The sequence below is a fragment of the Periplaneta americana genome, chromosome 15 (genome assembly GCF_040183065.1).
Source record: "Periplaneta americana isolate PAMFEO1 chromosome 15, P.americana_PAMFEO1_priV1, whole genome shotgun sequence".
In the NCBI taxonomy this organism is placed as follows: Eukaryota; Metazoa; Arthropoda; class Insecta; order Blattodea; family Blattidae; genus Periplaneta; species Periplaneta americana.
The window spans coordinates 30447535-30564362 of NC_091131.1; the positions used below are offsets into that span (position 1 = coordinate 30447535).

Below are 116828 nucleotides of genomic sequence, written 5' to 3' on the forward strand. Positions count from 1 at the left end.
CACTAGATAAGAATAATATCGCACGTGAAAAGTAGGACTAGTATATATTTCAAAATTATAGAATACAAATATAATATAGGTTGATTAATTCATACACATAGGCTATAAATTTATTTAATCAAATTGAAGATATTAACACGTTTCTAATTTTCTTGTTATATGTTAGTGGGTTACATGTTAGAAGTTCTGGGTGTAATTTAGTTAAAGCATTGTACAACCGAGGGCCAAAATTAATGCTATGCTTTAGACCAGCAGATGTGAGACATTTAGGTTCTACTAATGTTGAATTAATATTTCGTCTTGTGTCATAATTGTGTGTCTGTAATACAAACTTATTACGATTTTTATGATAAAATTTTAACAGCGTGTATTTATAAATTTGTTCAATATTAAATACATTAAATTGAGAATAAATTAATTTAGTCTATAAATTAAATATAAATAATAAATTCCATAGTTCCCTGCCTCACATTCCTAGAAAGACGTAATTATACATCAAAATTACATCAGACCTATTTCTTTAATTTTTTCATCAATTCAAATATTAACATGGCGAAGGCCATCGCAAATCCAATGAGTAAGAAGAAAAACGAGCCTTGCAAATGGTTCATAGTAAGAGGCTCATACTCGTCGCTGAGGTCCTCCAGAGCGAGAACTCCAGCTTCGATCCCTCTCTGGTCCAATATGCTTTTCAAAAATTGATTTGGCAGACCAGCCTCAACTATGTGGGTCATGACTTCATTGACACGGTCGAGAAGATGGCTGCCCTTCGGCAAGAGCATCACAGAGTTGAGCTGGAAGGAATCTTCGCGGAAGGGATAGATCTCGTGCTTGCCCTCCTGTTTCACCAATTCGTCGATGATGTATGCAAGCAGGGCTCTGCCACAGAACGTAGCGTAGTTGTCCTTGGTGGCCACGTAGTCCAGACAAGTGAAGGGCTCACACTGGAGTCTGGGCTTCAGCTTCTGTAAGAAATCCGCGGTGAAGAACTTGTCCAAGACGTAGTAGAAAGCGAACACTAGGTCGGAGCTCACCAGTTCTTCCACATTTCCGATCTGATGCAGGAGTCCTGGGTTTACAACGTAGCTGGTGAAGAAGGCCTGGAATACATTGTTGACAGCCAGAGAATACATGATCATGGACAAGAAGAAGAGGCGGAGAGGAAGGCTACGCGGCATGGTGGGCACGCCTTCGCCTAGGAAGGAGGCCCACACGCTGGACAGACAGATGGAGTAGCGCCAGTAGATGCGGGACACCTCGTGAGTCTTTATGATCTCCAGGCAGAACAGCAGACGCATGAAGAGCGCGGCGGACAGCAGCACCAGAAGACCGACGAGCCACGTCAGAGGAGAGAACACCCTGGCCATGCTGAGCCAGCGCGGGTATGGCTTGGCGCGCGCCACGAACCAGGTGAACCTATCAGAACAGAGGCGTCATTTCAGTTTTAGCTTTTTAGGGAACTTCTTGTAGGGCAGTGATTCTCAACCGGGGGGCCGCGGCCCTTCTGGGATCCTTGGCGAACAAAAGAACAGTAATAATAATAATAATAATAATAATAATAATAATAATAATAATAATAATAATAATAATAAATTTTAAAAACTGTTCTATGAAAATATAAACATACGATTATTTTGCGTCCACACCTATGGAGTAACGGTTAGCGCGTCTGGCAGCGAAACCAGGTGGCCCGGGTTCGATTCCCGGTCGGGGCAAGTTACCTGGTTGAGGTCTTTTCCGGGGTTTTCCCTCAACCCAATATGAGCAAATGCTCGGTAACTTTCGGTGCTGGACTCCGGACTCATTTCACTGGCATTATCAACAGTAGTCTCACTAGACGTTTTGATTTATCTAGATAAAATCAAAACTCGAGTGGGATTTAATTGATTATTACACGATTAGAAGAAAGTATATAAAGATTTGAGGTAACGAAGTACTCCAATACAATAAAATATTAATTGACTTACGAAAATACAACTGTCTTCAAATGAATTATTGTACCATCTCAATATTACAAATATTACGCTAGATGCATGCTAGATGGCAGTAGTGTCTTTATACAGACACTGTAATGATTACTATTCAATAAATCTTAATATTAAACAATCTTTGATACGCGACTATCCATAATATCATATAGCAGAAGTTCTTTTTATCCTCTCAGAGCAGAAGCTATAACATAACCTAACTAATATACACAAGAGTTAGAAAAGTTTTAATTAACGACGATGACATAAAAAATAAACATGAATAATTTTAAAAGGAATAATTATTGAATGTACAATTTTCAAATTTGAATGTGGTTGATGGTTCAATTGATGTTATATTGGACGTGTGCGTAATAGAAGTGGAACTCGTTGATTTAGGCCTACATGGTGTATTCAACTTATTCAGAATTTCCGAATGAATAATTTTAAAAGGAATAATTATTGAATGTACAATTTTCAAATTTGAATGTGGTTGGTGGTTCAATTGATGTTATATTGGACGTGTGCATAATAGAAGTGGAACTCGTTGATTTAGGCCTACATGGTGTATTCAACTTATTCAGGATTTCCGAATGGTGCTCTTCATTTATTTGTAAATCGGATTTCAGAAGATGCATAGGTATGATCAGTGATTTTTATTAATTCTTGTTCTTGAATGCCAATGCGAGTCATATTTGAAACTGCTGTGCATCGACTGGAGTGGTTTGTAATTTTATATATATTTTTGACGTCCAGACCAGCGCAGTTTCAAATGTTGGCAAACAAAGAAACAAATGCTAGGGACGCGATAAAATTAAACAAATGCTAGGGACGCGATAAAATTAAACAAATGCTAGGGACGCGATAAAATTGTGCGATAAGCAGCCATGATTAGTTTAAATACGTCCTTTCGTACAGTTTTATTGGTCAAAAGTAGTATGACGTAGTAAGAGTGTAATATTCACCTTAATCTCATTCAGATGCTGCATAACCTAAGATGTTGATAAAGCGTCGTAAAATAAACTAAAAAACGACTATTCTGCATTATATAAAGATATAATTTAATGCTTTCTTTTTAAATTTATGCATAATTTCATATTACTTTGTTCTACATTCTGCTCCAGTGAGTCTGGATTATGAGGCCCCCTTTTCCTCACATTATTTCAGTGCGGCCCTCTGGCCTTGGGTGTAAAATGTAGGATACAGTAATGGCCTATTGTGAGCATGTGATAGTCAATTGTTAATATAGAGAAGTAATATATATATATATATATATATATATATATATATATATATATACAGGGTGGTTCACGACTAGCTAAAGGAATCAGTTCTATGAGTCATTTTGAGCATAACATGTGATGGATGAACATGGGTCCGATTATTATCATTAGTTTGAAAGTTATTAGTAAAAACCCAAACATCATACTGTAAATTACGCTTTGGAGTTGCTTGCATCGTAATACAAATATTGGAATGTTAACTAAACGAAGGGTTGCGCTGTGACGTGAAGTACGGGAGCGAAGGAGAAGATAGGTCTTGAACTGTGTTTATTTTATGATTAATACTGTATTTTGAATTAAAATCTCTGTGTATTTTAGGTGAATAATTCTTAGTTCTGCACGAAACCACTGCTACTTTCGTAGGATTCAAACAGCTGTAAACTCCTTAACGGTTAATAATCAGACTACAATAGAACCTCTATTATCCGTGGTAATGAAGGGGATGGAGTGAACGGTTAATCGAAAAAATCGGATAATCCGCACCATAAAAAGTTTTCATAAACTAAATACATAATATTTTCGTAATTTTACTCCAAGGTCTTTTCTTTTAATACGGTAGGTACAAATATTGGAATGTTAACTAAACGAAGGGTTGCGCTGTGACGTGAAGTACGGGAGCGAAGGAGAAGATAGGTCTTGAACTGTGTTTATTTTATGATTAATACTGTATTTTGAATTAAAATTTCTGTGTATTTTAGGTGAATAATTCTTAGTTCTGCACGAAACCACTGCTACTTTCGTAGGATTCAAACAGCTGTAAACTCCTTAACGGTTAATAATCAGACTACAATAGAACCTCTATTATCCGTGGTAATGAAGGGGGTGGAGTGAACGGTTAATCGAAAAAATCGGATAATCCGCACCATAAAAAGTTTTCATAAACTAAATACATAATATTTTCGTAATTTTACTCCAAGGTCTTTTCTTTTAATACGGTAGGTAGTGGATCAGAAGTTCAATAATTTAAGTCTGTTTCTTATTTACAATTCATATTTGATTTTCCGATAAGTCAGTTATTAAAACATTATTTATTGTACTTATGTCTGGTTTTCAACGACGGGTTTTTAATGGCCAAGAAAACTCCTTTTGACGACTGTCTGTGGAAAGATAGAAATAGTAGAGGTCTCATGTTATAGATTTACAAATTTTATACAGTTTATATTTTGTTTTTCATTAGCCTAAATCGCTTAAAGTTGTAATTCATAACTCGTATTGTGATGTGAGATGAACCACATTTTCTCTTTTCCCAAACCACTCAGTTACTTGCACTTTTTTCCGTAGTACAACATGTTTTCTTTTGACACTTGTAGAAGACATTTTGCCCAGAAGTTAAACAGTACGGCCACTCGAAGAGTAGGCATAATGCAAACGTCTCCAAAACCGTACTCGCGAGTAAGCCCCTGAACGGAACCGAAGCCAGTACGTAATGAGCGCGCTCCGCCTCACCCATCTCCACCTGTACTGTACTCAATGTTTATGCGCAAACGAAGAACAGTGGCGGACTGCCATTATCATTGTGTTGGTCGGAGTGTTCCACCGTTTCACAATGTCTTCTAATCATAGACGTAGTACATTCAAGGATGAAAGGGAAGAGAAATATTTTTGCGTTTGTGGGAAGAATGTGAAATGCTTAATTTGTTCGAAAATTCTTAAGGGTGTGTTAAAATTCAACATGCAACGACAATACTCGACTCTTCACAAAGAATATCATACAATTACAGGCAGGTTGGACATGTGAAAAGAATTTATTTTGGGGCTATCTGTATGACTGTTGGTTATACATAATAATCAGTATATTATAATACGTTTGCACTCAGTTCCGCATGGCAAACATATAGTTTTTTGTTTAATTTTACGTGAAATGCTTAGGCCTACAAATATTTTGATAAATATAAAACAAGAAAATACAAACACAAATCACACAAGTGTTCTCAGTCTTAAACAAAAAAAGCTTCTTGCTAGCTATGTTCTAGCTTGGAATATTGGAAAATCAATTAAGTTCTTTATAGAAGTATCATTTGTAAAATCGTGCATACAGGATATTACTAAAATACTGTGTCCAGAACAAAGTCAAAGTTTAAGAAAATTAAATTGTTTCCAATTACAGTTCAGAGAAGGAATTTCAAGGTTGTAAATGTAATTGAATCTGAAGTCGAAACCACAATTAACCAGTTTGTAGCTTACTCACTTGCATTGGACGAAAACACAGATAGAAATGACGAAGCTCACCTAGCCATTTTCATCCGAGGAGTTAATGAACATTTTACTGTGTCTGAATGTCTTCTAGATGTAATTACAAAATACAACTGGAGAAGATTTTTTCCAGGCACTGAAAGGCACCATAGAACAGAAGAGGTTGGATTTTCAATGACTTGTGTCAATAGCAGCAGAAGGGGCTCCAGCTTCATAGTATGTCATAATAATATACAAACGTATGATATTTCTTATTCTTTTAATGTTATTATTTGTACACCTAAGCACACCGTTGCCGCGATCCCCCACTGATCTCTTTCATCTGTTGAGGTACGAGTCTCTTCCCCTTCTCTAGCCTTACAGCACACTGTGTTCGGCGGGCAGCATCCAGAGCACGAATGAGGATACGGTTTTTTTTGGAGACCTCTGTCATAATGCGTAAGGGTAAAGGTTTATAAAAAACACTCTGTAGAAAAAATTCGTTCTAATGTAATGCACAGTACTTCATATTTTTTTTCTGCGAGCGAGAAAGACAGTCGGATAATCCACCAATCGGTTAATAGGGTGACGGCTAATCGGGGCTTTACTGTATGTCCATGTGACATTTTATGCTCAAAATGCTTATCCCTTAGTTGTGAATAAACCTGTGTAGATAAAGCTTACCTGTCTGTGAAGTAATTGACAGTGTCGTCAAAAATGAGATGATCTTCGAGCTTGCTCAGCAGACTAGCAAATGTGATGTCAGCCAGGCCGTACACGATGTCAGCGCGAAGCCCTGTCCACGTGCCGTTAGGCAGCTGGATGCCCCCACGGTCGTCTCCAGGAGGAATTCGCAGCACGAGATTCATGTTCATACCCCGAGCAATACAGTACATCAACCTGATCTCCAGGCCATCCACGATGGACGTATTCGTCGGGACACCCAATTTCGGATCACAAATTATAAAAGGATGGAACTCAAACGTAGAAGCCCTAATAGGACATCCCTCCATGTCATCCGGTACCTTATCCGGGTACAGAAACGAATCTCGAAGAAATCCGCCATCTGCCCACACGTCCAGCAGAACTGCGTCCAGCAACTTCCCACAAGAACCAGAAGGGGCGCGGTAGGGGAACCAGGTATGTACGCCTACCTCGTCACGTGACTTCTGCAGTAGGACCACCACGTTCATTATCTGCCAGCGCCACAGAACTTCCAGGACACTCTTCGCGCCCCCTTCTACGTCTCCTAACACAATAACGACGAATTTGGCCCTTGAGTTCCATGCTGCGTAGGATTCCAACTTTCGCATCTGAACAGCCAGGCTTCGCAGCGGTTCCTCCGCGGCCACCAGCACGTAGCTGCCATGGAAGTCGTTGTTTGTAGTGTCCCAATCAGTGGGTCCACGCTTCTGCTTCTTAATCTCTCCCCCAGGGCGGGATACCACGAGCGGCCAGTATGCCATCTTGTGAACCCGATCCATGAGACGACAAGCTACAAATATAGGGTCTTCAACAGCGTCAACGGCTGTTGTCAGCACTCTTGTCGTCCCATTATATGTCTCATCGTCTGGTAAAGATATCACAACGGTTCTGCCGCGTGTGAAATATTTTTCAGCCATTGTAACAGTTGACTCCACCATTAGCTGCCCCAGAAGCACGTCGCCAGAACTTCTGTATACGCCCGCTAGGAAGATTATAATTAACAGAACCTGATAAACAGAAAAGGAAGTCAGCAAACTATATAAAGTGTTATCAAATACAATTTTCAAAATTGACAGAAAAAAAGTTATGTTAAAATATTGAATTTATGTATAGAATGAATCAGAATAACAATGTTTTTTTATTAACTCAGGGATTAAAAAACCTTTTATAACTGATATTTAACACTTGCGATGAATTTTTGTGAAGTCTCCTCACCTCCACGCTGGGGACCTCTGGGAATTTTTAAGATGAGAAAGAGTGAGTGGTGTGCGGAAAGCAACGGAAAACTACCGCATTTATCTTTCCCAAGAAAAACTGTAAACTATAGCAATGGCAAAGGAAGCTTTTAATAGAAAAAGGAGCATCTTCTGCGGATCTCTAGAAAAACAACTAAGGAAGAGACTAGTGAAGTGCTTTGTGTGGAGTGTGGCTTTAATTTTTAATTATATTTTATTTAACGACGCTCGCAACTGGCATGGTCATATCAGCATCGCTGGTGTACCAGAATTTTGTCCCAAAAGAATTCTTTTACATGCCACTAAATCTGCTGACATGAACCTGTCACATTTAAGCACACTTAAATGTCACCAACTGGGCCGGGATCTAACCCGCAACCTCGGGCATAGAAAGTCAGCACTATACCGACTGCGCCACTCAGGGCGACTGGAGTGTGGGATTGTATGGGGCAGAAACATGGACATTACAACGAAGTGAAGAGAAGCGAATAGAAGCATTTGAAATGTGGATATGGAGACGGATGGAGGGTGTGAAATGGATAGACAGAATAAGAAATGAAGCTGTGTTGAAAAGAGTACATGAAGAAAGAATGATGCTGAACCTGATCAGAAAGAGGAAAAGGAATTCGCTGCGACAATGGCTGACAAGAAACTGCCTACTGAAGGAACATAGGGAGTGCAAGGAGAAGGGAAATACAAAGAGAACAAGGGGACTACAAGGAGAACAAGGGAAAGACAAAGAGAACGAGGGGAATACAAGGGAAACATAAGAAAGCCAAAGGGAATGAAAGAATAGTGGGAACACAATGAGAAAAACGGGACCACAAGGAGAACAAGGGGAAGACAAGGAGGACAAAGGGAAGACAAGGAGAAAAGGGGGAACACAAGGAAAATAAGAGAAGTACAAGAAGAAAAAGGGAAATACGTGGAAAACCAGGAGAATAAAAAGAGTACAAGGAGTATACATGAATAAAAAGAGTAATAGACGAAGAACAATTGGAATACAAAAAGAGAAATAAAAGGAGAACAAGGAGAATGCAAGGATGAAAAGAGAAATACAAGAACAAAGGGAATACAAAGAGAACAAGGGGAAGAAAAGGAGAAAAGGGGATTGCATTTTAAGTGACAGTCAGTCCGAAGTCCATAGGCTATGTACAGTAATGAGGAAAAATAGGTCTTCGCCAAAAAGGGGAGTACAAAAAGAACAAGTCCAATATGAAGAGAGCAATGGGAATAGGAGAACACGGGAAAAGTAATAATAACGAGTGGAATGCAAGGATAACAAGGGGAGTGCAAGAAAATAAGGAGAATACAAGGATAATAAGGGGATTGCAAGAAAAACAAAGAGAACAAGAGGAATAGAAGTATAACAAGGAGGTTGCATTTTAATCGACAATCAATTCCCAAGTACCGCCCCCAGATCTAGTGAGAAGGACGTAGTTCTACATCAAAATACATATTCAAAAATAAACTAAAGTACCCGGTAGCATGTGTCATGGAGGTACGAGATTTTTTTGTCATCGTTACGTCAATGTTCTGGAGAGACAGGTAGACAGTGAAATCTGCAGGGTCAATTGCCAGAACTGTAATTTTTAAACGGACTCCTTGCCTAGTGGTAGAGTCAACACGTGGCTCCAAAACTATATAAGTATGACGAGACGCAAAAACACAAAATCTTGTATCGCCAAGTCCTAATTGTAGGTACTTTATCTTAAACAAATCTGCACTTACTTTCATCTGCCCGTTACAAAATCGAGAAACTTTCAGCATGATTTACATGTTAGTCTAATAATTGAAATATGAGCAATAACGATTTTTTTTTAATTCATGTTAAGCATCAACATTTTCTGTACACTTCTCTGTTAAGATTTTCTCTCCACTTCCTTTTCGTGTATGTTCCTAATCTTATTTCGGATAGCCCTACACACTTGGTCTCTTGTGGAATCCTTACGTTGCCATACTGAGAATATCCGCAATTATGCACTCATTGCATAACAAAAGAACACACAAGCCATAAAAAATGTATATTCATTTACAATGCAAAACAAGAACTACGATTTTCGTGGTAATCACGAGTACTATTATTAATTATAAAGATACCTTTGCTCATTCCATCAACAATTTAAAGAATATAATTTAGCTCCATGTTACAAGAATACTCATCCGAAAAAGGCAAGCAACAAGACACTAGCAACCTATTTTTTACCGTGTCTCGTTCTACTCGCTTCACATAAATAAACTGAAGAAATAAATCAAATATTTTATTAATATAAAGAGAAAAAATCACGAAAGTTATAAATGGCTTGTCAAACTTTACAATTTAACTGTCATTCTTTCCATTACGGATGTAAAGTATAAATAATTTCAGAAACGTCAGACTTAAATTGTATGCTTACTCATTTCCAACCGAACTGACATGACGTGAGTAAATAGCACTGTTAAATTAATGCATAGGCCCACGTATTTCGGAATACGTCACATGTTAACTATTACTTATATTTCAAGGACCGCGACTTTAAAGTTTTTGGTTAATTATTGAGCAAACAGACAATTCATTTCTTAAGTACTGCCACTAAATGAGGGCTTATAAAGTCCGTCTTGAAGATACTGCCACGACTAAAAAATAACGAAGATAGATCACCAACAGTTTCTCTTTGCACTGTTAAGAAACCAAGCACAGATAGATTAAAGAGAATTAATTGGCCAATACTCCAATTCGAAAACCATTTAATTTCAATACCCATTAAGTAAACAGCTAAAACCCATCTTTACTTACTCATCAGTCATTGGCTACATTAAGCATAAAGAGAAAGTACTACGCTGCAAAAATCAATTTAAAGATGATTATAGGTAATATCAGAAAAGATTTTCATTTTGGCGATAAACTGACGAGCGCTATGTGTGAGTGAATGTATCCAACAATAAGAAAATGAAAAGCTCGCGTGATATTTAATAAAAAAAATTCGCGAACAGAATAATGAATTAACTATAAATAAAGACAATAATGCATACTATTATTGAAGTATTTAATTTCTTACATCGTGCCATATTTCGAAAATTATTATTATTATTATTATTATTATTATTATTATTATTATTATTATTATTATTATATTTTTTTTTTAATTCAAAGTTAGATAGGAAAAAAAAGTTGCATTACGTCCCAGTAGTTAAGCACAAAAAAATTCAATTTTCTAAAATCTCTTTAGTCGAAGTGCAATGGCCCTGAATTTTTAGGATTTATTCCTATTTATTAAATAATTAACAGCCCTCCCACTTGACATATACTGCAACTTGTTGTCATGGCTCACTTAATACTGCTAGAATAGGGTAATTATTATTATTATTATTATTATTATTATCATCATCATTTAGTACCTAGTGATACATGTATGCAACGTGAAATTGTCAGTATTTTTATATTACAAATAGAAATCGGTTGTTGTTAAATGTAATCTTTTTCTTCACTTTGTTGCAAGCCATCATCAGTATTCTTTGAACTACTTCTCAGCTAATTCGAAAATGATCGAAATGCCGTTGTAGGTAGGCCCACTATTTCATCTAAAGAAAAGGTTTCTTAACCAATATTTTATTTACTACAATTACCTAATTTCTTGGGAAGCTTTTATCATCTAGTCTGCTCTCAAAAAAACTGAAAGTTAGAATTTATAAAAACAGTTATATATTAGCGATTGTTCTGTATGGTTGTGAAACTTGGACTCTACTTTGAGAGAGGAATGGGGGTTAAGGGTACTTACTTACTGGCTTTTAAGGAACCCGGAGGTTCATTGCCGCCCTCACATAAGCCCGCCATTGGTCCCTATCCTGAGCAAAATGAATCCATTCTCTATCATCATATCCCATTTCCCTCAAATCCATTTTAATATTATCCTCCCATCTACGTCTCGGCCTCCCTAAAGGTCTTTTTCCCTCCGGCCTCCCAACTAACACTCTATATGCATTTCTGGATTCGCCCATACGTGCTACATGCCCTGCCCATCCCAAACGTCTGGATTTAATGTTCCTAATTATGTCAGGTGAAGAATACAATGCGTGCAGTTCTGTGTTGTGTAACTTTCTCCATTCTCATGTAACTTCATCCCTCTTAGCCCCAAATATTTCCCTAAGAATCTTATTCTCAAACACCCGTAGTCTCTGTTCCTCTCTCAAAGTGAGAGTCCAAGTTTCACAACCATACAGAACAACCGGTAATATAACTGTTTTATAAATTCTAACTTTCAGATTTTTCGACAGCAGACTGGATGATAAAAGCTTCTCAACCGAATAATAACAGGCATTTCCCATATTTATTCTGTGTTTAATTTCCTCCCGAGTATCATTTATATTTGTTACTGTTGCTCCAAGATATTTGAACTTCTTCACCTCTTCAAAAGATAAATTTCTAATTTTTATATTTCCATTTCGTACAATATTCTGGTCACGAGACATAATCATAATCATAAGGTTAAGGGTGTTCGAGAATAATATACTTAGGAAAATATTTAAGGCTAAGGGGATGAAGTTACAGGAGAATGGAGAAAGTTACACAACACAGAACTGCACGCATTGTATTCTTACCCAGTATATTACAATTAGGAACATTAAATCCAGACATTTGAGATGGGCTGAGCATGGTAGCACGTATGGGTGAATCCAGAAATATATATAAAGTGTTAATTGGAAGACCTGAGGGGAAAAAGACCTTTGGGTAGGTCAAGACATAGATGGGAGGATAATATTAAAATGGATTTGAGGAAGGTGGGATATGATGCTAGAGACTGGATTAATCTTGCTCAGGATAGGAACAGATGGCGGGCTTATGTGAGAGCGGCAATGAACCTCCAGGTGTGTTACAAGTCATTTGTAAATAAGTATGCTTATTGAAAATATAATATTAATTATTAAATTACCCAAATAATTTTCGTTCTTTTTTCTTTTGCCGAAAAATTACATCTACAATAAATTCGTCTGCACTGAATTCTGATTCAAGAAAGTCTTTGTCACTTTGTCTTAAAATTTGAATTGTGATGCAGAAGATGTAAACAATCTACGAAGTTAGACGTGGTATTCTTATGCTCATTAGAGTGGTCCTTAGCTTATACATATTTAGTTCTCAAATTTCTACTTTGGTACCCCATGAATCAGCTCCAGTATACTTGAAAACTATCTATTCCAAGTCTAGTGAAGATTGATAAAAATATTAACCCGTGCTGCAAGTCACCTAAAGTGGGATTCTTTTCAGTTAAGATATTATGAAAAGTATTAAAATTACAATCTAGTTATGTATGTTGTTAATACTTCTTTCAGATACACTTCACTTCAAAAAAAACTTATCATATTAGGTACTGATTGAAAACTTTCATAAATTCTGTGTATGCCATTATATATCCCATGACAATAGATTAAGAATTGCTTAGTGTTTTAATGTCAGAAGGACAAAATTTTAGCATATATGAACGGGAGGAATAGTACATTATGCAACGAGCCTATAATGATATAATTAAGAAGCGAGTATGGATGTTTATGAAACGAGCGCAAGCGAGTTTCATAATTTTCATACGAGTTTCTTAATTACCATTATAGGCGAGTTTCATAAGACTTTTTATGCTCGACCACATTTCTAACTTGAAATTACAGTATTCAGATGTATACATTTTATTTGTATCTGACACGATCGGAAGTGACCTTGTTCTAGGTCGTGAATTGTGAGATGTGCGCAGACGCGAAAGTATTGATTTTTTCCGAGGAACAATAATGTCATTGACCTTGTGTAATCCCGTTAAACTTTGTATAACTTTGATTATTGAATTCGACATTGCAAAACGAGATGACAAATTGAATTTATTTGAATATTATTTACAATTAACGCTAATTATTATAGTAACAGAACATAACCTTCTGCGACAGTATTGGATTTCCAGCCTCCGTGACTTTTCGCTAATTCTCTTTCGATTGCATATCCGAGAATAATCGATACTTGCGGTTTTATAACGGTACAAAGCTGACTCGTTATTAGCTGAACACCTGTAAGCTGAGTTGTCATTGGCTGAAAACACCTCAACTTTAATGAGTAGGTGTACTTTAATGACATGCATTAAAGGACTGCTACCAGGTGTATAATTACTACATTTCGGCATGGTCGAGCATAAAGTTAATTATAAAACACTTGTAACAACAAATAACGCATTTTCTAATAATATACGGTACCGTACATGAATGTATTATTTTTTGGAACAATAAAATACAACTCTGTACAAGGAATTTAATTTGTAACTCGTAAACTATTATCCTTCTGGTTTTACGAAGTACATCTTCACTGACTTATATCATTTGAGCAGTAACTGCGCAAATTAAATCAGTCAATTTATGCAAGTTTTACACCTCTCTCAATACTGTCCGCGTAATTCCCGTCATTGTAGCACAGAATGAGCTAAAACATAGAGATACGTACTTCAGACTATTTCAAATCACCCTGAACAAGAAAGTATAAAATAAGACACAAAGTTCTACGCAGTCTCACCTTTGCAAGAGAGAAAGTTGGCTTCATTTCACGTGGAAAAATACAAAAACTCGGCATTCCACGAATTTCCCAGCACCGCATAAACAAACACAGGTTGTTTTCGTGTTGTCATCACTCTCCTTCCAGGGCTCTCGCCCTGCCAGCCCTCCCAGTACCTACACCTCTGACTTGTTGTTTTCTAATGCCAGGTGTTTGACAATAAAGTCATTTGATCTCTTGCACTCCAATATTTTTCAAAGATATTATCATGGTCAGCCACTGAAGCACAGATTTTGAGGTGTTCCGAATCCATTTCTTGGTTTGAGTTGCACAATGGGCAGTTAGGGGACTGATATATTCCAATTCTATGCAGGTGTTTGGCCAAACAATCATGGCCTGTTGCCAGTCTAAATGCAGCTACAGACGATTTTCGTGGTAAATCGGGAATTAACTGTGGATTATGATGCAGAGAGTTCCATTTTTTCCTTTGAGATTGTGTTATCAAATTGTTTGTTGAAGTCCAAGTATGTAGATTTAATATATATTTCCACAGAGTAATATGTAAGATTTAGTAACAGGTCTGTAAGTAGCAGTGCTGCCCTTCTTTGCTAAAGCATCCACATTCTCGTTTCCCAGGATTCCACAATGGGATGGTATCCATTGGAATAAAATTCGTTATTAAGTGATATTAATTGAGAGAGCATTTTAGTTATTTCTGCCGTTTGAGATGAAGATGTGTGTCTAGAGACTATTGATAGAATAGCTGCTTTGGAATCTGACAATATAACTGCATTCTTAAATTTATTGATGTGGCATAGAAGATTCCTGAGACTTTCACTTATTGCAATGATTTCTCCATCAAAACTTGTTGTTCCATATCCAAGAGATCTATAAAGTGAGAAGAGACAGCACGTAACACCTGCACCGGCACCTTGTTCTCTGGAGATCAAGGATCCGTCGGTGTATAAATGAAGCCAGTGACTTAAAAATTAATTCTGTGTAAATCTTCTCAAATTTCAATATTTATTATTGAATATGTAACTTCCATGATTACAATTAAAAATATACATAAAATCCAAAATAAACACAAGAATGAAATTAATTTATAAAGCAGTTGTGGCATAAGAGGCAGATAGGCCTACATGAAACACAAATAGGTACAACACAAACACTGAACATAATTTTAAAACAGCTATGTTTCACTGTTACATTAAATAATCCAAAGTGGTTCTTAATTAACCTCTTTGTCAGTAGCTTTAAGTTTACAAACTAATTATTTTGTGACCCAGCCATTGTTCTGCCAGCTGACAGCTTTTCACCATACAGGATTCGATCCCAGGAAAATCCTGAAATAACTGTAGTGGACAAAATGACTGTGCAGTAGAATTCTTCAGCACTTCGATTCATATTCTACCATTGCTGAACACTATCACAAGATCATCTCATCAGTCAGTCAACAGCTTCCCACCAAACAGGATTCGATCCTAGAAAAATCCTTAGACAATGGTGGACAAAATGGTTGTGTGGTAGATGTCTTCGAGTACTTCGATTTCCCCACCATTCTTATTCTACCATTGCTCCACTATCACAAGATTGTCTCATCGTTCATTTATAGCTTTATCAATTTTAAACGGCCTTTAAATAAAGAATATACAACAATAATTTATTTTGTGGTGCAAATCATAGATTAGAAGACATATTTGGCTAAGAAGGTAACTTCGTAACTTAAATATTCCCATATATACAATAACAACAATAAAAAATACTGACCATGTTGACAGTATTACAGCAAGGGTTTTTATTTATAATTTCCGTAGGAAATTGTAAAATCACTTGTCCTTTAACATGTGTAACATTCGTCTAACATAAAGAGTGATATCATTGAGTGCACAAAATGAAGTCACTTCGAAAATATAAAACTGTGGTTTTAATATTGTTATAACTTACTTCCAGCATTCATTCACACTCCTCGTGTTACATTTTCACTTAGTTATAAAATCTATAATTGGATCTTCAGCACCTCCAACACTGTTTCAAACAAAATCTGAAATACATTCTTTCATTCACTTATTTTATTTACACATTCAAACAATATATAATTCTCATCTCATTGTTGGTGAAATGTTAGAGCCCGTTCTTTATTTTAACAGCCAACCAAATATTCCCATCTTTATAATATCTACCATATAAACAGGGTCCAGACATAAAACATACTTTACTTTTATTTTTTATTTATATAACGTACTTTGACTTACACAGTCCCAGGATTGTGGTAGTATCTAAAATATTTCAGAACGTTCCCTAATCAAACATTCTAGAATACAGGCACATGACATTCTAGGACATTCTTGAATGTTCCACAGTCTTACAGTGTTCTAAAAGGGTATCTGTCGGATACAGGGGGGAGAGCCATTAATCCTTCTCATTGAAGGCTTTAAGGAACCAACCTGGACAAATACCCAATGTCCCATCCCTACCTTCCCGTGGTGCAGCTGTTAGTAAGCATAAGGCTGGCCGTCCACTGGAACCGAATTCGGCCGAATAACAACTCGGCCGTTTATGGTCGTACACGGCCAAATGATCCAACAACAAGAGAATGCATTGGCGTGCGTCCATTACACTCGCCCTATTCGGCCGTTTGCGGCCGAATGACGATTGGATCCAATTCAGATGGGATTTTCTGGTCTCATTCTGCCGAACAGAGCAACACGTGGTCACTGTTTCCATAAATTTCGCCATGAACGCCGAAAAATTAATTAGATCTTATATATATTTTTTTTTCATTACACAAGTGAACTAAAACTTTTAAGGCTTAACAAATTATTATTCATGTACTACTTACTTTAATATTACTGACAAACGTTTCTCAGATGGTACAACTTCTCTGAAATCTGACCATTTTGAGATTGATGGACGAATTACATTTAAAATATATTTAATGTATAAACATTCATCCGATAGTAATCGAAAAACTTAGCACTATCTTTTAGAAGTTTATTGTGTAGGTGTACATGATGAAACACCCATGGAGATAGTTACACAATGCAGAACTGCACGCTGTATTCCTTACCTGACATAATTAGGAACATTAAATCGAGACGTTTGAGATGGGCAGGGCATGTAGAACGTATGGGCGAATCCAGAAATGCATATAGAGTGTTAGTTGGGAGGCCGGAGGGAAAAAGACCTTTGGGGAGGCCGAGACGTAAATAGGAGAATAATACTAGTATTAAAGGATTTGAGGGAGATGGGATTTGATGATAGAGACTGGATTAATCTTGCACAAATTGGAATAGGGACCGATGGCGGGCTTTTGTGATAGCGACAATGAACCTGTGGGTTCCTTAAAAGCCATTTATATGTATGTATGTGTGTGTATATATATATATATATATATATATATATATATATATATATATATATACATATATATACCTACTTTTTAAGTTGGTTATTTAACGACGCTGTATCAACTACGAGGTTATTTAGCGTCGATGAGATTGGTGATAGCGAGATGATATTTGGCGAGATAAGCCGAGGATTCGCCATAGATTACCTGGCATTCAACTTACGGTTGGGGTAAACCTCGGAAAAAGCCCAAATGTAATCAGCCCAAGCGAGGATCGAACCAGCGCTCGAGCGCAACTTCAGACCAGCAGGCAAGCGCCTTAACCGACTGAGCCACACCGGTGGCTGTAAGTATGTATGCATGTAATGTATGTATGTATTAAGTATAAGCATGTATGTAATGTACAACATACAACTGGTAATTGATGGCCAAAGTGTCGGCTCCAGTGGACGATCGATCGGCTCTTCTGCCGGTTGTCCAGCATTCGGCCGTATACGGCCTAACAAATATTCGGCCATTCACGGTGCCAGTGGATGGCTAGGCTAATTTTACAAGCTGAACTAAAGGGAGGGGCTACTCATCAATTAGCACTGGTCAGCTTGATGAGTTAATGACTGAATTTGGTATAATTTTCCTCTATTCAATACCTAATTCCCTCTTTACTCTTTCCTATCCAGTCCTCTGACTGAACTCTTACTTTCTTCGACCCCGACAGCATTAGAGCATTCGAGGCCTAGGGGTTCATTTCACTTTCCTTCCTCCTCTTTCTACTTTTCTGTTCCTAGTCCTGACCTGCTATGGCACTAAAATCGTCCTCCAGTGGCTTAAGGAGGGAAAGCTGGTGATCAACAAATCTCCCAGCTAGATCCAATGGACCCGTCGACCAACAGCAGGTGTGGTCCTCCAGACATTCTGGGGGTTGTGTGTGAATGAAGTAGCCACCAAAACGTTAAAATATGGTGTTCACTTAAATCGGCTACAACTTGCTGTGCTTCAGTGGCTGACCATGATAATATCTTTGAAAAATATTGGAGTGCAAGAGGTCAAACGACTTTATTGTCAAACACCTGGCATTAGAAAACAATAAAATGACAACAGTGTTCTAGAACATTCAACAATCTTCCAGAGTTTTCCAGGCCCTTCAAGAACTTTCTATATGCATACAATATCGAAATATTTACACTTCGTCCCATAATGTTTGACAGGAGAAGTAAACATTGCTGGCAGAGGAGGAGAGATGAATAATTGAATCGATATCTGTTAAAACAATGTTAATAATGAAATTGAGACTTGTAGGAATTGTAATAAAAAAACTCTTGCTTAAAAACTCTTATTAAAGTATTTTAGTTCTCTGTAGATTCATTATGAACATGTAAGTCACTTAATTTTAACACAAAACGATAAGTTGAACAATAAATATTGCGAAATAACGACAAACTTGAACATCACAAAAACTGTGACTGACGTTTTAACAAATACCGATTCGATTGCTATTGAACCAATGGAAGAGGTTTCAGTCCATGATTATCTTGAAGTTGGACGCTGGAAAAATGCTACAGACTGCCCAACTTCAAGGCAAGCGTGGAATGAGACCTCTGCCATTGGTTGAACAGCAATTATACTTCTCCTCTGCTACCAATTTTACATCTCCTGTCAGACATTATGGAAAAAAGTATAGATAGAACCTTCGAGAATGTTACTGCACTACCATTCGCTAATCATGTCCGGAATATTCTATCTTACAGGATTATTCTATAGAATCTCAACACACTGTGCACTAGAAAATGTCACAGAATGAAGTCAGGTGTGATGCAAAAGAAACAAGAACAAAAAATACAAACATAGTGTTGCCACTTCAACTGTCAATTATTTTCTATTTCGTTTGGAAAAACAGACATTATTTTCCGTGTTATGTGTCCTGAGAGTGTTCCATTTCGTCCCTTATATATACAGGGTGTCTCAGGAGGAATATAAAATGCTTCAGAATAATGTAGTTTGGGTTAATCTACATCAGTAGTGTCAGAGTTGTAAGCTCCAAAACCAGTTGTGGAGCTAGAAAGTGGAGTCGGAGAGTGAACTTGCTAATGTCTGTGGAAGCACAGGAGCACGCAACGAGGCATAGTGGAGCGCTCCGCTCCGTTTAGGCTCTGTCTGACAACGCTGATCTACATCCATTCAACCTGATATACTTATGTCCAAGGTCTAACAGTTGGGAGAAATACTGGAACATTCTGCGGTTCCGTGTACTACACTACACGTTACTCCAGATCTTTCGCACACGGCAGCATCTGAGCTCCATAATGCATGTGCAACACACACAACTGATTACATGATCACTTGACATGTAATTCATGCATTCACATAATGATTACAAATATGTTTTTCGTTTATGGATTTTGTGAAGGCAATGCATTAGCTGCTGTTGAGGAATACAGACGACATTTTCCCAATCAAAGGGTTCAGCTAGCTGTGTGTTTTTTCGTGTTTAATGGATGTTATAAGAAAAAACTCGCAAGCTACCAAGTGTTTCCTAGAGGTCGGAAAGAGAACCAGTACTGGTATCTGATATGAATTTACAATTCATGGAATCCATAAGAAGGGCAACCTTAGTAATTTATCCTGTGTCATTATTTTGTTTTCATACTCAGACACAGAGCATACCTCCCTCCTTTGGTACCATTACTCAGCGTACAAACAAGCGGCAGCAGTGGTGGAGCAATGGCTGTCCACACCTTCCATTTTCAAAAAACAGAGATTTCTAGTGAAATGGGAGGAAGAGTTCTTCTATTGTAAAACAGATGACGAGAGTGATGCCCAATTTGTAATAAGCTGTTTAGTATATAGCTATTATGGATAACCTGAAAACTGAATTCAGTGCCAGATTCTGCGATTTCAGGGGCATGGAGAATGATCTTGCGGTATTTGTCAGCCTTTTTCTGTAGATGCAACCAGTGCAAGAATTAACTTCTGTAGATGTAACCAGTGCAAGAATTAACTTGAAATGTGAACTTATTGATCTACAAACAGACTTAGTGGTGAAAATCAACTGCAAAGATTTAGTGGGTGGGAATTTATTTGCACAATTATGTAAAGTGAAATATAAACGTCTCAGAGATTTTGTTGCCTCTCTTACAGCAATATATACTTACTTACAAATGGCTTTTAAGGAACCCGCAGGTTCACTGCAGCCCTCACATAAGCCCGCCATCGGTCCCTTCTTGTGCAAGATTAATCCACTCTCTATCATCATATCTCATCTCCCTTAAATCCATTTTAATATTATCCTCCCATCTACGTCTCGGGCTGGCCTTCTATGCCCAAGGTTGCGGGTTCGATCCCGGGCCAGGTCGATGGCATATAAGTGTGCTTAAATGCGACAGGCTCTTGTCAGTAGATTTACTGAACTCCTGCGGGACAAAATTCCAGCACATCTGGCGACGCTGATATAACCTCTGCAGTTGCGAGCGTTGTTAAATAAAACATAACATTTAACATCTACATCTCGGCCTCCCCAAAGGTCTTTCTCCCTCCGGTCTCCCAACTAACACTCTATATGCATTTCTGGATTCGCCCATACTTGCTACATGCCCTGCTCATCTCAAACATCTGGATTTAATATTCCTAATTATGTCAGGTGACGAATACAATGCACTATATAGCTCCACATATGTTTGTGAACAATTCTTTTGTAGAATGAACACTGCTAAATCAAAAGCAAGATTCTCTCTTTCAGATAATAATCTTTCGGCACAGTTGTGTATAGCTGTTACAGATATTACTCCACATTTTGAATGTATAGCCAAAGGTTCAGATCAGGACGACTAGTTTTCCTACTTCTGTTTTGTATTATTTTTGTTTGTGCAAGGGGAAATTAAAATACCAATTCAACAAACCATAGTAAACTTCTGATTGTATTTAATAAAAAACAGTTCGCTAGTGTGCAACGTTATATTGCCTATATTGATTTACTTCGAATGAATTGCATTTGTTTTTCTATGCCTTACACGTTTGCTTTAATTTTGTTCACCAGTGTAGTAGAGCTGGAAATTAACATTCTACTCCCTCAAGTGTTCACTATAATACTAACCCGTCACTGCAAACAAGAAATAGACTGGACTTCACCCCCCCCTTTCAGTTTTACAGTTAATGATCTGAATATTATCCAGATTGCATTCACTATGGATTCAGAGCAAATCGTTTTCTGCCACCCCTGGTGTAGTGAATGTAATCAGGCTCAGGCTAAACACTTTGAACACCTTCTGTAAACTGTCCGTAAGGATACTTCAAGAAAAATGGATAATTAATTTCACAATTGTAAATGTCATTAAAACATGTCTTTTCTTCCATGTCATATAGCTGCTAAATGACACGTCAGAGAACATGGGTTGTTTCACGAAATTGCGATATCTTACCTCAAAGTTTGTCATACTGTTTGACTCTCCCCACACAATACAGGTACCAGTAATAGTTACCTATACAAGTTTGTATTGTATCACAAAACTGTAGGAAAAATACTGTAAGTGATAGTAAGTTTTTTAATCATAAATAGACATGGTGGAATGCTAAAAAGTCTATTTCTGACCATATTCACCGTGAAAGTAACAAAAGTTTTTCTTATTTTTCGCAAGACATAGGTGAAGGACATCCTTCCCTTTCTTCTCAATCAGTGGTTGAATTATGATTATGATGGGAAAGAAGGTGATGGTTAACAAACTTGATCATATTTTTAACAATCCGAAATAGGCCTAGTTGAATTTCTATGTTACAGTTTACCAAGTTTGCACCTTATTTACCGTATATACTTGAATAATCCACGCATATTTTTTGCAAAAATTGGGGTGCGGGTATTATTTGCAGCAAGGTTGCTACCCTGACCTTGAAGCGATAGCGTGTGTAGCTTTAAGAAGGGTGGGATTACCAATTCATTGGATGGAACAGAAGACTATATGCTGTGACAAGATGGTGACAATGACAATTATTCTGATCTCAACAGCTCTTTTGCCAGCGACAATGAAAGTGATGATGAGTGTGGTAAGTTACTTTTTTATTAATATTTTGCTGTTCTTACTCACGCAAGACGCAAAATTAAAATTCTTTTTCTTTTATTGCAGGTGCTGGATTGTGTTGCAACATGACCAATATAATAAATACAGCAAGTAACAATATTTCTTTGTAATAAAAGTAGGGGGGAGGGCGGGGAGCACAAAAATATTTTTTTCAAGATTTCTTTCCATAAAATTAGGATGAGGATTATTGGAAGGCGGGGATCATTCAGTATGCAGTATTTTTTTCGCTGGTTATTTAATGACGCTGTATCAACTATTCGATTATTTAGTCAGTGGGATTGGAGACAGAAAAATAGTATTTTGCCGACGATTCACCATAGATTACCTGATATCATCTTACAGGTTGGGGAAAACCTCGGAAAAAACCCAGGTAGTCATCCCAAGCAGGAATCGAGCACAACTCTGGTTCGGTAGGCAAGTGCCTTAACCAACTGAGCTACGCAGGTGGCTTACCTTACTTATTACTTTGAGGAGGAGAGCAGACACTATTGATTATCGAATATTAAGTATAAAATATGCAATTTTTCTATGAACATATGAGTATCAAGGTAGGTTTGATATCAAAATACCATTTCATTGTAATTTAAAACTCAGAATTTTATGCCGATTTGTATACCACATACTCTATACAAGGGCCTCAAACAGACACAATGAGATGAGAAGAAAATCATGGCACAAAGGAGGAGAACACAAGCACTAACAAACCTAGTTCAATGTAGGGGATGTATAGTTAGTGTACTGTATACCCTTTGCAAGCTCCATTGGAAACGAGGCTTCTCCTGTATGACTCCTCATGTGTTTGGTGAGGCTATTCCTCTGTCCAAAACTCATTCTGCAGACCGTACAATGAAAAGGCTTCTCCCCCGTGTGTGAGCGCATGTGTTTCGTGAGGTCGTAACTCTGGACAAACCTCCAACCACATTCGGTACAAAGATACGGTTTTTCACCCATATGCGCCCTCATGTGATTCGTCAGCGTACTACGACGTCCAAAATTATTACCACACACAGCACAATGAAACGGTTTTTCACCTGTGTGCGACCTCATGTGTTTAGTTAACGTATCACTCCTACCAAAACTCTCACCACATATAGGACAGAGAAATGGTTTTTCACCCGTATGAGTAAACATATGTACTGTAAGTTGCCTTCTTCTTGCGAATTTCTTACCACATTCGGTGCAATCGTATGGTTTTTCACCGGAATGGGTTGTCATATGCAATACAAGTTGGTGCTTCTGTGAAAATAATTTCCCACATTCAGGACACACGATGTTTTTCTTGTACACTTTAGTTTTCGCACTTGTTGCAACCTTCACTGCATTCGTGGTTTTTTCTATCTTAACAGCATTAACAGCTGACGGCACACTGGCACAGAAGTTGGGGTTGCTGTTCTTGGACTGCACTGCTGAAGAACATTCTTGGCTTAGCTCACTCTTAACGACTATGTCCGTCTTCTTGTCATTTGTTTTGGTTACAGGGTTTAGAAAGTTCTTGGATTTAGGACTCATCTTCGTTACAGAAGGCCCGGGTTGCTCAGTTGATGTTTCTACTTTAACTTTATCACTGTTTTGTTGCACTGGTGGCCAATCTTCTTGTTCTGAAACATCATCAGCTTCTCCATGTAACCTGTTGAAAGACAAAGGACAACTATTAATATTCGAATCTGATACATTTGCACAGAAAACTTCATTGAGATTAACACGAAACTACAAACCATACATGCAACTTATTTTCATACTTAAGCATATTACTAATTATAGACATACAGTAAAACCCCTTTAAGCCGACTACTGAAATTTTTTTCATAAAAATGGTCATCTGGAAGGGTTAAAAATAAAATGCTGTACAATTAAATAAATATGACGGTCTCAAATATGTGGGCTGTGGGCCACATCAATTCAATAATAGTACATTATGCAACGAGCCTATAATGGTAGTAATTAAGATGCGAGTATGTTTGTTTATGAAACGAGCGCAAGCAAGTTTCATAATTTTCATACGAGCATCTTAATTATCATTATAGGCAAGTTTCATACGACTTTTTATGCTCGACCATATTTCTAACTTGAAATTATTCATAAGTATTAATGTTATGGTTATGTAGTGAGGAGCGGAACTGACCTAAATTGTGAGATGTGCACAGACGCGAAAGTATTGATTTTTTCCGAGGAACGAATGTCATTGACCTTGATATAATCTAGAGAATAACATGAACATTAGTCTTGATATAACCTGGAAACTGATTTAGAATTGAAAAACGAGATAACAAATTGAATTTATTTGAATATTATTTACAATTAACGCTAATTATTATAGTAACAGAACATAACTTTCTGCGACAGTATTGGATTTCCAGCCTCCATGACGTTTCGCTAATTGTCTTTAGAGTGCATATCCGAGAATAATCGATACTTGTGCTTTTATAATGGTACAATGGTGATTTCTCATTGGCTGAACAACTGAACTATAATGAATAGGTGTAATTTAATGAGGTGCATTAAAGGGCTACTACCAGGTGTTTAATTACTACATTTCGGCATGGTCGAGCATAAAAAACATTATACTGTACCCTATATAAAAATGAACAATAATATATTGTGTTTCATTAAATCCTATTAAAATACTGTAGTTAGTGTTTTTAAAGCACCTTGGGCGATTTGCTGTGTGAATAGTGAATAACTATCGGTTCTTCTTTTTCAGCACATAGATTTGCACAAAGACCGATTGTCAATCTTTGTTTAGCCATTTACTCTGAATGTTTTATTGGGAATAGCTTTGAAAAAGAGTCCTGTGTCGTCTATATTGAAAATGTCAAGATCACAATGGCCACTAGTAATCTGCGGAGCTCTTAATTTCTCTTGGCAACAGAATCTTTGTTCACTTCAGCACTTTATCTGCAAACCACCCGAAAAACAATGTAATGCACACAAAATCTGTCCAGCCATTGGTTACTGTCATTGAAATTATCGATGCCGAGAAAAGAACAAATTTCCACGCTCTTTCTTGGAGAACTAGTCAGCTTATTGGTAGCCCTTCAGCACGTGCTCGATTGAACCATTAAAAAACTACGTTATAAACATTTTGGAATGGCTGCCACTGTCTTTTCTTGATGTCTTTATTCGCATTTTCTTCCCATTCCTTTGTGTATCGATCGCGATTAGCAAGAACGGTCTGAATTGGGCTTTTGCCACAATTAAATAGACTCGCTAATTGCTGCTGGGATTTTTCTTTATCACTTTCCGTTATAACAGAAATACGTCTTATAATGAATGAACATAGTTTTCTTTCATGTGAATTCGCCATAATGACTCGAATAGCCATGAGTTACTCCTCGGGAAAAATCACAACTGAAGTGGTGTGCTGCCTTGCAGTTATGTAGGCCTAATTGTTTCTTCTGTACCAGCCTCGAATTGTTATTTTACTAACCAAAATCGTGGTCGTCGATCAGGGAAAGGGGGTGGTCGTCTGAAAGAGGGTAAAAATGCATTGGTCTTAAGGGGATATAAATATTCGTTCCTGAAAAAAAAAAAAATGGTCTTTATGAGGAGTGATTGGCTTAAAGGTGTGGTCATCTGGAGAGGTTTTACTGCACTAAAGTAATATTTACTTGGCAGTGTATCTTTTATCAGCTGTCAGATTTGAGATGCAAGAATCACAGGTCATACACAGGAATTCAGTATAAGTCGATTATACTAATTAAATGTACTAATTAATAAATATTCCTTTTTGTTAAATAAAAGATATGGGGTCACAAATTCCTTTACATCAACAGGTCTTGCGACTTCCTTGAAAACAACCATTGTAGAAAGAAAATATTTTTGTTCATATAGAACTTAAGAGGGAACTTCAAAAAGTAAGGTAACAAGAGCTCTCATGGATAAATTTTATTTCACAGGCAGATATACTGATACACAGTAATAGGGCATTTGTACGCATTACTTTTCAACATAGTCACCATGCTTGTCCAAACACTTGTTCCAACAATAGACCAAAGCATCGATGTCAGCATAAAAGAAATCTGCGCCAAGTCCCTGAAGCCACATCACGACAGCTTACTGAATGGCCATATTGGTGTTGAATCTCTTACCACTTAGGTACTTCTTCAACAGTCCGAAGAGATCGAAATCATTGGGTGCCAGGTCGGAGCTGTAGGGAGAACGGTCCAGTACCTCTCACCAAAAGTGCCATAATTCACACGACCACCTCTGTGGTTTAGGGGTCAGCATGCTGGTCTCTTACGCAGAGAGCCCAGGTTCGATTCCCGGTCAGGTTGAATTTCCTGGTTGAGGTTTTTCAGGGTTTTTTCCTCAACCCTAAGGCAAATGCAGGGAAGTTCGGGCCACAACATCCCTGAATATCACCGGCCTCGTTCATCACCGAAATCATATTCATAACAAATCAGTAATACATATTGTAACTTTATTACAAAACAAGAATGTAATTTTATTCTCACACTTTCTACAATTTAATTCTGCTCCCGTCAACAATGGGATCTGCACTCAACACAGTACTCGTTATTGCACTCCACAGACGACAATGACAATATACTTGGATTATTGAGAACAACAATGAACTGTTAATTTTAACTAATGTTAACACTATTTACAACACAGAACTGTCAGTTCTCAGTTCACAGTTTGCTTGCCTAGCTCAGTCACTCGAGTTCACAGTATCTCGAACCCCAGACCTTCAGAGACAGTCCATTGAACTTCGAACTCAGGTCCCCCAACTGCAGTCCACTGCACTCAAACTCAGGAATTCCGGCTCACACAGCTGCGGACACACTCAAGTCGAACTCCGGTCTCGAAGCTGGCTTCACTGCTATACAAGGCTGGCTTGCTGTCCAATGATTACAACAACAACTAACTGCTCAAGTTCACTCGCGTGTCGTATTTTATAACAAACCATAGTTTCTGGAGAGTATGATGCTAGAAATTTCCATGATGCCTATCCAGAGTTCTCTGGATTTCTCCCCTCAGTCACCAGCTGCTTTACTTCCTCCTCACCCTTCGTCACGTCCGCGCCTCCACCTCGCGCCCCCCTCTTACGTCTGTCCCCTCCAGACCCGAGCGGCTGCAGCCTTCTTCGTCGCGTTTTCTCGTCGCCCCGCCCTCTGCGGAACGCGTGATCGAGCCTCGACGTGGCTGTCACAATATACAGTCGCCATCTAGTTCACAACGATAGAACCAGTCTCAACAATAGTACACAGGCCTTCGGATTTCAACCAAAGATTAACTCACGACATGACCAAAGATGTAAAAGCAAGTATAAATAACAACAACAAGAAAAAAAAAAATCACACCTGTTGTTGGCTGCGTGTGGTATGGTGTTGTCGTGCAACAACATGACACCTGTTGAGAGATAAATCCAGGTTGTTGTCTGCGAATTGTCTCCCACAAACGACTCAGTGTGTGACAATAACTGGCAACATTCACTGTCGCTCAATCATAAGCACGCTATTGTGGTCCCGAAAGACTGTCGCTATAACTTTTTTCGCAAGTGGATTGCTCAGAATTTCTTGCAAGGTGGTGATGATGTGTATTTCAAAGACATGAACGCTTGCACCCAATGATTTCCATCTCTTCGAACTGTTGAAAAAGCACGTGGGTGGTAAGTGATTCAACACCAATATTGCCATTCTGCAAGCAGTCATGACATAGCATCAGGGACTTGATATAGTTTTCTTCTATGCTGGCATCGATGGCTTGGTCTACCGTTGGAACTAGTGTTTGGACAAGCATGGTGACTATGTTGAAAAGTAATGAGAACCAGTGCCCTACTACTGTATATAAGTATATCTGCCTATGAAATAAAGTTTGTCCATGAGAGCTCACGTTACCTTACTTTTTCAATCACTCACATATAAAGACTGAATGAAAATTGTCTTATTTCTCTGTCATTACATCACCAAAAGATCAAATTAAAATCAAGCTGGTTTAAGCAGGCTATATAATTTTTGTGAAAAGTATGTTGTGTGGAGTAATGTTACCAACATTACCGAAAAGGTGTTAAATGGATGAATGAAAAAGTTTCAGATAGTGCTAATCAGAAAATATAGTCTAAACGTTAAGTTTTTAAATAAAATTGTAGTTCATCATATTCTAAAACAGACATAAAAATTATAGCATGAGTTCTGAAATATTACACTTGCAGAAAATTATCTTTAAATTGAAGCACTGAGAATGAGATAGTCCTAAGCGACACTTTTAGCAAAAATATTTTGTGAGAGTTCATTTCTTATACATATGGAGAAGCTACTAGTAAAATATTACAAAATTTACTCTACAAATAACATAAGTATAGACCTACACTGAAGAAAAGGCAAATGCCGGGTAATATTTTGGCGAATCCTCGGACCTCATTTCATCTCACTACATCTCGCCAAAATGTAAAAAAAAATTGTACAACATTGTACAAATTGTAGAAAATTACTAAATTGTAAAACTATAAAAATTTGTAAAAATTGTAATTGTAATATTGTAAAATGTTGACATGTTCCACATCTTAAAGCTTCATTGCTCATGTAAGATCTATGGAATAAAATAAATGAATGAATGAATGAAATTATCATACTGGGCTCTAAACATTTAATATGCTTTTCTGTGAAAATAATTTTCTCCTTATGGCTTAGGATTACATTATTAGCAATGTTTCAATCAAAACAAAAACTGCAAAAACTAATATTGTTCCTCCAAAAGTGCTAGACTTTCCACTAGACTCTAAAACCAAAATTTTGGCACCAGTAATGTTCTGAAAGCTCTAATCTAGTAACAAAAGCAATAATTTAGGATTTTAAAATAAAAGAAAAAAAAAAGCTTTCAAATCACCAAAGGAGCTAATTTTCCATTTGTAGCGTCATTCAACTAGGCCATTCGTAAAACAGTAAAATTACTAATTGAAGGATCTTGGGATAGGAATGTTATGCCTCATTTCTTGTAACCAAGAATAATAAATGAAATATATATATATATATATTTTTTTTTTTTTGATGTACCGAAGTACATATGATATTTCCATGCAGATATTCTGCGTCATCATATGATGAAAGAGTGATGGAAGAGAAAAATTCTCTCCGGCATCGGGATTTGAACCCGGGTTTTCAGCTCTACGTGCTGATGCTTTATCCACTAAAACACGCCGGATACAATCGTCTCAGATTAAGCTCCATCTCTTGGGTTCCCTTGGGAACACAATGGCGTAAATATAAGATCAAAAAACATTGAACATATAACAGATATAAAATAATGAATAGTAAATAAGGTAACAATTATGGCAAAAAAATATCAAGTGGAGAAGAAAGAGTATGTTAATCTGAGACGATTCTAACCGGCGTCGGGGTTGTATCCGGCGTGGCTTAGTGGATAAAGCATCAGCACGTAGAGCTGAAAACCTGGGTTCAAATCCCGGCGCCGGAGAGAATTTTTCTCCATTCCATCACTCTTTCATCATATGATGACGCAGAATATCTGCATGGAAATATCATACGTACTTCGGTACATCAAAAATATATATGATATGCGTAATAAATCACTTTGTGATTTAAGACGGCGCCCATGCCGTCGGATCCCGGCCAACCAGTCACTCATCCGAGTGCACCTCAACACATGTATGGACTTCGGTCCTGCGTTCATAGACATCTATGACGTAGTGGAGAGGGCGGCCACTAGAGGGAACCCAAGAGATGGAGCTTAATCTGAGACGATTCTAACCGGCGTCGGGGTTGTATCCGGCGTGGCTTAGTAGATAAAGCATCAGCACGTAGAGCTGAAAACCCGGGTTCAAATCCCGGCGCCGGAGAGAATTTTTCTCCGTTCCATCACTCTTTCATCATAAAATGAAATATAGTATTTTGAAACAAAAAGGGTATAAAACTCCAGGTGGCACAAAGAGGTGGCTGTACAGCTTGTAAATGACAAATTGCTGCCATCTTTAAATAATAATTTAATAATAATGGCCTAACCTACAACTAATAAATCAGTATAACCAAAAAAAAAAAAAAAAAGAACTCTTTACAGATAATAAGAGTTACAATTATTCAATAACATTATTAAGTACAAAATTATAAATATTTCTGTTAAGCACGTGATAAAAAAAATGCAACACAATGGCGTAAATATAAGATCAAAAACATTGAACATATAACAGATATAAAATAATGAATAGTAAATAAGGTAACAATTATGGTAAAAAAATATCAAGTGGAGAAGAAAGAGTATGTTAAGTAAAAAGAAAATTAATTTTGAATTGAGAAACCAACAAGACGAAACAAGGATATCATTGCTTACATATTAATGTAGTTTCAGTATGAAACCACAAAGAATCTTGCACTGTTCCATTTTATATGCATCATTCATTCATGACTGTATGAAACAGCACAACAGAGAGATGAGCTAAAAAAACATAACCCAAAAAGGAAAAGAAAAAATTGAATGTCAAAATAAAAGAGATTTATGTTTTGACAGTCAAAGAAGCTGTAAAAATCTTGCTAATTCCCCCTTCTCCTAAATCAGGTAGATACTAGTACTTAATGGATCATATGAAAGGTGTTCAACAGTGTAAAGTTCTTACACTTGTCAATACAAGTATGATGTAATGACAAAGTCTATAAAGAGCACTTTGTCACATGAGATTCTGAAGATTAAAAGCACTACTAAAAATACCTATCATCTTGACTGTCTTCTATATCTGTGTCAGGCTCTTCGATTGAGACTTCTACTACTTCATCTTTCACAGTTGCAAGCTTCCAGCAGTCTTCTGTGGTATCAGTTCGGAAGACAGAATGGAGGATCTCATCTGTATTTTCCTAATCAGAATAAGAAATATTTATACTTACTGATCAGCAATTTGATATTCATAATGCTCTATTCAATAGGCTTATATACGTTCAAGAAGACAAGCTTTTAGGCGACAAGTTAATTAAATTTATGCCCATGTTCAATTACCATTATTCTGTTTTGCACTTCATGCAAGTCTCAATATAACTCGCCCATTGAATTAATAATATTATACAATACTATAATGGTAGCATACAATCATTCACAATCTATACATAATTATTTGATGTCAACATTAATCAAATTGTAGTCCAATTTAGGCTCTGTAATGAAAGTAATTTTACAAGACGAGAAAACACTTTTTGGTAGGGTGACCAACTCTTGGTCACAAAAAACAGGAGACTTCGGCAATAACAAATTTTGGAGCAATTTTTTGGAGTAGGTCTATGAAGTCAGGATTCAATGAGGGAACGGTTTATGTTTACAATATAAAACTGTCAATTTAATTATAACATTAATATGATTTAGGTTACAATATAGAGTAGTCTACAATAATATTTAAAAATATACATGTTTCTTAGTTTTAACTTATTTGTATTTGTCAACAAGATTCTGCAGAACATTTATTTTTTTGTTACTATACAAACTGAAAAAAAAAAAATTTTAATCTTTCCGCGATCGTGTTTTTGTTGTGTATTTATAGCTATTGTTGTTAGTCTTGAAAGTTAGAATTCCCACACAGTAATTTGTGGCTAGGGAAACCATTCTTCAAAACATAAAACTGTACTGAAAGAGACTCATTACAGTGCACTTCCTGCTATTTAGTTACCATTACAGTAGAATGTATTGCGAAGGCTTTGGAATAATATTGATTTAAATTTTCAATGCAAAAAATATTGTAGGTAGGCTATATTTGCAATTTTAGAAATATGATGATGCAAAAAATGTTGTACAAACACGTTTGTGAAGTGCATTAAAAAATCTCGCTTTGCTCGTTTTTCAAACTTTTGCTCGATTTTGTAAGAAGCACTTCCCAACCAAGGTTATAGGCCTACAGCAACTTCAAACCACATTACATTTAATGAACTGTTTTAAATAACCACAAGCAGGCTTTATAACACATGAATCTCTATATATCCATAATCGTGAGAAATGGGCATCTAATTTCATCTAATTGAAAATGAACCCTTCTTGAAGCAAATTAGACCTAGTGAAAATCAACATTACCAAATTCCTTGCTGCTACCTGAAGACTGTGTGTGCTCAAATACTGTCGCAATGCAGAATCGGTTGTTTCACATTGCACTTTGAATTTGTATGATGTGTTTACCAGTCGTACACATGGTTCACAGATTTGGGCTGGCAACCCATCACCAACATAAAGCTGAAAATAAACATAACCTGAAATAAGGAATCACCAAATTCTGAATACTGTGCTGTCACTATTCAGTTGAACAGTGGCCATCAAATATTACGAATGCCACGGTTAAACACATAACACTGTACCTTTATAATTGGTACAAAATTCATTATTTTATCTGGCAGTGACAAAGTTTGGCCTCGGTTGTCATTATTAAAAAGAGGGACTAATACTTCTTTCCGTGCCATACATAATCGACATATGTTGTTCATGTACACGGCCATTTTTCTAAATTACTTTTTATCATACACATAAACATTCCACCATAACCAACGAAGTATTTTATACGCAGATAACTAAACACACAACCAGAGAAACATACATTCTACGATTATCACTACACTGAAGCTACAAAAACGCCATCTTACCACGAACCACGGCCCTATTGAGTCCGTTATCAGAATTTCCGAGAAGAAAATGTGTTATCAACGTAGGAAGTTATCATGTGAATTTTATTATTTCTATTAGGCCTACTATGAGAGTATAAAGAATAGACAAATAAATAGAGCTAAAAAGTGTATTTGCTATGAGATTATGGATACAGCGTAGACAAGTAAATAGGGCGCATGGTCCTTAGCTCTATATTTCTAAAAGTTATATTTTTTAATAACCTGTCAGCAAAATTACAATTAATTCAACAATGTGAACAATAAGTCCGTAATAATGATGAAAGAATCTCAAGTGTTACAAAATTTAGCCCGGTAAAGCTAATGACCGTGTTTATTCATGTTCTTTAGCTATGGTACCTATCAACTGCATCAATTACAACAATGTCAAGGATTGACAGTTCGGCGACTATTAGAATTTATTAATTAAGTGGCTGTAATGTTAACATTTGTTATCAGTAATGAATAACACACACGAACTGTATAATTAGGTTTATATGTGCAGTTTCATAGCCCAGTTCACATTAACACTGTACAAAGAGGCTTCATATATACCTTTTCTCTTTTATATGCTCCAGATGGACCCCAACATCGGATACCCTACAATCAGTTGTACCGGTACTACCAAAATGATGGCGGCCGGGTGACGAACATAAACGTAGACTCAGAATAAATAATATTGTATCCGAATGATAAATACCGGTATCAAAAGTAAAAAAAAAGAATACAATCACGGAAAATATTTACTATACACGCTTCCGTTTTCCATCACAAAGGAAATCTTTCAAAGTTTCGTCGAAACGCCGCTCATGCGCATGCGCCAGCTGGTGACCCCAGCGAAATCGGTAACTATGTCGACACCAGTGGAGAAGGTTGCGTGCAAGTCCTGATCACATAATCATGTAGTCAGGGGTGCAAGATTTGGCTAGTAGGCCTATAGTTAAAATCTGTTAACTTAGGGCTGATCTGCATCGTTTTTAGAAAAGAATTCCTGGCTTTGCGTAAGTAGATTCGGGACGCCTTCATAATACCGCGTAAATACTTATGTCGTTATAACATTATTGAATTATTAATTTTTGGTGCAAGAAACATTTTTTATGTATTTTTAACGTACTATCAATAAAAAGATAATTAACTAAATTGTTTTTAAGTGGCACAGTCTTTGTATGCAAATACTTACGGGTATTCTGAAGTATAGCAGTAGACTCAATGATGTTACGACTACCGTATGAATATGATGGCAGAAGTGAAAAAGTTATGGAATATAAAGAAATGAATTGTTTTCTGGTGGAGGCCACCAGCACCTGCCTGCCAGTCTGAAGTTGCGTTCGGGCGCAGGTTCGATCCCTGCTTGGGCTGATTACCTGGTTTGGTTTTTCCCGAGGTTTTCCCCAACCGTAAGGCGAATCCTCGGCCTCATCTCGCTATCACCAATCTTACTGACCTAATAGTTGATACAGCGTCGTTAAATAACCAACTTAAAAAACTTTTCTGGAGGATATCATGTTGAGTTTTCCCTGGTTCTTGTTTGCTTTAAGCCCAGCAAAGGACACAATGTGTGGTTTCCCTAACCAGTTGTTGTGCTAAATCAGACACAATTCTGCTGATACTTTAGTGTCACTCTCAATAAATTGTTTGAATGTGTTGATAAATAAATATTTTTAACAATGGTTAGATAATACAATACAGCAATGCATTTTCTTTGTTGTTGTTTTCTAATGCCAGGCCTTTGACAATAAAGTTATTTGACCTCTTGCACTCCAATATTTTTCAAAGATATTATCATGGCCAGCCACTGAAGCACAGATTTTGAGGTGTTCCGAATCCATTTCTTGGTTTGAGTTGCACAATGGGCAGTTAGGGGACTGATGCATTTTCTTTGTTGAAAGGTTTTCTAGAGGCTACACAACCACTTATGTGAATAAGTGGTAAGGTGTGGGTTGCATGCCTCTTATCCAATGCTGCGCATATTAACATGCCATTTGCGCCTCTGCCTACTTTTTGGCACTTATGATTAAGAATCCTGTTCTGAAGTTGGGGCATCCATTGTTAACCTGGTATGATAGAATGACATTTGAGAATGGAAGGATGGATGAAGATGATAATAGATAGTGAAATGAGCCCAGGGTCTGGGCCAGTGTTACCCAGCATTTGTTCTTGATGGCTTGAGGGAAAACCCTGGAAAAAATCACGACCAGGTAACTTGTCCCAACCAGGATTAGATCCTGGGCCCACTAGTTCTGCAATCAGACGTTTATAAATACATAAATTTCTAGATGCAAATACTTTTAATAGTTTGGTAGAATGGACCCATTGAAATGAATTCCAATTGAACAGGAATAAAACAGTGGCATTACATTTAGAAAATGGGGTTCTTCTTCTTCTTCAGTCCCTTCTGCTGCTAAGCGTCGGGTTCGCCTCTCTCCGTCCATTTCATCCATTTTTCCCGGTCTCTACACATTCTCTTCATCTCTACCATTGTTTTTCCTTTCTGTTGGCCTATTCTTTCTATTGTATCCTCCCATTTAATCCTTGGTCTTCCTCTTCTCTTTCTTCCTTCCACCCTCATTTCCATCACCTGTTTAACCTTCCTTTCTTCTCCCATACGATATACATGCCCAAACCATTTCAATTGCCTTTCATTAATCACCTCTGTTAATGCTTTTCTCAATTTAACTTCTCTTATCCTGTCATTCCTTATCCTATCTCTTCTGGTCTTTCCTACAGTTCTTCTAAGATATTTCATTTCCACTGCTGTTAATTTACTTCGATGTTTATCTAAGAGTGGTAAGCTTTCGGTACTATATTGTATTATAGGTTTAATTATTGAATTATATATCTGTATTTTTGTCTTAGTGGTTATTTCTTTTTTCCCAACTATTGTATTATTTATTTGATAGTATGCTGATGTTGCTTTCTTTACCCTGTTCAGTACTTCTTGATCTACTCTTCCATCACTAGTTGTCGACCTGGTTGGCGAGTTGGTATAGCGCTGGCCTTCTATGCCCAAGGTTGTGGGTTCGATCCCAGGCCAAGTCGATGGCATTTAAGTGTGCTTAAATGTGACAGGCTCATGTCAATAGATTTACTGGCATGTAAAAGAACTCCTGCGGGACAAAATTCCGGCACAGCCGGCGACGCTGATATAACCTCTGCAGTTGCGAGCGTCGTTAAATATAACATTAACATTAACATCCATCACTAGTTATTATTGTTTCTAAATATTTAAAACTTTCCACTCTCTCAAGGTTTTGTCCTTCACATTTAATGTTAAATTCTGTTTCCTGTCTATCTTCCTTAGAGATCCACATTACTTTACTCTTGTTGACATTAATCCACATCCCCTTTCTCATTAACTCTTCATTCCATTCCATCAGCATGTGTTGTAGCCTTTCAGGTGTTTCTGCTATTAATGCTATATCATCCGCATAGATTAACATTTGTAAATCAGAAAATGGGGTTGCAAAAGATAATTATCTTACTGCATATAATAAGGAACTTCCAACATTAAACAAGTCCAAGTATCGGCACTTATGACGACTCTTCAAACCAATACAACTGGAACCACATTCCAGCATAGCACATGTGACACAATGACAAGAATGCCATTGAATGGTATTTAAATGGTAACTCGATATCATATCTCGGATTGCAATTTAAATTACTCCACACCCCTTTACCATTTTCTTAGAAAAAAATGTTGTTACAAACAATTCACAGAGTTTATACACCACATCCACGCAAGACTGTAGCTGTTAATTGTATATAAATTAATGATGTTATAAAATCCTAATGCACTATGTAAAACAAGGTGTCTATCTTTGGGACATAATAATAGTAATGACAACAATAACTATGTTTGTATTATAGATTTTACTATTGTTGAGTATTTGATGACAGGTATATAGTTTGTAACCATAAGTAATTTTGTTTTTATTTTTTCTTTACTATCGCAAACCAACTATATAATAGGTATTTTATTTGTAACTACGCCAATTATGTGCATTATCTCATTAATATTGCTTAAAATTATGTATAAGATCACAAATTAATGTAATAATCTTGCAATTTCTCTACACCTTCGATTATAATTTCTAATTTTATTTCATTTTGTTTTAACTGAAAGTAATTATTGCATAACGTATTTAGTATTGTTTACTGTCTCTTAATTAGTGTATTTATATTGTAACTATGATTCACACCTACTATTAATTCTTTAAAATTGTGTATTATCACTACATAATGTATTTCACATGTAACAAACTACAACCCTAATATACCAAAGGTAAAATAGGGTTTCAATATTTGGATAACAATAATAATAAATGGTAACTCGTGTCTTAGCAGACTGTTCTCGGAAACTAATTACAAGCCAAAATACGCCAATTATATCCTACACATTGCACTTGTATGATAAGAACTTTCAATAAAAGCTCTCAGAAAAAAAATTGATGTATCAAAGTAACTATCTCAAAATGGCATTATGATACAGTAGCGTGCAAATTAATCTGAACACGACATATTTTTACATTTTCTGTCATTGTTGGCCTCACAGCTGCTCATACCGCTTTAATTGACATCTGTAGTACGTGTAATTCCATTGTTGAAGGTATGTCATTATTTTTTTATAATATGTGACATTTTGCCTGTCGTTTTGTACTTATAAGCATTTCAGTTGTGTTGAAGACTTAATACTGCAATCCTGTGTACATTCTGTCGTCTTCACAAATGGATACAACTCCACGAAAACGGTCTAAAATTATAACATTAGCAGAGCATTCTTCAATGACACAGAGGCAAATTGCTGCAGAATGTCACATCAGTTTGGCTACTGTTAATTCGATCATAAAACGATACAGGGAGACTGGATCCAGAAAAAAGGAAACTGTGGCCGGAAAAGGAAGACTTCACCTGCAGATGATCGTTTAATTGTCAGGAAAAGTAAATTACTGTAAATCTTAGACTAACTGCTGTCGGCTTAACCAGCGAGTTAATGGCTACCACTGGGGCGAATATTCACGTCACAACAGTGCGGCGTAGGCTTTTGGAAGCTGGACGAAGGACTCGTAAGCCTATTAAGAAGCAACTGCTAACCCTGTTATGTGCAAAAAACGCTTAATGTGGGCAAAATTACATCAACACTGGACAGTGAATGACTGGAAGAATGTACTTTTTTCCGATGAGTCTCATTTCGAAGTCCACGGCCACCGTGTTTCTTACGTACGGAAAGGATCCGAAAAAGTAACAGCAGCTCATCTCCAACAAGCACCCAAATACCCCCCTAAAGTAATGTTTTGGGGTTGTTTTACACATGAAGGGCCTGGAGCATTAATACCTATCAAGGGAATGATGAATTCTGACAAATATATTCACTTATTGGAAACCAGAATCGTACCCCAGCTGAAAAAATCATTTCCGGATGGCAGAGGTGTGTTCCAACAAGACCTGGCACCATGCCATAAGTCTCGAAAAACTACAGAATTCTTCAACAAGAAGAATATTCAGGTACTCCCCTGGCCAGGCAACTCACCCGACATCAACCCCATTGAGAACTTGTGGTCAATTTGCAAAAGAAGAATGCAAAAAATGGATTGTTCTACAAAGGAGAAGATGATTTTTGCCCTCATTGGCATATGGTTTCGTGATGAAGAAATGAAGAATATTTGTGGGAAATTAGTGGAATCCATGCCAAATCGTCTCAGAGCTGTTATTAGGAACAAGGGAGGCCACATAGATTACTGAGGTATGTCTTAGATCCTTTTTTATCCCAATTGAGTGTTTTTGCATAAGTAATTATGTTGTTCGGATTAATTTGCACGCTACTGTACATATCATCGTGCCTAACACAGAGGAACTGCATTATGATACATGCCATCGTGCCTAACATAGAGGAACTAATGCTTTTCTTTATTCATTTTAACTGGAATATATCGCAATGTTTAATTTTCCTTTCAAATTACACAGAGTTTCATTCCTGTGTCACATGCGAGCCTTTACGAGTATCACCAGATGGCCCAGCTTTTCTGCAATTTGCAACTGTCTTTTCATTGTCTCACATGCCATAGCAATCTCAAGTAATCATTATCATTTAAGATGACAGGAGTGACAGTTCCTTGTGGAAAAACTACTGAATAATAAACTCGGTCATAGCAACACAAAGGGCATGCTAGAGGGAATTTGGTGTTCATGGTCATCCAGAGAGGAACGCAATACCAGCATTCGTACATTGTCTTATACTGCTAGCAATTGCTATGATGGTATAATATATTCAATAGCAATGTATAGAAAAGATTTTCTTCTCAAAGCCTGAATTGAAATTGACATTTTGGTATATTCCCCCTAGTATGTGTATTGTGACTTAGGAGTCGAAATAAATTATTTATAGGTAGATCTTCAGCCAAAATATGATCAATATTGCATGTAATATTGGAAATACATGCCGTATAGAGCCAGTACTTCTCTATTTCTTTCTATAAATCTATAACAAATTAGCAGTCATTTAACTGAAAGTGAATCAAGCTCAAATGAAAAAAACTTGCATGGAAGTAGATACAAATGTCAGATTTTATAAACAGAAAAGAATCCAGTCAGAATGCATAGTCTTTAAAGAGGTTTGGTATGAATCATATGTCTCAACATATAAATAGAAAGAAAAAAACAGAAACTTACCAGACTTACTTTACAATAAGTTTTACACTGGATTCTGGCTATAGTTCTGTTAAGAGAAGTAGCGATTTATCTCCTTCCACTAGGTTAACAGGTGCAGGATGCATTCTATTAAGAGCTTCTTTATTATTTCAATAACCTTGCTCCTTCTCATCACCAGAGTATTTCTTTGGTAGTGAATATTCAATGCTAGCACATAATCCCATATAAGTAAACATGGCAGTACGTTATTTCATTACAGCTTTTGGTAGCAGTTATTTGCTATTATGATTTACTTCAAATGGCTTTTAGGAAACCCAGAGGTTCACTGCAGCCCTCACATAAGCCTGCCATTGGTTCCTACCCTGAGCAAGATTAACCCAGCCCCTATCATCACCCACCTACCTCAAATCCATTTTAATATTATCCTCCCATCTACATCGAGGCCTCCCCAAACGTCTTTCGGGAAAAACGTAATACGGCGAACGCTAAGCTCTGCCCACGACCCCTTTCCACTTTTCCCCTACAAGCTCACCACACACTCTATGTGATAGGCTAGTGTTGTGTCCAATGCCCATTTCATATGGGTGGGGATAACTTCCCCTACTGGAGTTCGCCGTATTACGTTTTCGCCCATCTTTCAACTAACACTCTACATGCATTTCTGGATTCACCCATATGTGTTACATGCCCTGTCCATCTCAAGCGTCTAATATGTAGGTGAAGAATACAATGCGTGCAGTTCTGTGTTGTGTATGTTTCTCCATTCTCCAGTAACTTCATCCTTCTTAGCCCCAAATATTTTCCTAAGCATCTTATTCTCGAAGTTTTATATGATATTCTTATTGAATTTGGTATTCCCAAGAAACTAGTTCGATTAATTAAAATGTGTCTCAGTGAAACGTACAGCAGAGTCCGTATAGGTCAGTTTCTGTCAGATGCGTTTCCAATTCACTGTGGGCTAAAGCAAGGAGATGCACTATCACCTTTACTTTTTAACTTCGCTCTAGAATATGCCATTAGGAAAGTCCAGGATAACAGAGAGGGTTTGGAATTGAATGGGTTACATCAGCTTTTTGTTTATGTGGATGACGTGAATATGTTAGGAGAAAATACACAAACGATTAGGGAAAACACGGGAATTTTACTTGAAGCAAGTAGAGACAGGTTTGGAAGTAAATCCCGAAAAGACAAAGTATATGATTATGTTTCGTGACGAGAATATTGTACGAAATGGAAATATAAAAATTGGAAATTTATCTTTTAAAGAGGTGGAGAAGTTCAAATATCTTGGAGCAACAGTAACAAATATAAATGATACTCGGGAGGAAATTAAACACAGAATAAATATGGGAAATGCCTGTTATTATTCGGTTGAGAAGCTTTTATCATCCAGTCTGCTGTCAAAAAATCTGAAAGTTAGAATTTATAAAACAGTTATATTACCGGTTGTTCTTTATGGTTGTGAAACTTGGACTCTCACTTTGAGAGAGGAACATAGGTTAAGGGTGTTTGAAAATAAGGTTCTTAGGAAAATATTTGGGGCTAAGAGGGATGAAGTTACAGGAAAATGGAGAAAGTTACACAACACAGAACTGCATGCATTGTATACTTCACATGACGTAATTAGGAACATTAAATCCAGACGTTTGAGATGAGCAGGGCATGTAGCACGTATGGGCATATATAGAAATGCATATAGTGTTGGTTGGCAGGCCGGAAGGAAAAAGACCTTTGGGGAGGCCGAGACGTAGATGGGAAGATAATATTAAAATGGATTTGAGGGAGGTGGGATATGATGATAGAGACTGAATTAATCTTGCTCAGGATAGAGACCTATGGTGGGCTTATGTGAGGGCGGCAATGACCCTTCGGGTTCCTTAAAGCCAGTAAGTAAGTATCTTATTCTCGAACACCCTTAACCTCTGTTCCTATCTCAAGTTTCACAACCATACAGAACAACCGACGAAGTAATAATGGTGATGGTAATAGAGAAGAAAAGGTGGTGATCACAGTACAAGTCACAGTAGCAGGCATGGCGGTCTAGTGACTTAATGTGCTGGATTATAATCCTGTGGACCCGGGTTCAATCCCAGATGTACCCAAGTACTGGACAAGTCCATGATCCAGTTGACACAGGGATTTTCTCCGGGAGCTCCAGTTCTCATATGGCAACCCAGTAAATCTCCATCATCTCATCTCATCGTGGGTGTAGTGTAGACCAGTGCACCCTGGGTAAGGCTCTGTCAGTATATTTGTCTACACAACTGGCTTCATATGAGAGAATGATAAACAGTCGAGTATTCGCCATTAATTAAACAAAAATTACAGTAACAAAATTATGGAGATCTAAAGAGAAACAAAGCATACGTTGTTAAGAATAGGTACAGACTGAACTTTTCTCATTGCTGTAATAAAAAAGAAATTCACAGCATCTAGAAGATTCCCTCTATCTTCGTCTTCAAGTAAAAAAGGAGAGGGGAGGATTGAGAAGGGTAGGGTCATTACAAACAGCTATTCTACTTGACTGACCAATGATTGCCAGTAGAATGCAAGATATATATTGCACGTAAAAGGATTGAAGATAATAGTGTGTTTCAAGAACAGAAAATATGAAAAAGAAAGGGAGGAGGAAAATAGAACAAAATAGCTATGGAGAATGGAAAGAAGTATACTGGAAGCAGTGCATATTAACCGTGAAAAAGAGTACAGTAGTGTAAATTGGTTGGAACAAAATTATATCCATGGCCATTATGGTTAAAATAATTGATCTAATGTATGAAAGGTAAGTTTCCTTTCGAATTACAGTTGAACTTAGTTATAGGAACCATGGTTAGTGCAATACCTCGACTACAGTGACAGTCATTAAGAAGTGGATAGTAATGTCACTAGTGAACAATACCATTTTCATTTGTTGCGACAAAATCATTTTATGGGCAAAGAATTGTAATTTTAAGAAAAGAGGGTGGGGTGTAAGGCAGGCTAAACTCTTTCTTCTGTCATGCCAACAATCCTTTAAAAAACAATCAGAGGTTGTGGGCTGTACTGTAAACAAAACATTCAGTTCAGACTGTAACTTCAGACATTCGGTTTGCAAATAAATCGCTAAATGCAGAAAGTGACATGTCCACTTTTTTGCGAAAATGAGTTTTATAGTCAGTAGGTATCTTCAGGGGTAAAGCAATCGTTTTATGCTTTAAATTGAATAGTAATCTATATAGCTCTACTGATAAATTGTTTGTGTTTGTAATTTGAAGTAGTTTGCATGATATGTATTATCAATTTCTGTATATCACAACTGGTTGAATTGTTTATGCCTTAAATTTAATTAAATTGTTTTGTATTATAATATAGCTCAACTTATGAATGATCGTTTGCGTTTGTAAATTTAATAATCTGATTGGCTATGTATTGTATACTTTTAGTAGAGCCATCGATGTAGCTCAGTCGGCAGACTCGCTGGGCTGCTGATCCGGAGCTGCGTTCGGGCTTGGGTTGGATCCCCCTTTGGACTTTGGTTTCTTCGGAGGTTTTCCCCAGCCGTGGGACTGAAGCTGGATGGTCTATGGCGAGTCCTTGGCATCAACCCCTTTGATTTGATTACCCCCTTTGCTTTGATTACCTCCTTTGATTTGATTACCTGGTTGGGTTTTTCCGAGGTTTCCCCCACCGAAAAGGCAAATGCCGGGTAATATTTTGGCGAATCCTCGGACCTCATCTCATCTCACTACATCTCGCCAAAATGTAAAAAAATTGTACAAAATTGTAAAAATTGTAGAAAATTACTAAATTGTAAAACTATAAAAATTTGTAAAAATTGTAATTGTAATATTGTAAAATGTTGACCTGTTCCACATCTTAAAGCTTCATTGCTCATGTAAGATCTATGGAATAAAATAAATGAATGAATGAATGAATTACTTCTTTTGCAATTGTTGTGATACCTACAGCTACAAGAAATACCCATTTGATGTAGAAAGGGGATAGTGTCATTCCACGATTTTGCGACATTTTACATTTTTTTTTTCTCCCTATCTTTCTGCATTGGTAACATGTTTATCATTTTAACGCTAAATTATTGAAGAATGTGAATTTAACAACACTGATTTATTTAAGACTGTCATTTTCATGCTAATCGGCAATGAAACATATTAACTACGAAAGGAAGAAATAGTAACATTTTTAAAAGGAAGAAATAGTAACATTTTTACGTCATTTTATGCCATGAAAAGGAGAGCTAAACATTATACACTTATGTAATTTGAAATTTATCACATAATATGGATATCATTAAAAGCATAACACATATTTTCAACATTTATCGAGCATATAAACCCACATGATGCTTTTGAAAGTAGTGGCAATTGATGTTACACAAGTTTCCTTATAAATCCGTCGATTTAATCTCTGGCTATTGGCCTTGAAAGTTACTATTCAAAGTGTTTAAGTGTTCGAAAAATATATCAGGAAGGGCAGTCTAAGAAGCCAAAGAGAATTGTAAAATAGGTTTGCATATTCCGATTTCTTCTCTTCCAGGTACCGGTACATTAGAACTTGGGTGGTAGCTACTTGTTTTGGGTAAAATTATCGTAGTTTTGAATTTTATGGGATTTGTATTTTCCGAATAGGGTTAAGTACCAGTACTATAGTGGGCGGGGGGGAGCAAACAAATGTCTTGTCCAAAAGTGGGTCGTGCCTTCAAAAAGTTTGGGAACTACTGGTGTAAAGTATTTAAAAATTTGTTATACCTACTTCTAGGCATATGAAAAATTACAAAACACACAATACTGCAAATGTATTTCTTCTTTGAATCTTATTTATTGTATCTATTCATTTCTTTTATTTATTTATTTTTCTTTTACAGAAACTCATTTATTGCAACATCATTCTTTTAGTTTCATCAATGATGCTATAACAAAGTTCAACTGTAGAAAATAAAAAAAATTACTGTACATCTCAATTACATCTGTATTGCTACACTTTTCATCTGGCTGAACCTATTTCAATGGATATCTGAAAAATTACTTTCTACTACACTGACAAGGGATGTTCCAGGATAGAGATTCTCAATCACCAGCTGTAAATTTTATTCGCATGTATCCAAATATCTTCGTAACATTGCATAATATAACAACACAAAATACGTTTCCATCATTTCTCAGCATAGGACATAAAATAATACTGGACAGTTGCATGACGCCCTCTGTAGATTGCCTAGACAAACGTAACATATACAGGTTTCTATAGATCCAGTTATATTTTACACTCTTGGACATTCATTATGGTTTCATGGATGACATTTCTATGAGGAAGTTTTCTACAACATATTCATTATTGCTCACAATAAAGATGTAAATCAACTTAATTAAAAAAGTTAACATTTCTTACATAAAATACATGACAGTGACCACTATGATTATAATTATGTAATAAACCGTTTATTTACATTAAAAGTTTTAATAACTTATATTCTTTCCATATATATATAGCATATTTAAAAGTAAATTAATTTCTGTACTTCTTACAACAGAAATATCTACTGTTATTTCGGAGGCAAATCACAATTATTATCATTAGATTAAATACATAATTTCATCTCATGCCTCCAATTATTTCTTTCTGCTCCAGTATCACTTGTAATAGTTATATAGTCATGATTATTTGTCCACTTTGAACACTACTTTCAGTTTAGGTATTTGCTATCCACTTTCTTACTACTAAATGATCTCACATTATTCTGAAAGTCTGATGTGTCAGATGACAGCTAGTAGCTATTAGTAACAAAATAGTAACAAATCTATTGTGATCAAGTAAATACTCTGTTACTGCATACCTCCACATCCTTGAAAAACAGTATTGTCACTTTCAAATTAAAGAAAATCTATCTGTATCCACTAAAAAAAATATAATCCTATGTTTCAGTTATTTTTAATGTGCATACTCCGTTTATAATCTAAATGTAAGACAAAATTAGTTGAAAATACAGAAATAAAAACTTTTACCTCTTAAGGTGATTTTCGATTTAAAACAACCTATGAAAACATAAAACAAGACATACATTGGCAATGAAAAAGAAACAGTCTACAAAATAAAATGTGATGTAATCACTTGCTAGGTAATGTTTTTAACTTAGATAAATATTAATAAATAAATAGAAATAAGAACTAATTAGTGTATCGAGTGGATATGTATCAATGTTAAAACCTTCATAAGAAAAGGTGTAATTTCATGGTGGGCCGTTTGTAATTACGTTTATATTTTCAAGTTATTATTTTGGTAGCACTAGTAACTCAGATTATTTCATACGAGTCTTAATCAGGATGAGGGAATGGATACAAACACAAATATCCAGACAGAGAATATATATGTACACCTATTGATCTCTGGTATTCCGTATAAACAACCTCCTCATTTGAAGTGTGTGTATTATATAATTCATTTTATTAAATGCGTGGATCAGGATCTTTCCTCAACTGTGGACGAAAGGAGAAAACAGTGTTGGGCTAATCAAGTGTTGAAAGCAGTTTGCTCGGCTTAACATTAGACATATGATATTTATTAACAAATCTTTAATTCATGTTACACTAAACTTATGAGATAACAGAATATATTATATACAAAATACTGACAAAATTCTTATGCAGAAGTGATGATTAAATTCAGTTATGCATTGATAAGTAAATGTGTTTCTTTACACAATGTATGATTATTACTTATAAAGAAGACCTTTGAAAAATGTAACTTCGATGCCAAAAAAAAAAAAATAAATAAATCCCCAAACATATACACTTCATACAAATATACAATTCCATGATTTAAGTAGCTCATTACAACTTTGACACGAAAGCTGAAATGTGGCAATAATACTGACATCTGTGCTCTTGTTACGATTGTAATACTATTACCAGCCACAATATTGCTTTCAGTCTTGTTTGACTACCCAACACTGGCTGGGGAAAGGTAATTAATTACCCAAAACTCATCTTTGGTTCAACTCTCACACACATCTTCAAATACAGAAACTGTAGAGAAATTGACTTGAAATTATGTACCTTTGAACTCACCCTCGTATCTAAAACACTGCAGTGAGATAAACATCTTCCCTCGATAAATTTCGATTTTCAAAGGTACGAGGAAATTCAAGCAACTTTTACTTGTTATTATTATATACCTGTAATATACAGATTTGGTCGCACATGCTGCTGCTATCACAGTACTGCCAGCATTATGCTACTGGACGACAGACAGACGGCTGGCTTCCTATCAGTCGACCACTTGTCCCAGCATCCATATTAATCAGACATGTAAGGGTATTTCCATTCGGTGAGCGGTACAAATGTCTCCTTAATGGCCTGTGGTGAAGTCCAACGTAGGACGTAGTGTGGTCCACCAGCTTTGTCATTGGTTCCTGAAACCACATTTCAGTTTTAATACATAGTGAAACCTGTTCAAGACGGAAGTGACATGATTATATATATATTTTTTTCCATTGTGGACAGGTTTCTGTATTATTCAGGTGTTACATTAAAATGGAATGTTTTATCCTTCGTATACATCAGGGCCGGGCATGAGAGCGGCTCCATTTAGTCGGCCAGAACTGCTCTCGCTCCGCAAGGCACTTCAATTCCAAGCCAGAGCAGAACGCTCACGCAGTGGCGGACTCGCATTACAGCTACCTTCCCTGCATTAATATAACAAGAGCCTCGGTTGTTCTATTCATTCAGTATGTCAGTATATAATAGTTTATAAGGATATTACATCAATCCATTGTACAGTACAGAATTTATAACACTCTTGTTAATTTAATGAAATAAACTTCGCTCTATGCACACACACACAAATTGTTAGGCTTATTTACATAAACCATACGCACATACTGCAATCTCCTCACCACGGTTTTACGAGACAGGCATATGGCTTCCACTTCCCCTACTTGCTATGGACAGAGTTCATCTGCCAATGTAATTAAACATCGCTTGATGAATTAACCTTCGTTGAATGTTTTCAAATCCTTTGCAATTTCGTGGCAAATTTTGTAGCTAATTCTCATAGTCGATTCACTAAGTGCATTATTGTCATCCTGTCAATATATAGTATAATATAATATAATATAATATAATATAATATAATATAATATAATATAATATAATATAATATAATATAATATATGATATGATATGATTTACTGGCATGTAAAAGAACTCCTGCGGGACAAAATTCCGGCACATCCGGCGACGCTGATATAACCTCTGCAATTGCGAGCATCGTTAAATAAACCATAACATTAACATATATGATATGATATGATATGATATATGATATGACCATAAATTAATACAACTTAAAGAAATTATTTTTCAGTGCATTATATTAAGAGTATCTATTCAATATTTATATTGCATTATAATTTATTATAGTACGTTTAGTAATACATAATTTTGAATTATACAAATATTATGATATATCATAGTATTGTATATTACAGTTCATGACATAATATGATATATCATAGTATATATACTATACTATAATATATCATAATACTTGTAGAATTTAAAATTATATATTACTAAATGTATAAAAATGTATAATGAAATGTAAATATCAAATAGATACTCTAATATAATGTACCTGAGAAACATTTCTTGAAGTTGTATTAATTTATGGCGTTCATTACCAACATACTGTATGTCATATTCAGTAGCATGTTGTAAAGAATAATGTCTTGGATATTGAACTTCTTAATCAGTTGGAGTGTTTTATGCCAAATTAAACACTTTGCTAATCCACTGCTCTCTACCAAAAAGAACTCATCCTCCCATGATACATTAAAAGCATTGGGAGTAGCGGGCCGCTTTAGTGTATGAGCGGAAACTCCGTCTTCAAAGTTCGCCATCATACTACAGAGTCACCACTGCATCGACACTGAATGACGTACAGTATGCATACGTCAGAGCGCTCGCAAGACCCGCTCTTTAAAGCACACAGCGCTCATTTCTCAGAATCACGTAATGTGCTCAGCCCTGGCATAATGAAAAACAAAATGGCATGCTGTAAACTGCAACAAGTACAAAATATTCTGTTTAGCATTACTCACATTAAATCAGCTTTCTGTCGCTTATTCTGTTGGTGATTCACCTTGATTAAAATCCCATTTTCTGTATAAATGTGATCATAACTCACTCATTAGTGATTAAACACTACTAAAGTTTACTAATCTCATTCAATTTAATGTCTAACACTATACTACAATGCTGTTCTGTATATCACTGCATATTATTATTTAATTGGACTAGGAGCCATTCATTAGAAGCCTTGAATTCTGATTTATCTGATTTCTTTCTCAGTGCAATGGTCTGCTTTTCAGAATAGATCCATAAATTGGCATGTTCTTTGAAATGTCATGAAGAGCCCACTCCCACAACAGTTCATTTATTTCCACATAAACAGTTGCTTTCTGGTTCTTTTATGTCACCAATATTGGCCGCAAGCCACTCACTCATTATGATCTTTATTTTTTAAAGTGTCACACCTGAGTTTTCCACAACTGAACTTCAACATTATTTCACATACACTTCGTTTCTAATTTTCCTGTAACTCGATAACTTTTACTTCATCATTTAATGTTAATGCCACATTTTACATAACTTTTTTTTACCAAGAAATCACTACACTTGCGCTCTGTCTAGCTACGACAGTATACGGGTGTGAAGCATTGAAAATCTTTGACGGGACTCGTCTGCTTAGTCAACAGGGTAATAAAATTTATGGCAGACAGGCCAACACACCCTCGCACTCTCTAAAATTTTGCAAAGAAAACTTATTTTTATCTTAGTGACCTACATATTTTGTATATTCCTTGAAATTACAAGCTGTTTCAAAATATGGTGTATCCAAAATATTATTTCCATTTTGAACAGTAGCAGGCTGTTTCCGTTTCCGTGTTGGACAGTTTCCGTTTTATTCAGAAAAAATTACACATAATACATACGAATTTCGACTTTTCATCAAAATCCGGCCCTAATCATGATCATAACGGATTTTTCTCTATCCATCACAGCATTGGTTTAAATTAATCTATCTTTGATACCAGGTACAGTGAAACCTGTTCAAATCAGAACCTGAATAATCCGGAATCTTGTCTATTTCGGAACAATTTATTGGTCCTGGCGAAATTCGTATGTATTATGTGTAATTTTTCCTGAATAAAACAGAAACTATCCAATTTGACCTAAAATCACTTCTTTTTTTTTTTTCACTTACAATGAATTCAAACTATACTTCAAATTATCATTTTTGTGTGGAGGTGACATCACATCATTAAGAGAAACTAAAAGCAATGTTCCAACACGTGATGTATATATATGGCTGCATGGGTCATAACAGTTACTTCACTGACTATTTATTGAATGATCATCATCGTGTTCTGAATGATACTGTTAGTCTTCACTATCAGACATTCGAAATTAATGGGATTATCAGGACAACAGTACAAAAGAGAAGAGTCCTGTTCAATATCAGAATTATTGTGACCTTAGAAATATGATGATAAAAGTAACCTTACCAGACATACGGCCTCCACCAAATGGCTGCTGTCCAACCACTGATCCCGTGGACTTGTCATTGATGTAGAAGTTACCAGCTGTCTGTTTCAGTTCTTCCAAAGCATGCTGCAGGAAACGCCTGAAAATAAGGAATTACTTTTATAACTATAAGCAAAATATTTTTAATTAACCAATAATCTTACAATTGGGATATAGTTGCTGATTTGTTTACCATACCTTTAAATATGGTGGACTCACACCTTTCTAGATCTGCCACTCTGTTAGTATGATTAAGTCCATTTCCGAGATGGGGAATTATAATAATTGTTGCAGTATCACAGATCAATGGGAGAAATTCCAGCATTGACAGACTGTACATTTTAAACTTGTTGCTATTTAAATTTGTGCAACACAAATTAATATAGGCCTATGCTTCACGAGAACTAAGTAAAAAATGTACTAGATTCTTCAACACACGTACTAGAACACTAAAACTTGCTAGATCCAGTACGAAGTAGGCATACTAGGGTTGGTCATTCTGCTTAGAATTGAATGGGAAGCACAGTGACTCCCAATCACAACTGATTTAACACTCCACTTACATTCCTTTGAAAACAAATTAGGGCTCTAATGAATGTGAAATAGATTAATAATATAGCTTGCAGTCAATTTCACTTACTGATCTGTTGCAAACACGGCTCCTGTAAGGGCATAAGGTGTTGACTCCCCTACTAGCCTGAGAGTTGAGTCAAGATCCTGTTCCCGGTAGGGATAAACAGAGAGAACTGGACCGAAGATCTCTTCCACCATTATACGATCTTCAGGATCTGTACTCTCCACAATTGTTGGTTGGATGAAATATCCCTTGCTGCAATTGTATAAACAATAAAACATGGTTATAACAGATATATAGGCTTACCATGTGTATTTCAAACAATATTACACATTGTATGACTTGAGGCTTTCCCGGCGTTTGATATAGAATAACTCTTCTCGGGTTCTCAGCCATGTGAGTTGGAGATTAGCTTCCAAGCTTTCGACGGCTAGAGCTCTGCCATCTTCTTCCGAAGAAGATGGCAGAGCTAGCCGTCGAAAGCTAATCTCCAACTCACCTGGCTGAGAACCCGAGAAGAGTTATTCAATATTACACATTGCCAAAAGAAATCCATGCATAAAAAATTGAAAGTGGAATTTTATGTAGCTGGCCATGTGTAATAAATCAGTAGACCTTGTAGAAAAGAAAACTATCTAGTACCGGTATTGATTATTGCCAACTTATCATACATGATCCTTTGACAACATGTTACCAGTTTTAGATTAGGTGATCCAAAATAATTATATCATGGTGTTACTATTGCGTATCTGAATGATTTATATTTAATTTATGTTTTTTCAATACTTTATGGACTGCGCTGTGTGAAGAATTGACCTCCTTAGTAATTCTTCGAGTGCTTATGTTTTTATTTTCAGTAACCCTCAACAGGATTTTCTCCTTTCTACAATTCTCCTCAATATTATGTCCTACCCGTTTTTCATGCATGGTTTGTTCACACTTCTGGTATTTCTGATTAATTGTTTCCATACAGTTCAATAAATGAAATATTTTCTTCTGGAGCATAATGAACCATTGTTTCAAGATTAATACCATAAAACAGAAATTTAGTTGGCAATAATCAATAGATAGTCTTCTTTTCTACAACCCTTACTAATTTACTACACATGGCCATCTACATGAAATTAAACTTTCAATTTCTTATACATGAATTTCTTATGGCAATGTTAATTCCCTCTGTCCTCTAGTTTGAAATACACATGGTACATATACATATGTAGTTAAAATTATGCTTAATTCTGTAATTACGATAAATTCTTACATTCCCATACAGGTTGCTAACAGAGAGACTAAAAAAGAGACAGAAAAATTAACTATCTGATGACTCAATGCTAATCAAAAGTTAAGGACAATAGTACAGGACACACTTTGTAAAACAGACTGTACTTCTGTTCGTTCGTTTAAGAAAAACAAAGGTCATTGACTATAATTGCAGAATACTGGAGGGAAGGATGTACAGTGTATTATAATATTTATGATCACAAAGCGGTTATCAGATTTTTGGAACCTACATCTTATAAGAGACGTATCTCTCTAATTTTACAACAAATTCAACATTACAGATGTTGTTGTTGTTTTCTAATGCCAGGCGTTTGATAATAAGTCATTTGACCTCTTGCACTCCAATATTTTTCAAAGATATAATCATGGCCAGCCACTGAAGCACAGATTTTGAGGTGTTCCGAATCCATTTCTTGGTTTGAGTTGCACAATGGACAGTTAGGGGACTGATATATTCCAATTCTATGCAGGTGTTTAGCCAAACAATCATGGCCTGTTGCCAATCTAAATGCAGCTACAGACGATTTTTGTGGTAAATCGGAAATTAACTGTGGGTTTTGATGCAGAGAGTTCCATTTCTTCCCTTGATTAAATGGCAAGTTGTAGCCGATTTAAGTGAACACCATATTTTAACGTTTTGGTGGCTACTTCATTCACACACAACCCCCAGAATGTCTGCAGGACCACACCTGCTGTTGGTCGACGGGTCCATTGGACCTAGCTGGGAGATCTTGTTGATCACCAGCTTTCCCTTCTTAAGCCACTGGAGGACGATTTTAGTGTCATAGCAGGTCAGCACTAGAAAAAGTAGAAAGAGGAGGAAGGAAGGGGAAATGAACTCCTAGGCCTCGAATGCTCTAATGCCGTCGGGGTCGAAGAAAGTAAGAGTTCAGTCAGAGGACTGGATAGGAGAGGGTAAAGAGGGAATTAGGTATTGAATAGAGGAAAATTATACCAAATTCAGTCATTAACTCATCAAGCTGACCAGTGCTAATTGATGAGTAGCCCCTCCCTTTAGTTCAGCTTGTAAAATTATGCTTACTAACAGCTGCACCACGGGAAGGTAGGGATGGGACATTGGGTATTTGTCCAGGTTGGTTCTTTAAAGCCTTCAATGGGAAGGATTAATGGCTCTCCCCCCCAGTATCCGACAGATACCCTTTTGCAGCCACATTACAGATGTTCAGTACTGATATAATACTTTTCAGCCCTGAAGAAGAGTCTAATGCCAACTATTCAAAAGTGACAGCTTTCAACTTCCATTCTATGGATCTCTACAACCTGGTTAGGGATTCCTTCACTTTTTATTTTTTACTTTGTAAGTTATCTAGTTCGATGTGTATCAGTTTATGCTCGTCATTATATTTTGAACACATTTTGTATTATGAACATGACAGGTTTCTAGTTTCAAAAGATATTAGCTTAGAGATTCATCAAGTAGTGTATGATCACTAAAGAGCACAAAGCTTTACATTTCAGTGACTGGGATTTATAACATTACATATATATGTATTGGAGTTAAATGGCAAGGTGCCTGTGCAGGTGTTACGTGCTGTCTCTTCTCACTTTATAGATCTCTTGGATATGGAACAACAAGTTTTGATGGTGAAATCATTGCAATAAGTGAATGTCTCAGGAATCTTCTATGCCACATCAATAAATTTAGGAATGTAGTTATATTGTCAGACTCCAAAGCAGCTATTCTATCAATCGTCTCTAAACACACACCTTCATCTCAAACAGCAGAAATAACTAAAATGCTCTCTCAATTAATATCACTCAATAAAAGAATTGTATTCCAATGGATACCATCCCATTGTGGAATCCTGGGAAATGAGAATGCGGATGCTTTAGCAAAGAAGGGCAGCACTGCTACTTACAGACCTGTTACTAAATCTACGTATTACTGTGTGAAGAGATTTATTAAATCTACATACTTAGACTTCAACAAACAAAATTTGGTAACTCAATCCCAAGGGAAAAAATGGAACTCTCTGCATCAAAATCCACAGTTAATTCCCGATTTACCACGAAAATAGTCTGTAGCTGCATTTAGATTGGCAACAGGCCATGATTGTTTGGCCAAACATCTGCATAGAATTGGAATATATCAGTTCCCTAACTGCCCATTGTGCAACTCAAACCAAGAAATGGATTCGGAACACCTCAAAATCTGTGCTTCAGTGGCTGGCCATGATAATATCTTTGAAAAATATTGGAGTGCAAGAGGTCAAATGACTTTATTGTCAAATGCCTGGCATTAGAAAACAACAACAAATATATATATATATATATATATATATATATATATATATATATATATAAAATAAATTATTAAGCGACATGGTGGTCCAGTGGCTAGAATATATAATCCTGTGGATCCGAGTTCGATCCCCAGCATAAACCTAATTTATAGCTTGTGCTGGGCAAGCCTGTAGTCTGGGAACACATGGGTTTTATCCAGAGTTCCTATTTCCCTGTTGCATCTCAACTAATGTCCATCATCATCTTAACGCAGGCATAGTCCTCATGTAATATACCTTCATTTTATCTCCAAGTAAATATGGCTACCAACTCGACTATATTTCTTCAAAGTGTCCTGAACTATCATCCTTAAAAAAATAACAGAATACTTTCTTTGTTTTTTTTTATATTAAATTATACATTGTTAAATGCAATGAACGTCACAAAACTCACCTGTCGTCATATTTTCCACCTCCAATTACTGATAAATTCTTTGAATTTTTTGCATGTTCAATGTAAGAGCTTATTCTCTGAAAAGCTTTATCATCAATCACAGCAGAGGTAAAGCTATCAAATTCTGTTGGATCGCCAATTTTTAACTTCGATCGTTCTGCTAGAAGACCGGCTTTAATCTAAAAAAAATATAAAATAAGAAAAGTGTTTAAAATCCATTATAACTGTACTGTAATAAATCTACTATGATTTACAAGAAAATATTCTAAAATAAACAGAAAATTCAGGTCATAGAATTTAGAAATAGACAAACAGATCAATAATTTATGTACTAGTAATTTTAATAATCATTTAATCTCAAATTATCAAGACTAAACAGAACCAATAACTAAGAATCATTCTTGAAATTATTTTTTGGGAAGAAACATTGTGACTGTCAATAGTTAATTTTTATTCAATACATACTTACGGTCTTACTAATAAAAACTCTATATACAGTCGTTTAACCTACTATACTTATACAATAAGTAGCTCGTTTATACGTCGTGTGTAAATTCCTTACTAATAATCACTACATACGTCGTGTATAACAGTATAACTGTTACACAGCTACGTCATAGTTTCGTCATTACTTCGTTACGAAAGGCAATAGAATATCTGAGGTTCTCTATTGCATCCAGTAGAGCGCTCTAGTGTGGCGTGTTAAATATTGATAGTACAACTGGCTCTAATCGATTACCACACTACATTTTGGTCAAAGAGTACAGGCTACAGCAATATTATTCTAATAATTCTATGATCTTTGGTTTGTTCTTCTGTGGTTACAAGGTAACCATCATCATAAAATGACAGTCGATACGAACAGCTGTTAGAGGGGCGGCCATTTTTTCGCTATATACAACGCTTAAACAAGGGGTTTCGAGTATATAACTACTTCAAAGGAATTCCCATTGTATAGTTACAGACTGTTTATACGTCCATAGCGTATTCACGGTTTATTAGTAACGTTTTCTGTCTCAACTCTGCATAAGCCTCGTATAAAAACTATACACTGTTTATTAGTAAGACTGTTATTATACAGATATATTTTATAATGCAATGTAATTTTTTTTAATGCACTGAGTAAACTTTAAAAATCAGAATGTATAAGATTCAAACAAACATTACACACCTTCGGCCACAATGACTGTGGCACATACATTCGAGAACATGCAGAACACTTTTGGCCACAGAATTCAAACGCAGATCGAATGGTGCCCATGATAACAGTTGTGACATCAGCTGAGGGATGAACGAAGTGGTAGTTCTTACCACCACACTCCCCAATAAGCCTTGGGTAGCTTCTATACCTATTAATATTCTGTCCTACTTGTGTCCAGAGTCGGTTAAATGTCCTGTAAAAGAAAAGAAAACATTTTCACAGGCAGGGAAATTAGATTTCCTCCATCTTCTAAGTGAAACAAAAGACAGTTCATTCGGAATAGGTTGGCGTAACAAGTTCAAAAGAGCACGAAACCCCTCTGGTCTTACCTATCTGCCCTGATAATGGAACCTATATAGTTGCCGCATGCCTGTGTAACCATCACGACTTACAATCAGTTGCTTCTCGTCTTTGTTATCCTTATAATTCAATAATAGTTTATATTTTCAGTCAAAACACTTATCAGTATGTGAAGTCAGAAAATAATTCTGTTACATCATATTATAATTTAAAGGTCACAAATATTTTCGACTTGTACAAAAAGTCATCTTCAGGTGAATCCTTAAGCAAACAATTTTTTTAAAATTAGGTGAGAGACTAATCAGGTATATTTTGATCTAGTAGTTGAATGCACATGCAGGCATTTTACAAATATATAGTTGTCATGACTTTGAGGTTAAATGGTTCACATAAAATAAAACACTTATTTACATAGATAACTGAAATCTCACACTTTTGCGTGTATATGAAGCTATTGGCATCTATGGCCTGATATTAAAAACTTGTGCAGTCAAGTAATGAACTTACACTGTATGTCAAGAGGTTAAAATTAAATATATAAAAGTTATAAAAATGATGAGTTCTGCAATATTTATTAATATGTTGTAGGGTGGAGGGAGTTCGCAGTCTGTTTCACCGTGGTGAAAGGCATATTTGTAAATGTACAGTTGGAGTCCAGACAGTGAAGGCCTGTTTCATCCGGCGTTACATTAAATATCTGTTTAATTTAATCTTTTCAGACAAATATGCCTTTCACCGTGGTGAAACAGACTGCGAACTCCCTCCACCCTACAACATATTAATTAATATTGCAGAACTCATCATTTTTATAACTTTTATATATTTTAATTTTAACCTCTTGACATACTGGGTGTTCAGTTCAAAATGTGTCTTGGCTCGCTGTATGCCGTCATGTGGCTAGGTGATGAGCCTACAGAATTCAATCTTCCTACACTTCCGCAGCTCAGGTGTATAATCTAAGAGGCAGAGAAGTTGGCTAGCAAGTACGGCGTTCATTCTGAAGAGTACGTGCCGATACGTACGGTAACGCCAGTAGTGGCAGGAATGTGAACTGTTTGGAAATACGTACTGTCGGGATATGGGGAGAGGGTTAAGACGATTACTTACGTATTTGTTGACATTAACTTCGACGGTCAACATGGACACGGAGCATTTGATTTGTGTTGTGGAATGTTACCGTACGCAACCGATGATAACAAATACCCTGCGTACGACTTGCCGGCGCAAAACACAGTTCGAAAGAGGTTATGGTAGCACACAGACCGTACAGACCGCCATCTGTTGCTACGACGTTCAAGTTATACCGTACACATTCTCAAGTTCAGATTGAAAAACGCCTTAAATAATAGGCAACTTCTCTAACATATAAGCTGAAACTCGCTTCAAATCGGTGACCCAACAACAGTGACGTCATGACACACTTTGAAATGAACACCCAGTATAGTGTAAGTTCATTACTTGACTGTACAAGTTTTTAATATCAGGCCATAGATGCCAATAGCTTCATATACACGCAAAAGTGTGAGATTTCAGTTATCTATGTAAATAAGTGTTTTATTTTATGTGAACCATTTAACCTCAAAGTCATGACAACTATATATTTGTAAAATGCCTGCATGTGCATTCAACTACTAGATCAAAATATACCTGATTAGTCTCTCACCTAATTTAAAAAAAAATTGTTTGCTTAAGGATTCACCTGAAGATGACTTTTTGTATAAGTCGAAAATATTTGTGACCTTTAAATTATAATATGATGTAACAGAATTATTTTCTGACTTCACATACTGATACGTGTTTTGACTGAAAATATAAACTATTATTGAATTATAATTCATAACACTTTTCTGAAACAATATGTCTTTTAAATTTGTTATCCTTGCTAAGGTGCGTGCTGTCCAGTGCTACTACAGCAAAGAGACGGAATTGTTTTCACCATTACAGTACATATCACTAGAAGACAATGACCGTGAAAAGGAAAATACTTTCTTTCATGGAAAAAGTTAATTTAATTCGCAAAATGAGAAAAAAAAATCCAAACGTGAAATATCCGAGATTGTAGGAAGTTGTGATTGGCACCGAACTTCTTTCCCTCAATGTTTTCCAGGTTTTTGTAAAGTATTATCCATAATTTACTTCTTGTAGCTTTTTTGCAAGTAAATTAAATTTTAGCGAAAGTATTAAAAAATTAACAAAAATAACAAACCCCTTATTAAGGTTAATATTCAGTGTCCCCAGAAAAACGTAACATAGGGGTTCTACTGTCTATTCTCCCGCAAAGGCATAGTTATAGTACAAGGGTACCAACATATCTCAATAGCAACCAAAGCTGTTTTCAATAAGTGGGTCATAATCCATGCTACTTATGTAGTTCTGGGTTAGAATAAATTACACAGTCCTATGGTTTAAGCTAGTTCAGTTTAAAGTTAGATTAGACTAAATTTATTTAGGTTTCTTTAGTTTACTATTGGGTAGGTTTAGCTGATAGTAGATGGTAGCCTGGATAGATAGCTTATGTTAGAATAGGGTAGCTTAGATAGATAGTGCAGAATAGATAATATAACTTAAGTAGACAGTGTACATTAAGCTATGTTTGAAAGAAGCTAGATTAAGTAAATAGCTTAGCTTATTTAACAATGTAGATAGGTACAGTTACTTTTGTTTTCACTGCATTGGCAATATCTCTATGACAATGTTACTAATCAAAATAATGTATGTCTCTGGACGCGCCTCAACTACTATATAAGAAAGTGCACTATCAGTGGGAAGAGGGGATGAATTCACAGCTTCCAACTAGGTAATATCTCCAATAATGTTTTAGTTCCGCCATATTAGAATATGGCTGAATAATTACCAATGAAATCAGAATGAAAACATAGCAATAATGTTGGATATGCTCAAAACATGGTGAATGTTTTCAGTTTAGCACTAACATTATACTGTGAAATTAACATTTTTCTAAAAAGAACACTAAAATTTCGCACTTAATATGGTCTAGAAAAAAAATCTTACTTTTTCTCAAATGTACACTTGAGTCTTATTCTGCAATGAGATTGTAACTCCAACTTAAAAATTCAACTCACGCTACAGATCCTGTGAAGTTAATACCACCAAGATGTGGTGAAGAGGTAACAGCATCTCCGAAGACAGGACCATCAGCAGGAACGAAGTTTACCACTCCTGGAGGCAGACCCGCTTCTCTAGCAATCTTGAAGATGGTGTAATTTGAAAGCAGTGCAGTGTCTGATGGTTTCCATAAGACTCCATTTCCCTGTAATGTGGAAGTAATGCGGAACTTTTTATTAACAACATATCTCTGTATTCTCATGCTTGTTAATGAACAGGTCTCCCATCAAATACTCCATAATATTATCAGGCCTGCATTTAGTATTTGACTTGAGAGGCTTTACAATAAGCACTGCGACCAGCCTCGTGGTCTAGTGGTCAGAGCTTCTGGCTATAGTTCATGAGGTCCTGCGTTCGATTCCCGGTTAGAGCACAGGAATTTTCCCTTAAAGGGGATTATTCCTGTGTTCGTCCATGGTCTGGAATTTAGGTTAAGTTTAGATTTAAGACCTCTCCTGGCACCACATTATCATAATCATCCTATCACATCATCGGGGTAATGTAACTCCGCCTTCCAGGTGCCCCAATCTCAGAAGTGGGTTACAACTAAGCCACGGCCAGGGGAGAAGACCAGAAATGTCGAAAAGACAACCTGGTGGCATTGGATTAAAAAAAAAAAAAAAACAATAAGCATTGCTCCAAAATTCCACTCATTTTACGTTTTAGAGCAAGAGATTAACATTGTAAAAACCTTCGTGGGGTAGTACAGCAGGACATTTGGAGCCATGTGACTTGGAATTAGAGGATCTTTTAGTCATTAATTAAAGTTCTCGTTAACACTTTGTTCTTTTAGTGTCTGGTAACTGTGTCCGTGCAGGAAACAACAAGCAATCAATACTGTAGGCGAGAATTAGATGCATTTGGGTTGTAATAGACAATAGCGCTCTCTGTGCATCAACAATAGGGGTAATATGTCCACATCGTCTCTTACTCTGAGTAGTTGTAACACAGTGCACACTGAATGCAATATCACTGCTTGCTCCTCCTTAAGGCCAATTAGTAGTAGAATGGCGAAAAGAGAAGAATGCAATACAGTGAGTTATTTACATTTTATTTATTATGAATTGAGACAATTTAAATGTAATTCGTATTGGAAATGTTGGTTTTATAACACGAAAACACTGTACAGTGTTTTATGCACAACATATGTTCTGAGCAATCTATGGGCTATTCCATATGAAATCGATCAGTAAAAAACCTCGCATTTTTTTAATACTCTAATTTTTTCCCTATTTATATAAGGTGCTGAGAGAATGCATTTTCAAAAATATACTATCGAAAGTCAAACGGTTTTCGTACTATTGAGCGACAAATTTAGTGTATTTTATAAAAACAAGCCTCTTTCAGCGCTCAGAACTCTGGAACCATTTACTGCAGAACATTGAACCGGAGCTATTTTGAAGCTGACATTTGGTAGGTTATGTTAAGAAGTAATCCTTATTTTTATTGTATACAGAGAGACAGATAATCTGATTTTACTTGCTTTTAGGCTTTTTGCCCATTTGTAAAAATGTAAAAAATACTGAGAAAAAACCTTGCATTACTAAGAGGGATTCGGCATTGTTTGCTTTGTGGCTCAGCAATAAGTTTCGAGGGTATTAAATAAATTATTTTCACATGCCTGGACTTGAACGGCGCAGTACCCCAGACACTGGCCGAGAGATGAAGATAAGTGAGCATTGGGCGTCATTTTACTCCTGTGTTTATGAAAACTTGTGATAAAGCTAGTCCAGCTGTGCGCTACTAGATGAAACATCACGTGTTTATGTCTTCTAGCCTTGCTTGCCTAGGCTAGCTCCCGCCTCACAGTCAGCTGGTTAGTTCACGCGCATACTATTTATTTTCTTTATTTGATATTTTCAATACTTTCTTATCAACGGTGCACCTGTAAAAAATATGTGTTTATTTGTACTTTCAATGCGGAATCTAACCATATATTTTAAAAATATTTCTTTGTGGGCAAAGGTATCTTAATGAAGAAAAATCTAAATTTCTCCATTTCCATAAAAAGTAAGAAAAACTGTTTACATGTCAATATAAACTAACTTCTCAGCAACAAAATAAACCATGATTTTGATCACTGGGTGAAAGGGTTTCGGAGCCACAACAGTTTGAAGTTGCTAATTTTATGAAAATACGATAAATTGAAATATTTTTAATTTAAACACTATGAAGTTCTGATGCCTCAAACTTTGCACAAAGTATTGTATCACAGTTGTCAACGGACAGAAAAAGTTTCATTGTATTGTGACAGAGACGTGAGAATCGAACTCACGACCAGCGTCCCGCAAGAAAGCAGATCGCACAGGCTCCACGGAACATTGAGTGACGTCGCGCGGTGAAGAGAAGAGAGAGGGTGTATTACGACAACGCGACGAGTCTGCGCGCGCAGCTGCTATTTTAACGCAGTGAATGTGGAACGACCTTCCCGAATATTCCAGACGTCTGTCGATGTAGAGATATTGAGATAATTCTCTACACACCTGTAGAAGGTTCTCGCAACTATGATTTTGCTATAAAAGAGCAGGCGCCAGCGAACTAGTCAGAGTTTTCAGTTATTCAGTCAGTGAGAAAGCCAGAGCAAGCAAGCCAGCCGGAGTTCGACTCGAGTGTGCGTCCGCATCTGCGTCAGCATCCGAAGGCCTGAGTTCGAGTGCAGTGGACCGCAGTTGGAGGGACCTGAGTTCGAGTGCAGTGGACCGCAGTTGGAGGGACCCGAGTTCGAGTACAGTGAACTGTCTCTGAAGGTCTGTGGTTCGAGATACCGTGAACTCGAGTGACTGAGATAGAAGAACTGTGAACTGAGAACTGGTAGTTCTGATTTGTAAATAGTGCTTTGTAAATATTAGTTAAGATTAACAGTTCATTGTTGTGCGTAATAGTCCAAGTCAATTGTCATTGTCGTCGGTGGAGTGCTATAACGAATACTGTGTTGAGTGAAAATCCAATTGTTGACGAGAGCGTTTAAGGCGAATTGTAGAAAGGAATTATTGTTGTGGCGAATAAATTACATTGTGTTACTAATAAAATTTACACTGGTGTCAGAATCGGGACATTATCGACAATGGAGAACCTACAGCAGATCCTGCAAGCCATCGCAGAAATGAAAGCAGAAATGAACATGCACATTAGTGAAGTAAAAGATAACATGAACGACATGAACAGGCACATCAGTGAGGTTAAGAACGACATAAGTGATGTGAAAACGGAGATGAAAAGTGACATAAGCGATGTGAAAACGGAGATGAAAAGTGACATAAGTGAAGTGAAAACAGAGATGAAAAGTGACATAAGCGGAGTGAAAGGCGACATAAGCGGAGTGAAAGATGACGTCACTTCGCAAATTGAAAGCGTTTCGGCCCACGTAGATGGAATTGTCGCCATCGTGAAAGACGAACTCAAAGCCGATCTTGACAACCTAAACAAGAATTTTACAACTATAAACGAGACAGTAACCGAATTGAGACAGGAGGTAGACCATTTCGACGGCAAAATCCGCGATCTCGAGCGTCGTCAAGTGCAGACGAGCGAGTTGCTGGACAAGACGAGTGAGGTGATGGACAGACATGCTGAAGAAAACAAGCACATACTGACGTTGATGGACCGACATGCTGAAGAAAACAAGCACATCCTCGCGTTGGTGGATCGCCAGGCTAGAGAACATAAACAGATAGTTGCCGAGGAGGTTCGACGTGCCATGCAAGAAGCGGCCACAGAGTTGAGGACTCCATATAGTGCCCCTGCGGAACCATCGGCTTCAGCCAGACATCACAACGTCAAGACGCCGAAGTTCGACGGTACGACGTCTTGGGCGATATTCCGTCGCCAGTTCGAGGCCATCGCAGAGCACAATGGGTGGACGCCAGCAGAGAAAACTACTCAGCTGCTGGCCGCGCTTCAGGGACAGGCGTCGGAGATTCTTCACAGCGTTCCAGAAGATGGGACAGCCGCTGAGATAATGGCGGCCTTGGAGGGACGTTATGGTGACCATCAACTTGCTGCAGCATTTAGGACCCAACTAAAAACGAGGGTCCAACAGTCAGGCGAGTCCCTGCAAGAATTCGCGATGGCGGTGGAACAACTGGCCCATAAGGCGCTCAGGGGCCTACCTAATGACTTCATCGCTGGAGAGGCGGCCTACACCTTCGGCAGCGGAGTTCGAGACCCGGAAATAAAGCAACAGCTACTCCTGGCAGAGCATCGCACCATCAATGCAGCTCTGGCGGCGGCCCTCAGGATGGAGGCAGCCAAGTTGACGGCGAACGTCTCGGCATCGCACCGGATTAGGAGCGTCGCGGCGGCCGACGTCGAGGAACGTCAACCGAAATCACCCGAGCGACGAAGACGAGGAGTGCCCACCTGCTGGTCCTGCGGCGAGCCTGGACACCTGAGGAGGGACTGTGACCGATCTGGTCACAAACAGGAAAACTAAAAGGGGCCGATGCGACGAGGGGCACGTCGGCGCCGTCATCACCATCCCCTCGGCTGATCTTGAAGACGGTTAACAGAAGATGCGACGATGGGCTGATTGCTGACGGATGGATAAGAGGCCGCCCATGCAGAGTACTGGTAGACACCGGGGCGTCGCTCACTATCGCCAGACCGGAAGTCGTGCGTGGCTTACCTGGGAGGACGCCGCTGCGCCGGTATGAGCTACGTACTGCCTCAGGCGAGAACCTGCCCATCCAAAAGGAGGTTTTCCTGGATCTGACATTGGGAAAGAGGAGACTGGAGATGTGGGTGTTCGTCGCCAACATCACTGAAGACGTCATCCTGGGACTCGACGCCATGCGGATCTTCGATGCCACGGTGGACGTCAGGCGCCGTATCCTGCGTTTTGGTCAGGATGAAGTGTTCCTGAGGGACGTCGAAGACCAACCCATGGCCGGCAGACTCACCCTGGAGAATCATGTGACAATCCCGGCAGGCTGCGAGATGGTGGTGACGGCAAGACTGGACGGACAACCTAAGAGAAACCTGCTCCTCGATTCGCAAACAACTCCGATAGATGGGGTTTATGTGGCCAGATCCCTACTCCCGAATCAGAAGGTGGTACCGGTGAGGGTCCTGAATGTCACCAATCGGGACAAGGAGGTGCCTAGTGGAACTGTACTAGGTAGCGTCGAGCCGGTGGTGTCTGTGACGTCGCTGGCAGAAAACGAGGAGTGTCACCGACCACATCCAGATCTAGACCCATCACTGAAAGAGCTGGCTCGAGAATTGCCGGCGAATTTAAGCAAAAGAGAAAGAAGACAAGTCCACGATCTACTGACAGAATTTCAGGACGTGTTCAGTCTGTCTGAAAATGACTACGGGAGAACGGAGAAAGTTCATCACCGCATCGACACCGGAAATGCTCGCCCAATCAGACAACCTCCTCGACGCGTCCCTCTAGCTAAACAGAGGGAGATTGACAGCCAACTGGAGGGCATGAAAGCAAGAGGGGTCATCGAGGAATCCGACAGCCCTTGGTCATCACCTGTGGTGCTGGTGAAGAAGAAGAATGGGGACCTGCGTTTCTGCGTGGACTACAGAAGACTGAATGACGTCACCAGGAAAGACTGCTTTCCCCTTCCACGAATTGACGACACCTTGGACACCCTGGCCGGAGCAGAGTGGTTCTCGACGTTGGATCTCAAGTCAGGATACTGGCAGGTGGCGCTACATCCGGAGGATAAGGAGAAAACGGCATTCTCTACAGGCCAAGGACTATGGCAGTTCACCGTTATGCCGTTCGGCCTCTGCAACGCCCCGGCTACATTCCAGAGACTAATGGAGTCCGTAATGAGAGGCCTGACATACGACACCTGTTTGCTGTACCTTGATGACGTCATCGTGGTGGGCAAGACTTTCAGCGAGCAGCTGTTGAACCTGAGGAAAGTGTTCGAGAGACTGCGACAAGCCAGGCTGAAGTTGAACCCGAAGAAATGTCATCTATTCCAGAAGAAGGTCAACTACTTGGGACACGTAGTAGGGACCAACGGAGTGGCCACGGACCCGGAGAAGCTACAAGCCGTCAGAGGATGGCCTAGACCGAGGGACAAGCAGGAGCTGCGCCGCTTTCTCGGCCTCTGCACTTATTACAGAAGGTTCGTAGCTGGGTACGCCAACATCGCTAAGCCTCTAACCCAGCTGACCGAGGAGAAACGACAATTCCAGTGGACAGACGAGGCGGAGTCATCCTTCCAGTCGCTGAAAGAAGCGCTCTGCACTGCTCCTGTACTGGGATATCCCATCCCGGGAAGGAAGTTCACGCTCGACACGGACGCTAGCAACGTAGGCATCGGCGGAGTACTCTCTCAGGAACAGGACGGGCAAGAGAGGGTGATTGCCTACTTCAGCCGAACACTATCCAAGGCTGAGAGAAACTACTGTGTGACGCGTAGAGAACTTCTTGCCATTGTGGAAGCCCTGAAGCACTTCCACAAATATTTGTATGGCCAGGAATTCCATCTGAGGACAGACCATTCTGCACTCACCTGGCTATTGGGCTTCAAGAATCTGGAGGGGCAGACCGCCCGTTGGGTTCAACGTCTGCAGGAGTACAACTTCACCTCTGAACACCGACAAGGGAAGAAACATTCCAACGCTGATGCCCTGTCACGACGTCCGTGCCCGGATGGCTGCAAACACTGCCTGAAAGTAGAAGAGCGGGATGGCGCCCACGCAGTCCGAGCAATTGCCGCCCAGCCGAGCCCAGGATGGGATAACGCCGCCATAAGGAGGGAGCAGCTGGAGGACCCAAACATTGGACAGCTACTACGTGATGTGGAGTCCGGCCAGAGACCAGTATGGGCCGATATCGCCAACCGTAGCACCACTTACAAGAGCTACTGGGCCCAGTGGGAATCCTTCACTGTCAAGGACGGTATCCTGAAGAGGATTTGGGAGTCGGCCGATGGAAGGACCCACATAGAACAACTTGTCCTGCCCAGGAGCAAGGTGAAGGAAGTGCTGGAGGAGACTCATGCTGGAGTGACTGGAGGCCACCTGGGAGCCAACAGGACGCTGGACAAGTTAAGGCAGAGGTTCTATTGGTTGCATCAGAGAACCGACACGGAACAATGGTGCCGAAGATGCGACACCTGTGCAGCCAGTCGCGGACCAAGGACCCGCAGCAGGGGAGCCATGCAGCAGTACAACGTGGGAGCTCCTTTTGAGAGGATCGCCATCGACGTTGCTGGACCGTTCCCGGTCACGGATCGCGGGAACCGCTACCTGCTAGTGGCCATGGATTACTTCACAAAATGGCCAGAGGTGTACGCGATTCCCAACCAAGAGGCTTCGACGGTGGCCGACGCGCTGCTTGACAACTTCATCTGCCGATTCGGGGTGCCCCGGGAATTGCATAGCGATCAGGGGCGCAACTTCGAATCCAACCTGATGGGAGAATTGTTCGAGCGTCTGGGGGTGCATAAAACCAGGACCACTCCCCTCCACCCACAGTCCGATGGTATGGTGGAACGCTACATCAAAACCTTGGAAGAGCATCTGCGGAAGGTGGTGTCCAACCATCAACGAGACTGGGATGCCAGAGTCCCACTGTTCCTCTTGGCCTACAGAGCTTCGGTCCACGATACAACAGGGATGACACCGGCAAACATGGTCTTCGGGAGAGAGCTGCGCCTGCCCTGTGATCTGCTGTTTGGCACGCCACCCAGCGCCGACCAGCCAGCGACTGACTATGTGGCAGAACTCACAGAGAAGTTGAATGGAATTCACCAACTGGCCAGAGAGCACCTCAAGATGGCCAGCGACAGGATGAAGGTGCGCTACGACAGATTGGCCAACTCTGCAGGATTCCAGGAGGGCGACCTGGTGTGGTTGTATCGACCTACCAGGACCAAAGGGAAATCACCAAAGCTGCAGCGTGCCTGGGATGGACCATACCGCGTGGTGACCCGGATCAACGACGTGGTGTACCGGATCCAGCGACAACCTCGAGGGAAGATGATGGTGGTGCATCTGGACCGATTAGCCGTCTACCAAGGGACTGCCCGGGACGAGCAGCCCTAAGGAGGGGGCAATGTGACAGAGACGTGAGAATTGAACTCACGACCAGCGTCCCGCAAGAAAGCAGATCGCACAGGCTCCACGGAACATTGAGTGACGTCGCGCGGTGAAGAGAAGAGAGAGGGTGTATTACGACAACGCGACGAGTCTGCGTGCGCAGCTGCTATTTTAACGCAGTGAATGTGGAACGACCTTCCCGAATATTCCAGACGTCTGTCGATGTAGAGATATTGAGATAATTCTCTACACACCTGTAGAAGGTTCTCGCAACTATGATTTTGCTATAAAAGAGCAGGCGCCAGCGAACTAGTCAGAGTTTTCAGTTATTCAGTCAGTGAGAAAGCCAGAGCAAGCAAGCCAGCCGGAGTTCGACTCGAGTGTGCGTCCGCATCTGCGTCAGCATCCGAAGGCCTGAGTTCGAGTGCAGTGGACCGCAGTTGGAGGGACCTGAGTTCGAGTGCAGTGGACCGCAGTTGGAGGGACCCGAGTTCGAGTACAGTGAACTGTCTCTGAAGGTCTGTGGTTCGAGATACCGTGAACTCGAGTGACTGAGATAGAAGAACTGTGAACTGAGAACTGGTAGTTCTGATTTGTAAATAGTGCTTTGTAAATATTAGTTAAGATTAACAGTTCATTGTTGTGCGTAATAGTCCAAGTCAATTGTCATTGTCGTCGGTGGAGTGCTATAACGAATACTGTGTTGAGTGAAAATCCAATTGTTGACGAGAGCGTTTAAGGCGAATTGTAGAAAGGAATTATTGTTGTGGCGAATAAATTACATTGTGTTACTAATAAAATTTACAGTATTTAAAAATTGCAAGGTCAATTTTCTCTATATTTCGGTCGATTTGAGATGGAATAGCCCCTATGTTTGCTTCAAGGCTCACATTTTTACGACTGTACCACTCTCCTCTCTTGTCACTATTCCACTGTAATAATACTCAACAGCCTGAGTTGTAATCCGTGTTGACAGTGTACACTGAACTGTTGCAAGGTTTTTTCTTTGTCACTACAAATGGCATATAATGCTGGAATTTCTCCCATTGAATTATGATAATGTAACGATTATTATAATTTCATTAAGCCGATTAATTCAAGAGCACATTACACTGTACTCAATTTAACGCCATTCGTTCTACATACTCTCCAGTAATCTGTGCTTAGGTAACATGCAGGGGTAAAAGTGTAGTATTCTGAAAAAGAGGCTTCAGCAGACATGCATTCCATGTCTTGAATGCCTCCAAATATCCTGTGTTACAATCTCTCAAAGATTTTTACAATCTTTTTGAACACCTATGTATCAGTGCTGCAATACACAGTTAATTTTCTATCCCTAGCATAATATTATTTATATTTTCTTTTTTTTTCATTCGTGTTACGCGTTCCAATGCGCGAAGAATCGGGAACTGCTATTGTCTATAGCTTGTGCGTCGTCTGCAAGTCACAGTTGATAATGTGTGCTGACTTCCTTATCACAATGAACAGCAGTGAAATGCAGCAAACCTTGCACATGCGCAGAGAGCTTACATTCGCTTGTTGTATGATATGGTTTCACATTATAAACAGTGTGAGCTGCAAAGGAAAGCACCGAGTTGAAATGACTCGTTCGCATAGGCGTTTCATAAAATCTACTCAGGAGTGAGTGACCATTTGTATAGATGGGTTGCAATCTACAAACAACGCGGACGTCACGACATGTCTGAGAAACAGTCGTGTACTATTTGTGAGTTTGTGTCTATTTTACAAGTCCTGATCACAGAATATAGGGACGACTATTTTATTCTTATGCTAATTATTAAACTTTCCCGTAAAACTAAAACGTATTAACTACTGAAGCTTTCCTGGCGACGTGATAATTCGAAATTTTCTCGGGCTTCCAGCCAGGTCATAAGTTGGTGATCCACCGACGTTTCGAGGATGTTCATCTTCCTCATCTTCAGGATGAGGTCATTCAGCCGGAAAGCACAAAGCAAGACGACACGTCTGCAACGTTCTCGCCACGGTCCGCACTAATAACAGCCAATCGGCGCACAGCTCCTCAGCTGACTCCCTCTGGCACTATAAATTCGTTCTCGCCGCGGTCCGCACTAATAACAGCCAATCGGCGCACAGCTCCTCGGCTGACTCCCTCTGGCACTATAAATTAAGGAGCTAGGTACCCTCAGATATCATTTAACCCTGAAGATGAGGAAGATGAACATCCTCGAAACGTCGGTGGATCACCAACTTATGACCTGGCTGGAAGCCCGAGAAAATTTCGAATTGAAACGTATTGTTTATAACATTTATTATTAACTTATTTATATGTACTATATTTAATACAATTTAATTAAAAGATGCTGTACTCCTGACAGATGGCTTGAATGCACCGGAATGCTATTCGAATTTAAAATTTTGATTGCTGGTTGCCGACATGGAGGGGTTGAACTCCAAAGTAACTGACAGCAGTGTTTCCAACTGGGCGGAAATTTCGTCAGTTCCGTCAAAACTGACGGAATTTCAATGTTGATCCGGAGGAATTTCAATGTAGCAGACAGGAAAAGAATGGCTTTGACGGGTGACGGATTTTTTGGCGCAAATTACGATTTACATTGTCTTTTGACTTTTTTAACTGCTGTCATTTTTAATTGTTCCATCTTTGAGGGAACATAGACCAACCCAGCACATCAATTGCAGAACTAGAGGCAGATGATGTGGATGAATTATTATTATTTTAATCAAGAGTGGTAACAAAGTTGCGTTAATATTTGCTTTCATTTGTATATAGATATATTAAGTGAGTCTTTTTTTTTTTATTTTAACGGATTCTGACGGATTTCCAGGTGTCAGATTGACAGGGATACAATTTATGTGTTGGGAACACTGATTGACAGATTCTGCAGCTTGAACTTCATACTGCTCCACTAGTGAGTAGATCAACCAAATTTTAACGACTTTTGTAAAGTAAATTTCCCATATTGTAGCACACTCTCATTTTCAGCCACGAGTTGGCACTGCTGTGTATATGACCACAAGATATATTTTTCAAAAGCATTTTTTTGACTCTGCAAAAATGTTTTCGTTTTTTCTTTTTCTTTTATTTTTTAATATAAGAATATTTATTGATTTTTTAAATCATGATTGAAACTTGAGAAATTTATTGTTTATTCTTACGCATTTTAGACAAATTAGTACAAACATATTTTCAGTTTTACAGAAATACCTATTTTCTTTAAAGTACTAACATTTGAAAACCCAGACAGTGTGACCAAACGTAATAGTACTTGTAAATTGAGCAATAACGTCTTACTGGCATCATTAACACTGCTCAGAGAAGGGGATGATGTAACTTCTGCATATGGTTCATAGCACTGAGTACCGATATCACAAAAATATGAATGACAGGCAATAGGATTACATAAAGGTCCACCTTTAATTGTGGAAACACTACGTAACAGTCATGGAGAACATTTTAAATAATACAAGTAAATTAAGGTATTACACATGATTAACTGAATACTCACACTAAATGCATAAGCTATAAAGTCAAATAAATTCAGTATCATGAAAATGAATACAACATTTTTACCATGAGAGCTGGTGTGTATGCCAGGTTTCCACCAATAGCAGTGAAGTTGAATGGTGATACAGCTGCAATGAAGCCTCCGATCCCACGATACCGCATGGAATTCAAAGTTACTGAAGGTTCTTCACTAATTGGTTGATATTTAGTTAATTCTTTTGCAGCATATGCATTAAATCTGTGGTAATAAACAAAAATATTATAAATATTACTGTCTTATATAAAGAAATAAATACAAGGCGCATCCAAAAAGTAAGTTTCGCTATTTAAAAAAAAAAAAAGGACACACACTTTCAGGAAAACATTTATTGGCAACAGGTACAGCAATGTTTCAGCTATTTTTCAACATAGCCACCAACAGAATTGAGACACTTGTTGTATCATGGGATCAACTTTTGTATTCCTCAGTCGTAGAACTCTGCCGCCTGTGAATGGAACCAGTGTGTGACAGAAGTCTTCAGCTCTTCGTCGTTGTCAAAACGCTCACCGAAGGACAGGAATTTCTTGAGGTGCAAGAAAACGTGAAAATCGCTGGGAGCAACATCAGAACTGTAGGGTGGGTGATCAAACAACTCCCAGCCAAATTCTGTCAAAACAGCTGCTGTGCGCCGAGCCGTATGTGAACGAGCATTGTCATGGAGGAGCACAACACCTGCAGTAAGCATTCCACGCCTCTTGTTTTGAATGGCACGTCGCAATTTTCGCAGTGTTTCACAGTAACGGTCAGCATTCACTGTTTCACCTCTTGGAAGGAAGTCAATGAGCAGAATGCCTTTCCTGTCCCAGAATACCGTGCACATCACTTTCCGTACTGACAGTGTCTGTTTGAATTTCGTCCTGACCGGAGATCCACTATGCTGCCAATGCATTGACTGCTGCTTGGTTTCCAGGGTGAAGTGCGAAATCCAAGTCTCATCGCCCATGACGATCCTGTCGAGGAACTCGTCACCGTCATCGTGATACCGTTGCAGAAATGTCAGTGCCGCTCCTAAACGTTGCATTTTGTGTTCGGGTGTTAGGTTTTTCGGCACCCACTTTTTTGAACAGCAAGTGCTTAGTGGCAATCTCATGCAACAAGGATAGCGATATCTGCGGAAAATGGCTGCTCAGCTCCGTAATCGTGAAGCGACGGTTCTCCATGATGTACTGCCGCACCAGCTCAACACGATCATCATTGATGAGGGACGGTCGCCCACTGCGCTCTTCATCATGGACACTTTGACGACCTTCGGAAAACTGCCTACACCAGCGACGCACCATCTGCTTACTCATGATGTTCGGCCTATAGACCTGACAGAGCTGCCGATGAATTTCAATTGGCGCAATGCTTTATGCATTAAAGAACTTTATCACCGACCGAACCTCGCAGGCAGCAGGAGAAGGAATAAGAGCTTCCATTTCGGACCACTGCTGCCACGCTACTGGCACCAGGCAGGACCTGTCCTGCTGGCATATGATTGATACGTCATAGATCTGTTACGCATGTGTGATTGACACGGCTAATTACGTTTATTTTCAAGGGGAAAAAAATCGGGAAACTTGCTTTCTGGATGCACATCGTATATGTTTTAATAACGATAAAATTATACACATGATCGTGAATCTTATAACACTCGACACCTTGTCTACTTTTGAGAGTTACCTGAAGAAATCTATTAGTTCGGCAGCTGAATCTATCTCAGCCTGGATTGCTGTTTTGGCCTGCCCGAGCATTGTCGTTGCGTTCAACTTCATACGATATTTGTTTGCCATCAGATCGGCTGCACGATGCCAGATTTGTAGCCTCTCTTCTAGTGGGACTCGATCCCATGTCACCTGTGCTTTTGTAGCCACTTCTATTGCTCTTTGAACAATATCCTGGGAAAAGGAGAACAAAATTAATCAGCAATGGGTGTTAGGAATGGAGGCAACCACTTTTGATGATACCATTTATACTATGTAACTTGAAAATAGCATTGACAGTATTCTCGTAAATTACTGCGTACATGTGTTTTAATTATCAAAATAAAAAGAATTCAATGTAAGATTTGGGCTTTCCACAGAGACTGAATTGTGTTGAAACATTTAGGATTATACACTTTTAACCAAATCTTATGAGACATTTTCCCAATGTTCTGGAACTTCTTACTGGGGCAACCTTTGAAAAAATATAACACACAGTTACCAAACAGTAAAAGCAAGCAGTTCAGGTTTTCGTGTGCCTAGAAATTTAATAGAAATTCTCTTTTCATGGCTCTAACAAAAGGAATATAATTTCAATTTCTTGATTATGTAACATAGTTTGAGTTCTCTGACTCAGCTACTTTCTGAATAATAAACTTTGTAATGAGTAATGATGAAGAGTCATAATATGAAACAATTATCAGAAAAACACCACAAAAAAAAAGTATCAAAGTCTCCTGAAAGCAAATATAGGTGACTGTAAAACAAATAAAACCGAAGTCGGAGATCATAAAATAATTATTATATTCTAGCTGCAATACTGTACCATATAACATTTCCACTTCCATAGGTACAATGCACGGCATAAATTTCTTTTACATACACACGGAAGAAGGCAACAAATTTAATTATGTAACACATATTACGATATAATAATAGAAACCACAAATATTAAGTACAGATCCTTTTTTCTTTCATAACTTGAATATTGTTTGTAACCAAAGGAAATATATGAATTTATACACAAAATCAATTGAATTTCAATTTTAACAGCATTTGTAAAATGACCACAGTATTTCATCTTGAATTTTTCATCTCTAGTGTATGCATCTTGTATCTCATTTATCACACATAATATCTTGTACTGAAAACGTTGATTAGTCTGATGACAATTTATCCACTATACAGTTTTAAACTAATTCTGTTACAGATTCCCACTTTTATAACATCGTTTTATGTTACACGTATAAAGAAACCTTCTCATTTCCTTATTAAAGCAATTTAATTTTTTTACCATATATTCGTGAGTCTTTTTATTATCATTTCGGCAATGTCTATAACTGCACACATCTTTTATAATCCTGTTTCGCAAGGTCAGGGCTTATGGAATCTGAGAAATACAATCTTCAATTATAAACTCACAATGCAAACAGCTTTTCTACTACTCTGGGAAAGTGTAACTTTCACATTCAAATAAACGTTTCTGTACCTTCTTTTTGTGTTTCGTTAATCTTTCCCATTAAACTCAGTATCTCATCTTTCTATTTATTTAGAACTGCATTATTGTTGTTGGTTTCCTTCTAACTTCCAATTTTAACAGACTTTTTATCTCATTCTAAAATATTTCATGTAGCTTTTTAAACACTGTCACTTTTAACTGTCTTCACTTTTGATTGTGTTAAAGCAGAACTAATTAATTGTGCTCAATTCTCATAAATAGCAAAAAAATTGTCTCGCAAAAATATACAGGAAGTAGATGTTTTACAACTTACGTATATGTATCCAAAAACTTTTTTTATATAAATAAAACTTTTACACTATCGTAGGACATACAAATGTCAAGTTGTAAGAATATAATACGAGGCACGTCCATAAAGTAACTTTCCCACTCGTCCCACAGCTAGCAAACCATATGTTGCGCAAAGCGACTGCGTGTACGTGATAGAGTAATGTCCTGGCATGGCGCATGCGCTAGCGGAACTTCCCGAGTGCTCTCAGTAGCTTCGTTTCATTGGTTGAAGATGGACGCTCCTATTCCAGCTCCCACCGCGTGTAAAGTGCGGTCAGTGATAAAGTTCTTGAATGCACAGGGCATAGCACCGATTGAAATTGATCGTCAGCTGTGCCAGGACTATGGGCAAGCAGATGGTGCGTTGCTGCTGTAGACAATTTTCAGCAGGACGCCAAAATGTGCACGACGAGGAGCGCAGTGAGAGGTCAACCATCATCACAGACGACCTTGTGGAGCAACACACCATCTGCTTGCTCATGATGTTAGGCCCATAGACCTGGCACAGCTGACGATCAATTTCAATCGGCGCTATGCCCTGTGCATTCAAAAACTTTATCACTGATCACACTTCATACGCGGCGGCAGCTGGGATAGGAACGTCCATCTTCAACCAATACAACAAAGCTACTGAGAGCACTCGGGAAGTTCCGCTAGCGCATGCGCCATGCCAGGACATTACTCTATCATGTACACGCAGTCGCTTCGCGCAACATATTGTTTTCTAGCTGTGGGAAGAGTGGGAAAGTTACTTTACGGACGCGCCTCGTACATACATAATCTTGTTATACAGGAAGCTGATTCATAATATAAATAATTTCAAAGGCATATTGGTTCCGTTAAGTTCAATGTTAATTGAAAAATGAGTTCTATTCAGTCAATACTTAACATAAAACACAATAAAACATGTTATAATAACATTTACACAAATTTAGAAACAAACGTTTTCGCCAATTTAGATTGGCATCTTCAGGTCGTGTAGGTCGAATGGAACATGTTATAAAAAGTGAACACTTGGTATATGACGTTAAAAACCAAAGTTACAACTGTAATATCACTTAAAAACAGAGAATAGAACATAGCAAAAAGCCTCCACGATGTGTGTAGAAACACTGTGTTGAAAGAGGCGTGTGTGAACCAAGGAAACAGCAAAACTCTTCTGTCATTGCAGATACAGTTTTCAAGATAGCTTTGAAGATGCTATGGACAGGTCGGTTGTGTGGCCGTTATGAAGAGCAGGAAAGATCCTGTAAATTGTAAGGATAGAATGAAAGAATATTTAGAAGCATTTAAGTATTATTTAAATCTTCTAAAACAATACTTACAAAAAATTGAAGAACGTCTTGAAATCCATGAGGACGGCGACACGACTGATCTTTACATTAAGTGGTAGCGTATGACGAAAACTGTATACGTGATATTACAGTTGTAACTTTGGTTTTTAACGTCATATACCAAGTGTTCACGTTTTATAACGTGTTCCATTCGACCTACACGACCTGAAGATGCCAATCTAAATTGGCGAAAACGTTTGTTTTTAAATTTGTGTAAATGTTATTATAACATGTTTTATTGTGTTTTATGTTAAGTATTGACTGAATAGAACTCATTTTTCAATTAACATAATATAAATATCAGGATAGCTAGTCTTACATAACATTTTCTTAAATTATAGCTTTTCTACCAGTAATTTTGAACTTCTATATAACATTAAAATATATAACAATGGGATATTAACTGTTGGAGAGCGCCCATGTACAAATCAATTTAGAAACAAAATTAATTTAGAGTTTAATTGAAATGTAGTGTCGACAATCTGACACAAGTTCGATTAATAGTATGATAGATTTTAATAAAATATTTAGTCTGAGAAACCATGTAAAACCTAAGTCAGGATAGGCCTAAAAATCATGAACCCTCTTAATAAGTACTGTAATAAGATGTCTGGAATGGAGATTTTGTGAAAATAGTGTTAAGGGTATATGCAGAAATCAAAGGAGTGACTTTGTACATCAGACCTACTTACCAATGGCTAACCCTAAGACCAAGAGCTCGTGGTAATTAGAGAGGTTTGGTATCTCTAATTTCAGTGTCCTTTCAACTATCTCCTTACTCGAAGATTTCGGAAGTAAATATTGGTAAATGCCATGTTTCAACTTGCTCCATGTATTGACGTGAAATACATTTTGGGACATGCTGATCATAAACAGCTACGTGGTTCCACTGTAAGTTAAAATAAGAAGTATATGATTATGACTTTTCAGTTGGAATAAGTTTTCATCATTTTGTAACAGTATTTGGCAATCGTACCTCAATTTCATATACACATAACCAAATTCATTATAACAGAGGAATTAATTTATTCAATAAGACATTGCCCGTATAAATTCCCAAAGAAAATATATTCTCCAAATGATGCTAGGTAATCCAAGAAAATAGTGGTTGCAAGAAAGAGAGTTAACCCATTCTACAGGGTCAATTTTTAAATATGTAACAGCCTGCAATTAAATCACTTAATAGCACCGATCACTGATTACTCTACTTACAAAATACCACCTGCGAAATATGTGACATATACAGTAGCGTGCAAATTAATCCGAACACGACATATTTTTACATTTTCTGTCATTGTTAGCCTCACAGCTGCTCATACAGTTTTAATTGATATCTGTAGTACGTGTAATTCCATTGTTGAAGGTCTGTCGTTATTTTTTTTATAATATGTGACTTTTGCCTGTCGTTTTGTACTTATAAGCATTTCAGTTGTGTTGAAGACTTAATACTGCAATCCTGTGTACATTCTGTCGTCTTCACAAATGGATACAACTCCACGAAAACGGTCTAAAATTATAACATTAGCAGAGCATTCTTCTATGACACAGAGACAAATTGCTGCAGAATGTCACATCGGTTTGGCTACTGTTAATTCGATCATAAAACGATACAGGGAGACTGGATCCATCACACCCCAGAAAAAAGGAAACTGTGGCCGGAAAAGGAAGACTTCACCTGCAGATGATCGTTTAATTGTCAGGAAAAGTAAATTAAATCCTAGACTAACTGCTGTCGACTTAACCCGCGAGTTAATGGCTACCACTGCACTGGGGCGAATATTCACGTCACAACAGTGCGGCGTAGGCTTTTGGAAGCTGGACGAAGGGCTCATAAGCCTATTAAGAAGCAACTGTTAACCCCTGTTATATGCAAAAAACGCTTAATGTGGGCAAAATTACATCAACACTGGACACTGAATGACTGGAAGAATGTAGCCTACTTTTTTCCGATGAGTCTCATTTCGAGGTCCATGGCCACCGTGTTTCTTACGTACGGAAAGGATCCGAAAAAGTAACAGCAGCTCATCTCCAACAAGCACCCAAATACCCCCCTAAAGTAACGTTTTGGGGTTGTTTTACACATGAAGGGCCTGGAGCATTAATACCTATCAAGGGAATGATGAATTCTGACAAATATATTCACTTATTGAAAACCAGAATCGTACCCCAGCTGCAAAAATCATTTCCGGATGGCAGAGGTGTGTTCCAACAAAACCTGGCACCATGCCATATGTCTCAAAAAACTACAGAATTCTTCAACAAGAAGAATATTCAGGTACTCCCCTGGCCAGGCAACTCACCCGACATCAACCCCATTGAGAACTTGTGGTCAATTTGCAAAAGAAGAATGCAAAAAATGGATTGTCCTACAAAGGAGATGATGATTTCTGCCCTCATTGGCATATGGTTTTGCGATGAAGAAATGAAGAATATTTGTGGGAAATTAGTGGAATCCATGCCAAATCGTCTCAGAGCTGTTATTAGGAACAAGGGAGGCCACATAGATTACTGAGGTATGTCTTAGATCCTTTTTTTATCCCGTTTGAGTGTTTTTGCATAAGTAATTACGTTGTTCGGATTAATTTGCACGCTACTGTATTTCGGTAATGAAATACAACTGGATCGTACTTCTAAGAAAAATTCACCTATTGTTAAATAACATGAGCTTTGCATTCAGGTAAGAATATTTTGGGCTACTTTCTATGTATCACCATACTTATCAAAGTGGGAAATAAATGCATAGAATTCAGAACCCAATTCATGTCCACGTGAACTTTTCTACTCAAAGTAATATCAAATAAACTCCATAATTTCAATATTAGTTGGTTAATTACTACATGTAATTCTCATTCGTTGTTTATACAGAGTGGTCCAGTGATAAGTACCAGTATTCATCGACTACTAAGCGGTGGCAGCAGTTGAGCGACTGCTAGGCAGCCAGCTCTTGCTCTCTTAGCGTTCAATATCTCATGCAATGTTTCAATGATTAGTCAGTCTGAGATTGGAATATGTAGATAGGAGTCATGTTGTGTTCTGTCATGCCATGCTGCTTGGAGATAGTGTAATGGTGAGATATTCTGTGCTTGAATGTACATACGTTGTGAAAACTTAATATACGAAAAAAAATCGTATAGCAAAACAAGGTGAAAATTTAGAAATCGTTTTCCAGGAGGGCAATAAAACAATTACTGAAAAAAATTATTTAAACAGGTTGTGTAATTGACAAAAAAAAAAAAAAAAAAACCACAATCTCGTGTGCTTATAGAAGAAAAAAATTGACGAAGTTGGAAATGCTTTGAAACGTACACCTGAAAAGTCTTTGAGACTGGAATTTCGAAAAATCTGCCCATCGAGCAACAAAAAAATTAGAATTAAAGCCTGTGGTTATGAATGATGGTTTTTTATGGTGATGTGAACTCTGTATAGTGCAAAATGTCAGAAAGATGCGTACAAAATGCTGTAATTAATGTAACTTATAATAATAAATGTTAAATACAACATATTATAGTGAATTTAAATACTATTATAGTCACAATCATGCCATGGTATGAAAGAAAAATTTCACAACCTCGAGCGGGAATCGAACCTGCGACTTCCTGTTCTCCGGTCAGGCGCTCTACCACTGAGCTATCGAGTTCGTCTCACGCCAAAGGCTTGGAATTATCCTCTCATACTGGCGACTCTGTTATAGAGTACTGTCCATAGCGTCTGATCTAGTCAGCATTGCTTATGGGTGGAAAGAAACATTGTAAATGTTGTTGTTGTTTTCTAATGCCAGGCATTTGACAATAAAATCATTTGACCTCTTGCACTCCAATATTTTTCAAAGATATTATCATGTCTAGCCACTGAAGCACAGATTTTGAGATGTTCCAAATCCATTTCTTGGTTTGAGTTGCACAATGAGCAGTTAGGGGACTGATATATTCTAATTCTATGCAGGTGTTTGGCCAAACAGTCATGGCCTGTTGCCAATCTAAATGCAGCTACAGACGATTTTCGTGGTAAATCGGGAATTAACTGTGGATTTTGATGCAGAGAGTTCCATTTTTTCCCTTGGGATTGTGTTATCAAATTTTGTTTGTTGAAGTCTAAGTATGTAGATTTAATAAATCTCTTCACAGAGTAATACATAGATTTAGTAACAGGTCTGTAAGTAACAGTGCTGCCCTTCTTTGCTAAAGCATCTGCATTCTCGTTTCCCAGGATTCCACAATGGGATGGTATCCATTGGAATACAATTCTTTTATTGAGTGATATTAATTGAGAGAGCATTTTAGTTATTTCTGCTGTTTGAGATGAAGGTGTGTGTTTAGAGACGATTGATAGAATAGCTGCTTTGGAGTCTGACAATATAACTGCATTCCTAAATTTATTGATGTGGCATAGAAGATTCCTGAGACATTCACTTATTGCAATGATTTCACCATCAAAACTTGTTGTTCCATATCCAAGAGATCTATAAAGTGAGAAGAGACAGCACGTAACACCTGCACCGGCACCTTGTTCTCTGGAGATCAAGGATCCGTCGGTGTCTAAATGAAGCCAGTTTTGTGGAGGGTACCTAATATTAATTGTCTCTAAAGATAATTGTTTCAGTATTTCAGTGTTTACTTCTGATTTCAGTATTTCTTCTGTTAAATTTAGATTATATTCTATATTTAATAGAGTTAAAGGGTTTGGTTTAATTTGTAAGTTTTCTTTTAAATTCGGGATATTGATTTTCTGTTTTAATTCTTGAACAATGGATATGAAACTTTTTTGAGTTTTCAATCTACAGAGAGGACTGTATGAATGCCAATTGTTTCCTGGTAATCTGATAAGTTTTTCATATTGAATCAGTGCTTTTTCTTCTATTGTCATTTGTAAATGTAAACTTCATCTTATGATGTTTCTTTCATATCATGGCATGATTGTGACTATAATAGTATTTAAATTCATTAATATGTCACATCAACGGACGTGTATACGTCACCAAACATCGTAAGATGAAGATTACATTTGTAAAAAGTTTCTTTCAACCCATAAGCAGTACTGACTAGATCAGACATTATGGACAGTACTCTATAACAGAGTCGCCAGTATGAAAGGATAATTCCAAGCCTTTGGCGTGAGACGAACTCGATAGCTCAGTGGTAGAGCGCCTGACCGGAGAACAGGAAGTCGCAGGTTCGATTCCCGCTCGAGGTTGTGAAATTTTTCTTTCATACCATGGCATGATTGTGACTATAATAGTATTTAAATTCATTAATATGTCACCAAACATCGTAAGATGAAGATTACATATTATAGTTAGTAAGTATGCATGTAAGTGAAGTGCATGAGGTTAAGAGCCCGGTTGCTGGCTGTCGCTCAAGCACTGTACCACCCAGCAGCTGAAGAATAAATCGGTACTTATCACTGGAATACTCTCTACTTGAAGTATTACAAATATTAACTTACATAATATTTCAGTTGAATAATTTAGAAAATTAATACAACATGGATAATTAATGAGGTTCGGTTCATGTCTTCAACAATATGAAAATTACATAAACTTACACTTGCTATATACAAAACTACATTTTTTTTTTCTCAATACTAATGTAATTCTTCAATTGTAATATTTCAAAAAACAGAATTCCAAAAGGAGTACTAAGTTAATAGCAAAGTAAATCCATGGCACTACAGCCCTGAAGGGCCAAGTCTGGCCAGCCGGCTGCTGGTCTCACGTTCACATGCCGAAGCAGAGGTGGACGATCATCCAACCAGAATGGAGGTATCGTGTGGTTAGCATGATGATCCCCCAGCCGTTACAGCTGGTTTGCTGAACTGATTTTCACTACCAATCGTAGCTCCCCAAGTGCATCACGATGCTGGGTGGGCACTGGTTCCATACACTGGCCGAAATTTCATGAGAAAATTTCTTCCCCATGAGGACTCGAACCAGCGTGCATTCCGTAACGTGAGTCCTAGGCAGGATGCCTTAGAACGTGACGCCACTACATGGCCATATTAATAACACAGTATCCCAAATTTATAATCTTGCCATTAAGTGGCACTTTATTGATTATAGCTACAATTTTGGCTTCTATCACGTTGCTCGCAAAAGAATCTAATTAACAGTCACTCATTACCGCTAATTCTTATTACACTAAAAATAAAAATTAGCTTTATTTTATAACATTCTGCACGAACTGTTACTTGACCTAAGATTTCCTGGGCCAAAAAGTGAGCATCCTCTTACACTTTTGTCTTGTACACATACAGTCTATCTGAATTTTCAAACAATATTATGCACTGTAGAACACTAACAACTTTTAACAAATGTACAATCATCTTCAAACCTTCACTGTTATTATCGGGCAGAATTAACGAGTTCATCAATAATATAAACTATTCCTGCATTTTTAGTTAACACCTGAAACACCTATTCCAATTATACAGGATGAACCGGAGTAATATAATTAATTTCAGGGGGTTATTCTGTGAGATATTTCAAACAAAAACGATAATAACATTTTAATCATCTTTGCTTCCTTTCGAGATGAAAATTATTTTATATGAAACATTTCATTGTGTGTTTTGGGAAAGTCATTGATTTAATTCCCAATAAGCTCAATCAATTGAAGAGAGCAGGGTATTATAACAATAAATGAATGAGGGAATTTTACTTTTGTTCTTTAAATATGCAGAAATTTGATCTGAACAAATGTAGTATTGTTGTGAAAACCTCAAAATTCACTTTTGAAATATAAAAATACTTCCTATAATACATTCTAGATTAATTAGAAAGCAATTCAGAATCACAAGATCACACAGACACACTGTGTAAACATATTGTCCTCTATGAGTACATAGAGTGTAACAAAAAGGTACAGCCAAACTTTCAGGAAACACTCCTTACGCGTAGAAGAAGAAAATATGTTACATGAAAATGGTTCTGTAAACTCTTTATTTCCTTGTTAGAACCTCATTTTCTACAACTCTTTATAATATATTAATCATGGGAAACACACACACATGAACAGAATGTACCAGCATACCACATGGAACTCTTTTTTGCATTAAATGTTCAAAATGCCCTCTACTCTAACTGTTGTGCTAGAAGATGTGCCTTAACCAGTGCAACGGAACATGTACTTCATGCACGATGGAGCTCTGCCTCATTTCAGTGTTAATATTTGTCGGCTTCTAAATAACAGATTCCGTGACAGGTAGAAGTGGACCAATTCTTTGGCCTCCACGCTCTCCGGACCTAAACTCACTAGACTTTTATTTGTGGGGGCATTTGAAAGCTATTGTGTATGGAACCCCAGTACAAGATGCAGAGTCTTTGTATCTGTATTGTGAAAGGCTGCACAACAATACACAATTCTCCAGGGATACATTTTATTTTTTATTTTATTTTATTGGGTTATTTTACGACGCTCTATCAACATCTAGGTTATTTAGCGTCTGAATGAAATGAAGGTGATAATGCCGGTGAAATGAGTCCGGGGTCCAACACCGAAAGTTACCCAGCATTTGCTCGTATTGGGATGAGGGAAAACCCCGGAAAAAACCTCAACCAGGTAACTTGCCCCGACCGGGATTCGAACCCGAGCCACCTGGTTTCACCGCCAGACGCACTGACCGTTACTCCACAGGTGTGGACTCCACGGATACATCAGCGCATCCGGGATTCAATGTAACAGTGGGCTGATGCATGTATCCAAGCTCACAGAGGGCATATTGAACATTTCATGTAAGAAAGAGTTTCACGTGGTATGTTGGTATGTTCTGTTCCTGTGTGTTCCCCATGATTAATGTATTATGAATAGTTGTAGAAAATGAGTTCTAACATGGAAATGTAGCGTTTACAGAACCATGTCCATATAACATATTTTCTTCTTCTATGTGTGAGAAATGTTTTCTGAAAGTTTGGCCATACCATTTTATTACACCCTGTACAGACCACTCAAGATAATCAGTGTACGTCACTGAATTTCGACTTCATATTTTCAAGATTTCCTGAACTGAAAGCATAAAATTCCGACACACAAGTTTTATTATATATTTTTCGCAATCCTTATTTAAAGCATCATTTTTATTTTATATGCAGTAACAGCCATACGCTCGAGACAGCCAATAAAAAGAATAATTATCTTCTGAACAGTCCACGTATGAATTCAATTCTTTAATATGTCAAGTTCAAGTATGTATAGCCTACTTTGTTGAACAGTAAAATACAACACATACATAAGTTGCACGTAATAAAAGGGCAATATTTTAACAAAAGTAAAAGGTTAATGGTGATACATTATAGAAACTGTATGATAATCCATTCACACTCATTTGATCATAATTCACATGAAAGATTTATTTAAATACGTCTAACATATTTTCAAGACTATCAAGTTAAAAAAAATGGAAGACTAGTATAAGCTCACTTAATAATTAGACATTTCATTAAGAACCATTTCTCGTTTCTAAACCAGTACAGTTCGATGATGCTATCAGTCATAATTCCTTTCTTATTAAGAGGGTCATAATACAAAGGCCACATATCCTGACAAATTCTTATTGTTTCATAAGTTTCTAGAAGGTTCCCAGCTTTGTTTTAAAATAACTGAATAAAATGCGTATTATTATAAATTTTATGGTGAAAGAAAACACATAAACTTGCAACAGAATGGAAATAGTAAAAACAATATATTTCCCAGTGATGACTGAACTCATTTATGTATGTATGTTCATACTTTTAGCTTCATTTTAAATTGCTCCTCTGTCACTGTATGTGAGCTGATCTCAAAATTTGCTGTATTATATAAACTTCAGTCAGCAGTACAACACAAAGGTGTACATTAAGTTTCTCTTCACGTAATATAATAACACTAAATTGCATAAAAAATTTTCATTTGTTCATGGAATTATGTAGGCCTACTGTATCATTACTAAATATTTTTCTTATTATGTTCGGTTTAAATTTGTTATGAGTAGGCTTATTACAGTCTAACGTTTTATGCATAATAAACGAACAGTTTTGTCATTGAAACCTGAGATTATTTATTTATTTACCTTTCATGGGGAACTGACAATATTTCATACAATGATTTATATTTTGGGTCTTAAATAATGATATCTCAGTTTACTTCAGCAAAATAGACTTCCCAAATTAATGAGAACAGATCAGTGACTCTCGATTTACATATAATATGTTGTTGTGTTGATGAAAATACAGCAACAAAGATAATAAAAAACGTAGAGGAAAATTAATATTATTAAAAATGCATTATATTTATTGTCAATGCATTCTTTCAAAATGTTGCAAAAATATACTATATTTTTCCATTAAGAACATATTTTATAAGAATAATGCACATATACAAATAAAATCCTTAACTCCGCAACTAAACCTCAACTGTTGTATAATTTATTTACATAGGTACATACTAATACATCAATATGTATTTTCTTAAAAATTCTTATTAAGTGGGTTGGCTGAAAACACTAATGTGAAATATTAGATTTTAAAATTCGGATACACAAAATACAAATAAACTTAAATCAATGATAATCCTGATAATCTTTTATTAACACATTTTTAGAAGAAAATAAGTCTGTTACCATATAGTATGCCCAAGAGGAATGTGAAATACTTCAGGATAATGCAGTTTGGGGGTTAAACTATATCAATCTCTATATATCTACGTATGAGAGAAATTGATGGGAGAAATATAAGAACAACTTGCAGTTTCATGTACTATACTTCTTTATGTGCTAGCAGTATAACAGCTGAAGGAGGACATTTAGAACAACTTGTATAAATTTCAATTACCGGTACCATACTCGTACCGATCCAGAAACAAAGAACTGAGCATGCGCAGTATGTTATAATAACTGGAGCTTGGAAAATTCTGATGGCCCAAATTTTGTTTTTGGATCTGTACTATACTGTATTATTTTTATCCGCTTGTGTCAAAAACTGTGAAAAAATGCAACTGTACTGCAGTAGTGGAACTCTCATACATTGTATTGATGGAACTTGTAAACATTCTGTATGTTTACTGTATTTTGTTTCTGTGATTATCCAGCCTTGAAAAAGCAACGTTATCCTTATTGCAAAGGCTTCCTGGGTTCTACTATGATGGTCGGCAGTCACATAAACATAAACATGACCACAATTCTCTTGCAGCTGTGATAGTCAAAGTAAGACATCACCAGGGTCTGTATCAAGATCTGTTTCAGTTTAGAAGAAAAGAAATTTTTCAGTCTTTTCAGTGAATGCAAGATTGAGAAAGTTTTCTTACAAACATATTTTACCTGTGCATTTCAGCTGAGGTCCAAGTCGAAATGGAAACCTAAGTTTTTAACGGTAGTACTGAATGATATTATAGTATTGTTTAAAATCACTAGTAAAAGTGTATTCATGCTGATGGAGGTTAGTAATCTTTGATGTCCTAGTAGAATTACTTGAGTTTTACCTGAATTAAGGTTTAGCCTGCATTTTTAGCCCAGCTGCTGGCTGACATGAGATCATGATTTAATTTTGATAGGCTATCATTAAGTGAGTTTGATCGTGAATGTATACAGGGTGTATCTAAATTGGTGTCAAATATTTCGGGGATGTGTTCGTAACACAAAAACATTACAAAAGGTTCATATGAACATTGGTCTCAAAATAATTTATTTCAGAGTTACAAGACAAAATTTAATGTTACAAAAATTGCTCGAAGTGGCTTCCTCCTGATTCGATGTGTCCCCTAAACCTGCGTTACATGCTCTGGCATACTCTGTTGAAAATTCCTGGAGTGTTTCGTATTTCGTGAAATCCATTTGGTTACGCTCTCAGAATAGCAACATCAAGTACAGGAGTCGCATAAACCAGGGACTTCAAATGTCCTCAGACTAAGAAATCCATTGGATTCAAATCAGGCAATCGAGCAGGCCATGCAATGAATCCCCTTCGACCAATACATCTTTGGGAAAATCGATCACTAAAAAAATTACGAACTATCAGACTGAAATGAGCTGGAGCAGCATAGTGTTAAAACCATTCATTGGATGACGTCCAGACGCACATCATCAATTAAATGATGCAAATCATTTCGTTCTGTTCACTCACAGAATACATTTTCTTCTGATTTCTTTGCACTACAAAATACAAACAAACAAAAAACCATCAAACAATCTGCTGTCAATGAAAGGGCAAATCCTTTAATAACTCCCTAACGAATGGTTTTCAGACCCATATTCTCATTAACTTTTTTAATTGTTTTGATGTTAAGAACACGTCCCCGAAATATCTGACACCAATTTAGATACACCCTGTATATATCTGAAGAGCATCTGCATAGAGATGGTGCTGACAATGATGAAGAGTAGTAAAGATGTTCATATAAATAGTGAAACATAGAGCTCCTAGTATAGATCCTTGAGGGATTCCTGCCTTCAGGTCTCTTGGTCTTCTTCATAAACTTTTTAATTATAAATGTCAAATCTAATGATGAGCACGTTGATCACTTTTTGGACTGAGGGATGACTCCACTTAAAATACACAAAATAAAGATAAAATCTACTGTAGCATAAGGGTGCCAGACATGAATATAAAACTATGATACAAGTTTAAAAACTGATAGAAGAAAAATATCTGCGTTAGAGTTGAAAGAAAACTATTAAAGTTAAATATACAGCAATGATGAAACCCACTGCAGTTTATAAAAATAAGACAAGACATTTAACAAATAATGTGATATTGTCCAACAAATGGAAGAAGAAAATTCTGAGACATACCTAAACATGGTGTTTCAGTAGCCCATTACAAACTTCTAGGACTACAGAAAGGGGGGTTATTGTAAGGAAAAATTTTAGAATAGCAAAGCCATATCTGGAAATATGTTGGCTACAAATTATAACCAATTTCGTGCTGTTTTTTTAACATGCAGTAATTTCTGTCTAAAAATGAATATATTCTATGTACAATCTATTCATGGTTGAACTGACTCATAGATAAGGAATATGAACAAAATTTATTCAATACACACAGCACACCAAAAACCATTTTGTCAGTATCAGGAATGCTGTAAACGTTTGTTTTCACGAAAATCGGGAAATCGATTCTTTTGGACTATAGCAATATTTTCCCTTTATAATTTGTAAAATAACTAAGTAAAATGTCTTGATAAAGTTTCAAATTCCTGCCTTAATATTCAAAGATGAAAATTGTACTTTGTGTAGATTCAAAAGCCACCTCTTTGATTACATAATATATGTTGGCACCCCTCATTTCTCGTGAAAAACAACTGAATAGACTACAGTGGGCTATAATGGACTTTATGTTGTCAGCAAACAGCTGGATACATTAAGAAGATTGATTGATTGATTGATTACGTATGATGGAAATCAGGTTTTCAAAAATATTATTTCAAAGTAAATTTAAAAAGAATTAAGGATGCTGCAAACATTCAATATACCACCAAAAACAAGGTATAGTATATAACAAAGTTTAAATAGCCTAATCTTCATTAAATGAAATGGTGACTAAATAAGATGTGTAACATACTCAAGTTAGAGGAATGTGTTATATTACCGTAATACATTTATTCATGACTGAGTACTTACCGAAGTGGCATAGTAAAATTTGGCTATCTTCTTTTGATGATTATGTGGCTGAAAAAGATGAAACAAAACTGTATATTAATCTAGAATTTCAGTGTTATACCTAACACTACCTCAGTTAGGCTACTCAATGTAACAATTTATTTATCAATTCATGATTTATAATGGAAGGGAAAGGACTAATGCACTCTGAATAAAATAGAGAATTATAGCTCAAATTTTTGACATTCAAATTATGCATAGAAATCTCCAGTATTACTTTTACATGAAAGCATCAGCTTAACTTTTACTATTTTATGCTCGACCATGCCGAAATGTAGTAATTATACACCTGGTAGCAGCCCTTTAACGGACCTCATTAAAGTACACCTATTCATTAAAGTTCAGGTGTTCCACCAATCAGAAAATACCATTGTAGCAATATGAAAGAGCAAGTATCGATTATTCTTGGATATACAATCGAAAGACAACTAGCGCGAGATTAGACAAGTAAAAATGGCGGACACTAGTGATAACGAGCTGCAACTTACACTGCCGGAAATTTTGGCAAAAGCACTCGATGTGACTAATAACTTATTAACTTATGGTCGATCATAAACAGTTGTATGAAACTTGCTTGCGCTCGTTTCATAAAGATACTCGTGTCTTAATTACTACCATTATAGGCTCGTTGCATAATGTACTATTAACAGTTCTTTATTAAATACAATACTGCAACATCTGTGGGAACGATCAGTTCACATGAAGGTGTAACAATAATATGGTCCTGATGGGGATCCTAAAGAAAACGGGCGTGGACTGGAAAGAGAGGTGCCTGTTCAGTAATCTTTATATGAAATGAGTCAATCAGGATAGGAGAAGAGATGTCTGAAAGAAGCAAAATAGGGAGAGGAGTAGGTCAAGGATGCCCTTTATTACCTACTCTGCACAACATCTATTTGGAGGATTTAGTAAAGAACTGTTTTCAGAACATGGGAGGAGTGATAGTGGAAGGAAGAAGAATAAAGTGCATAAGATTTGCTGATGATATGGCATTGTTAGCAGAAGAGGAGATGATATTAAGGGATATGCTACTGAAGCTAAATGACAGCTGTGAGCAGCTGGAATGAAGATAAATGCCAACAAGACGAAGACCATGGTCACAGGAAGAAAAGTAAAGAAGATAAACTTGCGAATTCTAAATGGGGAAGTAGAGCAAGTGGACAACTTCAAATACTTGGGATGTACTATAAGAAGTAACATGAGCTGCTGTCAAGAAGTCAAAAGGAGGATAGCAATGGCAAAGGAAGCTTTTAATAGAAAAAGGAGCATCTTCTGCGGACCTCTGGAGAAAGAACCATGTACGAGACTAGTGAAGTGCTTTGTGTGGAGTATAGCATTGTGTGGGACAGAAACATGGACATTACGACGAAGTGAAGAGAAGCAACTAGAAGCATTTGAAATATGGATATGGAAAAGAAAGGAACGTGTGAAGTGGAAAGACAGAATAAGAAATGAAGCTGTGTTGGAAAGCGTGGATGAAGAAAGAATGATGCTGAAACTGAACAGGAAGAGGAAAAGGAATTGGTTGGTTCTCTGGTTGAGAATAAATTACTTTCTGAAGGATGCAATGGAAGAAATGGTGAATGGGAGAAGAGTTCGGGGCAGAAGATATCAGATGATAGACGACATTATGATATGTGGATTGTATGTGGAGACTAAGAGGAAGGCAGAAAATAGAAAAGACTGGAGAATGCTGGGTTTGCAGTGGAAGAACTGCCCTTGTGCAGAACACTATGGATGAATGAATCGATGATAATTACACTGTAAGCTGAATGAATGTACGTTCCTAAATGTGATTGCTGGTTTCTATTATATGCAGATATAATCAACAAAGATCTCACTTACATACATATAAGCACATTCACACACGTGGGCGAAAAATGGTCGATATATTTTGCCTCGAATCCTATCATTCACGATCAATGCCCTTATACATGTCACAATTGAGGGGTTTGCCGGAAAAAGGGCGTATACGTCAATAGGGCGAATTGAGATACATGCACTCTAAGATGGAAAAGTAATGGAACGGAGAAAAATTCTCTCCGGCGCTGGGATTTGAACCCGGGTTTTCAGCTCCACGTGCTGATGCTTTATCCACTAAGCCACACCGGATACAACCCCGAGGCCGAACAGAATCGTCTCTGATTGAGTTCCAACTCTTGGGTTCCCTCTAGTGGCCGCCCTTTGCACTACGTCATAGATGTCTATGAACGTCGGACCGAAGTCCACACATGTGCTCAGGTGCACTCGTTATGAGTGACTAGTTGGCCGGGATCCGACGGAATAAGCGCCGTCTTAAATCACTTCGTGATTTACGCATATCATATATTATTTCAATGTACCGAAGTACATATGATATTTCCATGCAGATATTCTGCGTCATCATACGATGGAAGAGTAATGGAACGGAGAAAAATTCTCTCCGGCGCCGGGATTTGAACCCGGGTTTTCAGCTCTACGTGCTGATGCTTTATCCACTAAGCCACACCGGATACAACCCCGACGCCGAACAGAATCGTCTCTGATTGAGTTCCAACTCTTGGACTTCGGTCCGACGTTCATAGACATCTATGACGTATTGCAAAGGGCGGCCACTAGAGGGAACCCAAGAGTTGGAACTCAATCAGAGACGATTCTGTTCAGCGTCGGGGTTGTATCCGGTGTGGCTTAGTGGATAAAGCATCAGCACGTAGAGCTGAAAACCCGGGTTCAAATCCCGGCGCCGGAGAGAATTTTTCTCCGTTCCATTACTCTTCCATCGTATGATGACGCAGAATATCTGCATGGAAATATCATATGTACTTCGGTACATTGAAATAATATATGCACTCTAAGGTTTTAAAATGCACCTGAATAAAATGTTATACACGCACACAGCCCTCTCCTGCAGGTATATACATTACAATCAACACAAAATTTCGCTACTATAATTATAAATAATAAGGGTGTATAGGTCTATCCGCCTTTCTTCTGGCAAAGCCCTCAATTGTATAGTATAATGACATTCAACCCAATCACATGTAAACACCCTGTCACGAAGAACTTGTCCAAGCGCACTTATTATTTTTACAAGTGGCGTCAATGAATATATGTACACGGCAATGCAGCGCTGTTGCTACTGGCTATTGCCATACCATACAAGTAAACACGCTCCAAACGTCAGGAAATTTGGACCGCACTGTAGTTACCTCTACAATTTGAACAGGCATTTGAGTAAATCAATCACTTATTTTTATACAGCTAACTCACCATAACTTGATATCTAACATCATTCGTTCGGATCTCTTCATCTCCGATAACAATGGGCACATCTTCGCATTCAGATGCTGTTTCCTTCAGTGCTGCCACCAGTTCCTTCCGCTCCTTGCTTCCTTTCAGGTATGCTTAATAAAATAATTTTATAAAACAAGATTAAATTATGAAACACTGTTCAGTGAGTGAGTTGACAGCGAAATAAGTGTAGTGCCGAAAGGTACTTGTGCAGGTATAAACCTGTCACACTCGTGGGTCTTAGTTCGAACTTAGGATTAAGATACAAATTAGATTTACTTTAAATCTTATTTTAAGGGGACACTCAACTTAAAAATTGGAGAAAAAGTGTCATGGAAATGAAAAATTAAATTTCTACAATAATTTACGTGACAGAACTAAATCAATATGCAGAATTCTTCCCCTATTCATTGAGAAGTCACAGTCAAATGCACAAAGCCAAAAAATAAAAAATGATAATTAAAAGTGATATTTCAATTAATGATTGATTAAAAATTGAAATATTTTTTATTTTGAAAAGCATTGGATCTAATGAGCTGAGATTTTGCATGTTACTTTCCATGTGTATATTAAACTTTTTCTCCAAATTTGAAAAAGTTCCAAAATATAGTTGAGTGTCCCCTTAAGTGATCATGCTTCATTTAATTTAGGATGCTCCTTGTTATTGTTATTATTATTAATTGTCATTATTGAGTGTAATTAGTTACCACTGCCACCGGGTATATACCCATTTGCAGTGTGAATAAATACATACATACATACATACATACATACATACATAGGTCTAAGTAATCCAAACTACTTTATATCTTTACTACTTCCACAATGTTCCAGAGCTAAGTTATTCATTCTGAATTAATATTGTAAGTCATGTTTATTGTGCAAAATAATGATAATCACGAACATTGGTAAAAAAAGAAAATTCTTTATTAACGACAATTTAAAAATATGCAGATCAATCAGAAATTGTGCCTCATATAAAGTGAGAGACAAAGAGGAGAAAGCAGAAAACAGGAACAACTGAAGAATGCTGGGTTTGCAGTGGAAGATCTAACCTTGGGCAGAAAACTATGAATGAATGAATGAATGAATGAATGAATGAATGGAGTGACAATGTTAGACCATGGATTTCTTCATAGGTGGTATATCCCTTGTCGCGAAGAGTTTGAGCGATTGTGGACCTGATTTTATGATGCCTGACATTGCGTAATGTGCTACAATTCCTATATTGGCCTACTGTATACACTTATATGTATTTATCTTAATTTGAGACTCGCCTAGTGACGAAATATGAAATCCATACGACGTTCCTTCCTACTGCAGAACTTGTCAATTACCCTGGTGTTAAACCCTTCATCTTGGACATCATACTCTTTTCTTTTGACAGTGTTGTAAGAGCAGTGAGGCGATCCTGGGATATAGTGTTCCTTAAAAATGTTTTTATGCGTTTTAAGCAAGAAAAACATCTTTCTGGCTCAGCAGTGGTCATTGGTGTTGTAACCAAAATATTTAACAACTACGTTAGTTCACAGAATGGATCCTGTGAATTGTTGGAGGCTATGAAGCGTAACAATTGAACAGCTCCATCTATATTCCGGAAGGCAGGTGTTCTGTATAGAACTCAAAGTTGTGTCTTTAACACTCTTTTGTTCAGTACAGTATAGCTGTTGACAGCAACTTCAAATTCGCGTTCAGGAAAATTAGGCTATCCAAAAATTGCCAGAAAATTTGCTGTTTAACAATTTTGTTGCGTCTAGATAGCTTAAAGACTGGAAACGGTGAGTAGTTTTCTGAATTATATGGTCACATACTTCCTTGGCTTCAGTTTTCTGGGATTCCATTCTCCATCGCTTGCTGACTGGTTCAGGAGGAACCTCAAAAACCAGGTAGATGGCAGCAGCAGTCGGACACTTGAATTACCAAATAGGCCTACATTGTAAATAGTCCCGAGTTCTTCCACAAACAAGCATTCTTTCGTTACACTTTACTTTTGCAATCTCCAAGCTGTGTTGTGCTGAAGCTGACTACAGCACTTCCCCGCGTAAAAATAGCCAATCAGGGCAGTGATTTCAGCTTTGCACATGCGCATTAATTGTCTACATTCTCATGTAGACTTTTGAGTAGCACATTGTACCCCCTGAGGCACCAAAGAGCTAAGACCGAAGAACTAAACACTCTATAACGCGTCATGAACATAACCACGGGAAATTGTCAAATGGCAGATCAGATACTATGGTGGTATTGCAAATACATTATTTGAGCAAAAATTATCATTGTGCTGTAGCACTGTAGCACATAAGGACGGGCCGCCCCTGGAATTAATGTGTTTTATCTGAATAATTCGTTGCTAAATAAGTGATATAAGAATAGTGTAACGTAACTCATTGCCATTGCTACACAAATGACGTCAAGTGTTTAAATTTTCATAACATTTTATCCATTTGATTCTAGAGGATGAATATTTCACGGTGAAATATTAATGGAGCTTTATTTGAAATCGAAGTCACACAATAGTGATCCACTCCAAGAATCATAAGGCAATTTTCTTCACAACCTTCCATGCCACTTTAAGAATAATTTGGCAATCGAAATGCTGAAATTCTTATCGAAGAAACAAATTATTTCTGAAGAGAAATAAATCACACATACAGATTTTTTCGTTGAGATTTTAGCCTAAGTTTTTACCCCCTCAATTTACGAGTATGTAGGCATATTGTGAAAGCATTAGCATCAAGTGAAACATATTATTTATCCATAAAAGTTTATTAGAGGATACATTGAAAAACAGTGGGACTACAGTCGTGCTGCTGCAGCTTCTGAGTAGCACATCTTAGTACTCTGTCTGCTTAAGCGAACAAATTTAAGCCCCCTCATCACGTCAATTATTTACCTTAATTTCTTGCACACGAAGTAAAAATAAGTACCTATGCAGATGATATTGTTATATGGGCTACTGATAAAAATCCAGATAAAACATTAAAGATTATGCAAACAGCTATAAATAACATTAATACCTGAGCACAAATGTGTAACCTTGTACTTGAAACTGTAAAATTGAATAAACCGTCTTCACAAGAAAACACACCTTCAAAACTAGAAATCTTACATTTAATTGATTTGATTTAATTTCTTCCTGTAACCACTACAGGTTGCCATCGACAAAGAGTACCATGATACAATAGAGTAAATGCCTTGAGCCTTAGTGATAAATTGTTGTTAGAGTGAAAAATAAACAATTTGAATTATATTGAAACACATGATATTAAACGAAGTAACGTCAAGGAGATGCGAATTAGTCATGGTCCATATGTATGATGCCTGAAAATAGCTATTGAGCCTTTGAGCCTATCATCAAATCCAGTACAATTCAAGTCATAAGATCCTAGATCAATATTTTATGAAAACTTCTATAGAAAATGCAGAGAATTCCTATGCAAATCAGTCCCAACTACACTTTACCAAAGAGTTGACGACACTCACTTTCTTCCATATGAAATTCACATGTACCAATTGCCTTTCTAATACAATAAATTTGATGAGGGGGAAAAAAAACATGCACACGCACACACAGAGAGAGGAGGGGGGATATATATATATATATATATATATATATATATATATATATATATATATATATGGCATAGAAGATGGCCTAGAATGTGCTGAAAATAAGTGTTTTCCCCAACTTTCTATCATTTTCCTGAGCTGAGCTATTGCATTTACCATAACTGTCTACAAAATCCAAAAATGTCGACTGTCATAATACAAAAATGGCTGTCATTTTTAGGCCTATATGAAATGTTATGTTTTATTTAACAACGCTCCCAACTGCAGAGGTTATATCAGTGTCGCCGGATATGCCAGAATTTTGTCCCGCAGGAGTTTTTTTACATGCCGGTAAATCTACTGACATGAGCCTGTCGCATTTAAGCACACTTAAATGCCATCGACCTGGCCCGGGATCGAACCCGCAACCTTGGGCATAGAAGGCCAGCTTTTATATGAAGGTAGGTACAAACAAACTAATATTAATTTCTGTCTACTTAGATAGGGATCATCACTATTCAAAATAAACATTTTTAAGAATGATCAAGCTACCAATTAATTTATTCCTGGACCATTTAGTATGGATTGACCCAACAAACAGTAGGCTATATGATTTCTTATTGCTACTTGACCCTTAGAAGGTTATCACAAGAATTGAGGCGTTTAAATCTCTGGTTATCATAATGAACTTTCAACCATGAAGACAGGATTGACCAATATTCCTTTCTATGTAAACTCACAAATCATTTATCAACGATAACATAAGTCTTAGACTACAGTTTGTTGACAAAATATTCAGAGTGGAAGCAAAAGACGAGCATGCAGCAAGTGCATAGGTTTAAGGAAACAAATTCTACGAATTACTGAAAAAGTCAACGACAACCTTGTGTGTGGTTACCGAAGATAAACTGGAAGTAGAGCTGATTTGGGTTGTAGTTTTAGAATGATAGTTTCTTACTATGATGTGAATTATGTATCTCACAAGTTGGACAAATTTCCAGCAGATACTGTGAGGAGGGTGAGTAGACCCACAAAGTGTTATTACTGTAACGTAGTACGCGAGTTTGAATCCAGTGAATAGCCATGAGTTCGTAGATGCAAACAGTGGCAGTAGCCAACAGAAACACCAGGAACATTTGCTGGGACTTCCTGTACAATACTGAAAATCCAATACATACTATAAAACCCCAATGTTGTACAATGTAACTTCTCGTACTGCCTATACTACATCATATGTCTTTCAGTCAACATGTAAACGACCAGTTATCTCCAATGGTCTGGAATTTGTTTCAGTTCATTCTGAACATTTGTTGAATCGACTATAGATAATAAATAACTAACCCTGTACACCACAACCATTCTAAGCGATCTATTTTTTCGTACTGTGTTCTGGTGACAAGACAAAATCATATACTTTACCAAATCTATCTCTCTACTTGCTTCAAGTAAAATTCCCGTGTTTTCTCTAATAGTTTGTGGATTTTCTTCTAACATATTCACGTTATCTGCATACACAAGCAGCTTATGTAACCCATTCAATTCCAAACCCTCTCTGTTATCCTGAACTTTCCTAATGGTATATTGTAGAACAAAGTTAAAAAAATAAAAGTGATAATGCATCTTCTTGCTTTAGCTCGCAATGAATGATGTCTTATACATTACCAATAAACAATCTCATGATTCTCAAATGTAAGTGCTACAATTAAATATGAAACAGGGATGATGTCTTATACATTAATATTAAAAAACTAATAAACAATCTTGTGATTCTCAAATATAAGTACTGCAATTAACTACGAAACAGGGCGATAAATTATACATTACCCTAATATTACATAAACAATCTCATGATTCTCAAATATAAGTACTGCAATTAACTACGAAACAGGGCGATAAATTATACATTACCCTAATATTAAATAACCAATAAACAATCTCGTGATTCTCAAATATAAGTACTGCAATTAACTATGAAATGGGGATGAATTATACATTACCCTAATATTAAATAACCAATAAATAATCTCGTGATTCTCAAATATAAGTGCTGCAATTAACTATGACATGGCGATGAATTATATATTACCCTAATATTAAATAACCAATAAACAATCTCGTGATTCTCAAATATAAGTGCTGCAATTAACTATGAAATGGGGATGAATTATACATTACCCTAATATTAAATAACCAATAAACAATTTCGTGATTCTCAAATGTAAGTGCTGCAATTAACTATGAAATGGCGATGAATTATACATTAGCCTAATATTAAATAACCAATAAACAATCTCGTGATTCTCAAATATAAGTGCCGCAATTAACTATGAAATGGGGATGAATTATACATTACCCTAATATTAAATAACCAATAAACAATCTCGTGATTCTCAAATATAAGTGCTGCAATTAACTATGAAATGGGGATGAATTATACATTACCCTAATATTAAATAACCAATAAACAATCTCGTGATTCTCAAATATAAGTGCTGCAATTAACTATGAAATGGGGATGAATTATACATTACCCTAATATTAAATAACCAATAAATAATCTCGTGATTCTCAAATATAAGTGCTGCAATTAACTATGACATGGCGATGAATTATATATTACCCTAATATTAAATAACCAATAAACAATCTCGTGATTCTCAAATATAAGTGCTGCAATTAACTATGAAATGGGGATGAATTATACATTACCCTAATATTAAATAACCAATAAACAATTTCGTGATTCTCAAATGTAAGTGCTGCAATTAACTATGAAATGGCGATGAATTATACATTAGCCTAATATTAAATAACCAATAAACAATCTCGTGATTCTCAAATATAAGTGCCGCAATTAACTATGAAATGGGGATGAATTATACATTACCCTAATATTAAATAACCAATAAACAATCTCGTGATTCTCACATATAAGTGCCGCAATTAACTATGAAATGGGGATGAATTATACATTACCCTAATATTAAATAACCAATAAATAATCTCGTGATTCTCAAATATAAGTGCTGCAATTAACTATGACATGGCGATGAATTATATATTACCCTAATATTAAATAACCAATAAACAATCTCGTGATTCTCAAATATAAGTGCCGCAATTAACTATGAAATGGGGATGAATTATACATTACCCTAATATTAAATAACCAATAAACAATCTCGTGATTCTCACATATAAGTGCCGCAATTAACTATGAAATGGGGATGAATTATACATTACCCTAATATTAAATAACCAATAAATAATCTCGTGATTCTCAAATATAAGTGCTGCAATTAACTATGACATGGCGATGAATTATATATTACCCTAATATTAAATAACCAATAAACAATCTCGTGATTCTCAAATATAAGTGCCGCAATTAACTATGAAATGGGGATGAATTATACATTACCCTAATATTAAATAACCAATAAACAATCTCGTGATTCTCACATATAAGTGCCGCAATTAACTATGAAATGGGGATGAATTATACATTACCCTAATATTAAATAACCAATAAACAATCTCGTGATTCTCAAATATAAGTGCCGCAATTAACTATGAAATGGGGATGAATTATATATTACCCTAATATTAAATAACCAATAAACAATCTAGTGATTCTCAAATATAAGTGTTACAATTAACTGTGAAATGGGGTGATGTCTTATACATTGATATTAAATAACCAATAAACAATCTCTGATTCTCAAATATAAGTGCTACAATTAACTATGAAACAGGGGTGATGATGGCAAGGTGAGTTTTGGTAGTTAACTCGTATCCGCCTTTCTGCCCTAAACACCCTCTCCCCATCCTTAAACTAATATTGTTTGCAATGAAGTTTTGTTTCAGAATACTTTCAATCCGATTTACTTATTCCCTTAATAATAATAATAATAATAATAATAATAATAATAATAATAATAATAATAATAATAATAATAATAATAATAATAATAGCTATCAATTCGTAAGAACTAATAAAATCAAACAATAATAATGTATACTTACATAATATTGGTTCATTTTTCACACGGAAGTCATCAATCTTCACCTCTGGTACAACTGAACTCAATGCCCGGCAATTAAGCCTAGAAAGAAAAAGTATGTCAAAAGTTGTATCTATGGCAAAGAAAGTTTTTAATAGAAAAAGGAGCATCTTCTGCGGACCTCTGGAAAAAGAACTAAGGAAGAGACTAGTGAAGTGCTTTGTGTGGAATGTAGCATTGTACGGGGGCAGAGACATGGACATTACGACGAAGTGAAGAGAAACGACTAGAAGCATTTGAAATGTGGATAAGGAGAAGAATGGAACGTGTGAAATGGACAGACAGAATAAGAAATGAAGCTGTGCTGCAAAGAGTGGGTGAAGAAAGAGGTGAAACTGATCAGGAAGAGAAAAGGGTATTTGTTGGGGCACTGGTTGAGAAGAAACTGCCTACTGAAGGATTCACTGGAAGGAATCGTGAATGGGAGAAGAGATAGGGACAGAAGAAGATATCAGATGATAGACAACATTAAGATATATGAATCATGCTATTCAAAGACTAAGAGGACGGCAGAAAATAGGAAAGATTGGAGAATGCTGGGTTTGCAGTAAAAGACCTGTCTTGGGCAGAAAGCTATGAATGAATGAACAATTATTTTGTGACAGAGTAAAATTCTTCATTATACACGACACATTATTGATCATTATACTATTTTTTATACTTATCTATTATTATTTTATTATATTTGTATTTTTTGTATTCATAAACGCAATTTAAATTTGAATTTACACAATGTAGGCCCTAAATAAATCTCAAATTAAAATTAACAACAACAAAAATAGGCTATTATGCTTCGTGCTTACGTGTTTCGCGTTCGCTGTATAAAAGGCAAGAGAAAGCTAGTGAAGTAACACTTTAGAAATTGAAAGATTTTGTTATTAACAGCTATACAAAACTGTGGCAGTGTCAGTACAACTTCAACGAAACTCGCTATCACAGGCCTACCCCATATAGGCTAAACAATTACTCCACAAAAAATAAATAAATACCATATTTATTTAACGAAATGGCACTTCAAATTCAAGCACCGCTCGTTTACCAGTACAAACACTTTCATAATTCTGTAACAAATCTGAAGGGAACCGTAATCGGTCAAAACGGTAATGATGTGATAAGAAATGGCTAATGAGACAGACAGTTACACTGCACATTATAAACTGGAGGTTTATTAATTACCTACATCTCCTCACTATAATAAAATAGCCTACGTTTCCTGCTGAAATGGAGCTTAATATGAAAAAAATAACGAATTAACTTGAGCATAGGCGAAGTTATGGGGGGGGGGCACTGCTCCCCCCCCAAACTTGTCTGAACGCTTTTTTCTTTTCTATAAACTTTAGAAAATATTGAATTCAAAAGATCTTATTTGCTTTTGTTTATGATTAAGTTTCTGTGCTTAAATTGATGAATTAATGTCTTCAGATCATGTGTCTGGACTGTAATATTTATATATATTTTATTTTAATGTACCGAAGTAAATATGATATTTCCATGCAGATATTCTGCGTCATCATACGATGAAAGAGTAATGGAACGGAGAAAAATTCTCTCCAGCGCCGGGATTTGACCCCGGGTTTTCAGCTCTACGTGCTGATGCTTTATCCACTAAACCACACCGGACACCCACCCCGGCATCGGACAGAATCGTCTCAGGTTAAGTTCCAACTCTTGGGTTCCCTCTAGTGGCCGCCCTCTGCACTACGTCATAGATGTCTATGAACGTAGGACTTAAGTCCACACATGTGCTGAGGTGCACTCGTTATGAGTGACTAGTTGGCCGGGATCCGACGGAATAAGCGCCTGGAAATATCATATGTACTTCGGTACATTAAAATAAAATATATATGATATGCGTAAATCACTTCGTGATTTAAGATGGCGCTTATTCCGTCGGATCCCGGCCAACTAGTCACTCATAACGAGTGCACCTCAGCACATGTGTGGACTTCAGTCCTACGTTCATAGACATTATGACGTAGTGCAAAGGGCGGCGACTAGAGGGAACCCCCAAGAGTTGGAACTTAATCTGAGACGATTCTGCCCGACACCGGGGTGGGTAGGCCTATCCAGTGTGGCTTAGTGGATAAAGCATCAGCATGTAGAGCTGAAAACCCAGGTTCAAATCCCGGCGCCAGAGAGAATTTTTCTCCGTTCCATTACTCTTTCATCGTATGTAACACTTATTTTAAATTTCTGAAAGTTGGGGAGGCCGAGACGTAGATGGGAAGATTAATATTAAAATCGATTTTAGGGAGGTGGGATATGATGATAGAGACTGGATTAATCTTGCTCAGGATAGGGACCAATGGCGGGCTTATGTGAGGGCGGCAATGAACCTCCGGTTCCTTAAAAGCCAGTAAGTAAGAATGTATAAGAATTCCTATACCTCATTTGAGGAATGGAAGCATTGTAATTTTTCTTTTGTAACTCGTATGTTAGAAGTCTGCAGGTGTTCAGGCCGCCACTTGGAGATGTATGAATAACATACGGTACTGCACAACAATGCAGAAAAAAGAAAAGTGATCCCGGTATAATGTGTAAACTTAAAGATGAGATTAAATAAAATAATTAGAGTTTACATTTTATATGATATCTTCAGGAATGTAAGCTTCATATAAAAAAAGTTTCTGTTAGCACTGTTACGTAGTTTTATAGATGCATGCACGCGTTTCTATACGAGGAAAAAAAGAGGAAGATTGTTTTAAGTTATGTCCTATTACAATTTGTAGTAGACCTACAGTTCAAGCCCTATACAACTCGGTCCGAAACATCGCGGATATGGATGTAACACTGTAAGAAATATGACCCCGAAAATACTTTTATTAAATGATCACATTCTGATATACTGTACCACGGTCAAGCTATAACGGGGGAAGAAGTAAATGATGTCCCCCATAACCTCGTTACATGGGGATTCTATGGTTTTGCTTTGCCCCCCCCCCCCCCCCCAAGGAAACTGTTCTTTCGCCGCTTATGAACTGGAGTGGAAATACGTGAGCGTTATCTTTTGAAACTGGCTGTACAAGCAATTCATTCTATAACAACAAAAAATTGCTGTTCCATGACCACAGTCTCTGCAAAAAGTATTACGTAACTGGAACTGAACATATTTTTACTGATTTAAACAGTCATTTCCAAACATTATGTAAAATCTCGTTACCCTCGCCATGCGATCCCCTTACGTAAAACTTCGTTTAGGCTACTTCCACTGTGCGACCTTCAACGTATGACGAGGCGATCCTTAGACCTTCTTGCAGTAAACACGAGTATTTTCCCTGAACCATAAATCTGTGAATAGACCGTGTTTTAAATACCTGTATGATAAATTTCCCTCACTCAGTTATGATAAAGTCAAATCTGGAATTATTGTAGACCCCCAGATACGTAAATTAATGCAAATCAAGATTTCAGGTATAACTCGAAATTATTCATTATGTAAATTAATGTTAAGACAATTATTTTGATGTTTTTTTAGTAGGTTATTTTACGAAGCTTTATCAACAGCTTAGGTTATTTAGCGTCTGAATGAGATGAAGGTGATAACGCCGGTGAAATGAGTCCGGGGTCCAGCACCGAAAGTTACCCAGCATTTGCTCATATTGGGTTGAGGGAAAACCCCGGAAAAAACCTCAACCAGGTAACTTGTCCCGACCGGGAATCGAACCCGGGCCACCTGGTTTCGCGGCCAGACGCGCTAGCCGTTACTCCACAGGTGTGGACATTTTGATGTTACGTGTGATTTTGAAAATAATGCTTGGGATAGGTTCAAAATGGTTGTAAATGATCTCTTAGGCAACTATAGACCCCAATTACAAAGAAACGATTGAAACTATGTTGCATAACTTCAGAACCTTGGGCAGCACAATGTCCAACACTATGTACAGAGATGCACTCATTTCGAGTGACTAAGTGGCCGGGGTCCAACGGAACAAGGCGCTGTCTTGAATCACGCAGTGATTACTTACACTTATGATATTACTACTATGATGTACCGAAGTACATATAATACGAGTATTTCAGTGCAGGAATTCTGCATTACCATATGGTGAAGAACGGGCAAAACTCTTAATGCGTGCACCTCTGTACATAGTGTTGGACACTGTGACACAGTAGGCTACATGAAGGTAGGCTGCCAAAGGGGAACAGAGAGGTAGAACTTAAACTGAGAAGGATTCAATCCGGCATCGGAATTTGGATCCGGTGTGGCTTACTGGATAAAGCATCAGCACGTAGAACTGAAAACCCGGGTTAGATTCTCGGTGCAATAGAGAATTTTTCTCTGTTCTACCCATTCTTCATCTCTGTACATCTGTTTTCCATTATTCATAAATATTTCAGTTTTCATAATATGAAAGACATATTATGTCTTTCATATTCCATATATCTAGTCCAATCTATACATCACTATCAGATACTATCTCTTATCCCTATTAAGGTGCATCTACACGGTTCAACTTTTCTTTCAACTTTACGCATTCAAGCAATGAATGCAAGATTGATATAGATAGGCCTATATATATATGGCTGCAAAACGGTATTTGTCGCATACAGGGGGGAGAGCCATTAATCCTTCCCATTGAAGGCTTTAAGGAACAAACTTGGACAAATACCCAATGTCCCATCCCTACCTTCCCGTGGTGCAGCTGTTAGTAAGCATAATTTTACAAGCTGAACTACAGGGAGGGGCTACTCATCAATTAGCACTGGTCAGCTTGATGAGTTAATGACTGAATTTGGTATAATTTTCCTCTATTCAATACCTAATTCCCTCTTTACCCTTTCCTATCCAGTCCTCTGACTGAACTCTTACTTTCTTCGACCCCGACAGTATTAGAGCATTCGAGGCCTAGGGATTCATTTCACTTTCCTTCCTCCTCTTTCTACTTTTCTGTTCCCAGTGCTGACCTGCTATGGCACTAAAATCGTCCTCCAGTGGCTTAAGGAGGGAAAGCTGGTGATCAACAAGATCTCCCAGCTAGGTCTAATGGACCCGTCGACCAACAGCAGATGTGGTCCTCCAGAGACACTTTGGGGGTTGTGTGTGAATGAAGTAGCCACCAAAACGTTAAAATATGGTGTTCACTTGAATCGGCTACATCTTGCCATTTTCAATCTGTGCGTCAGTGGCTAACCATGACAATATCTTTGAAAAATATTGGAGTGCAAGAGGTCAAATGCCTGGCATTAGAAAAAATATATATATATATATATATATATATATATATATATATATATATATATATATATATATAATTTGAACTGGTAATGGAAATTACGGGAAAACGGCTGAACGGATTTTAATATAATTTGAACTGGTAATGGAAATTACGGGAAAACGGCTGAACGGATTTTAATGAGTCACCCCTCATTTTCATGCCTGGCATCCAAAGTTTTTCGGAAAAGTAGTAGTTTTCAGTGAAATGTCAATTTTCCTACATAATTTTCCTATTTTCCAAAATCCATCTGTTGTCAGTTTGAGAATTATTTTATTCAATCACGGCCGATTTGATTGAATTTCAGAACAAAACACACACTACAATAAACAATAGGCTACTACACGAAGGCCATGACCTGCAGGATTGCCGACATATTTAGAGCTCAATTCAATTTGTTATTAAAAACTGATTCTGCAGTGTATAATTTTCTGAATACAGCTGTGTATTGGATATTCAAATCTACGAAACTTGAGGTGGTTTGATGACATTATTACCATTAGAAATTAAATATTATTAAAAATCAAATATTTTTACACTTATTAACCCAGTGGGGTTGGGTCATTTTCATATACTTAATGGCGGTGTAGTGTAGATATTGATATGTGTCATTGTCTTCAGTATTGGCTCGCGAGAGCGCAAAAATTACAGTTCCTAAGGAAAGATCAAAAGATATTACTTACTGATAAAATAAGAGGCCTAGAAAATTTTGTAGTCTCCAGATAATTTCAGCAGGATCTCTTAGTAGAATAAAATGATTTTATGCTCTACATTTCAAGTTCTACATGCAGCAGCTATACGAAAATGCTATTGTTCGAAAGCTTAGCAAACCTGACATTTTGTTTAACTTTTGCCTACAATCCACAATGACCTGAAATAGCTACTGCTATCGTCCTGACATTGATACTTGCGTTTTCGCGCTGAAACTCAAAAACGGAAGTTGGATAGGTTCAAGAAAAAGTATTTGGCCTAAAAAAATCCATTCAGAGGGAGTATGTTTCATTATTATGGAAGCAAATAACTATCAAAAAGACAAGTATTTTTCATTAAAAATAAATCTAACGAACTTACTTTGCAGCAGTATTTGCTGCACAAGCCACTAGTATGTATATATATATATATATATATATATATATATATATATATATATATATATATATATATATATATATATATATATAATATTGTAAGTATAAATGCAATGCGTGCGTGCAAGAACGACCTTAGCAGGAACCGCTAAAGTTTATCATTGCCCGTATGAAGATGACGTTCAAAACGGCGCACCATGTAAACACAAAATCTTAACGCATCTTAATTAAATGGGCGTTTTAAACTTAATTCGGTGAAACGAGCGTTGAACGACTTGCGCCGATTTTGGAATAGACACCGACGCACTTGAACTACCAACAGAGGAAACAAAAAATCACACTCAATCGCTTTCACCTTCATCTTGAAGGGGATAATAAAAGCCTAACCTAACCGCGTCGGTGTCTTCCAAAATCGGCGGAAGTCGCTCAACGCTCGTTTAACCCTTAATTCTTTCAATATTCTTCCCAGATTCCATGCGCACGCGCATGAAAAATTTAACCGTGTAGATGCAGCTTTACAGTACTAAGTTTACGATGAGTTAAAATGTAATTACATACCGGTAATGGTATAACTGACACTAATTAAATGTCAAATCTTCTAAATGCTGCCGCGCTTTGACAAAGGCCACAATCTTAACAATGTTTACTTCGAATCAGAATTATCTTATTTCTTGAGCAATTATTTTTATAGCTTTTTTTTTTTTCATTTTTTATGCGTAAAGAAATGCGTAATTCATTACCGACCCCGACTAGCAACAGAGATGAATTTTTTAAGATCTAGGCCTACCAGCCTAGGGTACCGCAAAATCACGACTTCGATTAAACAAAACTCCAAAACTTAAACTAATAATTTCATAACAAACTTTCGATACAGAAAATCAATTACAAATCTGGGCTGTTCTTATACACGAACACATTTTTTTTAATTAACAGTACGTGCTATAATTCTACTCCGTTTAGAGTTCGTATTATAACTTACTTGGACAACCCTCGACACATGACAAGTTGGTCAAGGACGAAAAGCTGTCAGTGAGTTCCTCTATGTAATCTGTATAATTAAATATTAATTTTATCACCACAAAAGTGACACAAACTATATAATTGCACTCATATACACACTTCTCAAACTTTAATAAATGGAAAGTCAGACTTTACCTCATACTAGTACCAAAACTAATAACCAAATGTAGGCTAAATGTTTTCTTTACCTTTGGGCATTGCAAATCAATCCTTGTCGACATAAATTCAGCATCTTCGATCAAAAAATAAACAATAACCCACAAATTTATACGGATAACTTATCATCGACCTTTGTTCCGTACCACCCGAACAGATGGCTACCATCTATTTCTCAACTCGATGCGCAATAACCGACTGCGCACTTCTGGAAATAATGGGAACTTTCCACTCGCGAGTGGGTACCTGTCTCAAAACGTCGAAAACAAAAACTTTGTCATATTCCACTGTTCCTATCTCGACAGTCCTGTAATTATGAGTATCAATAAATCATGGGAACTCTAACCTACGTGCAGTGGACTACAAAATACATTAAAATATAGATCGAAATAGTATTAATTTGACAGGGCTATCGACATGGAGCACGGCCCGCTCGATCGCCGTTCTGACCTCAATAGAGATTACTTAGATTGAGAAAGAGAAGTCAACTAAAATGAACCGATAATTGATGCAATACCTAATAATAATAATATGCCCATAATTTCAATTATGTCGGTAAATTTTATCTTAGAATATGAATTTTTCTATTGAATCTGCTGATTATGAGGCTGACTGGACCATAAAATGGTATAGGTATATGTTTATATTGGAATAATTTTAAGAAAAGACTTCGAAACAAATGAACTTGGAAGTGTTGCAGCCATTATAATTCTTTATTAGTGACTTTTTAAAACAGTTTATTAAGAGTCGATAACAGAATGAAACACTGGTGGAATAAGAATGACAGATAGAACCGGACTACTTGGAGAAAACCTGCTCGACAGCCACTTCGGTCAACATAAAAAATGCATCGCTTATCGCTCAGTTCCGTTGTTGAAAATAATGATAACGTTTTCTAATTGTTTATTACATAAAAATGAAATTTCGATATCCTCCCATATCACACGAGACTGATGTCTGATTTGAGTTGCGTTATTTCATGAAAAAATATGAACGTGAGAAATGGAATAACTTTGGAATAGAATGAAATTTACAGGAGGGGGACACTTTGGCCCAGCACTGCGATCTGTTATGATCTATTGCGCTAACCCTCAAGGTCCAGCACTGCGATCTGTTACGATCTATTGTGCTAACCCTCAAGATAGGCGTATTCCCAAATCCACACCGGCTATATACACTAAGGTTTGCTGCGTACCAGATTTCAAGCAGGCAACCTCCCTCATCCTTACGCCAGCCTCTTTCGTGCGTCGCCAGCCGACGATCGGGGAATGCTATGCAATAATGACGAAATGGAGAAATGGTGACGGAATGATGTAGATGCCTAATATGGGAAAAAACGGGAGTAACTTACCCCAAGAAAAACCGCAACTGCGACCTTGTCCTCCTCAACCGTCACTACAGCCACCGACGTGGCTCAGTCGGTTAAGGTGCTTGCCTGACAGTCTGAAGTTGCGCTTGGGCGCGGGTTCGATCCCGGCTTGGGCTGATTACCTGGTTGGGTTTTTTCCGAGGTTTTCCCCCCAACTGTAAGGTGAATGCTAGGTAATCTATGGCGAATCCTCGGCCTCATCTCGCCAAATACCATCTCATCATCACCAATCTCATCGGCGCTAAATAACCTCGTAGTTGATATAGCGTCGTTAAATAACCAATTAAAAAACTTTCACTATGAATGGATTTTTCAATGAAAAATCCCAGACCTGACCGGGACTCGAACCTGGGCCGCCTGTGTGACAGTCCGGAGGTATGGAATAACTTTACAAATATACACGTGGCACATTAATATTGTCGGTAATTATTCTGTAAGGTAGGTCTACACATTTCCTTATTACCAGTACGTAGCTACTGACATATTTGTTTCTTGTATTTCTTAATATGTATATGCTATGTTAATTTTCATTCGTTTTTATTTACGAAAACAATTATTCACAATGGAGCCAACACAAAAAAAAAATATTTTTGTACACAATCGCGGTATATTCACATTGGATTGGAGTGATTTATTAAATGATGAATTTAATACTAATTTAGAAACATTTTAAACGAATTATTCTTGCACTAGAAAACGGATTCTCCCTGGACCAAATGATTGTGTTTTAATTATTTTGGTGGCCTAAATGTATTGTTCACTCAAAGCTTATCAGTTTCATGTGCATATCGAATAACAGAACTTTTTACGAGCTTCCATTAGTCAGGTACCAGTAACTGAACATGTTTGTCAGTCAGGTTGATCCGATAGTGTTTCTTGTTTTCACTCAAAGAACTAACTAGATTAATTTATAGCCAGTGATTTACGTACAGTTTATGACATCGTAAAATACCAGATTAATGTTATTTACATAGGGGATCGCATCCCATGCTTTTTCTAATAGTCATTGAACTGGATAGTGAGAGACTGTAAGCTTACTTACAAGTGGTAATAATAATCTTTACGTTAAACAGCTCTTTCAATTTTCACACAGTTAATGACAATAGAATTTGCAATTTTTTGGCTCTGGTTATACTGCAGTTGTTGGCAAAGCCCTGTGTCGCTTGGATGTTAGTCATTACTTTAATAACGTACTTAACTGACTACCTTCTTCTTCTTGCATGGCACTACAGCCCACGGTGAGCCTTCCTCTCCTCTATGGCTCTCCTCCATTCATCTCTATCTGCTGACAGCTCTTGCCATCCAAATCTTCTCAGATTCCACTGAACACAATCCCACCATCTATTCTTAGGCCTACTCCTTGGTCTGGACCCTTCCAGACGTGTATAAAAAATTTGTTTCACTCACTGACATACCTATTTTACTTAATTAATTATTAGTTACTGAAATGCTGCTCAACATTAGATGATCGAAGTGTTCATCCTGTAGTTTTAAACACGTGTCAGTCCTGTTGAAAATATTGAGAGAAATTGCGTGAAGTTCATTTTTCTGTATTACAGAAGTCACTTGATGAATATTTTCCAGATTATGTGGATTGTTTGCATATACTTTTTGCAGTGGCGGCTCGTGGATATTGAATTAAGGGGTGCTGCATAGAAAAATAAACCAAGCAACTTATTTTATTTAAAGATTAGTTCCATGCGCCTTGTCTTGTAGGTTGCAAATTTTTTAATCATCTTCTTATTAAAATCCGATATGTCGTTTAACATAATCTTTACAATGGAAAACATAGCTAATGCGGTCACTTCTCTCACCATATTTCTAAGATAGGATTTCACTCTCTTCAAACGCAAAAAGCAACGTTGTGGTTCGGAAGTTGTCATTGGTATGGTGGTAGCTATGCGTAGTAGTTTCACAGCTTCTGAAAATGAGGCCTGCAAGTTCTCAGATAGAAAAACTGCAAGAGCTTGACTGCGTCACTGATATTTCTGAATTCTTGTCTCTGATACAACACAGTGAGTTCCGTTTTTAGTTTGTCTTTATCGAACATTGGAAAAAGCTTCACACATACATTTAGGTCATTTTCACGAAATTTTTCTTGACACAGAATAGAAGATAATATCAGATGATCTATGAACTGGAATCGGGTGTTAGCTTGTGTGATAATGAGGTCACACACTTCCTTGGCTGCAGCAACCCTTGTCTAAATCCCTTCGACCTTATGACGCTTTTTAGGGTTTTCATTTTCACAGATCTCGCTGCTCAACTGTGTACTGTTCCGTGCTTGCCTCATTTATTGTGATGTTGTTAGATGTTTCAGATTCCATTATGGTTTGAAAACATTCTAGCAATGGCTCTTTCTTCTATGAACAACATTTACTGTTCTTATTTTAAAACTCCATCCTGTTGCCTCAGCTGATGTAATTGTCTTTGAAACATATTAATCTAATACAGACTGTGAGGAGATCGAGAGAAAAAAGCAAGGATACTGGATAAATTAGCAAAAAATATGCGAGCCTTTGTATTTTGTTCAGGGCCTCTTTCCATTATGAGATTCAACTGATGGGCACTTAATTTCACATTTCTCCTGAATTATTAAGGTACTGAACTGAATAGACTGTAAATATTGTATAGAATTAAACATTCTTGCACTTGTTATACTCACAATATTAAAGAAAATGTATTTAAAACTGCGCGCTACTGGCAAACTGCTGCAAATTTTTCAGCGCCTGGAAACTCTGGATTCATGGCAAGGGGCAGCAGGGGGAGGGGTAAAACTAACGCGCAAAGCATCCGAGGTGAGACTAGCAGCTCCAGGGGAGGAAGTGGCTTCATCCTATTGTATTTGTCTCTGGTTTCGCTCTGGCAGCACCAGGGGAGGAAGTGACTTCACTAACGATTGCATGCATGTCAATGAGAGAGAAATTTTATAAAAAAATTCGAGCCGCTAAATAGAGACTGTATAATAAGTGTATTTCACAACATAAAACGAGACAAGAGCCACAAATGTCTGGGGGTGCTGCAGCTCCGCAGCACCCCTTCGAAAGCCGCCCCTGACTTTTGTTTAAGAATAGCCCATAAACAACAGTGACAGCAATTACCATGTGTCCGCTACCCTGCGGTAATTGAGTAGTCAGACCTTCATGCAGGCAGTCTGAGTCCAAGTCCCGGTCAGGCCCAGGATTTTTTCAATGGAACAAACTAGAAAGCTTGGTGTATTCTCCAGACATATTCGCTTTATACTAGCCAAACAACTGTGTTCGTTTTAATTATCTGCCTTTTCCTTTAATCAATAATTAACAACAGAACCTATTAGAAACAACGATAACCAAATTTCTTGGCTTAAAAATCGAAAATGTGTTAAATTGGAAAAATCATATTAAAGAAATTACCCCCAAACTAAATTCAGCTTGTTTTGCTATTAGACCTATGCAAAAGATAGTAAATATCAATACCTTAAAAACAATATACTTTGCATACTTCCACTCGGTAATGAGTTTTGGAATAATATTCTGGGGAAATTCCACAGATAGTAACAGTATATTTCTATTACAAAAAAGAGTAATTAGAATAATAGTAGGTGCCAAATCTAGGGAATCTTGTAGGACTATTTTCAAAAAACTACAAATAATGCCCATGGCTTGTCAGTATATCTTTTCATTAATAATCTTCCTCGTATGTAATCGTGAAAACTTTGTAACTAATTCAACAGTTCATAGCATAAATACACGTCAAAAAATGACTTTCATACTCCATCAACAAGTCTATCGTGCTATCAAAAAGGAGTGCGTTATATGGCAGTAAAAATTTTTAATAGCCTCCCTATCGATATAAAAATGAAACTCAAAACATAAGGTTATTTAGGGCCAAATTAAAGAAGTACCTAATTTCTCACGCCTTCTATTCTGTAGGTGAATTCATGACATTCAATAACACTTCATGAAATTGATATTAAAACTATGTGTTGTACTAGTAGACTATATTGTACATCTCGTCTGTATATATATTTCATCAAGACTGTGACTATAAATTAAGACTTTGTAATAGTATTAAGTTTTTTGACTTGTTCCATATTCTAGCTGTAAAGCAATGTATGAATACCGTGGAATGTTAATAAATACAATACAATACAAAAGCAACCTCTATAAGAGAAGCTACCAGCTCCATGGCAGGAGGATTCTTCCTGATATCGGGCTAGACATAATCACATTGCTGGTCTGGTGATTGATCCATAATTTTCTGGCTACATGTTCACAACTACTGTTGATTTCAATTGTCTTTTCATGACTTGCTCTCCATTTCCCCCCTTCTCGTGTTTTCTATTCGCCTCATAACTCCTTCCAATGATCAATAAACCCTATTTAACACAAACAGAACTAATTTCAACCTCTCCCCTCTCCAGCCTTCTTGTTCTTGATTGATGCCCATTTTTCATCACCACTTTGATTACATGAAAGGAACGCAAGGCTAGCTCACAAGTAACGTGTCAAACTAGCACAACACTCACAACTCATCTGAGTACATTACCAGTTATCAGCTAGAATGACTTGCAGTGGCCAACCTTAATACAGTATGTACATTCCGCAATTGTAAAGATTGCATATTTATTAAAATAGCCTACCTAAGTATTTCAGTACAGTAAAACGGGGTGACTTGATATGCTGGGGGGGGGGGGGACTTGATACGTTTTGTAGGTTCCGAAACATCAACTTACAAAACGCATCAAGTACCCCCAGTGTATCAATTCACCCCGTTTTACAGTAGTTTTAAAATTATCTCTTTACTTTTTTAACAAACAATTCATACAAGTTGTTTGCACTGCTTGATCAAAATAAGTATTTTTAAAACTACTGCCAGTATACGACAAACGGATCTGAAACTCTGACCCAAATAAAACAAGATAAACTAGAAGATTCATCTTAACTGAATGTAAGAACTGGATAACTCAATTTTCATACCGAAGAGAACAAAAAAAATGTTCTTACAGTGGCTGGACTCAACGCTGGTTACAATACAAGTAACTTTTCTATATTTTCTGGCAAAATATTGCGCCTTCTGTCAGTTAATGTTGTTTTGTACGATGGAAAATCCACGACGCTGCGAGAGGAGGAGAAATTAATTAAACAGTAAAGTTGATGGTTAATTTACACGTATGAAAGTAGCATGGCAACATTGAAAAGACTTTCACTGGATTCGAAAGAATGAGCAAAGCTGGAATAGGAACCACTTATTTCCTTTTGGCTTCTCAATTTCATTGATGCTACAATTCCAATGACTAATGGGAAATTTTGAGATTTCACTTGGTCTTGAGAATCTTTTGCGGAATATGTGGCTCGAGTTTTTCAAGTGTCTCCTGGAAAACATCTCTATTGTCTCATTATAATGTCTGGAAAGTCCAGTTCAGTGATAGTTATAGAAATATTAATAGAGGGGGGAAAATAGTGTAAAATAATTAAAATATTAAGAATTTTGTGAAATCTGAACTTTTACTAAAATATTATGAAATGTGAAACATTTTTGACGTTAATTTCATTCTACACATTTGTGAAAATTCTTGTTTCCATACCGCCACCAGATATGATTTAAAATATGAAATTTCATATTTTGCCTCTCTAATGATATGGTCCTGATGATTGATAGCAGGCAAATTACCCATCCATGAGAGATACTCGTGGACTTGGTCCAGTGAACATAGGAATAAGTTACGAAGTATGTGTACATTCTCTTTCGCATTAAATACTAGACCGGTATTTATCTAATTACAGATTTACTTTAATAACCATAATAATATCGCAGTAATTGTATTTTATGAAAATCTAACAATATATTAAAAGAAAAGAGGTAGTGTATATGGAATTAGGACCTTTAAAAGTTAAATAGGAAAGCATGCTTCAACCTGACTTTGTATATGGGTTTCTGATTTGTAATATGTCTTTTATTAAAATGTCAACTTCAGTCTAAGAATAAATCACAGGAAGAATAAAGAGTACAAATGTTGGAATAATCAGTCCTGGTTGATTTGAGCATTGAAAAAGCTGAGATCACGGTTTTCTTGTCAAATGAAAAATAAACAACCAATCCTACAATCACTAATGCACAGAACCACATAGCTTTGTCTTTTATTTGCAGGCATGCACAAGCATAAGGATGCTGGAAACCTGTTCCATGATTGGTGACCTCAGCAGAACAATTATAAAAGGGCAAATTATCTGTTTATTTGCTTGGTCCAAAGAATATATTTACCTCCATATTGTTTGAGATCAAATAATGGTGACAACAAATATGTATGAAGCATTACTCGTATGGTGGATACAGCGAAACCTGAATATAACATATCCCAATTTATAATCAAATTGGAACAAAGTTCTTTCTATTTATAAATTCACAAGCTTCCTGCTATAAAATCACTGCAGTTGGAAAAAGTCAACATTGGTAGTGTTCACTTGCTTATCTCAGGAGAGGTCGCTGTATATAGTGTTATTCAGGTGGCCGTATACTGAAGTTAGAGCCGCATTGGACTTTTCCTGTTATAATTTATGAGAGGGGTAAAATACCGGGTTCAAGTGACAATACGTGTTTTCTTAAGACTTGGATTTTCTTTTGATGTAGGCTATGACATTATATCGATGGTATTTGGTTAAAGAGAGATAAATGAGGTATTCAGAAGTCAACATGATTAACTTCACTTTTGGTTATTTCAGTGTTTCTAAGTTGGCAATGTATTATATTCACCATATTTTCAGTGGTCAAAGTGATTAACTCCATAGTTCAGTAAAAAGCCCACAGAATGCAATATTATTCTTGACTGCAACACAGAATCAATAGTGTGTATTCAACTTTAACCTTGAATATCTCAAAATCTTTGGAAAAGGAGTTAATCATGTTGACTTCTGAACGCCTCAAATCATAAAAATGAGTTTTGAGGTAAATGAAAATTGAACTTGGAACCCTTATTGCAAATAATTTTCCACACAAATAAAACACATCAAATACTAGTATTCTATTGTTTTTTCCGCACCCACTTGTAGAATTTAACTTGTGTATTCACCTGAAGAAAAAAAACTCCTTTCCTCAAAAAATAACTTAACCCCCTTTACCCTAATACCATCGATATAGTTTCTTTGAAAAGAATGTCCATATCTGCTTCAATACTTCCCGGCTCTCTTATGGCTTTTGTACTGAAAAGTACATGTTTCTATTTTATTTTAGAAAAGGCTAAGTTATCTGGTGAAATACCTGCATTCAAAGAAAGGTTTAGGAACTTTTAAAGACACGTAATAAACCGGCATAGGATTAGAATCCACTGACTTTACAAAGACATGACAGTAATTCCATCATAACTGAAGTACTGGTCTCACAAATATTTTCTCTACAGAATGCCGTATTTTGTCCCAAGAAAATTATTTTAGCAGATAATAGGCAACACTTATAAAGTCAGCTAGAGAAAGAGACAAACTTGCAACCACTTCCAATTTGGTGTGATTGTCATTTGAATTTGATATTTAGCAAAATGCTCATATAGCGACCAGTGCCAGATTAACCTTCCTTACTTTGGTTCAAATGATTCTTTCGTCATTTGCAAGTGATCGCAAAGAATGAATAATGATTTTATGTTAAGAAGCATGAGAGGCAGTCCTCCGAACCTGGAGTAACTGTAAAATATTGTTTTCTTTAAGAAAATCATTTTTTTTATATTTTGACAACCTATCCAATGCTGTTGTATATATTTTTCCGAATTAAATACTTTAATGCATGAATGACTTAAGTTTTATACAGTACATCCAATATAAAACCTTGCTGCTAAATAGAAGTTTTAATTGCCCACAACTGCATTACTGGTTTCCATCATCCAGCTCACAAGCTAGTCGCAAAAGAATCTCCTGGACAGTCTCTCATCATTACCACTAATTAATAAATTACACTAGAAAATAAAAATATAACACAGTTTTATTTATAATCTACAGTCTCAAAGACGGTGTAATTTTTTTTTTTTGAGGGGGGGGGGTCCAGTGACAGGGTCGTTATTCGTCCGAATTTTATGAGTGAGTGAGTGGGCTCATAGATGTCACTGGTGCCGAAAAGTGTAGACCACTTAGTTCGTCAGAGACTAGTCAGAGTGCACCACAGACAGTGGATCTACATTACACTTGTAATAAATTATGTTGTAAAATAGTTGAGATGTTACAGGTGAACCAGAGTACCTGGAGAAAACCCCTGTGCTTCCTGAACCTCGGGCTTGCCCAACACAAGTTATAAATTCACAGTGGATCAACCGGGTTTTGAACCCAGGCCCCCCTGATTTATAAGCCTAGCTCACTAGCACTGAGTCACCATGGCGGTTATATCGAAAATGATAACCACCGATATCCACATTAGTTTTCACATCATTTCTGCAAAAGAAATTCCTTATTACCCTGTGCAATTCTTCTCTTCTTATGGAGTGAACTTCTCTGCACTATGTCTTCCTGCAGCTGTTACAGAGCATGAGGATTTGTTCTGTACACTTTGTTTTTAATACCCCCCCCCCAAAGATAAATATGCACAGGGTTAGCTCCAGAGATTTATACGATGAAAGAGTAATGGAACGAAGAAAAATTCTCTCCCACCCCGGCGCCGGAGAGAATTTTTCTCCGTTCCATTACTCTTTCATCGTATGATGACGCAGAATATCTGCATGGAAATATCATATGTACTTCGGTACATTAAAATAATATCCAGAGATTTAGATGACAACAAATTTCTGCTCATTAATCTGTCTTCGAAGATATGTTTTACTGCTTGCAAATGTGTTATGAGTTTTCGTTAAGTGCCTCACACTGTGTATGCTGGCTAAGATTAAGGTATCATAAGGCTTTAAA

General features: G+C 37.2%; 3 protein-coding genes across 3 annotated transcripts; all 3 read right to left on the bottom strand.

Moving 5' to 3' along the window:
* Positions 1-319: 319 nt before the first annotated feature.
* LOC138715625 (ionotropic receptor 21a-like) lies at positions 320-7251 on the bottom strand. The gene is made up of 2 exons (XM_069848700.1): positions 6107-7251; positions 320-1416 (listed from the first exon to the last, which is right to left on the bottom strand). Exons 1-2 carry the CDS (start codon positions 7063-7065, stop codon positions 513-515), a joined length of 1863 nt encoding a protein of 620 aa, XP_069704801.1. The 5' UTR covers positions 7066-7251; the 3' UTR covers positions 320-512.
* A 7614-nt stretch (positions 7252-14865) lies between these two features.
* Positions 14866-32852, bottom strand: LOC138714754 (zinc finger protein 577-like). The gene is made up of 4 exons (XM_069846862.1): positions 32557-32852; positions 32279-32434; positions 30938-31080; positions 14866-23903 (listed from the first exon to the last, which is right to left on the bottom strand). Exons 1-4 carry the CDS (start codon positions 32692-32694, stop codon positions 22982-22984), a joined length of 1359 nt encoding a protein of 452 aa, XP_069702963.1. The 5' UTR covers positions 32695-32852; the 3' UTR covers positions 14866-22981.
* Positions 32853-46591: 13739 nt separating this feature from the next.
* P5CDh1 (delta-1-Pyrroline-5-carboxylate dehydrogenase 1) lies at positions 46592-107043 on the bottom strand. Its single transcript, XM_069846863.1, has 12 exons — positions 106634-107043; positions 99087-99166; positions 91494-91627; positions 88206-88253; positions 72481-72695; positions 70845-71016; positions 59221-59408; positions 55808-56030; positions 54637-54815; positions 50725-50913; positions 50066-50184; positions 46592-46909 (listed from the first exon to the last, which is right to left on the bottom strand). The coding sequence occupies exons 1-12, from the start codon at positions 106675-106677 to the stop codon at positions 46794-46796; spliced, it is 1707 nt and encodes a 568-aa protein (XP_069702964.1). The 5' UTR covers positions 106678-107043; the 3' UTR covers positions 46592-46793.
* Positions 107044-116828: the final 9785 nt, after the last annotated feature.

Coding starts and splice junctions, on each gene's coding strand:
- LOC138715625 (XM_069848700.1), bottom strand. CDS start 7,065: ATGGTGGAGTCAACTGTTACAATGGCTGAAAAATATTTCACACGCGGC. Junction 1,417..6,106: donor GTCAATTACTTCACAGACAG/GTAAGCTTTATC, acceptor CTGTTCTGATAG/GTTCACCTGGTTCGTGGCGC.
- LOC138714754 (XM_069846862.1), bottom strand. CDS start 32,694: ATGGCCGTGTACATGAACAACATATGTCGATTATGTATGGCACGGAAA. Junction 32,435..32,556: donor ATTTTGTACCAATTATAAAG/GTACAGTGTTAT, acceptor GTTTATTTTCAG/CTTTATGTTGGTGATGGGTT. Junction 23,904..30,937: donor GAAGACAGTCAAGATGATAG/GTATTTTTAGTA, acceptor GTCTTTCAACAG/GTTACATGGAGAAGCTGATG.
- P5CDh1 (XM_069846863.1), bottom strand. CDS start 106,677: ATGCTGAATTTATGTCGACAAGGATTGATTTGCAATGCCCAAAG. Junction 88,254..91,493: donor ATGTTAGATATCAAGTTATG/GTGAGTTAGCTG, acceptor CATCTTTTTCAG/CCACATAATCATCAAAAGAA. Junction 72,696..88,205: donor AATTTTACTATGCCACTTCG/GTAAGTACTCAG, acceptor TCCTTTTCCCAG/GATATTGTTCAAAGAGCAAT.